This window comes from Ranitomeya variabilis, chromosome 3, assembly GCF_051348905.1.
Source record: "Ranitomeya variabilis isolate aRanVar5 chromosome 3, aRanVar5.hap1, whole genome shotgun sequence".
Taxonomy (NCBI): domain Eukaryota; kingdom Metazoa; phylum Chordata; class Amphibia; order Anura; family Dendrobatidae; genus Ranitomeya; species Ranitomeya variabilis.
The window spans coordinates 617,197,175-617,341,353 of record NC_135234.1 but is presented as its reverse complement, the minus strand read 5'-3'; the positions used below and the strand labels follow the sequence as shown (position 1 = coordinate 617,341,353).

Here is a 144,179-nt window from a genome sequence, read left to right as displayed (position 1 = left end):
TGAAATTCAAAAACTGAAAAGTGGGGCGTGCAATATTATTCGGCCCCTTTACTTTCAGTGCAGCAAACTCACTCCAGAAGTTCATTATGGATCTCTGAATGGTCCAATGTTGTCCTAAATGCCTAATGATGATAAATATAATCCACTTGTGTGTAATCAAGTCTCCGTATAAATGCACCTGCTCTGTGATAGTCTCAGGGTTCTCTTTGAAGCACAGAGAGCATCATGAAGACCAAGGAACACAACAGGCAGGTCCGTGATACTCTTGTGGAGAAGTTTAAAGCCGGATTTGGATACAAAATGATTTCCAAAACTTTAAGCTTCTCAAGGAGCACTGTGCAAGCGATCATATTGAAATGGAAGGAGTATCCTACCACTGCAAATCTACCAAGACCCGGCCCTCTAAACTTTCATCTAAAACAAGGAGAAGACTGATCAGAGATGCAGCCAAGAGGCCCATGATCACTCTGGATGAACTGCAGAGATCTACAGCTGAGGTGGAACAGTCTATCCATAGGACAACAATCAGTCGTACACTGCACAAATCTGGCCTTTATGGAAGAGTGGCATTTAAAGTTTGCAACAAGCCACCTGGGAGACACACCAAACATGTGGAAGAAGGTGCTCTGGTCAGATGAAACCAAAATCGAACTTTTTGGCAACAATGCCAAAAGATATGTTTGGCGTAAAGGCAAAACAGCTCATCACCCTGAACACACCATCCCCACTATCAAACATGGTGGTGGCAGCATCATGGTTTGCGCCTGCTTTTCTTCAGCAGGTACAGGGAAGATGGTTAAAATTGAAGGGAAGATGGATGGAGCCAAATACAGGACCATTCTTGAAGAAAACCTGTTGGAGTCTGCAAAAGACCTGAGACTGGGATGGAGATTTGTCTTCCAACAAGACAATGATCCCAAACATAAAGCAAAATCTACAATGGAATGGTTCACAAATAAACGTATCCAGGTGTTCGAATGGCCAAGTCAAAGTCCAGACCTCAATCCAATCAAGAATCTGTGGAAAGAGCTGAAAACTGCTGTTCATGAACGATCTCCATCAAACCTCACTGAGCTTGAGCTGTTTGCCAAGGAAGAATGGGCAAGAATTTTAGTCTCTCGATGTACATAACTAATAAAGACATACCCCAAGCGACTTGCAGCTGTAGTCACAGCAAAAGGTGACACAACAAAGTATTAAGTTAAAGGGGCCAAATAATATTGCACGCCCACTTTTCAGTTTTTGAATTTCCACAAAAATTTAAAATAACCAATAAATTTCATTCAACATCACAATTGTGTTCCACCTGTTGTTGATTCTTCAACAAAAAATTTACATTTGGCATCTTTATGTTTGAAGCACGATATGTGGGAAAAAGTTGAAAAGTTCCAGCGGGCCGAATACTTTCGCAAGACACTGTATAATTATTTCTTATTTTAATTCAATGTGATAGTATTCTGTTGCAACAACAAAAAAAACAGTTATATTAACTTTATGCACTTAAATGGAAGCTATAATCAGAAAATGAACTATTGCTTTAATCATTTTGTGTTACATGTATTTTTTTAATTTTCTAGTAATGCTATTTTTCTCTCCGTGGCATGATGTTTGATAAAAAAACAAATTGTAGTGATATATTGTAAGTTTCACACTGGCCACTAGGGCTAATTTGGACAGTTCCTGTCCTCTTAGGACTAGTGATAAGCGAGTATACTCTTTACTTGGGTTTCCCAGAGCACGCTTGGGTGGTCTCCGAGTATTTTGTAGTGCTCGGACATTTAGTTTTCCTCGCCTCAGCTGCATGATTTGTAGCTTCCAGACTGGCTGAATACATGAGGGGATTCCCTAACAAACAGGCATTTCTCACATGTATTCAGCCTGGCTAGCAGCCGTAAATCATGCAGCTGAGGCGAGGAAAACTAAATGTCCAAGCACTATAAAATACTCGGAGATCACCCGAGCATGCTCATCACTACTTAGGACCAGTTTATAGCAGTTTCGTTATCATCAGAGGCAGGATTGCAATGTCAGGTAACACCTCTATAGCTCATGTCACAGCTGACTCTGCTCCCCTACCTTCACATTGACTTTTTCACATGCTCATTAGATGCTTCAATATAAAAATATGAATATAGTAGAAAAATTCAGGCACTAGAGTGTGATGTCCTCCAAATTTAAAATAAATGATTCCTCAGAGGTCATATAATAAAAATTGTATTCATAAGCAACGATAGGAATTATAATAAAAGCAAACAGATTTTTTTTCTGGCCCAGAGCTTGTGTCAGACAGTGACACCTGCTTGCTTTGATGGGTTTCCTGACTTTCTATCAATGTGATACGTTATGAAAAGAATCCATTTGCGTATCCATACACCTTAAATCGGTGTGGGATTTAGCATATTTGTGTTCCAGAGCCCTCTTAGAAAATTGGAAATCCTAAGGGGGCACACTTGCTTGTATAGGTTCAGTTTTCTTCTCTGCACAGTTGCAGCCTAATTTCTCATAGCATAGAGGATGGCAAATAACATATATACAGTGTGCAATGTTTACTTCAATGACTGCCCTGAAATAAACTAATTTAAATTCTGGTATATACTTGAGAATAGTGCAATTTCAGTTTCTGTATCTTGCCTTCTGTTTTTCATTATTTATTGCATTTAATATCCTGTAATAACTGATGTACATATTAAGAAACATTTAGAAATGTAATATAGTTAAATGTATATTGGAATTGTGATTTCTATACCAAATAAATGATGGGGTCTTGCATGACTTGGCAAATGCTTCCTTTGTAGTCACCAAATACAAAAGTGTAAATCAAATTGTATCTCCTTCAAACTGGTACAACCTGCATATAAACATAAATGTTACTCTAAAGGCCTGATTTCCGGAAACAGCTGACCCTTTAACACCTACAGTAGATAGGGTAATAGTAGATTTCTAACAGGTCCTATGTAGAACACAATGCCTTAATGGGGTAATGTCATGTTATTAGATTGTTTTAGTTAGCTACCCAGCATGAAAATGAGCAAGTTTTCAATTGACTTGTTTTTGTATCTCCGGTCATTCTTCTACTGTGAGAGCTTTTATATTACAGAGTATTAACTTGTTTCCGAGGACACTGCCGGAGAATACGCATTAGCTACACTCCAGGCTGAGGAGTTAACACATCAGATCCGGGTCACAACCAGCCCATTGATCTCTGTACAGCAGTTAGCTGCTCACTTCCCTCTCAGCTCTTGAGCTGCTGTTATCAGTTCTGCAAATTCACAAGCCCCCAGCATTATCCAAAGCAGTTCTCCTCATCACTGCTCCTGCATTCAAAGGCACTGCTATCATTATACTGTATATAAATACAGTGATAGCAGAGAAGACTCCAGAACAAGTGCTCACAAACTTAATGTGTAACATAAGCACAGAAGAAGAATACTGACCAGAACTGTTACTCAAGGAGGAGTGCAAAACCCCCAGGAGCCAGGAAGTAAGGGGATTGCAGAGCTGTGTGCAGACTATTGTGCTGCTCAAGACACAACCTGAGACTAACCCTTTAAATTGGACATTCATTAGAGATTTCAGTTGGTTTTCTGAACTTGTTTTTCATGATTGTTTTGTTGGTTACCATTTTGGATGAAGCTAAAATATCAAATTTTCATTCTGCATTTCTAACTTGGTCCGTGACCTGAAGTACAATGATAAGGTACATATCTGTTCCATATCATTTTCCTGATCGGTCTTGTGGCTCAGTGTCTAGTAGACTTTTTGTGCTACTTAAAACGTGTCTTGCAGTAAAAAGTGGGCAAAATCCATTATAATGGATTATAAAAATTGCCACAATGTGCTTATGACCTTCCCTGACATATCGGAATGGGACGGAATGGATCAGTCAGTTCAAAGTAAAACAGCCAATCATTTTGTTCTTGTGGGAAACAAGTTGCCATCAGATATGTGAGGATTTCACCTCTCTCCCATTAATCCTTTCATAACATCTGCTGCACGGCGCTGTCGGAGGTGCGTTCTGAAGGCATGATGATCATGTGGGCTCACTCCAAGCGCCGGCACAATCAAATCCGGGTGTCAACGCTATATGACAGCTAACACCCTGCAGCAACACCCACCGTTGGTGCTAGCACCAGTTGCGGCCCTTTAACCCCTTTGATGCCACTGTCAATAGTGATAGAGACATCTAAAAGCATCGCAGAGTGAGGCAGCTCCCTCTCTTCTCCGATCAGCACAATGTGATATAATCACGTTGTACCAATGGCCTCCATGGTAATCCCCCCAGGCCGAAAGATGGCAGTCGGCAGACCCAGCTACAGTGGCCTGTAAGCTTCTGCTCAGAGCAGGAGTTGACAAGACTCCTCCCTGTATGCGAAACGCTGATCTAATGCCCTGCAATGCAAAATCATTGCAGAGTATTAGCTCAGTGATCAGGACAGGGAATGTTGATGCCTAGGGACGAGTGGACCCGTAGATGTTCGGGTTCATTGGGTTCGGCTGAACTGTAGTCCAAAGTTCAGTTTGGGCATCAGAACTTGACCTGATCTTGACCCCGAACCAATAGAAGTTAATGGGGATTTGAACTTTGGTGCTGTAAAATAGCTGTAAAATGAACATAGTAAGGGCTAGGGGGATGTAAAAGGAAGCAAAATGGGGATAAGAGCAGGACAATTGCCCTTCAAACAAATGTGGTTAGAAAATGACTTAAAATAACATAGAATAAAAAAATAATGATCTTGAACCAGGAGGCAGAGGTCAAAGTGGAGGAGGAGGTGGGGGTGGATGTGGCAGCATAGGTGGAAAAGGTAGCCAACATTGTTTTTTTTAAGGGGAATTACTTGAAAGAACATAGAATAATAAAAATAACAACATAGAATCAGGATGTAGAGGTTCAAGTGGAGGTGGATGTGGCAGTGTAGGTGGAAGAGGTGGAGGGTGAGGTAGCCAACACTGCTTTTGTGTTGTTTTGTTTTTATTTGTTTTCTAGAGAAATGACTTAAAAGAATGTAGAATTAAAAAAAAAAAAAAATAACATCTTACAACCAGGAAGTGGAGGTCCAAGTGGAGGTGGACCTGTTGGAGGATAGGCAGCACTGTTCTTTTTTTTTTTTTTTAAAGAGAGAACTGACTTTAAAAAATAAATAAATTAATAAAAATGAATAATAATAAAAAAACAATCTAGAACCAGGGGGCGGAGGTCCAAGTGGAGGTGGACAAGGCCGTGTGGATGGAAGCGGCGAAGGAGGAAGTAGCCAATAATGTTTATGTGTTTTTTGTTTTTAATAGAACAAACAAACAAGCTGAGACAGAGTATAACAATGGCTGGTTGCAGCTCGTCTGCTTCTCTAGTTAGCCAAAAGTATAGACAAGTCCTGTGGGATCCATGGCTGGCTCATTTTTATGAATGTGAGCTTGCTCACGTTGGCTGTGGATATGCGGATCCGCCTGTCTGTGATCACTCCCCCTTTCGCGCTAAACACATGCTCTGACAGTACACTTGCCACATGGCAGGTCAGCACCTCCAAGGCATAAATCTCAGGCCATGTGTCCAATTTGAAGACCCAGAAGTTAAATAGGGGCAGAACCATCACTCATAAGATGGTGGTGCTGGAGGTTGTGGCTTGCTGAGGAAACTTATACATTTCGGCCATGATAACCCTCTCTTCCAAGGTGGTGCTGGTGCCCCACCGGCATTGATGACTTCCTCCTCCACCTTTGCCTTGTGCTTTCACTGAGCACCCGCAGTCAGGTGGGAACGCCGTCAGTAGTGCGTCTACCAGCGTGTGATTGTATTCACATATTTTCAGATCCAACTCCAGTGACAGAAGTAAGGATGGTACATTATCCTTGCAGCGGGGATCAGTAGGGTGGCCACCCAGTAATCAGCAGTGGTAACAATCTGGGCAACTCGACGGTCTTTGCAAAGGCACAGCAGCATGTAATGGCTGTGTGACAGGCTGCCCAGAGGCAATGACAAGCTGTCCTCTGTGGAAAGTGTATTGTCTGGGTCCTCGGTATTCCCCAGCCATGCACTAATGATTCCTGTGAGCTACTTCAAGTGCTACCCTGATGTGAACATGGATCTTCCTCTTACTCATCCTTCAAAACTGTCCCTTGGCTGGACAGTTGTGTACCTAGCCGCTGTTGGTACAGGAACCCACCCTCCGAAACATGTTTGGATGACAGTCTGATAACTGCATGAACGGTCCCTGTTCTTCTTCCTCTTGTGCCACCACCTCATCTATCATTGCCTGCAGCACTTTTTCAAGGAGGCAGAGAAGGGGAATTGTAACCACTCTGTTGACTGGTGTTCCGAGACCAGAGTCCATGTCCCTAACTCTAAGGGCACCCTAACTTGCCCTGTCTCCCAGATTACTTCTGATGGTGAAGACATCGGGGTTATGAACCTAGCTCCTGAATCCGCCCTCTGTCTGTTCCCTTCCCCCACACAGGGAAGAGGGAAGTAGTAGTATACCATAATACACCAACCAGACTAACAAGGTAATACAAACAAGGATAAAGGAAAATACCAATCATACAAATATACTCACACTATCAACAGCGGTATACACCGGGGAGTGGAGGAAGGGGTAAAACCAAAGTAGGAGAAGAAGAGGAATTTGCACACACCAAAACCTAGCAGCAGTCACAGATAAATCCACCAAATGCCTTCTCAAATAACAAAAAACAACCTCCAGCCATGCAAAAAATAGCCTGCTCTGACAATGAGTGCTTGCTAGAGTCCAGTTTATATAGGTGATGGGAGTGGCTAACAGTGAACAGCTGAGCCTTAATGCAAGAAAGTTTCCAGGAGCTCTCAAGTGAGCAGATTAACCACTGCACTGCTAAAAGAAACCTGCACCATGAAGGTGAAGTGCTTCTAACCAGTGCAGGAGTAAGAAAAATCAGATGCAACAGTCTTCTGACTCCTCTCTATCGCGGTAAACCCATGACAGGAATAGTAATGCTGATGATGGTGTCATCAACGCTAGCCATGTTGGTGGAGTACTCAAAGAGCGCAACACAGAACACATGTCCAATACGGAGGCCCACTCGATGGTCGTGAAGTGGTGCTATTCCGCAGAGTAAATCACTCGTGCGTGCTGTAGCTGAAACTTCACTATTGCCTGCTGCTTGCATAGTCTTAACAGTATACAGTATACAAGATGGAGTTCCACTTGTTGATACGTTGCATATGAGGCGGTGAGTGAGAAAGGCAGAAGTGACACTGCAGCAGAGACATGCGAGCAGCATCAGGGTAAAAACACTGAAAGAGCGCACAGACAGCCCCCACTTTCTGCAGCAACTCTGACAGATCGGGGTAATTTTTAAGGAAACTATGCTCCACCAAATTCAACACATGCATCAGGCAAGGGATGTGCACCCAATAGGTTTGGCCTAGAGATGCTACGAGATTTTACCCGTTATTCAACAACAGGCTGAGCTTGAGGTTTAGCGGCACCACAGCTCCTGCGCCGTGTGGGATCTTTCCCCCAAGCAGATGATTTTCAGAACAGCCTGTTGTCGTTTCACCCTGGCTGTTCTGAGATTGGTGGTGCAGGTGTTATGCTCACCAGTTGAGGACGTGGTGGAGGGAGCGGAGTAGGAGGAGGAGGCAACATAGACAGAGAGACGTCCAGCCATCCTCGGTGGTGGCAGGACATGTGCCAGAATGCCTTCTGCCACTACATTTACCCAGTGGGAAATTAGGGAAATATAACATCCCTAGCCATGCTTAGTAGTACACGTATCGTAGGTTACATAAACTTTGCCACTGATGGCTTGCCCAGTGCATGCCTGATTTTGTCAGCAACATTTTTGTGCAGGGCAGGGATGGCTCTCCTGGAAAAGTAGTGGCGGCTGAGAAGCATGTACTGTGGGACAGCCACCACCATCAGTTTGTTAAAATTGTCTGTCTCCACCAGCTGAAAAAGCAGCATTTGAAATGCCAGGAATTTTGAAATGCTGTCATTCAGGATCATGACTTGTGCATGGGTTGGGGTTTACTTTCTCTTTCTCTCCAGTGTTTGGTGGATGGACAGCTGAATGCTTTCTTGGGACGGTGTGGTGATGTTCGGTGACACTGCTGGTGGTGCTGTCACATCCTCTCTTTGTGGTGAGCCAGGTGGCCCTGTTGATAGGGGAGCAGGAAGAAGAGGCCGAGACTGCAGCAAAAGAGGAAGCAAGAGGAGCCTCAGATCTTTTCTGTTTTTTCAGGTGTGTACTCCACTGTAGGTCGTGCTTTGAATTCAGATGCCTAATCATGCAGGTGGTGCTCAGGTTCAAAACACTTATGCCTTGCTTCAGGCTCTAACTGCACACCATGCAAACCACCAGACTCTTGTAATCAGCACATTCCCTGAAAAAATGTGGTGCCAGGTAGCTCCTTAAAGCTGCAAAACGAGTCCGGTTGCAGAAGGAGGACTTCAGTCTGGAGGAGATTTACACCAATAAGAAGTACCACATGCCCACAGAGGAGAGAAAATTTGTGTGCTCATATCAACAGTGTGCTCATCTTGATGGTGGGAAGATGACATACCAGCTAGGAGCCAGCCGCTGTGCTTTTGCACCCTGCACCCTATTTTGCTGTTAAGCTGGGGCAGCCTGACCACCTCCTCCTCCTCCAAACTGCACACATCACTCGGATGATCTTCACTTCATGTGGGGTCGAGGACCTCAATATCCCCTACATCTTTCACCCAGTGCTCAATCTTGATCTCTTTTCCTGTCTGCACACTGCAGAAAGATGCAGTAGTTGGCACTTGTCTTTCACCATCATCATCAGAGATGGGTGGTGGTGGTCCGCTGACCGTGTGTACTAACCATCCCACATACTCATCCTCCAACCGAACAAGTGGTTGGGCATCAGTGCACTCAATCTATTTCACTTACGGGGCAGGACCAGGTGGATTGGCCATGGAACCCCAGCGGACTCAGCAAGAAGCAAAAATGAATGCTGCATGTCTTGGGGCTCAGACCGCTTGGGTGATCTGCAAAGGGGTAAAGTGGAAGCCATATGCCGATGGTCCCCAGGTACCAACTCTGCACTTTCAGCAGGGGATTGGGTGGATGATAATATAAAGAAACTGGAGGCACTCTCAGCCATCCAATCTAAAACTGTCTTAACATGTTCTGGCCTCATCATTCTTGTAGCAGTACTCAGCCCTCCAAAATGATGTGGACTATCTTGTCACCTGCATGCTCCAAAGGCACATGTTTCATAGGATTTTTGTTAGTTTCCATCCTAACCATGTCAAATGCGGTATCCCCACAGGTCAATTTTTGCGTGTACGAAGAAATTGCAGCAAGACAGTGGACTTTAAACTACAGGCTAAGGACCTCACGAATCATTTCAAACAGCGTGGGTATCCCAAGAAAGTTATCTTGCAAGCCTTCAGCAGAGCACAACAAAGTAAACGTTCAAACCTTCTTCAGAGACAAACATGTGAGTCCACCAGACCTTTAAGTATAGTCACCACTTTCAATAATCAGTGGCAAGATGTCCGAAAGATCCTGGACAAAAATTGGGGAATTCTTTTGAGCGAACCCAGGTTGACCCCACACATTTCGAATGTACCATCTTTTCAGCAAGGCAGGCCAGGAACCTTAAAGATGTATTATGCAGTAGTCACTACACTCGTCCGTCTACTCGTTTGGGTGGTGGATTCAGGATCTATGGCACCTACCTTTGCGGTGGGTGCAATATTTGTCAATACACTGTGGCTCACGATGGTTATTCCATCTCTGCCCCCCCTTTCCAAATTTCCCCAAAAAAATCCTACTTTAATTGTAGGTCGGGGAATTTAGTGTATGCCCTCATTTGCAGTTGCCCCAAAATATATGTTGGTCAGACAACACAAGAACTGCGTAGGAGACTACAGAAGCATCTGTCTAATATTTCCGCGGCCAGGAGTGATAAAGAAAAAGGCAAACCTGTGAGCTCAGTAGCAACACAATTTTTTCACTATCACAAGGGCCGGCCACTGGGCCTAAAGGTCATGGGGTTGGAGGAAATTCAGGTTAATGTTAGAGGAGGTGATATTTCCAACAAATTACTCACATTCAAATCCAAATGGATACACAACCTGAATAGTCTGGCACCCTATGTCCTTTATGAAGAACTTCTATTTATCAGGTTTTACAAAAGGATATAGTTATGGCAGCAGAATCTTCGCCCTGTTTGATTTCGGTTTATAGTGTTTGCTCCCTGGTTCCTTTTTATGAATGCTCTCTACTCTGTGTTCATAGGTGTAGACGGCCCTTCAGATGGTGCTTTATATTTGGATAACTGGGTTGAGATTGGTGATCAATCAACCATACTTGGAATATGAGTTCATCGGGTTCCTGTACATGAGACGCTTGCTGGACATGTTTGGGATGGTTGTGGATGGTAATCAATGGACACAAAGAAAACATGGAATCATCTTATTGAGAGATCACCACTCATGGAAAGATATATCATTCTGGACTGAAGAATTGCAATATAGACCTGGAATAATGGACTTGGGAGTGATATATGCAGCAGCTGTAATTTGATAATTGGAAGTTTAGTGGTCCAGACATTTCAGCTGAGGCCTTCATATATATCAGCAGTCAAGGTGTGGTTGGACCAGCATCCACACTTGTTGGTGTTGGTGTGGGTTGTTTACATTATTTTAAATCAATCATATTATTGTGAAATAAATTCTGTCTTTTTGCATGATCATTTATGTAAATCTAAATATTATTTATTTATCGATAAGCACACCGACATGTATTATCAATTTCTCAGTTCCTTTGCTTGTGTCCAAATTGAGAGGTTGTACGTTTTATGCAACTCTAGGGATGATTGCCCCAATTCTGTGATTCCATCTACTTGGGCTATAGTGGGCTGCTCTGTTTCACAAGGTAGTCCCCTATGCAAAATAATCTGCATCCTTGCTCTTTGGTTAAATACATATCTTCATCATGACTGTCTAGATTATAACACTTCTAAGACAGCAGATTAACTGGGTTCTATCTGCTAGTGACTAGGGTTGACCGAAACGGATCAGACAAATTCAAAAATCACCGACTTTCGGCAAAGTCGGGTTTCATGAAACCCGACCTGATCCTAGTGTGGGATTGGCCATGAGGTTGGCGATCTTTGAGCCAAAGTCGCGTTTCATATGACGCGTTCAGCGCCATTTTTCAGCCAATGAAGGAGGACGCAGAGTGTGGGCAGCGTGATGACATAGGTCTCGGTCCCCACCATCTTAGAGAAGGGCATGACAGAGATTGGCTTGCTTTCTGCGGCGTCACAGGGGGTATAAAGGGGCGTGCATCTTACTTCTGCCGATCTTAGCATAGGGAGAGGTTGCTGCAGCTTCATCAGAAGAAGGGATATAGTTAGGGAGGGAAGATTAACCCCCAAACCGCTTGTGCTGTAGCGATTTCCACTGTCCAACACCACCTTTTTGTTGCAGGGACAGTGGAGGCTATATTTTTGTGCATCAGCTCTGTAGCTTATTAGGCTGCCTTATAAGGCTCCCTGATAGCTGCATTGCTGTTTGCACGCTGCTGTGCAAACCAACTGCTTTTTTAAAAGCAAAAATCCTGTTGCTCCTTTCTGCACAGTTATCTTGTTTATTTGTACACATTTTTGTGTGCAGCAGTCCTTTGTATTGCTGGCATACTTGTCCTGAGATCATTGTAGGGAGATTGAAATTGTACTACAGTCCTTGTATTTTTTCATATATCTTCCAGCCACTTTCTGCCACTTACATTGTGATGTGTTATACACTGGGCCTGAGTTTTGGTGCAGTCTCCCCCCCAAAAAAGGGAGATTTAAATTCTCAACAAGTTTATATACACCTTCTACCTTGTTTTACAGTACCATATAACGGTTGTTATTTTGGTTAGATTTTCCCAAAAATGAGGAAGTCTGGTGGAAGAGGCCGTGGGCGGTCGTTGCCAGCTGGTACTGATGGTGGTGGTGGTGGTGGAGTATCTGGTGGTAGTGGGAAAAGCAAAATAGCACCTAAGGCTGGAGGTGTTGAGCCAGCGTCATCATCTGGCTACACAAGGCCTCGAAGGCTCCCTTATCTTGGAGTAGGAAAAGTTTTGACTTTCCTTGCTGACTCAGCCTCTAGCTCTTTCGCCTCCTCTTCAGAAAGTTCAAAATATAAAAGCAGCGAGTCGTCAGTGGATGGTCCCGGTCAGGAACAAGACGTTTCCTTGCGTCCTTCACCGAAACCAAAAGTAAAGGATGCGTCAGGCAAGACTTCAGGTTACTCCATGGAGCTCGTTACACATACCGTGCCTGGGTTAGAAAAGGAAATTGTTAACTGCCCATTACAAGATGAATCGGACATGGAGAGTACTGATGCACAGCCACAGCTAGATTATTATGCTGTTCCATTGACTCAGATCACTACATTGCCCTCGCAGTATACTGAGCCAGAATCTGACCCTGATGAGACTATGGTGCCCCGTCCCGAACGCTATAGCACCTTACACGGTGACACAGAGGAAGGTGCACATGACATTGAAGAGGAGATGATAGATGACCCAGTTGTTGACCCAGATTGGCAGCCAATGGGGGAAGAGGGTGCTGCTGCCAGGAGCTCAGAAGTGGAGGAGGATGATCCACAGCAGCCATCTACATTGCAACAGCTGTCATCTGGCAGGCCCGTATCAGGCCAAAAACGTGTGTCAAAAACAAAAACAGTTTTAGGACAGCGTGGCCATCTGGTGAAAGTAGCACAGTGTGCAATGCCTGAAAAGGTATTCGATAGTAGGAAGAGTGCAGTGTGGCAATTTTTTAAACAAGATCCAAATGATCAGTCAAAAGTTATCTGTAAGAAATGCTCAAAGACTTTTAGCAGAGGGAAGAATCTTAAAAATTGAAATACAACGTGCATGCGTAGACATTTAACCAGCATGCACTTGCAAGCCTGGACTAACTACCAAACGTCACGCACCGTTGGTGCACCTGCTCAGAATGAAGGTAGTCAGCAACACTACATTGCTTCCCTCACTGTAAGCCCACTGGTTAGGACACCACCAGCAGCAAATGTGGAGGTATCATCACAAGGCCAAAGCTGTCAGGGAATCACAAGTTTATTGGTAGGAAACACTGTATGTAGGCCAACATCAAGAATACCATCACCAACCCTCTCTCAATCCGCCAAGTCCACCACCACCACCACCACTAGTTCCACCATATGCAGCTCTCTGTTATGGTTCTCAATGGCAAGAGAACATAGCCCAGCAAACATAAGTACTAGCTCTTGGAAGGATGGAAACTAAACTGACCATGAACTAAACCTGCCGCACAACTAACAGTAGCCGGGTAGCGTTGCCTACGTTTTTTATCCCTAGACGCCCAGCGCCGGCCGGAGGACTAACTAATCCTGGCAGAGGAAAATATAGTCCTGGCTCACCTCTAGAGAAATTTCCCCGATAGGCAGACAGAGGCCCCCACATATATTGGCGGTGATTTTAGATGAAATGACAAACGTAGTATGAAAATAGGTTTAGCAAAATTGAGGTCCGCTTACTAGATAGCAGGAAGACAGAAAGGGCACTTTCATGGTCAGCTGAAAACCCTATCAAAATACCATCCTGAAATTACTTTAAGACTCTAGTATTAACTCATAACATCAGAGTGGCAATTTCAGATCACAAGAGCTTTCCAGACACAGAAACGAAACTACAGCTGTGAACTGGAACAAAATGCAAAAACAAACGAGGACTAAAGTCCAACTTAGCTGGGAGTTGTCTAGCAGCAGGAACATGCACAGAAAGGCTTCTGATTACAATGTTGACCGGCATGGAAGTGACAGAGGAGCAAGGTTAAATAGCGACTCCCACATCCTGATGGAAACAGGTGAACAGAGGGGATGATGCACACCAGTTCAATTCCACCAGTGGCCACCGGGGGAGCCCAAAATCCAATTTCACAACAGTACCCCCCCCTCAAGGAGGGGGCACCGAACCCTCACCAGAACCACCAGGGCGATCAGGATGAGCCCTATGAAAGGCACGGACCAGATCGGAGGCATGAACATCAGAGGCAGTCACCCAAGAATTATCCTCCTGACCGTATCCCTTCCACTTGACCAGATACTGGAGTTTCCGTCTGGAAACACGGGAGTCCAAGATTTTTTCCACAACGTACTCCAACTCGCCCTCAACCAACACCGGAGCAGGAGGCTCAACGGAAGGCACAACCGGTACCTCATACCTGCGCAACAATGACCGATGAAAAACATTATGAATAGAAAAAGATGCAGGGAGGTCCAAACGGAAGGACACAGGGTTAAGAATCTCCAATATCTTGTACGGGCCGATGAACCGAGGCTTAAACTTAGGAGAAGAAACCCTCATAGGGACAAAACGAGAAGACAACCACACCAAGTCCCCAACACAAAGCCGAGGACCAACCCGACGCCGGCGGTTGGCAAAAAGCTGAGTCTTCTCCTGGGACAACTTCAAATTGTCCACTACCTGCCCCCAAATCTGATGCAACCTCTCCACCACAGCATCCACTCCAGGACAATCCGAAGATTCCACCTGACCAGAAGAAAATCGAGGATGAAACCCCGAATTACAGAAAAAAGGAGACACCAAGGTGGCAGAGCTGGCCCGATTATTGAGGGCAAACTCCGCTAAAGGCAAAAAAGCAACCCAATCATCCTGATCTGCAGACACAAAACACCTCAAATATGTCTCCAAGGTCTGATTCGTCCGCTCGGTCTGGCCATTAGTCTGAGGATGGAAAGCAGACGAGAAAGACAAATCTATGCCCATCCTAGCACAGAATGCTCGCCAAAATCTAGACACGAATTGGGTTCCTCTGTCAGAAACGATATTCTCCGGAATACCATGCAAACGGACCACATTTTGAAAAAACAGAGGAACCAACTCGGAAGAAGAAGGCAACTTAGGCAGGGGAACCAAATGGACCATCTTAGAGAAACGGTCACACACCACCCAGATGACAGACATCTTCTGAGAAACAGGAAGATCCGAAATAAAATCCATAGAGATGTGCGTCCAGGGCCTCTTCGGAATAGGCAAGGGCAACAACAATCCACTAGCCCGAGAACAACAAGGCTTGGCCCGAGCACAAACGTCACAAGACTGCACAAAGCCTCGCACATCTCGAGACAGGGAAGGCCACCAGAAGGACCTTGCCACCAAATCCCTGGTACCAAAGATTCCAGGATGACCTGTCAACGCAGAAGAATGAACCTCAGAAATGACTTTACTGGTCCAATCATCAGGAACAAACAGTCTACCAGGTGGGCAACGATCAGGTCTATCCGCCTGAAACTCCTGCAAGGCCCGCCGCAGGTCTGGAGAAACGGCAGACAATATCACTCCATCCTTAAGGATACCTGTAGGTTCAGAGTTACCAGGGGAGTCAGGCTCAAAACTCCTAGAAAGGGCATCCGCCTTAACATTCTTAGAACCCGGCAGGTAGGACACCACAAAATTAAACCGAGAGAAAAACAACGACCAGCGCGCCTGTCTAGGATTCAGGCGTCTGGCGGACTCAAGATAAATTAGATTTTTGTGGTCAGTCAATACCACCACCTGATGTCTAGCCCCCTCAAGCCAATGACGCCACTCCTCAAAAGCCCACTTCATGGCCAAAAGCTCCCGATTCCCAACATCATAATTCCGCTCGGCGGGCGAAAATTTACGCGAGAAAAAGGCACAAGGTCTCATCACGGAACAATCGGAACTTCTCTGCGACAAAACTGCCCCAGCTCCGATTTCAGAAGCGTCGACCTCAACCTGAAAAGGAAGAGCAACATCAGGCTGACGCAACACAGGGGCGGAAGAAAAGCGGCGCTTAAGCTCCCGAAAGGCCTCCACAGCAGCAGGGGACCAATCAGCAACATCAGCACCCTTCTTAGTCAAATCAGTCAATGGTTTAACAACATCAGAAAAACCAGCAATAAATCGACGATAAAAGTTAGCAAAGCCCAAAAATTTCTGAAGACTCTTAAGAGAAGAGGGTTGCGTCCAATCACAAATAGCCTGAACCTTGACAGGATCCATCTCGATGGAAGAGGGGGAAAAAATATATCCCAAAAAGGAAATCTTTTGTACCCCAAAAACGCATTTAGAACCCTTCACACACAAGGAATTAGACCGCAAAACCTGAAAAACCCTCCTGACCTGCTGGACATGAGAGTCCCAGTCATCCGAAAAAAATCAAAATATCATCCAGATACACAATCATAAATTTATCCAAATAATCACGGAAAATGTCATGCATAAAGGACTGAAAGACTGAAGGGGCATTTGAAAGACCAAAAGGCATCACCAAATACTCAAAGTGGCCCTCGGGCGTATTAAATGCGGTCTTCCACTCATCCCCCTGCTTAATTCGCACCAAATTATACGCCCCACGGAGATCTATCTTAGAGAACCACTTGGCCCCCTTTATGCGAGCAAACAAATCAGTCAGCAGTGGCAACGGATATTGATATTTAACCGTGATTTTATTCAAAAGCCGATAATCAATACACGGTCTTAAAGAGCCATCTTTCTTAGCCACAAAGAAAAAACCGGCTCCTAAGGGAGATGACGAAGGACGAATATGTCCCTTTTCCAAGGACTCCTTTATATATTCTCGCATAGCAGCATGTTCAGGCACAGACAGATTAAATAAACGACCCTTAGGGTATTTACTACCCGGAATCAAATCTATGGCACAATCGCACTCCCGGTGCGGAGGTAATGAACCAAGCTTAGGTTCTTCAAAAACGTCACGATATTCAGTCAAGAATTCAGGAATCTCAGAGGGAATAGATGATGAAATGGAAACCACAGGTACGTCCCCATGCGTCCCCTTACATCCCCAGCTTAACACAGACATAGCTTTCCAGTCAAGGACTGGGTTATGAGATTGCAGCCATGGCAATCCAAGCACCAACACATCATGTAGGTTATACAGCACAAGAAAGCGAATAATCTCCTGATGATCCGGATTAATCCGCATAGTTACTTGTGTCCAGTATTGTGGTTTATTACTAGCCAATGGGGTGGAGTCAATCCCCTTCAGGGGTATAGGAGTTTCAAGAGGCTCCAAATCATACCCACAGCGTTTGGCAAAGGACCAATCCATAAGACTCAAAGCGGCGCCAGAGTCGACATAGGCATCCGCGGTAATAGATGATAAACAACAAATCAGGGTCACAGATAGAATAAACTTAGACTGTAAAGTGCCAATTGAAACAGACTTATCAAGCTTCTTAGTACGCTTAGAGCATGCTGATATAACATGAGTTGAATCACCGCAATAGAAGCACAACCCATTTTTTCGTCTTAAATTCTGCCGTTCACTTCTGGACAGAATTCTATCACATTGCATATTCTCTGGCGTCTTCTCAGTAGACACTGCCAAATGGTGCACAGGTTTGCGCTCCCGCAGACGCCTATCGATCTGGATAGCCATTGTCATGGACTCCTTCAGACCCGCAGGCACAGGGAACCCCACCATAACATCCTTAATGGCATCAGAGAGACCCTCTCTGAAATTCGCCGCCAGGGCGCACTCATTCCACTGAGTAAGCACAGCCCATTTACGGAATTTCTGGCAGTATATTTCAGCTTCGTCTTGCCCCTGAGATAGGGACATCAAGGCCTTTTCCGCCTGAAGCTCTAACTGAGGTTCCTCATAAAGCAACCCCAAGGCCAGAAAAAACGCATCCACATTGAGCAACGCAGGATCCCCTGGAGCCAATGCAAAAGCCCAATCCTGAGGGTCGCCCCGGAGCAAGGAAATCACAATCCTGACCTGCTGAGCAGGATCTCCAGCAGAGCGAGATTTCAGGGACAAAAACAACTTGCAATTATTTTTGAAATTTTGAAAGCAAGATCTATTCCCCGAGAAAAATTCAGGCAAAGGAATTCTAGGTTCAGATATAGGAACATGAACAACAAAATCTTGTAAATTTTGAACTTTCGTGGTGAGATTATTCAAACCTGCAGCTAAACTCTGAATATCCATTTTAAACAGGTGAACACAGAGCCATTCCAGGATTAGAAGGAGAGAGAGAGAGAGAAAGGCTGCAATATAGGCAGACTTGCAAGAGATTCAATTACAAGCACACTCAGAACTGAAGGGAAGGGAAAAAAAAAAAAAAATCTTCAGCAGACTTCTCTTTTCTCTCCTTTCTCTGTCAATTAATTTAACCCTTTTTGGCCGGTCAAACTGTTATGGTTCTCAATGGCAAGAGAACATAGCCCAGCAAACATAAGTACTAGCTCTTGGAAGGATGGAAACTAAACTGACCATGAACTAAACCTGCCGCACAACTAACAGTAGCCGGGTAGCGTTGCCTACGTTTTTTATCCCTAGACGCCCAGCGCCGGCCGGAGGACTAACTAATCCTGGCAGAGGAAAATATAGTCCTGGCTCACCTCTAGAGAAATTTCCCCGATAGGCAGACAGAGGCCCCCACATATATTGGCGGTGATTTTAGATGAAATGACAAACGTAGTATGAAAATAGGTTTAGCAAAATTGAGGTCCGCTTACTAGATAGCAGGAAGACAGAAAGGGCACTTTCATGGTCAGCTGAAAACCCTATCAAAATACCATCCTGAAATTACTTTAAGACTCTAGTATTAACTCATAACATCAGAGTGGCAATTTCAGATCACAAGAGCTTTCCAGACACAGAAACGAAACTACAGCTGTGAACTGGAACAAAATGCAAAAACAAACGAGGACTAAAGTCCAACTTAGCTGGGAGTTGTCTAGCAGCAGTAACATGCACAGAAAGGCTTCTGATTACAATGTTGACCGGCATGGAAGTGACAGAGGAGCAAGGTTAAATAGCGACTCCCACATCCTGATGGAAACAGGTGAACAGAGGGGATGATGCACACCAGTTCAATTCCACCAGTGGCCACCGGGGGAGCCCAAAATCCAATTTCACAACAGCTCTCCAGTCCAGCTCACCCTACAAGAGACTCTCGTTAGGAAAAGAAAGTACTCATCCTCTCATCCGCTTACACAGGGTTTGAACGCCCACATTGCTATACTAATCTCGTTAGAGATGATGCCCTACCGGTTGGTTGAAAGCGAAGCTTTCAAAGACCTGATGGCCTACGCAGTACCACGCTATGACCTACCCAGTCGGCACTTCTTTGTGAGAAAAGCCATCCCAGCCTCCACCAGCATGTCAAAGACCGCATTGTCCATGCACTGAGGAAATCAGTCAGTGGAAAGGTGCACCTCACAACAGATGCATGGACCAGTAGGCATGGCCAGGGACGTTACGTGTCCATCACAGCGCACTGGGTTAATGTGGTGGATGCAGGGTCCACTGGGGACAGCCATAGTGGGACAGTTCTGCCTAGTCCACGGTCTAGGAAACAGTTGGCTGTAGGTGTTCGCCACCCCTCCTCCTCCTCCTCCTTCAGAAGCAAAAGCTCGTCCACAGAGCGCAGTCGCACGACCACTCCATCCGCAGCTGCCAGTGTTGCACACGAGGTGTCACATTATCGAACAGCTAGTGGTAAGCGTCAGCAGGCTGTGTTACAAATGAAGTGTTTGGGTGACAACAGACACATCGCGGAAGTACTGGCCGAGTACTTGCAGCAACAAACTCAGTCATGGCTGGGCAGTGTACATCTTGAGGCAGGCAAGGAAGTCAGTGATAATGTAAGGAATTTTATGGCTGCCATAGCCCTTTCAGAACTGAAACACATACCTTGCCTGGCTCACACCTTGAACCTGGTGGTGCAGTGCTTCCTGAAAAATTATCCGGGGTTACCAGCCCTGCTCCTGAAGGTGCGAAGACTTTGCTCGCACATCCGCCAGTCGCCCGTACACTCCAGCCGTATGCTGAACCATCAGCGATCGCGGAATCTTCCACAGCACCGCCTAATAATTGACGTTGCAACAAGGTGGAACTCCACACTGCACATGCTTCAGAGACTGTGCGAACAGAGGCGTGCTGTAATTTATTTGTGGGAGGATACACATACACGGGCAGGCACTTGGATGGCAGAAATGGAGTTGTCTGGTGTGCAGTGGTCGAAGCTACAAGACCTCTGTCAAGTCCTTCAGTGTTTTGAGGAATGCACACGGCTGGTAAGTGCAGACGACGCCATCATAAGCATGAGCATCCCACTAATGCGTCTGCTGATGCAAAGTTTGATGCACATTAAGGAGCAGGCTGTTATGGACCTGGTGGTTAGGAGCACCCGGAATGACCTGATGAGTAAACTCAAAATCGGAACTAGCTCTGAGGAAGTGGGAACTCTGCTGACCGCAAACCCTACTCCTATCACACACACTAGAAATAGCCGTGGAGCGTACCTAACTCTCCCTAGACGCCTCTTCACAGCCTAAGAGCTAACTACACCTAAAGATAGAAATAGAAGCCTTTCCTTGCCTCAGAGAAATTCCCCAAAGGTAAAGGCAGACCCCCACATATATTGACTGTGAGTTAAGAGGAAAGTCACAAACACAGGAATGAAACAGGTTTTAGCAAAGGAGGCCAGATTTCACTAAATAGTCAGAGGATAGAAAAGGGAACTATGCGGTCAGCACAAAGACTACAAAAAACCACGCAGAGTAAGCAAAAGACTCCCCACACCGACTCACGGTGTGGAGGTGCCACTCTGCACCCCCAGAGCTTCCAGCTAGCAAGGGAATATCATGATAGCAAGCTGGACTAGAAATTAGCAGTACTAAGAAATATATTCAGGAAGCAGTAACAACAAATGAACTAGCAAAGACTTAGCTTCTGCTGGAGTAGACAGGTCCTCAGAGAAGTCCAAGAGAGATCTGGACCAATACTGAAACATTGATAGCTGGCATGAAGTAACGATCTGAGTGGAGTTAAATAGGGAAGTCAGCATAGCAATAAACGAGAGTAGCTGATAAAGCCAACCTCAGTGACCAGCAGTTCTGCTCGAAGCCACCAGAGGGAGTCCAAGAGCAGAACCAACCAAAGTACCATTCATGACCACAGGAGGGAGTCCGAGAACGGAATTCACAACAGTCCCCTCCCCTTGAGGAGGGGTCACCGAACCCTCACCAGGGCCCCCAGGCCGATCAGGACGAGCTAAATGAAAGGCACGAACCAAATCGGCAGCATGGACATCGGAGGCAACAACCCAGGAATTATCCTCCTGACTATAGCCCTTCCACTTAACCAAGTACTGAAGCTTCCGTCTCGAAATACGAGAATCCAAAATTTTTTCCACCACATACTCCAACTCCCCCTCAACCAACACCGGAGCAGGAGGATCAACGGAGGGAACCATAGGCGCCACGTACCTCCGCAACAACGACCTATGGAACACATTATGGATGGCAAAAGAAGCTGGAAGGACCAAACGAAATGACACAGGGTTGAGAATTTCAGAAATCTTATAAGGACCAATGAAACGAGGCTTAAACTTAGGAGAAGAAACCTTCATAGGAACATAACGAGAAGACAACCAAACCAAATCCCCAACACGAAGTCGGGGACCAACACAACGACGGCGGTTAGCGAAACGTTGAGCCTTCTCCTGGAACAATGTCAGATTGTCCACTACGTGAGTCCAAATTTGCTGCAACCTGTCCACCACAGAATCCACACCAGGACAGTCAGAAGGCTCAACCTGCCCCGAAGAAAAACGAGGATGAAAACCAGAATTGCAAAAAAAAGGCGAAACCAAAGTAGCCGAACTAGCCCGATTATTAAGGGCGAACTCAGCCAATGGCAAGAAGGTCACCCAATCATCCTGATCAGCAGAAACAAAGCATCTCAGATAGGTTTCCAAAGTCTGGTTGGTTCGTTCGGTTTGGCCATTTGTTTGAGGATGGAAAGCCGAAGAAAAAGACAAATCAATGCCCATCTTAGCACAAAAGGACCGCCAAAACCTAGAGACAAACTGGGAATCTCTGTCCGACACAATGTTCTCCGGAATGCCATGCAAACGAACCACATGTTGAAAAAATAATGGCACCAAATCAGAGGAGGAAGGTAATTTACGCAAGGGTACCAAATGGACCATCTTAGAAAAGCGATCACAAACCACCCAGATGACAGACATCCTTTGAGAGACAGGAAGATCTGAAATAAAATCCATGGAGACATGCGTCCAAGGCCTTTTCGGGACTGGCAAGGGCAAAAGCAACCCACTGGCACGAGAACAGCAGGGCTTAGCCCGAGCACAAGTCCCACAGGACTGCACAAAAGAACGCACATCCCGTGACAAGGAAGGCCACCAAAAGGACCTAGCCACCAAATCTCTGATACCAAAAATCCCAGGATGACCAGCCAGCACCGAGCAATGAACCTCAGAAATAACTCTGCTAGTCCATCTATCAGGGACAAACAATTTCTCCGCTGGACAACGGTCAGGTCTATCAGCCTGAAACTCCTGCAGCACCCGCCGCAAATCAGGGGAGATGGCAGACAGAATTACCCCCTCTTTGAGAATACCAGCCGGCTCAGGGACTCCCGGAGGATCAGGCACAAAACTCCTAGAAAGGGCATCCGCCTTCACATTCTTAGAACCTGGAAGGTATGAGACCACAAAATCGAAACGGGAGAAAAACAGCGACCATCGAGCCTGTCTAGGATTCAACCGCTTGGCAGACTCGAGATAAGTCAGATTTTTGTGATCCGTCAAGACCACCACGCGGTGCTTGGCTCCCTCAAGCCAATGTCGCCACTCCTCGAATGCCCACTTCATAGCTAGCAGCTCCCGATTGCCCACATCGTAATTACACTCAGCAGGCGAAAACTTTCTAGAAAAGAAGGCACATGGCTTCATCACAGAGCCATCAGAACTTCTTTGAGACAAAACAGCCCCTGCTCCAATCTCAGAAGCATCAACCTCGACCTGAAAAGGGAGCGAAACATCTAGCTGACGCAACACAGGGGCCGAAGAAAAATGACGTTTCAGCTCCTGAAAAGCCTCAACGGCCGCAGAGGACCAATTCACCACATCAGCACCTTTCTTTGTCAAATCAGTCAAAGGTTTAACCACACTAGAAAAATTAGCGATGAAGCGACGGTAAAAATTAGCAAAGCCCAGGAATTTCTGGAGGCTCTTCACAGATGTAGGTTGAGTCCAATCATAAATGGCCTGAACTTTAACAGGATCCATCTCGATAGTAGAAGGGGAAAAAATGAAGCCCAAAAAGGAAACCTTCTGAACACCGAAGAGACATTTAAACCCCTTCACAAACAAGGAATTAGCACGAAGGACCTGGAATACCATTCTGACCTGTTTCACATGAGACTCCCAATCATCCGAAAAGACCAAAATATCATCCAAATATACAATCATGAATCTCTCCAGATACTTTCGGAAGATATCATGCATAAAGGACTGAAACACAGATGGAGCATTTGAAAGCCCGAATGGCATTACCAGGTACTCAAAATGGCCCTCGGGCATATTAAATGCTGTTTTCCATTCATCGCCCTGTTTAATATGCACAAGGTTATACGCCCCTCGAAGATCTATCTTGGTGAACCAACTAGCCCCCTTAATCCGAGCAAACAAATCAGACAGCAGAGGCAAAGGGTACTGAAATTTGACCGTGATTTTATTGAGAAGGCGGTAATCTATACAGGGTCTCAGAGAACCATCCTTCTTGGCCACAAAAAAGAACCCTGCTCCCAACGGTGATGAAGACGGGCGAATATGCCCTTTCTCCAAGGACTCCTTTATATAACTCCGCATAGCGGCCTGCTCTGGCACAGATAAATTAAAAAGTCGGCCCTTAGGAAACTTACTAACAGGAATCAAATTAATAGCACAATCACAATGCCTATGAGAGGGTAGGACACTGGATTTGGGCTCATCAAATACATCCTGGTAATCCGACAGAAACTCAGGGACTTCAGAAGGAGTAGAAGCAGAAATTGACATCAACGGAACATCGCCATGTACCCCTTGACAACCTCAACTAGACACAGACATCGATTTCCAATCCAATACTGGATTATGAACCTGTAGCCATGGCAAACCCAACACGACCACATCATGCAAATTATGCAACACCAAAAAGCGAATATATTCCTGATGTGCAGGAGCCATGCACATGGTCAACTGAGTCCAGTACTGAGGTTTATTCTTGGCCAACGGCATGGCATCAATTCCCCTTAATGCAATAGGATACTGCAAAGGCTCCAAGAAAAAACCACAGCGCCTGGCAAACTCCAAGTCCATCAAATTCAGGGCAGCGCCTGAATCCACAAATGCCATAACCGAGTAGGATGACAAAGAGCAAATCAGAGTAACAGACAAAAGAAATTTAGGCTGTACAGTACCAATGGTGACTGACCTAGCGAACCGCTTGGTGCGCTTAGAACAATCAGAGATAGCATGAGTGGGGTCACCACAGTAAAAACACAGCCTATTCTGACGTCTGTGTTCTTGCCGTTCAGTTCTAGTCAAAGTTCTATCACATTGCATAAGCTCAGGCCTCTGCTCAGAGGATACCGCCAAATGGTGCACAATTTTGCGCTCGCGCAAACGCCGATCAATTTGGATGGCCAAGGACATTGATTCATTCAGACCAGCAGGCGTGGGGAATCCCACCATAACATCCTTAAGGGCTTCAGAAAGACCCTTTCTAAAAATTGCTGCCAGGGCACACTCATTCCATTTAGTAAGCACAGACCATTTTCTAAACTTCTGACAATATATCTCCGCTTCATCCTGACCCTGACACAAAGCTAGCAAGATTTTCTCTGCCTGATCCACGGAATTCGGTTCGTCATAAAGCAATCCAAGCGCCAGAAAAAACGCATCTACATTAAGCAATGCAGGATCTCCTGGCGCAAGGGAGAATGCCCAGTCTTGAGGGTCGCCACGCAGCAAAGAAATAATAATTTTTACTTGCTGAATGGGGTCACCAGAGGAGCGGGGTTTCAAAGCAAGAAACAGTTTACAATTTTTTTTGAAATTCTGAAACTTAGATCTATCCCCAGAAAACAAATCAGGAATTGGAATTCTAGGCTCTAACATCGGATTCTGAACTACATAATCTTGAATGCTTTGTACCCTTGCAGTGAGATGATCCACACAAGAGGACAGACCTTGAATATCCATATCTACACCTGAGTCCTGAACCAGCCAGAGGTTAAGGGGAAAAGAGAGACAAAACACACTGCAAAGAAAAAAAAATGGGTTCAGAAATTCTCTTATCCCTCTTTTGAGATGCATTAACACTTTATGGCCAGCTGTACTGTTATGGACCTGGTGGTTAGGAGCACCCGGAATGAGCTGATGAGTAAACTCAAAATCGGAACTAGCTCTGAGGAAGTGGAAACTCTGCTGACCGCAAACCCTACTCCTATCACACACTAGAAATAGCCGTGGAGCGTACTTAACTCTCCCTAGACGCCTCTTCACAGCCTAAGAGCTAACTACACCTAAAGATAGAAATAGAAGCCTTTCCTTGCCTCAGAGAAATTCCCCAAAGGTAAAGGCAGACCCCCACATATATTGACTGTGAGTTAAGAGGAAAGTCACAAACACAGGAATGAAACAGGTTTTAGCAAAGGAGGCCAGATTTCTCTAAATAGTCAGAGGATAGAAAAGGGAACTATGCTGTCAGCACAAAGACTACAAAAAACCACGCAGAGTAAGCAAAAGACTCCCCACACCGACTCACGGTGTGGAGGTGCCACTCTGCACCCCCAGAGCTTCCAGCTAGCAAGGGAATATCATGATAGCAAGCTGGACTAGAAATTAGCAGTACTAAGAAATATATTCAGGAAGCAGTAACAACAAATGAACTAGCAAAGACTTAGCTTCTGCTGGAGTAGACAGGTCCTCAGAGAAGTCCAAGAGAGATCTGAACCAATACTGAAACATTGACAGCTGGCATGAAGTAACGATCTGAGTGGAGTTAAATAGGGAAGTCAGCATAGCAATAAACGAGAGCAGCTGATAAAGCCAACCTCAGTGACCAGCAGTTCCACTCGAAGCCACCAGAGGGAGTCCAAGAGCAGAACCAACCAAAGTACCATTCATGACCACAGGAGGGAGTCCGAGAACGGAATTCACAACAGCAGGCGTCTGCAGCCGAGGAGGAGGGAAGCCTTGATGACAGTCAGCCATTGTCTGCTCAGGGAACTCTCCTGGACGAGGTGGTGGACGAAGAGGAGGAGGAGGATAATGGGGATGAATATTTATGGAAGGATGCTTCTCAGGGGGCAATAGAAACTGGTGTCGTTGCAAGGTCAGGTACAGGGTTTTTGTGGGACACAAGTGATGTTGATTTGAAAGAAAGTGCTCCTCAACCCAGCACAAGCAGTGAATTGACACCTGGAACATTGGCCCACATGGCTGAGTATGCCTTGCGTATCCTAAAAAGGGACCCCCCCATTATCAAAATGAAGACTGATGACGATTACTGGTTGGCCTGCCTCCTGGATCCACGATATAAAGGAAAATTACAAAATATCATGCCACATGAGAACCTTGAGCAAATATTGGCTACCAAACAAGCAACTCTTGTAGACTGTTTGGTTCAGGCATTCCCAGCACACAGCGGCGGTGATGGTTCTCACACGAGCCGTAGGGGGCAACATCGCAGAGGTGTTAGAGGTGCACAAATCCAAAGTGGTGTTGGACAGAGGGGTTTTATGACCAGGTTGTGGAGTGATTTCGCAATGACCGCTGACACGACAGGTACTGCTGCATCAATTCAAAGTGACAGGAGACAGCATTTTTCCAGTACGGTTACGAACTACTTTTTCTCCCTCATCGATGTTCTCCCTCACAGGTCATTCCCCTTTGATTACTGGGCATCTAAAATAGACACCTGGCCTGAATTGGCAGAGTATGCATTACAGGAGCTCGCTTGCCCTGCTGCTAGTGTGCTATCCGAAAGAGTCTTCAGTGCTGCTGGTTCAATACTGACCAAAAAAAGGACAGGTCTGGCTACCCGAAATGTCGATGATCTAACCTTCATTAAAATGAACCAATCATGGATTTCAAATTATTTGGCCCCACCTTCCCCTGCTGACACGTAGCTTGCCTGAAAAATGTCTTTCTTTTGGCCTCCTCTTACTGACTGCTTCAATTCCTCCATTTGCATCTGCTGAATGTCCACCATAGGCCATTTTTATACCTCCTTAACTGGGCTGACTACCCCCACAGGGCCGTGGTCACCACCTGGCGCAAGCACCCGTGCGAGTGCCGTTTGCCTGGACAGGTGGGTGTGCCCACTCTTGGGCGACGGCACTTGCACAGGGTCCCTCATAGTACAATGAAGTGTCTCTGATGGTGGTGGTGCACAACCAACGTCAGACACACCGTCGTAATATGAGGGGCCCTGTGCCAGTACCGCCGCCCATGAGAGAGTGTTCCCCCCCAGCTCGAACAGTGCTCTACCACTTGCAATACTTACCTCTCCCTGCTCCACCACTGTGTAGTCTGTGCTGTTAAATCCTTCAATGGCACTGCCAATACAAATTTGTTGGAATGATAGATGATAGTTAAAATATACAGGGGAACTGGCCTCCATTTAGACCAGTTAATACTTTGCGCCTACTACCATTGTCTGCTACTCAGCAGAGGAGCCCACCCCTGTACCTAGCTATGCCACCTGTTTATTTATGAACAATTTTTTGGCAGACATTTAGCATACTTAATTATTTGGGCCTACTAACTGTGTCTGCCGCTCCTTACAATTGTCCTCCGCTGAACAAAGCAATGCCGCCAGTTTAGTCCTGTTACCAATTTTGAACTGCATTTAGCCTACTTAATTAGTTGGGCCTACTAACTGTGTCTGCCGCTCATTACAGTTGTCCTCCACTGAACAAAGCCATGCCGCCTGTTTAGTCCTGTTACCAATTTTGATCTGCATTTAGCCTACTTAATTATTTGGGCCTGCAAACTGTGTCTGCCCCTCATTACAGTTGTCCTCCACTGAACAAAGCAATGCCGCCAGTTTAGTCCTGTTACCAATTTTTAACTGCATTTAGCCCACTTTATTATTTGGGCCTACTAACTGTGTCTGCCACTCCTTACAGTTGTCCTCCGCTGAACAAAGCAATGCTGCCTGTTTAGTCCTGTTACCAATTTTGAACTGCATTTAGCCTACTTTATTATTTGGGCCTACATCTGTGTTTCCTCCTCCTCCTGCCCATTGCCCAGCCACTGCTAGATGAGTCTGCTGGTACATTGACCCAGACCACTACATTCCCCTTGCACTCTACACAGCAAGAATCTGACCCTGCTGAAAGTCAGGTTCCCCTTCTTGCATACTATACCACCTTACACGGGGACAAAGAGGAAGGTGCAGATGAAAGTGCAGGTTCCTTCATCAGGTGGGGGGGCATACTCGTTGGCGACGTCACTGGCACAGGGCCCCTCATAGTACGCAAAAGTGTCTCTGCCGGTGGGAGGCGCCACCCGCCATCAAACACACCGCCGTACTATGAGGGGCCCTGTGCCAGTGCCAATGCCAACGAGTGGGCCCCCCTGCTTGCTCAGGATCACAGCACTTGCAAAGTTGAAATACTTACCTCTCCCTGCTCCACCGCCGTGACGTATTCCGCATTTCCTGGGCCCATGAAAATCATAAGCCAGCCCTACCCCCCCACAACTTTAGACAAATGACCCCCAGTTTTCAATGCCTAACTATTATTATAAAGTAAATTAAGATTGACAAGCTTCAGTAATAAGAATTCATGTTTTTGGCATTAAAATGGGCACTGTAGGTGTTTTCCTGTCCTCTACTCACTGCCGACTTTGATTCCCCATTGATTTGCATTGGGTTTCGTGTTTCAGTCGGCCCCCGACTTTACGCAATAATCAGCCGATTTCACCCGACCCGACTTTTGACAAAGTCGGGTTTCGCGAAACCCGACTCGATCCGACAAAAGTAAAAGTCACTCAACTCTACTAGTGACCATGGTCCCTGTCTAGTATAGAAGTTAAATGAGGTTCCCCTTTTGTGAGAGTACTTTGTGTACAAGTACAGGAATACTATTTAAAGCATTGATTCGTTCTGTCCCTCATCATGTGACGCTTTTAGTCATAAAAAATTCTCCATACGCGTGTGCTGCGGCATGCTTACATTGTTTGTGCTTGGGTTACCAAGACAACATACAGTATGCTATTTCCTGGCGTCTTTCCTGGCTCCACCATCGGGAGTTCCGGTCCCTTAGGGTATGTGTCCATGTTCAGGAAACGCTGTGTGTTTGACGCTGCACAGAGCCGCAGCGTCAAACACGCAGCGTCCAGATGTTACAGCATAGTGGAGGGGATTTTTTCAAATCCCATCTCCACTATGCGTGGTAACACGCACCCGGCGGCCATGCGATTCCGGACATGCTGCGTGTCTTTTAAGATCGCAGCATGTCCGTGTACCTTGCGGCGACACTGCGCCGCCGCAAGGTATATCACAGGGCCCTATGTGTGGGGTGCGATGATGCCGGATGTGTGCAATGAACACATCCGGCATCATTGCGTCACAGAAGGGGGCGGGGCTTTGGGCGGAGCGGGTTTGCCGCTCCGTCCAAACCGCCGGCCATCCTGAAAGTGGACACATACCCTTAGACCCAGCGGTAATGAATATATCTTGATGAACAAGGTATTTATAGGTCATACTCCAGTTTTGCTTTATGGCCCCTGAGGAAGCCAGTTTACTGGCGACACGCGTCAGGCAGGTTCTGTGTCCGCCCATCCCTCTGTGACCTTTTTTTCCCAGCTTCATCCTGATACCTGATACGCATCCACGGTGATTTAACTGTACACGGTAGGCACATCCGGGGGCGTAGGCAGCAACAGTGCACTCATGGTGATTTTGTCCACATCATTTGCATTTCTGTGATCATTTATTTGATCGTGTTTATCTAGAGCTACCGGTCCATTATATGTGCATATCTTGTGCAAATGCACCTTTATTTAGGTGCTTGATCTAGACATCTTTTGCCTTACTTACTACAATTGATGCATGGTTGATAAATATGTGGCTGCTCATGAGCTAAAAAACAGTTTTCCAATTAAGCAACTATTTATTTTGTACAGTATAGTTTAAACAGTGGATTGCAACATGATATGGTGTATTGAGACTTTTTGTATATATGCACTTTATTTGTGTGATGGGACGGTTGTAGCCTTATTACAGTCTTGTTTTTTATGTGAGCCCTTTTGGCTTTTTAATGTTTTTACAATTGGAGTATTTCTTGTATGGCAATAAAGGTACACGTTATTCCCCAACTATATCTGTAACAGCATCAGTTTTGCAAAATCAACCTCCTCAAACAACCACACGCCAGACCACAGTGCCTACAGGACAAATGCCCACACAGTCCTCCAGCCTCGAACGTGTAAGCGCAGAAAATACCACGGATTAATCTTTCTCCAGTCATGGTGACTTTGTGGATTTATGAATAACCTAACTAAGTAGGTTGCCTTCATTATGATGTTAAAAAATTTGGTTTATTTTTGCTAAACCCTCGGATGAATACATGTGTTGCAAGAAAAATAAAATGCATTGGTAAAGTGTTAATATGTCTTGTTTATTTGTCAAAGTCTATGTAATTTTTACAATAATTAATTGATATGACCGAAAGAAAAAAAAAAGCAATATACCATACCTGTCCACCGTTATGTCCCACAAAGTCATCCATATCTGGGCGATTCACAATTTACAACCAGGATGGTGGTAAGATTAATCCGTCATGGATTAAAAATAATGGAAAGGAGGAGATGCTGGTGGTGCACGCAGCTTCATTGACTAGAAGTGAGGTCACTGAAGCTGCACCCCCTCACAGCCTCAACTGAGTTGAACTATTGACCGTGGCCAAATGGCAGTGAAATTGTACACTTCAAGTTCACTATGTCTGAACAACATGATCGCAAGGTGACACACTCTCCTTCCAGAACACAGTCAATGAGTGAGGGTCTTAGGTATTCGGTGTTAGTCTACAATTATCAGATCAAATACACACTTTAATACATGGCATATTTATCACACCCACATTAAACACATTATAATGAGGTCTTAGTTATTTGTTATGGATAGCAATGAGGCTTTGAGACGGCCATGTATCAGTTACCCACATCAAATGTAAGCTTGCAACCTATGTCAAGGGTCCTCATTACCTTGCGAGTCCTAACCATTTTGTTAGAAAAGGGAACAAAAAATGGTATAAAAAATGCACTTTTGGACAGAATACATATTTAAGTGTAACATTAGTTGGGCTCCTCCATTTGCCATGGCACACTACTCTCTGGTGTTAAAAAAAATTCAGCAAAAATATTCCAGACTATAAGGGCAGAGTGATTATTACCGTAGTCCTATTTTAGCAATGGCTAGGTCACTTCAATGATGCATAAATAACATATTCTGATATGGCAGGTACCATAAAAGAAAGGAAGTGAAAGGTGCAATTTAAGAATAAATATTTATTTGTAAATAATTAAAATGAATATGTTCATACATAAATCAAGGGGGGGGGGGAACCCACACATACAAGGGGAGAATGCCCAGCATTAGTCTATAATTGTAAATAATCAAGAGTAATCAGATTTCAGTATAGTTAGTCATAACAATTAAAATAATAAATAGACTGCACAGTGACAGTGTATTTAACCAGCAAAGACAGGTAGTTGACACACAAATCCTGGGTTTTTATGTTCCCTAAAGGAGAAGGCAGAATGAAGTGTACCCAGCAATGCAAACCTTTTGCTAAATTATACTGAGCGGTGCTACACGCACTAAACAACAACAAGCTATATGTCACCTTAATAGCAGAAAGGGAGACAGAAGGACATGGTATGAGGCAATTACCTGTTATAAGGCTGTTAATGTCACAGATCTGTGCGCTGTGTGAAGAGTGCTGGTGCTACTCCCCTACGCCCGACGAGCGCCATCCCCTTGTTTTATGTATGTTTTGTAAGACTCATCCAAAAATGTTTATGAAACACTTTGTGGCTGAGGTAGAGTAGGTTGCGAGTCAATAATCTGGCTCAGATATGATTGCGAACTACTATAGGTATCACCTCTTGGCATACGCTTGTGCAGACCAAATTGGCTCGCCACAGGTGTCTGGTGCCTTGATGGCAGATTGTAGGGCTGTGGCATAGCAAAATGAGCACCACTACTATCACCCACAGACATGCTTGAGGACATTGTTTCAGAATTTTGGCTGTAGGTGGTGCTTGAATCAGACATTTGCCCATATTGCTGACTACTGGCACGGGCATGAGGCACTGAGGCTGGATCAGACATTTGCACATAATCATGGGTGTAGCAACGGGCAGGAGGAAACCAAACAGGAGCAAACATTTGTGGATAAGGATGTCTGGAGGCAGGAGATGGGTGGACGAGGGCGCAGGCATTTGCTGTGATTGTTGTGTTTCTGCCCCAGGGTTGGCCCCTGAAGATAGTGTACCTATATTTTGTGTATGTGTTATGTTGGTAGCAGATGGCATCTGTATTTGATGCTGTGCAGCTCGCCATTGTTCAATGGGTCCTAGCACCGGGTTTGGGTTCTGCTCTCCTTGGCGTGCAGCAATGAGGATCAAGATTGCAGCCCGTACCCGTTTCTGACGTTCATCAGGAACTTTGCCTCGGCCTCGTGACAAAACCGATCTACAGAATTTTCAGGTGTCATGGAATTTAGTATGGATAAAACTCGAGCATCAATGAGCTCGGGCAGCATACGTGGCTGTTCATGTTGCCTGGTTCACTTATCTCGGAGAGAGTGTGTAAAAGATACTGAGGTAGATTGGATGTTGATGCTGCCTGTAGTGCTGGGGCTATTTGTGATGTTGTTGGGATTGTTCTTTGGGTACTTCCAGGACCAGCATCAGTGGAGGTTTCAGCAGCATCAGACACCTGTTCATCAGTGTGCTGGAGTCAGGTCTGCTGGGACTTCGGTCTCCAATGGCGAGGTATATGACACTGATCTTGCTGTTGTTGGCGATTCATCAGAGTCTTCAAGGTTGTTATCAGTCCTAGGATAAAACAACATTAACAATGTCACAATGTTAAAGTAATCCAAAATAACATTAAAAAACCTAGTTTTTGATAACAAATGAAGTTATGTCTCGAACATGTTGCTTTTTGGTAATTGAACATATAAACATGAGTATTATTTAAAACACAAATGTACTTATGAAAGATAACTCTTGATCACAGATTTACATGAATGTTTCGAAATGTTTAATATTAGGAAATATGTTAAAATGCAGTGTAGTTTAATATGTTTGTAAAATCATACACAGTGACACTTACGGATTTAGCTCCAGGATTGGGCGAAGAAAGGCTAAGTTTCTGTAGAACACATATTGACGCTTTTTTGAAGCACCTGACGTGGAGTGGATTAAATTCCCGCCTAAACTGGTCCCTCGCTGAGCGCCATCGCCGTTTAACCAAATCAACTGTTGGGAAAGTTTAAAAACAACAAGTCACATTCCCGCAAATAATAAAATATTCATTAAACAACAATACAATGTATTCAGCTATGTTGGATTTAAAAAGTAGTATGATTTTGATCATCATGCCTGGTCCCTAAGAAGTGTGTGACCATTTAGCGCCATGGTGTAATTTAAAAAAATAATGATTGTCCACCATGAGCACTGTTCTAAACTGTTTGAACAAACATAGCCTGAAGGACTTTGGCTGGGTATAACAACACAAACATTACCACAATTACCAATGAGCATTAGCCATATGTAAGGGCTTGCCTTGTGTGAATAATTTTGTATGATGGCATGAATGAAGCCTAAACATTGGATTTAACTCAGTCACATACAAACTGTGGTGTGGCCAGCAAGACATGTTAAAAGCAAACACTCCAAGGGGCTACTATGTTTGAATTTTTGTGCATGTTGGATTAAGAATAGCAGGCAGCACATGATGATCTTTACATGTTTAAAATTGTAATCTTTATTCTTTGTTTGGAACAATGTCTGAGAGACTTTAAGTGCAAACCTTTTTGCATATATTACACCAGTCAATTAACACATATAAAAAAACTATGTAGTTAAGCATATGAGCAACTAATGTTAGACATCTGTAGAGATATGCTTGGATACAGGTCACAGTGTAAAATATGATCTAACACATTTTGGTACGCCAGAGAAGTGTGGTAAAAAAATGCAATCTGTGCACATGCCAGACAAGTAGGCCTTGAATTACCTAGGTATTAATTTGTGTGCCAAAAAACAAAATAAATTATAGTTCTTTTTCATAAATAAAGATTCACACCATAACTAAAATGCTGCCACAGACACACACTGCATTTTTGTGCCATTTCTAACAAGCATGGTTCATGAGTAATTATGATATTAAACACAGGGAACATACTGTAAACTACTAAGAATATTGTAAAGTGTATATGATAAGGTCCTTATAAATACAAAGCTTAATAACACATAAGCCTAATGTTTAGGATGGTAAGACATGTACCATAACATATATAAAGCACAATGTGAAGTAGTTTAATATGTTTATATTAATTCCATGTTAAATTAAACAAGGAATATCTATGGGGTAACTTGCCAAACTTGGCCTGCTTTGCTGAATATGTAGACGAACCAGGTCTGGGGTAGAGCTGCTCAGCTACAGCAAACCAACCACGTTCAATCGCCAGCCTGTCATGGTATCCTTCAGATCGTGTGCTCCAAAGTTCAGGATGTTGCTCCACCAAACTTATTAGCCGCTCTGTGTCCACACGGGGGGCCATAATATTATCCAAAGTCACCAGAGATGCCAGCAATCTGATAACATGCCAACTTCACCTCAGAGCCTTAAATGCTGTCTAGATGCAGCGCCCCAGAGTCCTGGTCGTTGCAGTACTGTGGCTCCGCCACTAAGGGGAGCTATGGTACGTCTGATGGCACTGAAGGAGTTCATCTGATCAGGTATCACAGACACCAATACATTTCACAGCCGGGCCACCAGGGGGAGCTAAGGGTTCTATTCACTAGGCCACTCCCCACCATAGTGGGTAAACTGGGGGTCAGGCAGGAAGTTAGTCAGAAGCTGACTGGGTTGGAGCCAGGCAACATCCTGTGGCAGAGGGTGTTGCAGGAGAAGATTCGGTAGGGTCTCTGTCAGGGGTGGGATCCTGACAGAGGCTTGGCAACTTGAGCGAACGTAACGGGACCGTGCCTGCTCAGTATAGCGGCGGTACCCAAGAAGGGACTGGAAGCGAGATAGATTGTGCTGAGTGAGAAACGAGATCAAAGCAACAAGGAGAATACCAGTAGGGGTCATGCTGTAAGACCAAGGCAACATCCTACTGAGGCGCACAACCGGCGGCCGGAACGCCGAGGGAGTATTACAATATTCAGCTTCAAGCAATACTCTGAACCAACGGCAGGACAGTCAGTCTAAGGCGGGCTGTCTCACTTAAATCACCTATGCAGTCTTGGGGGGCAACTTGTGGAGAGGGGCGACTCTAGGGTCCCGGAAGATCTCCGAGCCTACCCGTCATACGGGTGCCGTTCCAACCGTAACATCAGGGAGGGACGGAGGATTAGCAGAACATCATCTAATCGAGTTGTGAGGGAACTTAAGAAACGGACACAACAGTTGTGGGGACTTTCCGTAAGCACAGCAGGGAAGGACCGCAACACATAGCGCTAGAAGGAAGGCACCGATTTCCACCTGTTAAGAGAGCTCTGGAGGTGCCATTGGACCGGCCGGACTTGCGCAGCCTGGTTGTCCGGATTCTGGACTGAGGACCCAGAGATCTTCAGTAAAGAGGTAAAGAGACTGCAACCTGGTGTCCTCGTTATTTACTGCACCGCACCACCACAGCCTCACCATCATTCATATCTATCACTGTACGCCCCTCAGCAGGGTCATGGACCGGGCCTAGCCACCGTGACAACCCCAGAGCAGAGACTCAGAGGCCCGGTACCGGGTACCCCTCGGCCCTGCGGCAGTGGGGGCGCTACATAGACTTATGGCAAACTTTGGTCCAAGTAATGTCTAGACACCTGTCTGGTATTGATACAATTGCTTAGACCGTTAACCCTATACATTTAAAAATGCACACAGATAGCACACGGATGTGATCCGTGTGCGGTACGTGTTTACAGGCACCCATTGACTTTAATGGGTCCGTGTGATCCGTGCGCTAACACAAACACTGACATGTCTCTGTGTTTTGCACACGGACACACGGTCTGTGAAAACACGCTGACATCTGCAGAGACACATTGATTTAAATGTGTCTACATGTGTCAGTGTCGCCGGTACGTGAGGAAACTGTCACCACACGTACCGGAGCCACTGACGTGTGAAAATGGCCTTATGTATCTTCACTATATGACCTCTGGCTTTTTTGTGTGTATAATGCTGTGTTCACACATAGGGTAAATACTGTGTCTTTTGCTTTCTTCAGGTGTCCGCACCCAACTCAGCAATAACAATCTTCTCTCATTGTTGCATTTTTGTTGCATCTTTATTAGTGATGAGCGAGTATACTCGTTATTCGAGATTTCTCGAGCATGCTCGGGTGTCCTTAGTTTTCATTGCCGCAGCTGAATGATTTACATCTGTTAGCCAGTATAAGTACATGTGGGGATTCCCTAGCCACCAGGCAACCCCCACATGTACTTATGATGGCTAACAGATGTAAATCATTCAGCTGTGGCAAGAAAAACTAAATCTCCGAGCACTAAAAAATACTCGGAGGACACCCGAGTGTGCTCGAGAAATCTCGAGTAATGAGTATATGTCACTAATCTTTATGCCTTTTTTCCCCTCCCTTGATGCATTTTTGTTGCAGATGTGAAGACTCGTTTTTAATGCATTTTATTATACTACAGAAAAGCTTTGATTCTACACTTTAAAATATAACTGCAATTTTTTATTTGCATTTATTTTATTTTTTAGGCTTCACATAAAGAAAAAAAAGCACCAAAACCGCACAGTTCAGCATCTTTACAAGAAGAGTAGACGCAGTTTTCATGAAATCACATCCACTTTACTTTGAAAGTTAAAGACAGTAAAATTTCTGTGCAAAAAAGTAGCAGAAAATGGATGTGATTTCATGAGGTCTGTGCCCTCGGTGCATCTAAAGATTGTGGTTTGGGTGGTTTTTTTTTTCCTCTACAGGCTTCTAGGTGGAGCCTGGAAAAAAAAGGCAAGGAAAAAAAAATGCATTTTCATTTTTAAGCTTTTCTGTAGTATAAAATCTGTACAAAAAATGCATCAAATATGGGGGAAAACGCATAAAGAAAAGTGGCAAACATGCAATATTCAGGGAAGATTGCTATTGCGTCATGTAGTGCGGACACTTGCAGAAAAATAGTCTGATAAAATGCAGCGTTTATGCTACGTCTGAACACAGCCTAAGCGTTACATTTTTATTATATTTTTTTATGAGTTTAATAGAGAAAAAATGTAAATCGCGACTTTTTTTGTGCCATTTACCGATCCCCTTCAATAATCTGATCGCTGGGTTGTGGGGGTCGTTACAATTACAGGGACACTAACTGTGTCCAAGTTATTTGTTGATTTGTGATGTTTATTATTATTATTTTAAAAAAAGCTACAGTAAAAATGATATTATTTGTTACTAGTTTTTAGTAATTTTATTGGGAGAAAATAATATTTCTTTTATTCTCACTCTAGAATATGGGGACATAGAAATATGCTGTTATTTACAATCTATGTGTATGTACGAATATAATCTGCCTGTGGGGGTCACTGCCTGCATTACAGGTCAAGTAAGCAAAATTCTCCCAAACTTGTCAGTAGAGCCCAAGGCTCATTGCTTTAGCTCTAGTCTTCAATAATACAGGTAGAAGGTTAAAGTCCGGTTGAGACTCCCCCCAAAAAATGCGATGCACCTGTTCATCAAACATCTTTTCTGCCTCCACTTTCCCTTCAATCATGGAGTCACTTTTTTAATATGTCAATAATAGGACTTGGTTTTAACTGGAGCTGGAAACTACCGTTGTTTCATAGCCTAAAGTTCCTCTAGCTCGTGGCACGGGGTAGGTGCCCATTGTTTCTGGCAATAACTTGACAGCATTATTATGTGGAGACATCATCACAATTCATTTTTAGAAATTATACCAAACACACTACACCACACACACAAACACATTAATTTTCCATTATTGACCAAAGACCACTGTAAATAAAGGCCCCGTCACACATAGCGATTTACCAACGATCACGACCAGCGATACGACCTGGCCGTGATCGTTGGTAAGTCGTTGTGTGGTCGCTGGGGAGCTGTCACACAGACCGCTCTCTCCAGTGACCAACGATCAGGGGAACGACTTCGGCATCGTTGAAACTGTCTTCAACGATGCCGAAGTCCCCCTGCAGCACTCGGGTAACCAAGGTAAACATCGGGTTACTAAGCGCAGGGCCGCGCTTAGTAACCCGATGTTTACCCTGGTTACCAGCGTAAATGTAAAAAAAACCAAACACTACATACTCACCATCTGATGTCCGTCAGGTCCCTTGCCGTCTGCTTCCTGCTCTGAGTGCAGCCGTACAGTGAGAGCAGAGCGCAGCGGTGACGTCACTGCTGTGCTCTGCTCTCACTGTACGGCCGGATCTCAGTCAGAGCAGGAAGCAGACGCCAAGGGACCTGACGGACATCAGATGGTGAGTATGTACTGTTTGTTTTTTTTTACATTTACGCTGGTAACCAGGGTAAACATCGGGTTACTAAGCACGGCCCTGCGCTTAGTAACCCGATGTTTACCCTGGTTACCAGTGAAGACATCGCTGGATCGGTGTCACACACACCGATTCAGCGATGTCAGAGGGACCTCAACGACCAGAAAACGGCCCAGGCCATTCCGACACGACCAGCGATCTCGCAGCAGGGGCCTGATCGCTGGTACGTGTCACACATAGCGAGATCGCTACTGAAGTCGCTGTTGCATCACAAAACTTGTGACTCAGCAGCGATCTCGCTAGCGATCTCGCTATGTGTGACGGGGCCTTAAGAGTGATGTAAAAGACTATGTTACGTTTACCCAAGAAGGAAATTAAACTGTGCTCCATCCTCACTACTCATATTAGAAGAGAAACCTGGTTAGAAATGGACTTATATTGACTTAGCATTACTGCTTTGTCATTTATTTATTCAAAGTAGGAAATTATATTGTAAAATGTAATCATTTTCCTATATTTGTTCATTACTCTGTAACCTAAATAGTGTAATGTATAAGATTGGGTTTCCTGTAAGTGCATGAACTCCATCTACTGGAAATCAATGCTAGTTATTTTATAGTATTTCATGACATATAGCCTGTTGGTGAACAATTTAAAATCTAGATGATTCACGTGTTTTATTCCTGTAAGCAAGCATATGGCCGTTTGTCCCAATGATATGTACATTTGTTTATTTTAAGGAGAATTCCCAACTCAGCCTTTCATGACTGAAATGGGAAGATCTGTGTCCATGTGGCAATGGGCATGGTTGAGCTACTTTGTTTTTGTTATTCCCATAGAAATGAATGGGAGTTAGACCCCTTTCACACATCAGGTTTTTGCCATCATTCTAAATCCAGCATCATGCCGGAGCAACGGATCTGGCATAAATTGTGGAAAACTGATGCGAAGGATCCAGCTTTTCGCCAGAACCATCTAACGGATCTGGCTAACAACCGGATCCATCCCATCCGTTTCATCCGTTTTTTTATCTGTTTTACAACAGATCTGGTCTTTAAAAACGGCCATGGGAGGCTCCCAAACGTGATTGGGTACTGAAAACCTATATATACAGTATTCCTACAGCCCATCTTTGGCAGGTTGTAGAGGAGCAAGTTGCGAAGATGGAAGGCGTGATGGCAAACATTCTGAAGATATCTGTGGATTTCACTTTTGAGGCAAATCGTTTGAAAGCGATTATTCTGGAGAAGAAGCGAGAGAGACAGCAGTGCATCATGCATCTGTGGCAAAGGCGTTTTTGGATTCACCCAATAACAGCACAGAGAATGACGCGTGGGGTTTTTTCTACTTAATACATGGGGTTACGAGGAAATCCTGAGAAGTTTTTCAGATATGTGCGGATGAAAGCGGAGAACTTTGACTTGTTGGTGGAGCGGATTGGACACTCATCGCAAGAAGTGATACATATTGCCACTTCTCAGTTTCACCGGCGGAGCGTCTGATGGTGACTCTTAGGTAAGCCATTTTTATTGTATCTCCTACTGGTAAAGCACACTTATAACTGTAATATTGTTGCTGGTAGTTTTTAATATTTATTTTTATTGTATCTCCTACTGTTAAAGCAGACTTATAACTGTACTGTTATTGCTGGTATTTTGCAACTGGAGAATCCCTTTCGTCACTCTATTTCCAGTCCAGACTTGGGATTTCCACAATATCCAGAATAGTGAAGCACACCTGCCATGCATTGTGGGACTCTTCACATGGCGAGTTTATACCACATCCCGCAACGGAGAGTTGGCTGGAGATTCCAACAAATTTGTCAGTTTCCCAATTGCTTAAGTGCAGTGGATGGGAAACATATCCGAGTTGTGAAACCTGCTGCATATGGAGCGGAATTTTTTAACTACAAAAAATATTTCTCCATTGTGCTCATGGCCATCGCCGACGCTGAATACAAATTTATAGCGGTCGATATTGGGGCCTATGGCTGCTCCAATAATTCCCAAGTATTTAACCTCTTTCTGACCTCGGACGGGATAGTACGTCCGAGGTCAGATCCCCTGCTTTGATGTGGGCTCCGCGGTGAGCCCGCATCAAAGCCGGGACATGTCAGCTGTTTTCAACAGCTGACATGTGTCCGCAATAGCAGCGGGTGAAATCGCGATTCACCCGCAGCTATTAACTAGTTAAATGCCGCTGTCAAACGCTGACAGCGGCATTTAACCGGCGCTTCTGGCTGGGCGGCCGGAAATGAGCACATCGCCGACCTCCGTCACATGATCGGGGGTCAGCGATGCTTCTGCATTGTAACCATAGAGGTCCTTGAGACCTCTATGGTTACTGATGCCAGCCTGCTGTGAGCGCCACCCTGTGGTCGGCGCTCATAGCACACCTGCATTTCTGCTGCATAGCAGTGATCTGATAATCGCCGCTATGTAGCAGAGCCGATCGCGTTGTGCCACCTTCTAGCCTCCTATGGAGGCTATTGAAGCATGGCAAAAATAAAAAAAAAAGTGAAAAAAATGTGAAAAAAATAAAAAAAAATATAAAAGTTTAAATCACACCCCTTTCGCCCCATTCAAAATAAATCAATAAAAAAAATCAAACCTACACATATTTGGTATCGCCGCGTTCAGAATCGCCCGATCTATCAATAAAAAAAGGATTAACCTGATCGCTAAACGGCGTAGCGAGAAAAAAATTCAAAACGCCAGAATTACGTTTTTCTGGTTGCTGCGACATTGTATTAAAATGCAATAATGGGCGATCAAAAGAACATATCTGCACCAAAATGCTATCATTAAAAACGTCAGCTCAGCATGCAAAAATAAGCCCTCACCCGACCCCAGATCATGAAAAATGGAGACGCTACGGGTAGCGGAAAATTCCCCATTTTTTTTTTTCAGCATAGTTTGGAATTTTTTTTTACCACTTAGATAAAAGAGAACCTAGCCATGTTTGGTGTCTATGAACTCGTACGTACTGATCTGTAGAATCATAATGGCAGGTCAGTTTTAGCATTTAGTGAACCTAGTAAAAAAGCCAATCAAAAAACAAGTGTGGGATTGCACTTTTTTTGCAATTTCACTGCACTTGGAATTTTTTTCCCGTTTTCTAGTACATGACATGCTAAAACCAATGATGTCGTTCAAAAGTACTACTTGTTTCGCAAAAAATAAGCCCTCAGATGGCTATATTGATGGAAAAAATAAAAAAGTTATGGCTCTGGGAAGAAGGGGAGCAAAAAACAAACACGGAAAAATGGAAAATCCAAAGGGCATGAAGGGGTTAAAGTACCGTATTTTCCGGCGTATAAGACGACTTTTTAACCCCCGAAAATCTTCTTAAAAGTCGGGGGTCGTCTTATACGCCGGGAATCGTCGTGTACGCCGGTGTATATGGTGGGTGGGGAGGGGGAGTGATCCTGATGCCGAGGGGGCGTCTCACAGGAAAGTGAGTAATCCCCATTACCTTATCCTAGCGGTGCAGCGTGGGGGTGTCAGTGCTGGGAGCGGCGGCGGCTGCTGTGTTCTGGTGCGGCGGCTCCTCTTCTGTGTGGGGCCTCTGTGCTGTGAGGTGGCGGCGGCAGCGGCGTATCTTTATCCAGTTGGGGCTCCTCCGGCATCTCCTTAGCCCTGGAGGCCCCGCCGCAACTCCATCGGTGCAATGTGGTGGCCTCCGGGAAAATGGCCGCTGCTCAGATTCAGATCTCGTGTCCCGAGATTTCGGGACGAGATCTGAATCTGAGCAGCGGCCATTTTCCCGGAGGCCACCGCATCGCACCTATTGAGCTGCCTCCGGGAAAATGGCCGCTGCATTGCACCGATGGAGTTGCGGCGGGGCCTCCAGGGCTAAGGAGATGCCGGAGGAGCCCCAACTGGATAAAGATATGCCGCCGCCACCGCCACCGCACAGCAGAGGAGCCGCCGCACCAGAGCACAGCAGCCGCCGCACCAGAGCACAGCAGCCGCCGCCGCCACTCCCAGCACTGAGACCCCCACGCTGCACCGCTACGATAAGGTAATGGGGGATACTCACTTTCCTGTGAGACGCCCCCTCGGCATCAGGATCACTCCCCCCCCCCCAAAAGGCACATATTCACCGGCCCTATAAGACGACATAGGGTGTATAAGAAGACCCCCGACTTTTAAGAAGATTTTATATTTTAACTGGTAAAGTTGGGGGGTCGTCTTATACGCCCAGTCGTCTTATACGCCGGAAAATACGGTATTTGCAATGGGGCATCATCTCTATGGAAACACATTTCAATTTCAACCACCAAGACCATTGCCTGAAACCTTGGGGCCACCAATGCATTTTGTTTGTGTTGGAGATGAAGCCTTCCAACTCTCGGAACACCTGCTTAAGCCTTACTCAAGTAGTGGATTGACGCCAACTAAAAGAATTTTTAATTACCGACCAACACGACCACGCAGAATGGTGGAGTGTGCTTTTCGGATTCTAACAGCAAAATGGCGAGTTCTGTTAACCGCTATCAACCTGAAGACTGACACTGTTGACGAGGTGGTTAAAGCTTGCGTGGTCCTGCACAATTTTGTTATATGCAAGGAACAGATTTCCATTGATGACAACTTAGAAGAAACCACCTTGCCTGATTATCACGACATTACTTATAGAAGTTCTGTGTCAGTTTCCAGAATGAGGGACAAATATGCTGAATACTTCATTTCACCTCAAGGAAGAGTAGACTGGCAGGATGAGAGAGTGTGAAAATTATGTCTTGGACCATATTACCCAAAGTCTTGAACCTTTTTTTAACCAAAGTATTGTACCTTGTTGGGATTTACCCAAAGTTTTTTTTACATGTTTTACCCAATATATTGTACCTGTTTGGTTATATTGTACCTGGTTGGGATTTACCCAAAGTTTTTTATATGTTTTACCCAATGTATTGTACCTGTTTGGTTGTATTGTACCTTTTTTACCCAAAGTATTATACCTGGTTGGGTTTTACCCAACGTATTGTACCTCGTTGGGTTTTACCCAAAGTATTGTACTTTGTTTTACCTAAAGTATTTAACCTTATAATTTAATAAATGAAAGACAAAAATTTTTAAACCAATAAATCTGTTTTATTTGCAAATTATTTACAAAAGTTTTATAAATTTAAAAAGGTTAATAATAATAGTGAGGGTCTGTCAGACTGGGACACTTCGACAGTGGGAGTGTGGAGAGAGGATTGTGGTGGTTGGTGATGGATCAGGAGGAAAAACAGAAGGTGAAGGGGTGGAGAAAGAAATAGAACTTGTGGACATAAAAGAGGGAGTAGTGTTGGGATTTTGGAAGATTTGAGGGGTGGAGTGGAGGGATTGGGAGACAGAAGAGGTGGTGGGTGGAGAAGAGGGTTGTGTTGTGGGCATAATGGGTGTGGAAGGAGACTGGTGGTAGTGGGCAGGGAGTAGAGGTTGGGCAGGGAGTGGAGGTGCAGGTGATGTGGTTGGGAACTGGTACGGGGAAGAGTGCTGGTACGGGGCAGAGTGCTGGTACAGGCAGAATGATGGTATTGTGTAGGAGGGGGAGGAGGGACAGTGGCTGGAAGGGGGAAGGTGGTGGAGGAAACTACCGGGGTGGGTGGAGGGGCTTGAGAGGTAACATGCACTAGGGGAAACTGGCAGGCTTGCATTACATGCATCTGTCATGGTCAGGAGATAGCTTGTCAAGTACTGCCTGGACAAAGGAGTGGTTTGGCGATTTACTTGCATGTGAATGCATCCTATCCAGATGTGTGTGCAACTCAAAAATACTGTTGTTGAGCAAATTAAATCCTGCAGTCATTTGCTCAGATAACAGTTTCAGACAGTTCTGGAAGGCTGCATTCAGATGCAAGAACTCGGGTGCATAGCTCTTTTCGTGACCCCTCTGGCGCTGCCGCCCAGAACCCACAGGTGTTCTAGAGGTGGCAGCATCAGAGTGGTGAGGTAAAGGAAAAGCTATATCCTCACCAGCAGCTTCATGTAACGCAGTCGGCCACGATGCTCCAGCGCTGGTGGATGGGATCGAGGGATCAGATGTGAGGGAAGGCTGGGAAGGTGCAGAGGGGTTGGGTCTGTCGAAGTGTCCCGCAGTGGCAGTCTCCTGAGGGATCGCTCCAGAAGGGTTCAAGTCTGCAGGCTCTCGAGTGCTGCAGACGGTGCTGTGGAGCAAAGAAAAAAAATGTAATTAATATATTGATATTGCTTGGCCCTGGCTGAAACCCCCCAAAAAGTGTTAGACATGTAAACATTTTTTATTAAATGGGGTGGGTAATATTTACCTTCTGCTTACCATCATCGACCGGAGGAACGACAGGGCTCTAGCATATTTATATTTGCTCCTGCGTCCTCCCGATCCACTTGGGGCCTGCATCTTTTTGTTGAATTCCTTCTTGAAGCGATCCCTGACTGACCACCACCGCTTGACAACTCTTTCGCCTGTAAAGTGAAAGCACAAATTGGTTAGTATACAACACATTACATCCAGCAACATAACTGAACTGTGAATACTTACTTGCTTGATTCTGGGCCCGGACATCGAGGTCCTCCCAGTTGTCCAGAAGTCGTTGGCATATTTGCTCCCAGAGCCGACGGGTAACACCAAGATCTGCATGGCAGCGGTCCCCCATGTTCCACAGCGCCTCCCGCTCTCGGATTAGACCGATGAAGAGGTTGATATCTAGTCCGGCCTCCACACCGTCCGAGTCCGGAGCACGCTGTGAAGCCTGTTAAAAAAGACAAAAACAAAGACAGACTCAAAACAACATAAAGTGGAAATAAAAAAAAAGGTACTTACTCGATGGCGACCGCCCTGATGCTCACACCGAGGACCCTGGGAGGAGCTTTGAGGACCTCTAGATTGAGCCAGAATCAGAAGACTAAAATAAAAAAAAAATTACACCGTGTTCCAAATTATTATGCAAATTGGATTTAAGTGTCATAAAGATTTAATTGTTTTGTTTTTCAAATAAACTCATGGATGGTATTGTGTCTCAGAGCCCAATGGATCACTGATATCAATCTTAAACACATGTGATTAAGAATTAGTTTTCCAGGTGACTCTAATTAACGGAAAACTACCTAAAAATGATGTTCCACATTATTAAGCAGGCCACAGTTTTCAAGTACCATGGGAAAGAAAAAGGATCTCTCTGCTGCCGAAAAGCATCATATTGTGCAATGCCTTGGTCAAGGGATGAAAACAATAGATATTTCCTGAAAACTTAAGCGTGATCATCGTACTGTTAAGAGATTTGTGGCTGAATCTGAGCACAGACGTATTCGTGCTGATAAAGGCATAATGAGGAAGGTTTCTGCCAGGCAAGTTCATTGGATTAAGAGAGCAGCTGTTAAAAAGCCATTACAAACCAGCAAACAGATATTTGAAGCTGCTGGTGCCTCTGGAGTCCCTCGAACTTCAAGGTGTAGGATCCTTCAAAGGCTTGCTGTGGTGCATAAACCTACTATTCGGCTACCGCTAAACAGTTTTCACAAGCAGACACGGTTGTAGTGGGCCCAGACATACATGAAGACTAATTTTCAAACGGTCTTGTTTACTGATGAGTGTCGAGCAACCCTGGGTGGTCCAGATGGATGGAGTAGTGGATGGTTGGTGGATGGCCACCATGTCCCAACAAGGCTGCGACGTCAGAAAGGAGGTGGAGGAGTCATGTTTTGGGCTGGAATCATGGGGAAACAGCTGGTAGGGCCCTTTAAGGTCCCTGAAGGTGTGAAAATGACCTCTGCAAAGTATATAGAGTTTCTGACTGACAACTTTCTTCCATGGTATAAAAAGCAGAAAAGTGCCTTCAAGAGCAAAATCATCTTCATGCATGACAATGCACCATCTCATGCTGCAAAGAATACCTCTGAGTCATTGGCTGCTATGGGCATAAAAGGAGATAAACTCATGGTGTGGCCACCATCTTCCCCTGACCTCAACCCTATAGAGAACCTTTGGAGTATTATCAAGCAAAAGATCTATGAGGGTGGGAGGCAGTTCACATCAAAACAGCAGCTCTGGGAGGCTATTCTGACTTCATGCAAAGAAATACAAGCAGAAACTCTCCAAAAACTCACAAGTTCGATGGGTACAAGAATTGTGAGAGTGATATCAAAGAATGGGTCCTATGTTAACATGTAAGAGGGTGATCATAATCTCTAAGGGCAGGGGCACAGGATCGTTTATATCGGATGAGTACTACAAGCATCCATGGTTAGGATAGCACTTGTACCCATGTTATGCCTTACACACCAACTTATTCACTACTCCAGGCCATGCTGTGAGTTCTTTCTTCTGCCGGTTCCATGCTGTGTGCCTCATGTGTTCTGCCTGCTCTGTGCACGTTTCCTGGCTGTGTGCATAGGGGGGGCGGCGCTGGCAATTCCTGATTCTTATTGAGACTGTGTGCACCTTCCTAAGGAGTCCCCTGCCAATTGCCAAGAGGCTTCAGGTACCTAAGGCATCCCCACCCATTGGAGGATGCCTGAGCAACTTTCTCCCTCAGTTAGTGTCTTGCTACTGAGCTGCCAGGTCCTGTCCTGTCTCTGCCATTCTGGGGACTGCATACCCAGGCCTAAATCCTTGTCCTGTTCTTGTTCCCGTGTCCGTCCCTGTCTGTACTCTGGTCTATATCTGTTCCTGTTGTTTCCCTGTCTGTTTGCCTTTCCCACTCAACTGTGAGTACCCTTGTGGCTCGGGGCCTCCCTGCTCTTCTCGCTGCAACCTTACGGCACTGCTCTGCTTGCTGCAACCTTGCGGGCCAGCTCTACTCGGTGCAACCTGTGGCTCTGCGTCTCTCTGCTCTGCTCGCCGCAAACTTGCAGCTCTGCTCTCTTCTGCTGTGCACCTTGCAGCTCTGATCTGCTCACTGCAACCTGTGGCTCTGCACCTTTCTGCTCTTGGCTTTGCCCCCAGCAGTTCTGATCTTGGCTCTGCCTCCAGTGGTTCTGCTCTTGGCTCCGCCTCCAGCAGTTCTGCTCTTGGCTCCGCCTCCAGCGGTTCGGCTCTTGGCTCCACCTCTTTCAGCTCTGCCCATAGCTCTGTCTCCTGCGGTTCTGCTCTTAGCTTTGCCTCCTGCGGTTCTGCTCTTAGCTCCGCCTCCTGCAGTTCTGCTCTTTGCACCGCCTCCTACATTTCTGCTCTTAGTTCCACCTCTTGTGTTTCTGCTTTGCATCCACTCCTTGAGGTCCTGCTCTACTTCAGTTCTGCAATCTGGGGGTCAGGTCCCTACCTGTTCCCATATATTCTCCTGTCTGAACAGGTCCCTACCTGTTACCATATACCTGCCTGTATTCCGTTCCCTACCTAGTCAGTACCTGTCCTGCCAGAGTACCAGCCATGTCTGCCTGTCCTGCCAGAGTGCCAGCCGTGCCCGCCTGCCAGTGTCTCAGCCGTGCCCACCTGCCAGTGTCTCAGCCATGCCCACCTGCTAGTGTCTCAGCTGTGCCCGCCTGCCTATGTCTCAGCCGTGCCCACCTGCCTGTGTCTCAGCCGTGCCCGCCAGCCTGTGTCTCAGCCGTGCCAGCCTGCCTGTGTCTCAGCTGTGCCTGCCCACCATTCAAGCCCGATGTCTGCTCCAGTCCTACCGTTCCGTACCCCGGTGGGATCAGCAGCCAAAGCCAGACACCACCCTGGAGTGGTACCTGGCAGCTACCTGCCACACAAGCCTGACCTCACCATCAAAGGCTCCAGTGAACACCAAGGTAGCTGTTTAGTCACACCCCTTCCAGGGTAGTCTGGTTTGTGGCACAGTGGGGCCACAACCCCCACTCTCACGCCAACCAGTCAGGGTGCGAGCGTTACACATATTCATGTTGATTTTTTTGGAATTCGCTTAAGCCGGTGAATTAGAACAGTTTCAATTTCAATTTACGTAAATCACCCAAAAATGTTCACTACCATTTTACATAGCAGAAGATTGTGTGAGCCAGAGAAGGCTCACTGGTCCTTGGGTGGCAGGCCAATGAGCTTCCTCATAGTGCTATGCCATCACACAGTATATCACAGCTAATCAGGAGGGATTATCACACAAAAGCAGAAACAGGAAAAGTGGTAGCCAATTTGTGGTGAATCTGAATAGTGAAAGAACATCACATCTAACAGCTTAGCCATTGAGAAAGTGAGAGAAAGCCATAAAACACTGAATAAACTATACAGATAGTGTGTGACAGCACAGCAATGAATAACGATTACCATCCATTTCCTAACAGCCATTTAAATTGAGGTCACTAAGGCTGCGTTTATGGTAAAGATTTATGAAAGCGGTCCTGGGAGACCTTAGACTGTTATACACATCTTTTATTAGCAAAATACTTGCAAAAATCAAATCATTTTGAAAAATTCAGTGAAGCTGTAGGATTAAAATTTAAAGGGAATATGTCACCTACTTTTTCATATATAAGCTGTGGCCACCGCCATTAGGGGCTTATCTACAGAATTCTGTAATGCTGATATAACCTGAAAGATAAGAAAAGCAAGTTAGATTATACTCACCCAGGGGTGGTCCGGTGCTGTCCGGTCTGAAGGGCGTCGCGGTCCTGGTCCGGTGCCTCCCATCTTTATACAATGACGTCCTCTTCCTTGCTTCCTGTTGCGGCTCCTGCACAGGCATACTTTATCTGCCCTGTTGAGGGCAGAGCAAATTACTGCAGTGCGCAAGCATCGGGAAAGGTCCGAGAAGCCCCATGCCTGTGCACTGCAGTAGTTTGTGCTGCCCTCAACAGGGCAGATAAAGTATGCCTGCACAGGAGCCGCGACAGAAGCAAGGAAGAGGACATCATCGCATGAAGATGGGAGGCGCTGGACCTGGACCTGATGCCCATCGGACCGGACCGCATTGGACCGCCCCCCCAGGTGAGTATAATCTAACTTGTTTTTCTTATCTTTCAGGTTATATCAGGGTCTTCTCTACAGCATTACAGAATTCTGTAGATAGGCCCTAGATAAACCCCTGTAGATAAGCCACAGCTTATATATGAAAAAGTAAGTGACATATTGCTTTTAAATTTCAATTCTACAGCTTCACTGAATTTTTCAAAATTATTTGATGTTTGCAAGTCTTTTGCTAATAAAAGATGTGTATAACAGTCTAAGGCTAGGTTCACATTGCGTTAGTGGTTGATCGCTAACGGACAGCGTTGCACGGCGAAAATGTCGCAATTAACGCCGTGCAACGGGTCCATTGGCGCACCCATTGACAGCAATGTAAATTTCGCCTGTAGCGCATCGCTAGCGCGTGCCTTTTTCGGCTCGCACTAGCGATGTGCCGTTCTTTTGTAGCGCGCCTCGGATGCTGCTTGCAGCATCCGCGGCGCGCCCGAGGTCCGTTCCCCGCTCTCGCAGATCGGGGATCTGCGAGAGCGGGGACGTTAGCGCGACCCCTAAATGCGGCCCCTACAAAAACATTGCGTTAGAGCAATCCGCTAGCGCTAGCGCTAAACGGATTGCCCTAACGCAATGTGATCCTAGCCTGAGGTCTTCCAGGACCCCTTTCATATATCTTTACCACAAACGCAGCCTTAGAATGCTGTAGATAAGCCCCTGATGGCGGTGGCTAAAGCTTATATATGAAAAAGTAGGTGACAGAATCCCTTTAAAAAGATTCATTAATCTCTACTGCTTACTATAAAAACAAAGCAATAGTTTTCTTTATGTCGAAATAGACCCACATAGCAATTTAAAAGTTTAAGAGTGCAAAGATCAGTTTTTTGGCAAACATTTGTTTAAGGTGACCTTTCTAAGTGCTACCCTGCCAAAAACTATGATTCAATCTGACTCAGACATGAAAACATGAAATAATTTTAATTTAGTCTTTATCATGTCACAAGGACAACAAATTTATTGGAAATTCTTTTGGTTTCAACATTGCATCACAATGTGCCACAGCTGTAACGTTGACATACGACTTATGAACATGGGTATCATGTGTGTATATAGGGGAATTCTCCATTCAGTTTATGCCACAAACCAGGTGCTTAAAACGCACACATTTTTGCTGAACAAGTAAATTAGATTTTTGACAAATTTAGCACAAGATTTCTGTGGTTTGCTTTTTCTAGTCCCTTTTTTTAAAAGGACAGCAAAAGGAATTGCTCTAGTGTTAACATACATCATGCGCCGTTATGATAATTTGTCTCAAAATAAATTGTAAGAAAGGGAAGAGAAATGGAAAAAAGAATGACATCAAATTGTCCCCTTAAATTAAGTTTACTAAGTTAGACTTAGTTAGACAAAGTTGGTCTTAGGCCATGTGCACACGTTCAGTATTTTTTCATTATTTTACCAAAATATGTAATGTATTTTAAAAAAACAGGAGTGGAACAGTCAGAGGAAAAGTATAATAGAAACACATCACCACTTCTGTATTTATCACCCACTCCTGGTTTTGGCTTACAGATAGTGAGGTAAAAAAACTCACCAAATACTCAATGTGTGCACATGGCATTAAAATACATCAAATTTATCAAAGTAGATTCCTATGCTGAAAAAAATGAAAGAGGCAAAATGCTTTATCGGTGGCATCTTTCTAAAACACAAACTCCTCTTTCATGTCCCAAAATTAATATGGTCATCTTCCAGTGGTGTGTAATGAAACAAACCACTTAGGGGACGTTCCAACGATCGCTAAAGTAGCAGCATTTTGGATGCAGCGTATTTTAACTGCCTCCAAAACGATGTGTTCTAATCACGCAGGCAAATCTGCATGTATTCACTGAACCATGTGGATTTACCACATCCAATACAATGGCTTCTGTTGTGGAGACTAGAGTCTTCACAAGAGAAATTGACATGCTGTGGACCTGAAAGACACGCAGCATGTCAGTTTCCGTGGGTGATCTGCGGGTGCACATACAGCATTTCTAGAAATCCCATCCACTATGCTGTATCTTCTGGCCACTACGGTTTTGACGCTGCATAAATAAGCAGCGTCAAACCCGCAGCAACTCCTGATCGTGGGCACATACCTTTAAAGTTCTTTTCACCACTCTATGCAGGATGCTTCTGTCACTGGAACGGTAACTATAAAGGTACTTTGTACCAGTATAAATGGAAAGCAGAGGTCGGGAAAAATCTCAAAATACCATGTTACCATGTTTCTCCTTCTATGGTCAACTAAAATTACATATTGAACAGCATATCAATCCATGGCTATTTATCCAATCAGTTATGCACATTATGGGTTACAGTAATGAGATGCAAAAAGACTGCTGTCCAACCTATCTTTCTGAAGATACCTGAGTGCTGCTGAGGTAAGAAGAGCGTGCTCAGTGTCAGCAGACTCTTCTAATACTGGAGATATCAGGGATGCTGAGGTAAGATCACAAAGGCATGGTGGACATCAGTGTTAGCAGCCTCTTCTTACCTCAGCATCCCTAATATCTCCAGTATTAGATCACAAAGGCAGGTTGGAGAGCAGTGTGAGCGACTTCTTACCTCAGCATCCCAGATATCTCCAGTATTAGATCACAAAGGCATGGTGGACATCAGTTTTAGAAGCCTCTTCTTTCCTCAGCACCACAGATATATCCAGTATTAGATCACAAAGGCAGGTTGGACAGCAGTGTCAGCAGACTCTTCTAATACTGGCGACATCAGGGATGCTGAGGTAAGATCACAAAGGCATGGTGGACATCAGTGTTAGCAGCCTCTTTTCACCTCAGCACCCCTGATATCTTCAGTATTAGATCACAAAGGCAGGTTGGACAGCAGTGTGAGCGACTTCTTACCTCAGTACCTCAGGTATGCCTAGTATTAGATAAAAAAACATGGTACACAGCAGTGTGAGCAGCCTTTTCTTACCTCAGTAACCCTGATATCTCCAGAATTAGATCACAAAGACAGGGTAGACAGCAGTGTGAGTGGTTTCTTCTTACTTTATCACCTCAGGTATCTCTAATATTAGATCATAAAAACAAGGTACACAGCAGTGTGAACAACTTCTTCTTACCTCAGCACCCCTGTTATCTCCAGTATTAAAATTATTTAAAATATGTGTTTCATGCTGAGAAAAAATATATAAAAACACCAGATTTACAATTTTTTAGTGAACACAATTCCCCCCATAAAAACAATAAAGAGTGATCAATATGTCATATGTATCCTAAAATTGTATCAATAATAATGTCAGCATGGCACTAAAAAATACACACAGCTTCATTGATTGATAAATAAATAGCTACATGTTTCTGATAAATTTACACATTTCAGAATTTTCTTTTACCACTGAAATATAGCAAAATATACGAGTTGGTTAACACTGTAATTATACTGAACCGTTGGATCATGCTGCGAGGCAGTAACGTGGTTACTGGGAGGATCAAAGGGTGCAGTCACTCCAAGTTCCTCACTCAGGGGGTCCCACCCAGAGCTATCGCCACGCTTAACTTTATCAGTTTGTGCAGCACTCTGATATAGTTAGGGTCTATGGTAAAGCAGGGAGACATGATGTGTGTGCTGTTATCATAGCGTTGGTCCGCCCGCGCTTTACTAGTGGACTTGTCAAGAGGTCCTACTGTGGGGGCAATCGTATAGTGTGGGGACTATTGTTGGGGCCATTATACACTGTGCAAGCTAATTTGGGGGCCATTATACAGTGTGTGGCCTACCATGGGGGTCATCATGCTGTATGAGGACTTCAGTGAGGGACCCTCATACAGTGAGGGGCCCTCATAAAGTGTGCGGACCACTGTGAGGGTCTTAATGACTATGGTGGATATCGCTATACTGTGTTTTAGGGGACCAGTGGGGTATCATACTGTGTATAGGGGAGCCGTGGGCACATCTTACTGTGCATAAAGGAACTGAGGGCCTACTATACTGTGTATAGGTGAGCTGTGGGCATATCATACTGTGTATTGGGGACTGTGAGGATATCATACTGTATACTGTATATAGGGGAGCTGTGGGTCCACCATATTGTGTCAAGGGGAGCTGTGACCTTATAATACTGTGTATAAGAGAGCTGTGGGCCCACTATACTTTGTATTGAAGCTGTTGCATCATTGTACTGTGAATAGGGGAGTTGTGGGCTCAACAAACTGTGTATAGGGGAGCTGTTGACCCACCATATTCTGTATAGGGGAGCTGTAGACTCACCATACTGTGTATAGGGGAGCTGTGGGCCCAATATATTGTGCTCTCAGGCCATTATACTGTGATATAGGGGAACTAAGGGCCTATTAAACTGTGCATAGGGAAGCTGTTGAGATATCATACTGTATATAGGGGAGCTGTGGGCCGATCATACTGTGTATAGGGGAGCTGTGAGCCCATTATACTGTGTATAGGGAAGCTGTAGGGACATCATATTGTATATAGGGGAGCTGTGGAGACTATCATACTATGTATAGAGAAGCTGTACATGGGGAACACAGGGGACATTACTAAATTTTAAGTGGGCACCTAAGAAGCATTATTATTATAGAGGCACTCTGAGTTTTGTGACCGTCAAAGGGCATTATTACTTTCTAGGGGCAAAATGTGGACACACTTGCACTTGCACAGGGCATTAATATTTTCTAACGAACAATTTTACCATCTGGAGGACACAAAGGAGGCATTTTACATTGTAAGGGGCACAGTGGTAGGCATTATTATGTGGGCATTCAGATGAGCCCTGTTATTGTGCCAAACAGCAGGTGCAGAAATAGGACACAAAGGGCAGCAGAGGCTGAGCATTGGGATTTTTTTTTAGTAACTACGTGGTCATCTACTGAGGTTCCCCTATACCCACAATTAGGGTGAGACACCACAGTTGTAATCAGTGTTGCCTGGCTAGGGGCTTACTCAGCTGTTTCGTCCCCCCTGAGCTGATCCCCTTAGCTACGCCTCTGCTGCTGTGTTATTTTTACTGCAGAATGAACGCTGTAAAGAGAAAACACGAAAAAGAATGACATGATTACAATTTTTTCACTATTTCACTCCTCTTAGAATTGTTTCCCCTTTTTTTAGTGCATGATACATTAAAATCAATGGTGTCAATCTAAACTGCAACCCGCACTACAAAAATAAAAAAAGTTATGGCTCTTGGAAGAAGGTGAGTAAAAAACTGAAACCACAAAAAGTAGAAAATTGGCCCTAGGGGTAAAGAGTCGTTAATTCTGAAAATCAGTGGTGGTCTCTACTGAGGAGATTCACCAGTTTTGATATGCTGAAGCAATAATCTGAAAAGGCAGGTTTTCTAAAAGAAACGACAAGTGTAGCAATGTGGACACTGAGCTTTAAAGTTTAACTGAAGTGTAAACAGCCAACAGTCCTGAACTGGAGGGTGATTGAGATCTTCCAGCAATAGGGTTTCCGACCATAAACGTATTCACATCTTGCTGGAAATGAAGACCTATTTATTATTATTTCTGTTGGGCTTTTTCCTTGAGAAGATCCATGTGGCCACTTCCAGGTAATATATAATACAATTATTATCACATACACTGTGCCAAACTATATAGTATAATGGAAGTCACTGTTGAGGGAATCTAAATATATAAATATATATTTAAGTTCACATTGTCTACATTTTGACCCCCAAGGTTAAAGAAACAAAATTAGAATCTGTCAGGTAGCAACCACCACACAAGTAAAAATACTTATCTGACGTAGCGTATTGGTATGAATAATATTTCAGAATGAATAATATTGCAGAATATGGTGCCTGGTGTGAATACAACAATTTTCAGCATACAAAGTACAAGAACAATCTCTATCCAGCTAATGTGCCAGGGTGGCATTTTTTGAGACTTCAAGTGTAAAGCAAGCTAATTGACTTAAAGGGGCTGCCCATTTTAAAATGTTATTGACTTATAAAGGTTATTGACCTATAAATAACAATCACAACTGCTGCCCACCTTCCCTAAGTCCAGCACTGCCTCTCTGTTGCTGCTATGGTCTTTGTTGACAGGCTGCAGTGGTGACATCATGCGGAGAGTGCACATCATTGCTGAAATAGATGGTACAAACAGCTGAGACTAGTAATTGACTGCATTGCCCACTGGGCTGTAGTTGTGACATCACTGCTGCAGACTGTCAAAAAAGATCAGCCCAGCAACGGAGAGACAGAGCTGGATCTGGGGAGAGTCAATAACAGCTCTATTTTCTACCTTATAGGTCTGTAACTCTATGGAAAAATTCGGTTTTAAAATTGTCAATGCCTTCAATGCTGGTCTGGATTACCAACCGTGCAATAACCATAAATAATTCAGAAGCAGTACAATATATGGGACAGTTGTTTCTAATAAAACATTACATATGTATTTGCGAAGTTGTTAATTTTTTTATAGATTAAGGCCCAGATTCATCAAAGTGATTGCCCTACAATTCTTTTGAAAATTGATTTGAAAAGTTCCAAAATGTTGAAAGTTTTGGCATATTTATGGAAATTTTGCGCAAATCCACCAAAATGGGGCAGGGCATGATGCCACGGCTCATCTAACTCATGGTGACCTGTGGTGTACATAACGCTAGAAGTCTTACGCCAGTCTGTGACTGGAGTGAGATTTTGGGCGAGGCACATAGAAGTGCATGCCACTTGCAAAACACTAATGAGTCATTCAGTGGTGTGCGCCTCGTAATGAATCAGAAATAGTGATGAGCGAGTATACTCGTTGCTCGGGTTTTCCCGAACACGCTCGGGTGGCCTCCGAGTATTTGTTAGTGCTCGGAGATTTAGCTTTCGTTGACACAGCTTCATGATTTACAGCTGCTAGCCAGCCTGAGTACATGTGGGGGTTGCCTGGTTGCTAGGGAATTCCCACATGTAATCAAGCTGTCTAGTAGCCGCAAATCATGCAGCTGCGGCAAGGAAAACTAAATCTCCGAGTGGTCACAAATACTCACCCGAGCGTGCTCGGGAAAACCCGAGCAACGAGTATACTCGCTCATCACTAATCAGAAGCATTTAACTCTGGCATGCCCCTGTGATGTTCATGCCGATCTTGATGAATCTGGGCATAAATTTTTATGTACAGAAAAAAATTAAATGGTTGCCTAGCCATTATAGCTCATGAGCTAATTTAAAAATTCTCCACTTACACTAGTTTTCATGTCACAAATGTCCTTGGCATATAAATACATTTAGTGATAGAGATTCTCAAATATAGTATATATGTAACACATTGTGTGTGTGAAATGGGCCACAATGAAAAAAGGCATTGCTTGTCATACAACAGACTAAGATGCCAATAACCATCCAAACCTATATAGAAAAGAAATACCAAATGTACTAATCAATATGAAAACTGGATACTAAATAAATCCCAGAAGAAAGTATCCAACATAACAAATATCACATATATAAATTTTTATTAAGTAACAATTAAAAACATGATTGTACAACACAATAAAAAAATCATGCGTAGCATAATTAGAACAAGAATAATAAAAACATGATGGTAATAAAGTAAGGGGGCAAAGTACGCCGCCCAGCCAGCACGAGTTTTTAATTATAAAAAGTCATCCACATTGATAACCAAGGTAGCAATGGTAATGCTGCCCACAATAATCATTCAATATACAAGTATATATATATATATATATTTGTTTATACAAAATATCAAAAGTGAGAACTAGAAGTAAAAGTGCATAGTGCATAGTATATAGTATGATGATGATTGAATGTGGGCAACAACGACCAAAAGAAAATGGGATGAGGCAAATCAATACATAATGAAATACTGACAGCACACACCGCCCCCTCACTGCACTCCAACACGCGTTTCGCTACCGCTTCGTCAGGGGCGCCGCTTGAAAGATCTTCGTGCCATTTCCGCGCAGCTACGCCCACGAAGGGTGCAGGCACAGCAGTGACCTCCCATTTTAGTGCCATTCTCTGCCACTTCAGCTGCCATTTTAGTAATATCAGTCCTCTGTAAATTTGTAGTGACATCCAGGTTTCTGGTCACCTCCAGGGCATCAGTTCCTCCTGAAGTCTCGGCTTTAATCACATTCACTATGGTTACAGTCTTTTCCCTCTTTTCCTCTGATTTGGCTTCACCGCCATATGGGGCAGCGAGATCCTGCCGATAACGCCAAGTGTAGGAAACCGGGGCCAGGGCTGCTGTCATGGCCGACAGTAACCCCTGTATCATCCCCTGGCACCTCCCAGCACAAGATCATGTTTTCTTCTCTGAGTACCTCAGTGCTGCTTCTCTGTGTCATCTGGGATCTCCCGGCATGACAGTGTATTCTCTACAGTCGACACCGCAAATAAAGAGTCACAGTGAGGCTTCACTTTAACTTCAACTTCTTTACTAAATACAACATTATCCAGGACACAGTCAATCATAACAATTGGCAACGCTTTCCCTTGCTTCTTCTCTCTGCCGCGAAGACTGTCCCCAGGACGGTTCGTTTCCTCCATTCCCTCAGTGTCCTCAATGCCCAGAATTTCCACTTCTCATGGGGGTATTCTCTGCCGTTTTGCCCCGGTCCTTAGAATAGCAGCCCAGGCAAAAATCTGTCACATCTTGGATACCTTGCTCCCGTTCTACTTAGTCTTCTTCCGTAGCACTGCAGTTCCACTTATACTGCACCTCTATCTCTGGTGTCACTGTGCTTCATTCTGTACTCTGGCCCCCTGGATAGTGACTGCTGGGCCCACTCTTCTGACAAACCTTGCGGGGCACGGTGTGCCTTGGGCTAGCCAGCCCTATGTTCCACATGGGCACCCAGGCCCCAACAGCCTAAACCTGGGAAAACCTCACTACTTATCCCACTGTGTCCCTCCTACAATTAACTATTACTATCCCACTAATAATGAATGCCCCCATCTAGTTGCCAACTTAGGGTACTACTCCCCCTAGCACTATATGTAATGAACGGCCCGGGGTACTCTCCCTATCATCAATAACGGTGCAAAACATGTAGCCAATAATATAATACAGTTCAGGTGTAGCAATACTCTTATGCATGGCTGGTAATACACTTGTACGTGTAGCAGTACCAGAAAATACGGTGTGATAATACATCAGATCGTGTAGCAGTATCACATTAAGTAAAACATCTTGAAAAATCAATATCACACCCCCTACATATGACAGATTTGTTGACCAGTGGGCTGGAGTATAATATGCTAAATTCATAATGAGGTGTGTGGCTCTTAATGAATTTGGTGCATTTTTTCAGCTGATGGGCACCAGCGCAAGAGATGAACGCTGTGTGCCATCAATGCTAAAGTCACAGCTGTGGTAGTTAGGCTTGGCTGGATTGTCACATGAATGATGTATATGCAGCACCCCAGGTGACCGGTTGCTGCAGTGATGTTGCTTTTCCTTCGGGGAAGGTGATGTCATGCTCAGAGGCAATGGACTTCTCTCACCAGGTATGGCGCGCACATGCAACACATTCTGAATCCAGGCCAGGAGGGGGAGCTAAAGACCCAGATTCAGGGAAGCTTCCCTAGGCTTTATGTGTCCTGACCTGGAGGAGGAGCTAGTTAGTTGTTCAGAGACACTGAAGGAGAAGGAAGTCTGGAACTGAGTGCAGACAGAGAGGCCTGGCAGCCATGAGGGAGCTGAGGCCTCTGGAAGGACAGATAACCTGGAAGGGTTGGATGTGGAGTAGCCAGAAGGGAAGGAGCACAGAAGAGGAACAGAGCTCAGAGGGGAACTGTGACAGTGCACCCTCAGAGCTGAAGCGCAGTAGCCGGTAACCGGGAGCCTGAGGCTTTTGTGGGACTCTAGGACACAGAGCAGAACCGGAGGGCACAACACTACACGTTAACTGCCCGCACCACACCTGAGACGCAGCAGCACCTGAGGAGCCCGGGGCATGATAGAGTCCCTGTAAAAAGGCTCAAGCTGCCTGTCATGCAGGTACTTGTCTCAGGACAGGGGGAAAACTGGAGGACTCTGTAGGAAGCTTCAGGCAGCAGGGACCTCACCTTTAACAGCGCTAGTTGGAAAGGCTCACGGACCTATACTGGAGAAGGGAACCCTCTATTGCCTCTGAGCCGGCCAGACCACCATCAGTCGTGCCTGGTACCCTGGACTGTGGCCAGCAACCTACAGTAAACCAGGTAAAGACTTACAACGTGCCTCATCTATTTATTCGTCGGCTCATAATATCTTTGCCACACACCGTAGGACCCCTGGGGACGCCGCTTCAATTGAGGGAAGTGTAACATCTGTGCTGCCGCAACATCCCCCAGGGGACCCCTTTAATGCAGCGTCGGTCCAACTACTGACTGAACTCCACAGGTGGCGTCACGACAAACTTTGAACATTTTCCCCTTTAACGTTGAGGCCCAGGGCCACGGACCGGGTTGCAGCCACCATGACATCCCCCTTGCGACCGGACCCGGTACCGAGTACCCCACTGCCCTGTGGGCGACTCATATACCTGGTGATATGATATGTATGAGAATGCCACAGCTTATTCCCTACAAAGCATTTTACTATGATGGCAACTTGGCATTGCTGCTTAACCCCTTTACCCCCAAAGGTGGTTTGCATGTTAATGACCAGGTCAATTTTTTACAGTGACCACTGTACTTTTATGAGATAATAACTCTGGAATGCTTGCATGCATGCCAGTGATTCTGACAATGTTTTCTCGTGACATATTGTACTTCATGATAGTGGTAAAATTTCTTTGATATTACTTGGGTGAAAAAAATGGAAATTTGGTGAACAGTTTGAAAATTTCGCAATTTTCCAACTTTGAATTTTCATGCCCTTAAATCAAGGAGATATGTCACACAAAATACTTAATAAGTAACATTTCCCACATGTCTACTTTACATCAGCACAATTTTGGAACCAACATTTTTTTTGTTAGGGAGTTATAAGGGTTAAAAGTTGACCAGCAATTTCTCATTTTTACAACACCATTTGTTTTTAGGGACCACATCTCGTTTTAAGTCATTTTGAGGGGTCTCTATGATAGAAAATACCTAAAAGTGACACCATTCTAAAAACTGCACCCTTCAAGGTGCTCATAACCACATTCAAGAAGTTTATTAACACTTCGGGTGCTTCACACAAATTTTTGGAATGTTTAAAAAAAATGAACATTTAACTTTTTTCACAAAAAATTTAATTCAGATCCAATTTGTTTTATTTTACCAAGTGTAACAGGAGAAATTGGACCACAAAAGTTGTTGTACAATTTGTCCTGAGTATGCTGATACCCCATATGTGGGGGTAAACCACTGTTTGGGCGCATGGCAGAGCTCGGAAGGGAAGGAGCACCGTTTGACTATTTCAATGCAGAATTGGCTGGAATTCAGATCAGACGGCATGTCGCGTTTGGAGAGCCCCTGATGTGCCTAAACAGTGGAAACCCCCCACAAGTGACACCATTTTGGAAAGTAGACCCCCTAAGGAACTTATCTAGATGTGTGGTGAGCACTTTGAACCCTCAAGTGCTTCACAGTTTATAATGTAGAGCCGTAAAAATAAAAAATCATATTTTTTTACAAAAATTTTCTTTTCGCTCCCAATAATTTATTTTCCCAAGGGTAACAGGAGAAATTGGATGCCAAAAGTTGCTGTGCAATTTGTCCTGAGTATGCTGATACCCCATATGTTTGGGTGCATGGCAGAGCTCAAAAGGGAAGGAGCACTGTTTGACTTTTTCAACACAGAATTGGCTGGAATTGAGATTAGATGCCATTTCATGTTTGGAGAGTCCCTGATGTGCCTAAACAGTGGAAACCCCCCAATTATAACTCCAACCCTAACCCTAACACCCCTAACCATAATGCCAACCTTAACCCTAATCCCAACCGCAACCATAATCCTAACGTTAGCTCCAACCCTAACCCTAGCTTTAGCCCCAACCATAATCCTAACTTTAGCCCCAACCCTAACCTTAACTTTAGCCCCAACCCTAACCCTAACTTTGGCCCCAACCCTAACACTAACTTTAGCCCCAACCCTAACCCTAAGTTTAGCCCCAACCCTAACTTTAGCCCCAACCCTAACCCTAACTTTAGCCCTAACCCTAACCCTAATGGGAAAATGAAAATAAATACTTTTTTTATTTTATTATTTTTCCCTAACTAAGGGGGTGATAAAGGGGGTTTGATTTACTATTTATAGCAGGTTTTTATCACGGGTTTTTATGTTTGGCAGCTGTCACACACTAAAAGACACTTTTTGTTGCAAAAAAATTGCTTTTGCATCACCACATTTTGAGAGCTATAATTTTTCCATATTTTGGCCCACAGAGTCATGTGAGGTCTTGTTTTTTGCGGGACGAGTTGATGTTTTTATTGGTATAGTTTTCGGGCACATGACATTTTTTGATTGCTTTCTATTCCAATTTTTGTGAGGAAGATTTAACAAAAACCAGCAATTCATGAATTTCTTTTTTTTGGAGGGGGGGGGGGCGCTTATACCGTTCCGCGTGTGGTAGAATTGATAAAGCAGTTTTATTTGACAGCGATACCTCATTTATATTTTTTGATGTTTTGGCACTTTTATGCAATAAAAACTATTTTATATAAAAAATAATTATTTTTGCATCGCTTTATTTTGAGAGCTATAGCTTTTTTATTTTTCTGGTGATGGAGCTATATGGCACCTTTTTTTTTTGCGGGAGAAGATGACGTTTTCAGTGGTGCCACGTTTATTTATATCCATCTTTTTGATCGTGTGTTATTACACTTTTGTTTAGCAGTATGATGATAAAGCATTTTTTTTGCCTTGTTTTTTATTTTTTTTAATGGTGTCCACTAAAGGGGTTAACTCGTGGGACAGTTTTATAGGTTGGGTCACTACGGACGCGGTGATACTAAATATGTGTACTTTTATTGTTTAGATTTTTTTTATTCAAATATTTATTTTTTGATGGAATAAATATTGATTTGTTTTATTTTTTATTATTTTTTTTACAATTATTATAATTTTTTTTTTATTCATTCCTACTTTTACACTTTGTCCCACTATGGGACACTCATTTTGTGCAGGCTGATCGCTTCTATAGCATGCAGATCTGCATGCTATAAAAGCTGTCAGCGCTGCAGTTTCTATTACACTGACCTGAGAGACTTCCTGGTCATCACTACGCATGACAGGAAGTCTCTCAGGTCTGGAGACCTGGATGTCATCATGACATCTCCATGGCAGCGATCGGGACCCCGCTTCGGCTCCGGAACGCTGCGATCATGTTTGATTGCAGTGTTACGGGGGTTAAAGTGCCGGGTGTCAGCTGTGAGAATCATCTGACACCCAGCCGCGATCAGCCGCGCTCCCCCCATGAGCACGGCTGATCGCCTATGACGTACTATTCCGTCCATGGATGAACCATATACAAAAAAGGAGTTCAGGTCCAAATTAGTATGTAAAAATATCAATTTTATTAATCTTAAATACTAATAACAATCATTATAAAATACCATATACTTAACATTACATGCTCAGCAAGGGAAAGCACCAAGCCCCCTGACGAAGCCAACGCGAAACGCGCATTGGGGCTGTGCTGTGTGACCATCCGCTGCCTGCTATATGGGTAAGGAAACGTGCCAGGTGTACTATATCATGCTGATGTTAGATAAATAATGATACTTGATCCTGGGTCTCTTTTCCTTGTCCCATCAAATATGATAATAGCACTAAGCACTTTATTTATGTTATGGCAGTGAGCAGTAGGTCATACAGGTCTGGCACTGTTGGTGCTTTCCCTTGCTGAGCATGTAATGTTAAGTATATGGCATTTTATAATGATTGTTATTAGTATTTAAGATTAATAAAATTGATATTTTTACATACTAATTTGGACCTGAACTCCTTTTTTGTATATGGTTCATGCTTTGAGTATGGAGTGTCCTATTATGACTTGGTGGCCTAGTGTTCATTATTCATCTATGATATGATGAACGAACATAGGAGCTGGATTGTATCCATTATGGGATTTAGTTATATTCCGTCCATGGGAATTAAGTCCCAGGTCACATGGATGGAATACTACGTACAATGCCAGAAAGGGGTTAAAAAAAGACATATACATGTGGAATAAACCAAAAGAAGCCAAACGAGCTATCACAGTAGCATGAGAATAGAAACTAAACTTATCTAAACATTAGATGAAGATTATGTAACTTCAGGAGCTAATTTTAGTCTGGGGGGGGGGGGGTTGCAAATTGACTCACTCTGCTTCTCTCAGGACCAGACCGTGCAGCTGAATGTATTTCTATGTCCCGAGTGTTGGCGGCAGTGCCAGGTATTCATGTGCGAGTTTCTCACATTGAACTCGCATGTGTGACCCCCGGCCTTAAAGAGGTAGTCACAGGAATATTTTCCATTTACGTTTTCAACTGGTTTATTAAAAAGTACTCCATAAATCAGTGCAAGGTTAGGTAAAAGAAAAAAAAGGCCATTCTGGCATAATGGGAAAAACAAAATAGTGTACAGTCCAGTCTGTGTGGCTGCGGGGATCTGCCCGCTCAGGGAAAAAAAACACATAGTTAAGTTCTCTTTAACAGGTGCACAGCCCTGGAGATTTCCTTTCCAGACACACTGAACACTGAATGAGTCCTAAGGCTCCACATTTACCTTCTGGACCGCACCCTGGGGGTTGAGCTATACTGAACAGCCTCCCACCCACTCTTCAGCTGTTCACAAAAACCCAGCCCTTAATATGGCCGGTGAAACCCTCTCAGCGCATAGTGTGTTGGAGCATTTTTACACTTTCATATCACTAAGGCTAACATCCTTAGTTACACATATCTCCCCTCCAGTATATTACCAGGGACCTTTCCACAGGGGCAATCACAAAGTACTGGCCCACAAGTTGGTGTGCCCCATATTTAAAAACATCTCAGAAAAAAAGACACAGTCCTACCAACACCGGGTCAGATTACCAATGCACTAGCATTGAACTACCAAATTCAATACCAAAAGCACCAAATTCAGTCTCTACATAGAAACAGGATGCAGCAGCAGACCCCATTATAAAGGTGGGGCAGCACAGGTGCAAAACACTGATGCAGACATTCCATTTCATGGAGGGGGTGTCTGTGTAGTATTAAACATGCCCCCAGAGGGAGCTTTCATAGGACCCCAGTCACACAGATACGTGGGATGAACAGTGTCTGGCTTACAGGATATTGATGACCCCAATACTATTAGATCAGGTGGGCTGTCCAGCATTATATAAGTGCACCCCAAAAGAACAGACAACCCAGTACACCCAACCAACACTAAAGGGCCTGACTGCTTCTTGCATAAAAATTGAAAAATATTTAAGATGAATACATTGCATGGGGTATTGGTCACCTTAGCCCCACTATACATCAGTAGATATAAATAATAAATCAGTAGATGACCTTGTGACCGTTCACAGCAGCTAGATTGGCCCGTGGAAGGAGCTTATGCCAGCCTCAGTCCACCCCTGCACATGATGGTATATGGACTGCACTTCAGGTTTGCAATACAGTGTCAATGTATGAACTAAAAAAAACGCACAGGATTCTAGTTTCAAATCTGCCATAAACGTCACATTTATGGGGTAGAAAATGGTGCATATGTGTGCATCACATTTTAATTGTGTTGTGCAATGCAGTGCTTGCGTTTATCTCATGGCGAATGCTTTTTATTTTGCTCTAAAATGTGTCTTGTGCAAATGTGCTTTTTTATGTGTTTTGTTTGATCCAAAAAGTGTATGCAACACTGACTATTCCAAAATAGAGTTGACAATAGGTTGACAGGTCAGATCTGGCATACACTGTGGAAGGAGTTTGCAACAATGTGAAATGTTGTACAATGACAAAGATCTTTAGAAATATCCTGGTTTAGGGAAAGAGGGAAAAAAAGAGACAAGTGCGGCGCTTCCTCTGAGCGTAATACATTTTTACCAACAGTAAAAAAAATTATTTTAGTTGTGGTTATGCTCACCTTCTATCGGTAAGAAATGCACGTTGAGGTTCTCAAGGAATCAATTCTTTAAGCAACTCTTCTCCATATGTTGTATAATCCAATAACGTGTGCAGCTCACTTTGGAGAACTATGTGTTGATCCTGCTTCGGATCCACATTTGCTTGGAGTTTATTTTCTTTTTGAACAATGACAAAGGTGCATCATGTGAAGTATAGTGCAACATTTCCATTATTAGGGATATATGGAGCATGAAGCTGCACATACAATGAACACAGGCTTCACACCTTTGTTGGAATATTTATTTACAAGCTTTGTTGCATAAAAAGTAGATGTCTGTAACTACTACTTTGAAAAGAAAAAAAAGTGAACTGCACCAGAATGGTCTTATTCACACTTTGCATTTAATGCCGGATCCTTTAAGGAAACTGAATGTATACACAGCATATACAACTGGTGTTCACTGTTCAGTGCTCAGCAAAGAAAAAACATTACTATAGTCAACAGAACCCATTGAAACAATTTACGCAAAAGGCCATCGTCCACCCTTGCACTCCCCGCATGCCTCCTAAGCCTGCATGTCCTCATCATTTTTGTCGCACAGATGAACCCCTTAGTGACAGAGCCAAATTTTTTAAATCTGACCATTGTCACTTTTTGTGGTAATAACTCATGAAATCTTCAACTTATCCCAGTAATTTTGATACTGTTTTTTCGTGACACATTATACTTTATGATAATGGTAAATTTAGATCGATATGTTTTGTGTTTATTTATAAAAAAATCAGAAATTTGACAAAATTGCAAAAATATAGCAATTTTCAATCTTTGAATGATTATCCCTTTAATCCAGATGGTCATACCATACCAAACCATTAATAAATAACATTTCCCTAATGCCTTCTTTACATCAGCACCATTTGTAAAATGTTATTTTATTGTGTTAGCATTTCAGAAGGTTTAAAAATGTAGCAGCAATTTTTCTTTTTCCAAGGAAATTTACAAAATAATTTTTTAGGGACCTATCCAGGTTTGAAGTGACTTTGGGGGTCCTATATATTGAACCCCCCCAAAAGTGATACCATTCTAAAAACAGCACCCCTTGACATATTGAAAACTGCTGTCAGGTAGTTTTTTAACCGTTCAGGTGATTTTCAGGAATTAATGTAAAGTGACACAACAGGAATGAAAAAGTGCATTTTTGCCATCTAAATGTTGCTAACGTCTGAACATGTTACTATAGCCGGCAGATTCTAAGGCCGCTATTTACTCATGAAGTGCCATGGCAGCCATCAGGACCACACAAACATGATCTCTGGGTACAGATGAGGTTAAATAAGAAGCCCCCACACTCTGTTAACCATTTATATGATATAGTCACTATTGACAGCAGCATTTAAAGGGTTAAACAGAGATGGACGGTGCCAACACTGACTGTAGCTAATGCTGCAAGTTGTCAGCTATAGTGTACAGCCAACAGCTGCTGGATTGTCACCTGTATGGGGATGCTATTCTCTTATATCTCAGGTCAGTAAAAAGACGCATTGGTGGTCATTAAGGGGTTTTAAATAAAACAACTTTGATATCCTTCTCAACATGGTGAGTGCAGCAAGCCTTTCTTTTTTTGTATTGACTATTACTACTACTGTTTTTAATCATTATTAATAAAATATTATTTTTTATCATCTATTTACTTGTTAAATTTTGGTGACTCACACCTCTCTTTCTATATGATTTTCATTCATGAGGTGTAGAACCATTTCTTTAGTCCTTCATTTCGTGTTTTATTGTTGCATTTCACATGTGATGCTACATTTTGCTATAAGATTTGTTACATGTAGGCTGTACAAAGCCAGCCTTCATGTTGCTTGTGCTTCTGTGAGTAGCCTACGTGGCGTAAACGTGCTTGCTACCATGGGTTCCAGCATCTCTGAGCTTGTCTCCTACTGCGCACATCTGGGACATCATCATTAAACAATTGCAAAAGAGAGCTGCCAACAGTGGCTCTTGATGATTTCCTTGCCCAAGTGCATTCAGCGTGGCAGAACATTCCGCAGAAAACTATTACTAACCTAATTGATGGTAGCCAAAGCATGGAAGTGCATGGATTTCTGTACATGGTGCTTATACTCCATGCTGAATAAATCAAGATGTTTTAAAAAATTTGTTTCCATTTCTTTAGCATTTGCACATCATTAACATGTCTACCAAGCTTGTGATTTCCATAATTCCATGACTCCAACTTCTTGGTGCTGCAATTTCAATGTTGAGGAGCGTATATGTAAACATTTTGGGCCCCATACATACTGCATCTGTGCCTTTTTTCCATTTGTGCGTTATTCTTCCTTTAATTTGTGCCTTTTTTTATGTGTTCAGTAGGGATGAGTGAGCACTAAAATGCTCAGATGCTCGTTACTAGTGTTGAGCGATACCGTCCGATACTTGAAAGTATCGGTATCGGAAAGTATCGGCCGATACCGGCAAAGTATCGGATCTAATCCGATACCGATACCCGATACCAATACAAGTCAATGGGACTCAAGTATCGGACGGTATCCCTGATGGTTCCCAGGGTCTGAAGGAGAGGAAACTCTCCTTCAGGCCCTGGGATCCATATTAATGTGTAAAAGAAAGAATTAAAATAAAAAATATTGCTATACTCACCTCTCCGACGCAGCCTGGACCTTACCGAGGGAACCGGCAGCGTTCTTTGCTTAAAATGCGTGCGTTTACTGCCTTCCGTGACGTCACGGCTTGTGATTGGTCGCGTGCCGCCCATGTGGCCGCGACGCGACCAATCACAGCAAGCCGTGACGTAATTTTCAGGTGATGAATGCCTAATTCTAGGCATTCAGGATTTGAAAATTACGTTACGGCTTGTGATTGGTCGCGTCGCGGTCACATGGGCGACGCGACCAATCACAAGCCATGACGTCACGGGAGGCAGGAAACGCACGCATTTTAAAATTACGTCACGGCTTGTGATTGGTTGCGTGCCGCCCATGTGACCGCGACGCGACCAATCACAGCAAGCCGTGACGTAATTTCAGGTCCTGAATGCCTAATTCTGAAAATAGTGACCTGGATGGAAAAATTGGAAGGAGAACAGCATGGGAAGACCCCTGGAAGCACTTCTGACTCTAAGATTGCTGCTGAGAACAATGGTGTCACACTTTTACTCCACTTTAAGGACTGACAATTAAACATTCAAAATTGAAAACAAATTGGTGTTTACAGGAAAAAAATGTTAAGAAACATTCTTTCCTGAATAATGACTTGTACATAAGGCAGAATTTAAAAAGGATTTTTAAAAAAATAAAAACTTAAGTAAACCAAAGTTATTTTTTTAAAAAAATGGAAATTTCAGTGTAATTTATGAAGGAAGCAAAAATCTGATGGAAGAATGGAAGAGGAACTCAGATACACCCTGTATTAGACATAAAAGAGGGCTTCATACACATTCTGTTCAAACTGTCATGTATTGGTGCTCTTAGACTCATAAAGGATATGCTGTCCAAAACCTGACAAAAATTCCAAGCAGGGTCATCCATACACTCTTCAAGTTACCAGCTATAGTGCCTCATTCAAATATTGTGAATAAAGTATAGCTGTTGTACTCTTACACTCATAAATGCTCTGCACACAGTGCAAAGCCTGCCAAAAATTACAAGCAGGGTCATCTGTACCTCCTTGAAGGCATCAACTAATATTGAGAACAAAGTCTAGTTGTGGTACTCCTATGCTCATAAAAGCTCTGCATACTATGTAAAGCCTGCCAAAAATTAAAATCCGGGTCATCCATACACTATTGAAGGCACCAACTGGAGTGCCTCATTCAAATATTGTGAACAAAGTGTAGTTGTGGTTGTTGTGAATTTGGATTCTGGGCTCCCCCGGTGGCTACTGGTGGAATTGAACTGGTGTTGTCATCTTCTCTGTTCACCTGTTCCCATCAAGATGTGGGAGTCGCTATATAACCTTGCTGCTCTGTTAGTTGCTTGCCGGTCAACAATGTTATCAGAAGCCTCTCTGTGCTTGTTCCTGCTCCTAGACAACTACTAGATAAGTTGGACTCTTGTCCATGTTTGTTTTTGCATTTTTGTTCCAGTTCACAGCTGAAGTTTCGTTACTGTGTCTGGAAAGCTCTTGTGAACAGGAATTGCCACTCTGGTGTTATGAGTTAATGCCAGAGTTTTAAAGTAATTTCTGGATGGTGTTTTGATAGGGTTTTCAGCTGACCATGAAAGTGTCCTTTCTGTCTTCTGCTATGTAGTAAGTGGACCTCAAATTTGCTAAACCTATTTTCATACTACGTTTGTTATTTCATCTTTATTCACCGCCAATACATGTGGGGGGCCTCTGTCTCCTTTCGGGGTATTTCTCTAGAGGTGAGCTAGGACTAATATTTTCCTCTGCTAGCATTATTTAGTCCTCCGGCTGGTGCTGGGCATCTAGAATCAACGTAGGCATGCTACCCGGCCACTGCTAGTTGGGCGTTAGGTTTAGTTCATGGTCAGCTCAGTTCCCATCTTCCAAGAGCTAGTTCCTATATATGCTGATGCTATGTTCTCTTGCCATTGAGAACATGACAGTTTGACCGGCCAGCTAAAGGGTTAAAATCCTTGGCTGAGAAAGGAGAGAAATAAGAAGTCTGCTGAGAATTTTTATTTTTTTTTTTCCTTCTAATCTTTGAATGGCTCTGTGTCCACCTGTTTGTAATGGATCTTCAGAGTGTAACTGCAGGTTTGAATAATCTCGCCACGAAGGTACAAAATTTGCAAGACTTTGTTTGTCATGCACCTGTATCTGAGCCGAGAATTCCTTTGCCGGAATTTTTCTCGGGGAATAGATCTGGGTTTCAGAATTTTCGAAATAATTGCAAATTATTTTTGTCCCTGAAATTTCGCTCTGCCAGAGACCCTGCACAGCAGGTCAGGATTGTGATTTCCTTGCTCCGGGGCGACCCTCAAGACTGGGCTTTTTCATTGACACCAGGGGATCCTGCGTTGCTCAATGTGGATGCGTTTTTTCTGGCCTTGGGGTTGCTTTATGACGAACCTCATTTGGAGCTTCAGGCAGAAAAAACTTTGATGTCCCTATCTCAGGGGCAAGATGAAGCGGAAATTTACTGTCAAAGATTCCGTAAATGGTCTGTGCTTACTCAGTGGAATGAGTGCGCCCTGGCGGCGACTTTCAGAGAGGGTCTCTCTGATGCCATTAAGGATGTCATGGTGGGGTTCCCTGTGCCTGCGGGTCTGAATGAGTCCATGACAATGGCTATTCAGATCGATAGGCGTTTGCGGGAGCGCAAACCAGTGCACCATCTGGCGGTGTCCACTGAGAAGTCGCCAGAGAGTATGCAGTGTGATAGAATTCTGTCCCGAAGCGAGCGGCAGAATTTTAGACGGAAAAATGGGTTGTGTTTCTATTGTGGTGATTCTACTCATGTTATATCAGCATGCTCTAAGCGCACTAAAAAGCTTGATAAATCTGTTTCCATTTGCACCTTACCGTCTAAGTTTATTCTATCTGTGACCCTGATTTGCTCCTTGTCATCTATTACCACGGACGCCTATGTCGACTCTGGCGCCGCTTTGAGTCTTATGGATTGGTCCTTTGCCAAACGCTGTGGGTATGATTTAGAGCCTTTGGAGACTCTTATTCCTCTGAAGGGGATTGACTCCACCCCATTGGCTAATAATAAACCACAATACTGGACACAAGTAACTATGCGTATTAATCCGGATCACCAGGAGATTATTCGCTTTCTGGTGCTGCATAATCTACATGATGATTTGGTGCTAGGATTGCCTTGGCTGCAATCTCACAACCCAGTCCTCGACTGGAAAGCTATGTCTGTGTTGAGCTGGGGATGTAAGGGGGCTCATGGGGATGTACCTGTGGTTTCCATTTCATCATCTATTCCCTCTGAAATTCCTGAGTTCCTGTCCGACTATCGTGACGTCTTTGAAGAATCCAAGCTTGGTTCATTACCTCCGCACCGAGAGTGCGATTGTGCCATAGATTTAATCCCGGGTAGTAAATACCCAAAGGGTCGTTTATTTAATCTGTCTGTGCCTGAACATGCTGCTATGCGAGAATATATAAAGGAGTCCTTGGAAAAGGGACATATTCGTCCATCGTCATCTCCCTTAGGAGCCGGTTTTTTCTTTGTGTCAAAAAAAGACGGCTCTTTGAGACCATGTATCGATTATCGGCTTTTGAATAAAATCACTGTAAGATATCAATACCCATTGCCGTTGCTGACTGATTTGTTTGCTCGCATAAAGGGGGCCAAGTGGTTCTCTAAGATTGACCTTCGTGGGGCGTATAATTTGGTGCGAATCAGGCAGGGGGATGAGTGGAAAACCGCATTTAATACGCCCGAGGGCCACTTTGAGTATTTAGTGATGCCTTTTGGTCTTTCAAATGCTCCGTCAGTTTTCCAGTCCTTTATGCATGATATTTTTCGCGATTATTTGGATAAATTTATGATTGTGTATCTGGATGATATTCTGATTTTTTCGGATGACTGGGACTCTCATGTCCAGCAAGTCAGGAGGGTTTTCCAGGTTTTGCGTTCTAATTCTTTGTGTGTGAAGGGTTCTAAGTGTGTTTTTGGGGTACAGAGGATTTCCTTTTTGGGATATATTTTTTCTCCCTCTTCCATTGAAATGGATCCTGTCAAGGTTCAAGCTATTTGTGATTGGACGCAGCCCTCTTCTCTTAAGAGTCTTCAGAAATTTTTGGGCTTTGCTAACTTTTATCGTCGATTTATTGCTGGTTTTTCGGATATTGCTAAGCCATTGACCGATTTGACTAAGAAGGGTGCTGATGTTGCTGATTGGTCCCCTGACGCTGTGGAGGCCTTTCGGGAGCTTAAGCGCCGTTTTTCCTCTGCCCCTGTGTTGCGTCAGCCTGATGTTGCTCTACCTTTTCAGGTTGAGGTCGACGCTTCTGAGATCGGAGCTGGGGCAGTGTTGTCGCAGAAAAGTTCTGACTGCTCCGTGATGAGGCCTTGTGCCTTCTTTTCCCGTAAATTTTCGCCCGCTGAGCGGAATTATGATGTTGGGAATCGGGAGCTTTTGGCCATGAAGTGGGCTTTTGAGGAGTGGCGCCATTGGCTTGAGGGGGCCAGACATCAGGTGGTGGTATTGACTGACCACAAAAACTTGATTTATCTTGAGACCGCCAGGCGCCTGAATCCTAGACAGGCGCGCTGGTCATTATTTTTCTCTCGGTTTAATTTTGTGGTGTCATACCTACCGGGTTCTAAGAATGTTAAGGCGGATGCCCTTTCTAGGAGTTTTGAGCCTGACTCGCCTGGTAACTCTGAGCCCACAGGTATCCTTAAGGATGGAGTGGTATTGTCAGCCGTTTCTCCAGACCTGCGGCGGGCCTTGCAGGAGTTTCAGGCGGATAGACCGGATCGTTGCCCACCTGATAAACTGTTTGTTCCTGATGATTGGACCAGTAGAGTCATCTCTGAGGTTCATTCTTCTGCGTTGGCAGGTCATCCTGGCATTTTTGGTACCAGGGATTTGGTGGCAAGGTCCTTCTGGTGGCCTTCCCTGTCACGAGATGTGCGAGGCTTTGTGCAGTCTTGTGACGTTTGTGCTCGGGCCAAGCCTTGTTGCTCTCGGGCTAGTGGATTATTGTTGCCCTTGCCTATTCCTAAGAGGCCTTGGACGCACATCTCGATGGATTTTATTTCAGATCTGCCTGTTTCTCAGAAGATGTCTGTCATCTGGGTGGTGTGTGACCGTTTCTCTAAGATGGTCCATTTGGTTCCTCTGCCCAAGTTGCCTTCTTCTTCCGAGTTGGTTCCTCTGTTTTTTCAAAATGTTGTTCGTTTGCATGGTATTCCTGAGAATATCATTTCTGACAGAGGGACCCAATTCGTGTCTAGATTTTGGCGGGCATTCTGTGCTAGGATGGGCATAGATTTATCTTTTTCGTCCGCTTTCCATCCTCAGACGAATGGCCAGACCGAGCGGACTAATCAGACCCTGGAGACATATCTGAGGTGTTTTGTGTCTGCTGACCAGGATGATTGGGTTGCTTTTTTGCCATTGGCGGAGTTCGCTCTCAATAATCGGGCCAGCTCTGCCACTTTGGTGTCCCCGTTTTTCTGTAATTCGGGGTTTCATCCTCGATTTTCCTCTGGTCAGATGGAAACTTCGGATTGTCCTGGAGTGGATGCTGTGGTGGAGAGATTGCATCAGATCTGGGGGCAGGTGGTGGACAATTTGAAGTTGTCCCAGGAGAAGACTCAGCTTTTTGCCAACCGCCACCGTCGTGTTGGTCCTCGGCTTTGTGTTGGGGATTTGGTGTGGTTGTCTTCTCGTTTTGTCCCTATGAGGGTCTCTTCTCCTAAGTTTAAGCCTCGGTTCATCGGCCCGTATAAGATATTGGAGATTCTTAACCCTGTTTCCTTCCGTTTGGACCTCCCTGCATCCTTTTCTATTCATAACGTTTTTCATCGGTCATTATTGCGCAGGTATGAGGTACCGGTTGTGCCTTCCGTTGAGCCTCCTGCTCCGGTGTTGGTTGAGGGTGAGTTGGAGTACGTTGTGGAGAAAATCTTGGACTCTCGTGTTTCCAGACGGAGACTCCAGTATCTGGTCAAGTGGAAGGGATACGGCCAGGAGGATAATTCTTGGGTGAATGCATCTGATGTTCATGCCTCTGATCTGGTTCGTGCCTTTCATAGGGCCCATCCTGATCGCCCTGGTGGTTCTGGTGAGGGTTCGGTGCCCCCTCCTTAAGGGGGGGGTACTGTTGTGAATTTGGATTCTGGGCTCCCCCGGTGGCTACTGGTGGAATTGAACTGGTGTTGTCATCTTCTCTGTTCACCTGTTCCCATCAAGATGTGGGAGTCGCTATATAACCTTGCTGCTCTGTTAGTTGCTTGCCGGTCAACAATGTTATCAGAAGCCTCTCTGTGCTTGTTCCTGCTCCTAGACAACTACTAGATAAGTTGGACTCTTGTCCATGTTTGTTTTTGCATTTTTGTTCCAGTTCACAGCTGAAGTTTCGTTACTGTGTCTGGAAAGCTCTTGTGAACAGGAATTGCCACTCTGGTGTTGTGAGTTAATGCCAGAGTTTTAAAGTAATTTCTGGATGGTGTTTTGATAGGGTTTTCAGCTGACCATGAAAGTGTCCTTTCTGTCTTCTGCTATGTAGTAAGTGGACCTCAAATTTGCTAAACCTATTTTCATACTACGTTTGTTATTTCATCTTTATTCACCGCCAATACATGTGGGGGGCCTCTGTCTCCTTTCGGGGTATTTCTCTAGAGGTGAGCTAGGACTAATATTTTCCTCTGCTAGCATTATTTAGTCCTCCGGCTGGTGCTGGGCATCTAGAATCAACGTAGGCATGCTACCCGGCCACTGCTAGTTGGGCGTTAGGTTTAGTTCATGGTCAGCTCAGTTCCCATCTTCCAAGAGCTAGTTCCTATATATGCTGATGCTATGTTCTCTTGCCATTGAGAACATGACATGTGGTACTCTTACACTTATAAAGGCTCTGCATACAGTGCAAAGCCTGCAAAAAATTACAAACAGGGCCATCCAAACAAACTTGGCACCAACTAGATTGCCTCATTCAAATATTAAGAAATTATAGTTGTGGTACTTCTACACTCATAAAAGCTCTGCACACAGTGCAAAGCCAGAAAAAAATTCTAAGGAGGATCATCCATACACCCTTGAAGGCACCAACTGGAGTGTCTCATTAAAAAAATATGAAAGTGTAGTTGTGGTACTTCTACACTCATAAAGGCTCTGCACACATTACAAAGCCAGAAAAAAAATCCAAGAAGGGTCATCTATACACTCTTGAAGGCAACAACTGGAAAGCCTCATTCAAATGTTGAAGATTAAAAACACTTTATGTGCTGCTGTCATTTGGTGGTGTGGAAAAGTTGGGGCTAATCCAGGCTTTGTTGATTTTAATCAGAGAGAGCCTGTCAGCATTTTCTGTTGTCAGGCAAAAGCTTCTGTCTGTTATGACTCCCCTGGTGGCACTAAAAGCCCACTCCGACAAAACGATAGTGGAAGGGCAGCACATTAACTCCAAGACATAGGACAGTTCATGCCAGGTGCCCAGCTTTGAGACCCAATAGCCGAAGGTCACAGAGGAATTAGGGAGTGTGATTTTTTTTGGCTAGATATTGCCTCTGCTGAACCTTGTGTGTGTCTCCCTCACCTCTCCTCCTTGATTAGGCAAGGAAGCTTGCCCCCTGCCACTAGCGTTGTCTGATGGGAATTTTTTCAACATATTTTCCACAATGGCTTTCTTTTATAGCATCATTTTAGTAGACCTCTCCACCTCAGGAAGGAGAGATGCAAGGTTCTCCTTCTAGCCTGGGTCTAGCAGGGTGACCAACCAGTACTCTTATTTGCCCAAGATGAATATAACGTGAGGGTCATGGGAAAGGCAGCGGTATTGGCCATATGTGAAAGCCAACAATGACAACTCTCTGCTCCGCTCTCTTCCTCCTCATTCCCCTCCTCAGCCCATAGGAGACGGGACCAAGCTTGTGTGGGTACTAGCCTCTGTTGGGCTAGCAACCAACTCCTGTTCCTCCTCCTCAGCCTCCATCTCCTCATTGTTACCCAGTCTCCTGTCTTCCTCCATCTGCAACTGGTCAGCTTGCAAAACGTCTGTGTTTAATTGTCAGCAGCGACTGTTTAAGTAAGTACAATTGTTGTGCTGATTATGGCGTCATTGCCGCTCACGATCTTTGTGGAGTCCTCAAAATCTTGGAGAACCAAACAAATGTCACATATCCATGCCCACTCTTCAGTTGTTATGTGCAGAGTTAGACAAGAATACAGACAGTGTGTTGGAGCTGGCATTCCACAACTGGCCCCTGCTGCTCACAAAGCCTTGCCAGCGTGTACAGTGTGGAGTTCCAGTGCATGGTGATGTTGCACACCAGTCGCTGAGCTGGCATTTGCATGTGCTGCTGTAGCACTGTCAGAGAGATTGCTGCTGTAGCTGACTTATGGAAATGGGCGCTGACCCTGTGTACTTTGACAAGAAGCTCTGCCAAATCTGGGTAGGTTTTCAGAAACCGCTTAACTACTAAGTTGAGCACATGGACCAAGCATGGAACGTTTGTGCACTTGCCAAGTTTAACAGCCGCTACCAGGTTACGGCCATTATCACACACAACCATGCCTGGTTGTAGGTTAAGCGGCGAGAGCCCGATATCTATCTGGTCTGTTATTCCTTTCAGTAACTCTGCCGTGGTGTGCAGTTTGTCTCCTAGAAAATTAGCTTCAGAATCTGTTGCTGCCTTGTTGAGGCAGTGCTGCAGAGCTTCCAGCTTCCGTGTGATGTGGATGACATGCTCTGAGATAACACATCAGAGATGGAGGATGAGGAGGAGGAGAAGGAGGGGGTGCAGGAATTGGTATAGGAGGTTGATGAAACCCTGATAGAAGTATGACCAGCAATCCTTGACCTTGGTAGCCCATGTGCCATGCCATGGTGGGACTCAGCCCCAGCCTCCACAATGTTCATCTAGTGTGTTGACAAGGAAATGTAGCTTCCCTGGCCACAAGTGCTTGTCACTGTGTTAGTTGTTAAGTGTACAATCCCAGTAACTGCGTTGGTAATGACACAGGTGGTGTTCCTGGACACATGTTGATACAGGCGGGGACCGAGTACCGAGGGATGGCTGCCGCCATGAGTTGGCAGAAATCCTCCATGTCTACAAGCCTAAATGGCGACATTTCCAAGGCAAGCTGCCTGTAAATTTGCTCGTTTAGAGTTTGGGTCTGTGGATGCATGGCTGGCAACTTTGTTTTTCAGTCCATGGCCTGGGGTAGGGACAGCTGAATGCTTCGCTGGGACTTGGAAATGCTTGATCATGGTGCCCCAGAACGTGAAAGGACAGATGCAGGGGGAGGTATTTGCGCCAGTGTCATGGACAGGGGATTGGCAAACACCTAGCACAGAGGAAGAGGCAGTGGTGTAACCAACTGGCACCAATTGTTGACCCAGGCTTTCAGCCAACTTAGTAGGGTGCTGAGATGACATGTGCCATTTCATGCTGGTGGTGGTTAGGCTCTTAGTGTTCAGGCCTCTGCAGATCTTGGCATGGCACAGGTTGCAAATGACCTTTTTTTGTCTCAGAACACTCTTTAAAAAACTCCCAGACTGGTGAACACCTAACTTTTTGATGGAGAAATTCACATGTGTCTGTCAATGCTCTGCAGATCAGTTGCCTGCTTTCTCCCACTGGTCACCACACTGCCTCTTCCTGCCTGTTTCGGTGCTGCCTATCCATCCCCCTCAGTGCTGATGGCCTCGCTCTACAAGACAGCTTCCCAGGTTGGGTTAGTGACTTTGTCATCCATCACCTTGTCTTCCACTCCCCGGTCCTTCTGACTTAGTGACTTAAGAACAACCTGCCATATTGGTAACTTTGTCTCATCATCATCTACCTCTTTAGACAAAATTTGCCATTCGCCATGGTCATCTTCTTGTGACTGTGGCTGCCCTAAGTTTTGTGCATCACTAAAAAGCATGTCCTTCTGTCCCTCTTATATATAGTGTATCAGGAGAAATTGCAAAAAATATTTTGGGGTCCATTTTCTACTTTTATCCTTGTGAAAGTACAAAATTTTGTGGTAAAAAAAACATTTTAGTGGGAAAAATGTGATTTTTTTTTTTATTATTCAACATTATACATTTCTGTGAAGCACCTAGGGGTTCAAGGTGCTCACCACACATATACGGTAGATAAGTTCCCTGAGGGGTGAAATTTCCAAAATGGTGTCACTTGTCGGGGTTTCCACTGTTTAGGTACATCGGGGGTTCTCCAAACGCAACATGATATCCGCTAATTATTAAAGCAAATTTTGCATTCAAAAAGTCAAATGGCGCTTCTTCCCTTCCTAGCCCTGCTATGCATCCAAACAGTGGTTTTCCACCACATATGGTGTATCTGCATGCTCAGGAGAAATTGATCAACAAATTGTATGGTCGATTATCTCCTGTTACCCTTGTAAAAGTTAAAAAAAAAAGAGTCTAAATGAACATTTTTGTGAAAAAAAAGGTTAAATGTTCATTTTTTCTTCCACATTCCATTAATTCCTGTGAAGCACCTGAAAAGTTAATAATTTTCTTGAATGTGGTTTTGAGCACCTTGAGGAGTGCAGTTTTTAGAGTGGTTTCACTTTTGGGTATTTTCTGTCATATAGGCCCCTCAAAGTCACTTCAAATGTGATGTGGTCCCTAAGAAATGGTTTTGTAAATTTTGTTGTAAAAAATAGAAATCTTTAGTCAACTTTTAACCCTTATAACTTCGTAACAAAAAAATGTTTTAAAAATTGTTCTGATGTAAAGTAGACATGTGGGAACTGTTATTTACTAACTAGCTTGTGTGGCTTGACTCTCTGATTAAGGGCATAAAAATAAAAAAATTTGACAATTGCAAAATTTTCCATATTTTCTCCAAATTACTGATCTTTTACACAAATAAACATAATTAACGTCAAAGACATTTTACCATCATTAAGTACAATATGTCACAAAAACATTCTAAGAATCAGTGGGATCCATTGAGGCTTTCCAGAGTAATGATCTCATAAAGTGACAGTGGTCAAAATTGGCCTGATCAGGAAGGTGAAAATAGACTTCAAGGTGAAGGGGTAAACAAAGCTAAATAGAATTAAAGAAAATTGGTGAAGAAGTGGGGTTTGACTTTTTTGCTTTATGTTATTTAGCCAGAAGGTGGCAGTATTTATCAAGAAGTACAAAAAATTGAAGTATGCCGTACTTTACGTAAAGAAAATGTTCTCTGCTGATATAGTGCCTTGAAGAAGTATTCATATCCTGTGAACTTTTACACCGTTTTTCATGCTATGCTCAAAACCTTAAATTTATAAAAGCTAGAAACACTTCAGGATACTAGACACAAACATAATCTATTATGGAAGGTGCCATAACGATAAGAAGTGGGGAAAACCTGAAGTAATAAAGTTAAAAATATATCTTTATATGCTGGGATCTCTGATCACACACCTATTCTTTTGCTTCTTCGTTGTGGTCGGAGCGTACATCAGCCAGGAATGTGGAGATTCCCAGCCTATTTGGCTAAGAGTAGAGAGTTTGAGACGTTCCTCAAACAGGAATGGGGTAATTTTGTTGATGACAATATTCAGCATTGGGATGATCCTGTACTCATGTGGGAGACGAGTAAGGCAGTTATGAGAGGAAGAATTATAGCATATGTGGCAGGGAAAAGGAGAAAGGCTAGACAGGAGACGAGTGACCTCCAGACTATGGCTATACTAGCCTATAGACGGTACTTGGGATCTACTGCTCCTGAGGATTGGACACAATGGCAGGATGCTTTATCACTACTAAATGCACACCTGACTAAGATAGCCCAACAGAAAGTGGACTTTGATAAACAACATTTTTTCCGATGGGGCAATAAAATGGGAACCTTACTGGCTAGACTGGCAAATCCAAGAGGTCCCAGACGGAAAATCCCACTCCTAGTGGATCCCATTTCAGGGACTCATTTGACTGACAGTAAAGACATACTACAGGCTGTTCATGCTCACTACACGGCTCTTTATTCCACACGGGGAGGAGACATATCTTCTATTAAAGATTCTTTAAGTTCTCTACAGTTACCCATACTGACAGACTCTCAGCGCACTACCCTTGAGATGCCCATTACATTAATAGAGATACGCTCAGTTATTAAAACAATGGCAAATTTTAAATCACCAGGGCCGGATGGTTTACCTGTCGAGTATTATAAATTGCTCTCTCCTGATATAGATCCCCTCCTCAAAGATTTACTCAACCATTATTTAGAAGGGGGCGCGTCCCTAACCTCTTTTAACTCTGCGTTAACTTCTTTAATCTTAAAACCGGGTAGAAGCCCAACTCAGATAACATCATATAGACCCATATCCTTGTTGAATCTAGATTATAAGTTGTTAGCAAAAATTGTAGCCAATAGAATACAAATGTTTCTCCCCGAGATTCTCTCGCCGAACCAGTATGGTTTCACTCGAGGTAGGCATTCGACCATTGCCATCCGCACGGCGATTGCGGCTACCATAGTGTCAGCTAGAAACAAAAACTCTCCTAATATTTTACTCAGTCTGGATGCGGAGGCCGCGTTTGATAGTGTAGAGTGGCATTGGATATACGCGGTGCTTGAGAATCAGGGATTTGGTGAGAAATTCGCGACATTGATTAGACTTTTATATAATTCACCTAAGTCTAACATTATAGTTAATCAACAACTTACGGAGGGGGTGGAGTTGACCAGAGGTACTCGTCAGGGCTGCCCACTTTCCCCCATCCTATTCAATCTCGCCCTTGATCCTCTTATACGAGCGTTAGAGTCCTTGTCTTTGTTTAAAGGGATACGGGTTGGAAGACTTAGTTTAAAGCTTACGGCTTTTGCAGATGATATTCTGCTTTATATTGCTAACCCAGAAGAGGCCCTACCTGGAATTTTAGCCCTTATGGAAAGACTGGGAGCTATGTCTGGTTATTCAATTAACCCAACTAAATCTAAGGCACTTAATTTACGCGCGTCGCGCAAACCGCCATGGGCAGGATTGTATGCTTTTGAATGGTGCAAAAAGGCGTTGCCCTACTTGGGTGTGCTTATAACTAAAAACCCTCATGATCTTCAGAGAAGTAATTTTTTTCCCCTCGTACAAAAAATTAAAAAAGAACTGGAAGGATGGCAACATTTAACCTTTTCATATTTGGGTCGGGCATATCTGTTAAAAATGATTGTTATTCCACAGATACTTTATTTTATTCAATCCCTCCCAATATTGCTTTCTCCTTGCGATCTGCGGGTAATAAATGGTATGTTTCGTACTTTTATTTGGGCAAAGAAGCACCATGCTATTAGTATGGATATATTGGAACAACATCCATCGAATGGGGGTATTAATTTTCCAAACTTAGAAAATTACAACCTGGCGGCTTTGCTTCGTTATCTTAAAGATTGGATTCATGATACTTCCATATTTACTAACACTCAAGTGGATCAAAATCTGATACCTCATACCAATTTATTATATCTACTACATACACATAAGGAACTGTTACCCTCGTCGGTGCTAGATAATCCTTTGCTAATGGTGATGTGGAAGATATGGCATAAGATACGACATAGTCTTTCTCTTAATGCACATTCCTCACTTTTCTTACCAATATTTGGGAATCGAGATGTTAGATTGAGCATGGGGAAAGAGGACTTAGTTGCCAGATATCGGAATGTGACAGTGGGTTCTATATTAGACTCTGAGACGCGCAGACCACACTCCTGGTCAATTATTAGGAGATACCTTCCCTTGACAATGGGGTGTCTCACGAATTGTGCGACCCTGGAAGTTTATGCCACAAAGGTGGGAGAGAGGTTATCAGATACAGATTGGGACAACCCATTTGATACCATGCTACGAAATAGGGCTTCACAGTTTCATTCTACTTCCAGATTCTATCTCTTTTTGAAAAAGGAGTTGGATTACACTAAACGAAAAACAGGCCTTCCAAGATGGTGCACTCGTTTCCCAGTCTTAACCCCAGAATATATCCTCAAGGCAATGTTTTATGCTTGGAAGGCTTTACCGGCTTCTTCCTATAGGGAAATGTTGCTTAGAGTGTATCATGGCACATATATATCACCGCATCGTTCGTTTCTCATGGGCTTATCCCAAACAGATAATTGTTTAAAGTGTGCGGCTCCTGGGGCAGATCTTTTTCATCAATTTTGGGATTGCCCGGCTATTGCAAGGTTTTGGGAGGAGGTAAGGAACTTTTGTCTAGATCATCTTTTGAACTATTTGCCTTCCACGGCAGAGTGGGCGATTCTGGGAATATGGCCTGGGGAAGCTTTAAGAATTACAAGAGGGGCTAAACATCTCATGGTTATTGATTGTATTCCCATATATTTCAATTATTTGATGCCCATGAGTTGTTGAAATGTATATTAATGTTTGAAGCACTGTATTGCATAATTTTGTGCACATGATTATCTTATCCTTCAATAAAAAACTTTGAAAGAAAAAAATATATCTTTATTATTTACAAAAAATTAAAAGAACATATTAAAAATGCAGGGCAAGGGAATGGCCTCCAAACAGAGGGGTGGAAAGCAGCAATAAATGGTACAAACAAATGCACTGTGAGCCAGTAAGGTCTGAAAATTATAATAAAAAAGGCAAATCCCTAAAAGAACACCACATGCACGACTATTTCCCATAGAGATTGAGAAAATAACACAAAGCCCAGGAGTTACCTAAAGGACCTGCCAGTGCAGAGTTAGCCAGATCTCAAGGGAGAAAATTGAGCCCAGTAAGTGGGATACACTATAGGGAAATGCATCCATGTGTCATAGGTAATATAAGTTTAATCCATACCTGGCAAGGCAAACAGACAACAAAACACCCATGTATCGGTATTGTACAAGGTTATTTTACTTGTTAGGTGTACAGTACAGTATTGCTGTGGAACAGTGCTACTAGAAAAAAACAGCTTTCTATCCCTGCGCCTGAAGAGCGCTGTTTCGCAGTAATGTATTTTATTGTGACATTCCAACACAAAGCAGCAAGTATATGTGTTGTGAAAAAAAATGGATCTGAAAACTGTGACGTGCATTTGTATTCAGATGCTTGTATTCTGATACCCCAACATAAAATCCTAAGTGATCAATTGCCTCCAGAAGTCGCATAATTAGTAAATTGAGTCCACCTGTGTGTAATATATTCTCAGTATAACTAAAGTTGCTCTGTGAAGACCTCAGAGGTTTGATTGAAAACATTAAGGATCAAAAAGAATCATGAAAACCAAGAAACACACCGGACAGGTCAGGGATAAAGTTGTGTGAAAGAATAAAGCAGGGTTACATTATAATACAAAAATCCAAGTTCTGAACATCTCACGGAGCACTGTTTAATCCATCATCCAAAAATGGAAGGAGTATGGCACAACAGCAAACCTACCAAGGCATGGCCGTCCACCTAAACCAACATCATAAGTAAGGAGAGCACTAATTAGAGAATCCACCAAGAGGCCAATGGCTAATCTAGAGGAGCTGCAGAGATCAACAGCTAAGGAAGGAAAATTTGACCAAAGGATACCTGTTAGTCTTTTTCTCCTAAATCTGTTTTTTATGGATGAGTGACAAATTGAAAGCCAGTCATAAGAAGTCCTGTTTCAGTTTGCAAATAGCCATGTAGTAGAGACAGCTAGCATATGGAAGAAGGTGCTCTAGTCAGATGAGACCAAGGTAGAACTGTTTAGACAAAATGCTATATGTGGCAGAAAACAAACACTGCATATCACTCTGAAAACACCATCCCCACCGTCATACATGGTGGCAGATTCTTCCTGTGGGGATGCTTTTCTTCAACAGGGACAGGGAAGCTGGTCAGAGTTGATGCGAATATGGATGGTGATAAATACATGGCAATCATGGAGAAAAAACTTTTTAGAGGCTGCAAAAGACTTGAGGCTGGAGCATAGGGTCACCTTCCAGAAGGACAACTACCTTAATCACACTGCAAGAGCTACAATGGAATGGTTTATGAAAAATGTTCAACATAGAGATCAAGCCACTAGTTTAGTAATGGAGAGGTGTCAATATGACACCTCCATTATTAACCCCATAGCCACATTGCAAGAAAACACAGACACACAGAATAAAGTCCTTTAATTGAAACAATGACACAGACTCCTTTAATAATCTCAATTAAACCATACTTACGACCACGCCTAATTGCACCTAAGCCCTCATTCTCCTTTAATAAACAAAAAATAAAAAAACAACAATATCCTTCACCTCTCCGTCGTTCCATCCCACGCCATAATGCATGTCTGGAAGATAATTAGTTTTCAATCTGGACGGTGCCAAGATGTGATTGTCCAGACTGAGAACCACTGGTGAATGAGCTGCTGCGAGCGCAGCCTCAGTGACTGGTGGTGACATCAACCCCCTCAACTATCACCCTACTTGCCACTGCAACAGGGCAAGTGAGGCTAAGTGCCCGAATTGGTGCATCTTAGAGATGCACCTTTTCTGGGGTGGCTAAGAGCTGATGATTTTAGCCTGGGGGACAGTATCCATGGCCCCTTCCTAGGCTATTAGTTTCAGACCAAAGCTGTCTGCATAGCCTTGTGTCAGGACTCTGAACATTTTTATTACCTTTTGTGCATTACTGCCCTTTTCCAAGATGGCGTCTTTGGTCTCATGTGCACTGTTTCTTCCTGCTATAAAACTCCACCCCAGCCTTCAGTCTGTGCTAGAGTATTCTGCCTTGCATCCAGCTCCTGTCCCTGATGACTCCCTGGCTATATACTTGCTCCTGTGAACCTGTGTGGAGATCCTGCTACTCTGCTCTGAGTTCCTGCTGCAAACACCAGTTTCCAGTAATCCTCCTTCATCTGCTGCTTGTGTTTTCTCCATCTGCATTTGCTGGACATGTAAGCTGTTGCTGCTCTGCAAAAACCTGAGACTGTTACCCAGGCCTTCCTGGTTGTGCTAAGATATTATTTGAACTGCCTTATAAGCATAGCTATCTGTGTTTGGACTAAAACAAGGACTTATTTGTGTCAAGTATCTTCAAGAATAATTGTGCTTCATAGACTTTCTGCATGATTGCATTTTCCTATGAAGTTCCCTATAGACTGTTAAGCTGCGTTTAATATTTACACCAAGTGTTGTGGACTTGAGTTTCTGTCTGCACCTGTTTGAATCACCGTGTGATAATATAGACTTTACCACTTATAAAACTGTGTCCTGTAGTTGTCTTGTTCCATGCAAAGAGTCTCCTGAGTTATCCCCTATAATTATTACACCTTGGCTTGATATTAATTATAGGGGGATCTAACATCATTTTTTTTAGGGTCCCCCATTTTAATAGCCAGTAAAGGCTAATTATACAACTATGAGCTGATATTAATAGCCTGGGAAGCTCCATGGGTATTACTCCCTTCCCAGCCATCTGCTTTCCCTCTGCTTGTTACGAAAATTGAGAGGGAGCACAACCCATTTTGTTCCAAAAAAATAATCTTTTACTAATTAAATACATGAACAGTAAGCTGCACACGCACTGTACTAATTGTATTTGTCACTGACATCTATATATCTAGCTATTATATATGTATTTACTCCTATGTAATCCATCTCTTCTATCCTGTTGGCTCCTGCTATGATTTTACATTATGCGGCTCCTGAATTGCTGGCTTTTCTTCTATTTATCTATATAATATGTATATATATATGTGTGTGTGTCACTGACATCTATATACAGTGGGTACTGAAAGTATTCATACCCCTTTAAATTTTTCACTCTTTGTTTCATTGCAGCCATTTGGTAAATTCAAAAAAGTTCATTTTTTTCTCATTAATGTACACTCTGCACCCCATCTTGAATGAAAAAAACCCCAGAAATGTAGTAATGTTTGCAAATTTATTAACTGTAGCCCTTACTGTACATGTATTTAAAAAAGAAAAACTGAAATATCACATGGTCATAAGTATTCAAACCCTTTGCTCAGTATTGGCTAGGCCAGTCAAGAATGGTCACAAAGTTGTTCTGAAGCCACACCTTTGTTATTTCAGCTGTGTGCTTAGGGTCATTGTCTTGTTGGAAGGTGAACCTTTGGCCAAGTATTAGGTCCAGAGCACTCTGGAAGAGGTTTTCATCTAGGATATCTCTATACTTGGCTGCATTCATGTTTCCTTCAATGGCAACTAGTCATCCTCTCCCTGCAGCTGAAAAACACCCCCATAGCATGATGCTGCCACCACCATGTTTCACTGTTGGGATTGTATTGGGCAGGTGATGAGCAGTGCCTATCTATCTTCATCTCATCAGACCAGAGAATCTTATTTCTCATAGTCTGGGAGTCCTTCATGTGTTTTTTTTAGCAAATTCTACGCAGGCTTTCATATGTCTTGCATTGAGAAGAGGCTTCCGTTGGGTCACTCTGCCATAAAGGCCTTACTGGTGGAGAGCTTCAGTGATAGTTGACTTTGTGGAACTTTATCCCATCTCCCTACTGCATCTCTGGAGCTCAGACACATTGATCTTGGGGTTCTTCTTTACCTCTCTCATCAAGGCTCTTCTCCCATGATTTTTCAGTTTGGCTGGACCGGCAGGTCTAGGAGGACTTCTGGAGGTCCCAAACTTCTTCCATTTAAGGATTATGGAGGCCACTGTGCGCTTAGGAACCTTCACTACTGCAGAAATTCTGTTGTAACCTTGGCCAGATCAGTGCCTTGCTACAATTCTGTCTCTGAGCTCCTTGGCCAGTTCCTTTGACCTCATGATTCTCATTTGGTGTGACATGCACTGTGAGCTGTGAGGTCTTATATAGACAGGTGTGTGCCTTTCCAAATCAAGTTTTATCAGTTTAAACACAGCTGGACTCCAATAAAGGTGTAGAACCATCTCAAGGAGGATCACAAGGAAATGGACAGCATGCAGGGTCGTATTGGCCCACCGGAGTACCGGAGGATTCTCCTGTGGACCCAGGCACTGACACCTGCTGGCATACTGGCCAGCAGCTGCTAAAGGCCCTCACTGCTCTAGGGGCCCCTAGCCAGTGGCTATGGGGCCCCTGAGTCAAGGGGTCTGCCCTGTGCCAGTGGAGCAGCAGCGGGTGACAGGAAGCCACTCCTGTCCCCGCTGCTAGAGATATGAATATTCACGCTTCTCCACGCCCCCATGGGCGTGGAGAGGAGTGAATACCATTTCACTTTAATAGCGGGCAGCATTAGCCGCAGGCTGCAGCTAACACTGCCCACATGTAAAGCCCCATCACCAGTGCACCACTCTCTCACACTCACATACAAAGCACCGCACCACGTACACGCACGCACGCACGTAGACAGACACACAGAATCACTCACCTCTCGCAGCACATCCCGGAGTCCTGCTTCCTGCCCAACGCTTCCTGTCTGAAACAGTGCAGCTGGATGACGTTATTATTCAGCGCACGGCTGTTTCAGACAGAAAGCTGCCGGCGAGGAAGAGGTTGCCGAGATGTGCTGCGAGAGGTGAGTGGTGCTGTGTGTCTGTCTGCATGCATGTGTGTATGTGGTGCCGTGCTTTGTGTATGAGTGTGAGAGAGTGGTACGGTGGTGTGTGTGTACGTCGTGCAGTGCTTTGTGTGTGTGTGTGTGTGAGAGAGAGTGGTGCGGTGCTGTGTGTGTGTATTGTTGATGTGTGTAATGGAGATTGGCAATGATGGGGTGGTGGGGAAGGACGATGCTGTGGTGGGGAAGGAGTCAATGATGGAGGTTGTGAAATTGGCAATGATGGGATGGTGGGGAAGAATGATGGGGGTGGTGGGGAAGGAGGCAATGGTGCAGGTGGTGAAATGGCAATGATGGGGAGGTGAGGAAGAAGGCAATGATGGATGGGATGGAAAGGACAATGATGGTGGTGGAGGGAGGCAATGATGGAGGTGTTGAAATGGGCAATGATGGGGATGTTGAAATGGGTAATGATGGGGGTTATGGGGGATAAAGCAATGATGGTTGTGGTGTAAAGGACAATGATAGTAGTGGTAGAAAAGACAATGGTGGTGGAATGGGAAATGATGGGGGTTGTGGGGGAGACAGCAAAGATGGAGGTGGTGGAAAGGGCAATGATAGGGCTGGTGGGGGAGAAGGCAATGATGGGCGTGGAGGGGGGAACAATGATGGAGGTGAAGAGGCTGCATTGTATCCTATGAGGGGGGTTGCATTATACTTTATGAGGGGGCAACATTATATTCTGTGGGGGACTGCTTTATTCTCTCAGGGGACTACATTTTATTCTGGGGGCTACATCATACTATATGAGGGGGCTACAGTATACTCTATGGGGGGCTGCATTATACAATATGAGGGGGGCTGCATTATACTCTATGAGGGTGCTACATTATATTCTATGGTGGGGACTGCATTATACCTTATGAGGGGGTTGCATTATATATTGTGGGGTGCTGCATTATATTCTATGAGGTGGGCTGCTGCATTATATTCTATGAGGTGGGCTGCATTATATTCTATGAGAGGGGGCTGCATTATATTCTATGAGAGGGGGCTGCATTATATTCTTTGAGGTGGGCTACATTATTTTATAGGGGGGCTGCATTATATTCTATGAGGTGGGCTGCATTATATTCTATGAGAGGGGGCTGCATTATATTCTATGAGAGGGGGCTGCATTATATTCTTTGAGGTGGGCTACATTATTTTATAGGGGGGCTGCATTATATTCTATGAGGGAGGTTACATTATATTCTATGAGGGAGGCTACATTATATTCTATGAGGGGGGGCTACATTATATTCTATGAGGGGGCTACTTTATATTCTATGAGGGGGGCTAACCCAACCACTGCTACATAATTAAGACGTGTACTACCTTATATTATACCCTGATATTAGCGTGTTTTACCACAGAATTGGTGGTCTTGTATTTATTTCTATAGTGGGCCCCAAAAATGATTTTTTTTCTGGTGGGCCCAAGGTGCTCAAGTCCGACGTTGACAGCATGTGACTTCAATATGAGTCTCTGAGCAAAGGGTCTGAATACTTGAGACCATGTGATATTTCATGTTTTCTTTTTTATTAACCCCTTAATCCCATATGACGTACTATCCCGTCAAGGTGACCTGGGACTTAATTCCCAGTGACGGGATAGTACGTCATATGCTATCGGCCGCGCTCACGGGGGGAGCGCGGCCGATCGCGGCCGGGTGTCAGCTGACTATCGCAGCTGACATCCGGCACTATGTGCCAGGAGCGGTCACGGACCGCCCCTGGCACATTAACCCCTGGCACATTGCGATCAAACATGATCGCAGTGTTCCGGCGGTATAGGGAAGCATCGCGCAGGGAGGGGGCTCCCTGCGGGCTTCCCTGAGACCCTCGGAGCAACGCGATGTGATCACGTTGCTCCAAGCGTCTCTTACCTCCTCTCCCTGCAGGCCCAGGGTCCAAAATGGCCGCGGGGCTGCATCCGGGTCCTGCAGGGAGGTGGCTTACCAAGCGCCTGCTCAGTGCAGGCGCTGGTAAGACTGCAGCACTGTAAGTCAGATCGCTGATCTGACAGAGTGCTGTGCAAACTGTCAGATCAGCGATCTGTGATGTCCCCCCCGGGACAAAGTAAAAAAAGTAAAAAAAAAAATGTCCACATGTGTAAAAAAGAATAAAAAAAATTCCTAAATAAAGAAGAAAAAAAAAATTATTCCCATAAATACATTTCTTTATCTAAAGAAAAACAAAACAAAACAATAAAAGTACACATATTTAGTATCACCACGTCCGTAATGACTGGACCTATAAAACTGTCCCACTACTTAACCCTTTCAGTGGACACCGTAAAAAAAAAAACGAGGCAAAAAACAACGCTTTATTATCATGCCGCCGAACAAAAAGTGGAATAGCACGCGATCAAAAAAACAGATTTAAATAAACATGGTACCACTGAATACGTCATTTTATCCCGCAAAAAACGAGCTGCCATACAGCATCATCAGCAAAAAAATTAAAAAGTTATAGTCCTCAGAATAAAGCGATGCCAAAATAATTATTTTTTCTATAAAATAGTTTTTATCGTATAAAAGCGCCAAAACATAAAAAAATGATATAAATGAGGTATCGCTGTAATTGTACTGATCCGAAGAATAAAACTGCTTTATCCATTTTACCAAACGTGGAACGGTATAAACGCCCCCCCCAAATGAAATTCATGAATAGCTGGTTTTTGGTCATTCTGCCTCACAAAAATCAGAATAAAAAGCGATCAAAAAATGTCACGTGCCCGAAAATGGTACCAATAAAAACAACAACTCGTCCCGCAAAAAAAAAGACCTCACATGACTCTGTGGACCAAAATATGGAAAATTTATAGGTCTCAAAATGTGGAGACGCAAAAACTTTTTTGCTATAAAAAGCGTCTTTTAGTGTGTGACAGCTGCCAATCATAAAAATCCGCTATAAAAAATACTATAAAAGTAAATCAACCCCCCCTTCATCACCCCCTTAGTTAGGGAAAAATAATAAAATTAAAAAAATGTATTCATTTCCATTTTCCCGTTAGGGCTAGGATTAGGGCTAGGGTTAGGGCTAGGGTTAAGGTTAGGGCTAGGGTTAGGGCTATGGTTAGGGCTAGGGTTAGGGCTAGGGTTAGGACTAGGGTTGGGGCTAGGGTTGGGGCTAAAGTTAGGGTTAGGGTTGGGGCTAAAGTTAGGGTTGGGGCTAAAGTTAGGGTTAGGGTTGGGGCTAAAAATAGGGTTAGGGTTTGGATTACATTTACGGTTGGGATTAGGGTTGGGATTAGAGTTAGGGGTGTGTCAGGGTTAGGGGTGTGGTTAGGGTTACCGTTGGGATTAGGGTTAGGGGCGTGTTAGGATTAGGGTTTCAGTTAGAATTGGGGAGTTTCCACTGTTTAGTCACATCAGGGGCTCTCCAAACGCGACATGGCGTCCGATCTCAATTCCAGCCAATTCTGCGTTGAAAAAGTAAAACAGTGCTCCTTCCTTCCAAGCTCTCCCATGCGCCCAAACAGGGGTTTACCCCAACATATGGGGTATCAGCGTACTCAGGACAAATTGGACAACAACCTTTGGGGTCCAAGTTCTCTTGTTACCCTTGGAAAATAAAACTTTGGGGGGCTAAAAATCATTTTTGTGGGAAAAAAAGGATTTTTTATTGTCACGGCTCTGCGTTGTAAACTGTAGTGAAACACTTGGGGGTTCAAAGTTCTCACAACACATCTAGATAAGTTCCTTGGGAGGTCTAGTTTCCAATATGGGATCACTTATGGGGGTTTCTACTGTTTGGGTACATCAGGGGCTCTGCAAATGCAACGTGACGCCTGCAGACCAATCCATCTATGTCTGCATTCCAAATGGCGCTCCTTCTCTTCCGTGCTCTCCCATGCACCCAAACAGTGGTTCCCCCCCCATATGGGGTATCAGCGTACTCAGGACAAATTGGACAACAACTTTTGGCATCCAATTTCTCCTGTTACCCTTGGGAAAATACAAAACTGGGGGCTAAAATATAATTTTTGTGGAAAAAAAATTATTTTTTATTTTCACGGCTCTGCGTTGTAAACTGTAGTGAAACACTTGGAGGTTCAAAGTTCTCACAACACATCTAGATAAGTTCCTTGGGAGGTCTAGTTTCCAAAATAGTGTCACTTGTGGGGGGTTTCTACTGTTTGGGTACATCAGGGGCTCTGCAAATGCAACGTGCCACCTGCAGACTAATCCATCTAAGTCTGCATTCCAAATGGCACTCCTTCCCTTCCGAGCTCTGCCATGCGTCCAAACGGTGGTTCCCCCCACATATGGGGTATCAGCGTACTCAGGACAAATTGGACAACAAATTTTGGGGTCCACTTTATCCTGTTACCCTTGTGAAAATACAAAACTGGGGGCTAAATTTTTGTGAAAAAAAAAGAATTTTTATTTTCATGGCTCTGCGTTATAAATTGTAGTGAAACACTTGGGGTTCAAAGCTCTCAAAACACATCTAGATAAGTTCCTTAGGGGGTCTACTTTCCAAAATTGTGTCACTTGTGGGGGGTTTTAATGTTTAGGCACATCAGGGCCTCTCCAAACGCGACATGGTGTCCCATCTCAATTCCAGTCAATTTTGCATTGAAAAGTCAAATGGTGCTCCTTCCCTTCCGAGCTCTGCCATGTGCCCAAACAGTCATTTACCCCCACATATCGGGTATCAGCGTACTCAAGACAAATTGCACATCAAATTTTGGGGTCCAATTTCTTCTCTTACCCTTGGGAAAAAAAAATTGGGGGCGAAAAGATCATTTTTGTGAAAAAATATGATTTTTTATTTTTACGGCTCTGCATTATAAACTTCTGTGAAACACTTGGTGGGTCAAAGTGCTCCCCACACATCTAGATAAGTTCCTTAGGGGGTCTACTTTCCAAAACGGTGTCACTTGTGGGGGGTTTCAATTTTTAGGCACATCAGGGGCTCTCCAAACGCAACATGGCGTCCCATCTCAATTCCAGTCAATTGCGTTCTTTTGATCACCCGTTATTGCATGCAATGTCGCGGCGACCAAAAAAACGTAATTCTGGCATTTCAAATTTTTTTCTCGCTACGCCGTTTAGCGATCAGGTTAATTTTTTTTTTTATTGATAGATCGGACGATTCTGAACGCGGCGATACCAAATATGTGTAGGTTTGATTTTTTTTTAATTGATTTTTTTGGAATGGGGTGAAAGGGGGGGTGATTTAAACGTTTATATTTTTTTATTTTTTTCACATTTTTTTTTACCTTTTTTTTTTACTTTTGCCATGCCTAAATAGCCTCCATAGGAGGCTAGAAGCTGGCACAACGCGATCGGCTCTGCTACATAGCAGCGATCATCAGATCGCTGCTGTGCAGCAGAAATGCAGGTGTGCTATGAGCGCCGACCACAGGGTGGCGCTCACAGCTACTGGGCATCAGTAACCATAGAGGTCTCAAGGACCTCTATGGTTACACTGCAGAAGCATCGCTGACCCCCGATCATGTGACAGGGGTCAGCAATGCGCTCATTTCTGGCCGCCCGGCCGGAAGCGCCGGTCAAATGCCGCTGTCAGCGTTTGACAGCGGCATTTAACTAGTTAAATGCGGGCACATGTCAGCTGTTCAAAACAGCTGACATGTCCCGGCTTTGAAGCGGGCTCACCGCCGGAGCCCTGCATTAAAGCGCGGTATCTGACCTCGGACGTACTATCCCGTCCGAGGTCAGAAAGAGGTTAATGTGAAAAAAAAATGAACTTTTTTGAATTTACCAAATGGGTGCAATGAAACAAAGAGTGAAATATTTAAAGGGGTCTGAATACTTTCCGTACCCACTATATATATGCACTCGTATACTCGTTACTCGGGTACATACAGTATACTCGTTGCTCGGGTTTTCCAGAGCACGCTTGGGTGGTCTCTGAGTATTTATTAGTGCTCGGAGATTTAGTTTTTGTTGATGCAGTGGCATGATATTATGGCTGCTGGACAGGCTGAATACATGTGAGGAATGCCTGTTTGTTAGGGAATTCCCACATGTATTCAGCCTGTCCAGCAGCCATAAATCATGCAGCTGCATCAACAAAAACTAAATCTCCGAGCACTAACAAATACTTGGAGATCACCCAAGCATGCTCAGGGAGACCCGAGCAACAATGCTATTTGCTCATCACTAATTCTAACCTGTCTGTGTGATTTTACTGTAGCGGCACATGAATTGCCAGCTTTTCAAAGGATCTAGAGGTATGGTCCTACAGGAAGTAGTTTTTTCTCCTCTGGGGGCACTCAACTTTATTAGCACACACAAAGACACACAAGTTAGCCCCAAAATGCATGAAAAAGTAACACCAAAACTGCAACAAAAATGCAAACAAAAACACACCAAAAAACGCACCAAAACATGCGTTTTATGCCGCAGCTTCTTTCCTTCCAGGAAATCAGATTTTGCTGCAGAAAAAAATACAGCAAAAACACCCAGTGTGAACTTACCCTTACAAAGGAATAAAAAGCTCTGAGTGATTTTACCTTCTCTTACATGTTAAAAATAAGGAACATAATGGATCAATTTTTGACAATAATTCCATTTGTCTGTTCTTAAAAAAGGAACAAATGGAATGTTAACTGTTCTATCATTTTCTTTAATTAAAAAGTTATGATTTTGCTTCCATGTGCAAGGAATAACTGTAACATAAATTTATAATTTCAGATTTCCAGAAAGTCCAACAACACCATCACCCATGAAATCGTAAATATTGCTTTATTACTGTTTAATGGGGATTAAATAAATTATTAAATAGTGTTTGTTAGCCTAGGGCTACTGGATGCCTCAGAGCCACATGAATCACATTCAAAATGCAACTCAGATGAGTTCCTATGAGAAAATAACTGTTTTGACTACCACAAAAGTGATTTTATGCTTGCAGCGTTTTCTCGATAGGGTACATGGATTTCGGTTACCAGACCTAGCCTGAACTAAAGTTTAAGGCTATGGACATCTTTGAAATGGAAAGCAATGATTTTTACTCATGTTAGTGGTTTTCTTTAGTTATTAAAATTGCACTATGATTTGGCCTGCAATATTCATTATCCATTAATTTTCAGACCCACAGACATGCAGTTTTCAAACTAATCCAAGTTTCAGATTTTTCTCATGGGAGTCTCTGTAATACATGCTGGATGTGAGCTCTGATTGTATCTGGCTGCCTCTGTCTTCATTTGCTTTCATTTATCCGCAAAGCTTTAATACGTTACGTATTCCCTCTCTCTGTGCTTTCCTCTTTGTCTATTGCCTCTTTCCTCTGCTTTCCATAAATAGTTAGATTTTCCCCCTCATGCACAGCAGATCTGTGCACAATATTTTAGTGCAGTATAGTATATCTAATCTTTTTGTTCTTGATTCTGACAGCTCTATCCGCTCTACCCATCCCTTCTCTCAGTGTTAGAGATAGCAGGAGGGGGAAAGCAGACGGAGCTCAGAACTACAAGGAGCTCAGAACTACAAGGAGCTCTGACACAAAAAAAATGTTTGGACAATCACTCACGAACATAGAGTACTTACATACATTCGGCAGCAGCAAAATGGTGGACAATTTTTTATGAAGACTATTTAGAAAGTTTCATAACATTGCAATTGAAAAATAAACAATACTTCTGTGCAAAGGTGTACATAGTTTTTAAAGATGTTGACTAGCTTATAATCCATAGCTATAAATATGGTGTTTCTATCATTTCTGCACTTTTGGAATTAAATTATACATCATCTCATGAAATCTTACAGTCAAGAGGTCAAGTTTGCCATATGCCATAAATGTCTTAGATGATATTAACTCTTAAGGCCACGTTCCCACGTTCAGTATTTGGTCAGTATTTTACCTCCATATTTGTAAGCCAAAATCAGGAGTGAAACAATCAGAGGAAAAGTATAACAGAAACACGTCACCACTTCTGCATTTATCACCCACTCCTGGTTTTGGCTTACAAATACTGCTGTAAAATACTGACCAAATACTGAACGTGTGAACATGATCTTAAGATGAGAATTATGGTGCTTAAAGAAGCGACACACAAAAGGGCCGATTCATCAGCTTTTGACATAAATATAGCATAAAACTGTTCAAAATGTTGCAACATTTTTGTGCAACTACATGTTTTTCGCAAAATTTCAAGTAAAGATTAAGCATTGTTTTAGCACAAGTAGAATAAGCAATTGCTAAGCTACATACTTATTAAAATTGTTTCTCTTGCTACAGTACCTAGTGCATTTATGTATATATATATATATATATATATATATATATATATATATATATATATATATATATATATATATATATATATATATATAATAATAATCTTTGTGTATATTTTTTTTTCAGCCAGGACCAGGTGATATATGTTCTACCACGTAGTGACCGCCAGGCTTTGGTTCTTCAAAATATCACTTCCACATTCGATGAGATGGTAATAAGATATTTTTCTTGCCCAAAATAAATAATAATATATCAATAGCCATCATCCTTGGGAACTTACAAGATATCTGAATCTAAGCATCAGATTGGCATAAGCTATTTATGAAAAGCCCTTTTGTGCCCATAGGCCCCATTTATGCTCCTCACTCGATGCCATTGGTTGTCAGTTTTCTTCCTATGCAGACTCAGGGCTAATTCTCACATCTGATTTTCATATAAATGTTCCGAGCATTATTTTATGGAAGAGAAGTAGACACATTACATCATAAAGCTGTAAATTGTGGGTGACGGGCTGCGTATCATAAATACATTAGACTCCCGTATGGCTGCACTCTGCAAAGATTAAGGTGCCAGGATGCATTTACATTGTGTGGGCACAGCGTTAAACGACTGACGACAGGTAACATATTTGCTGATCAGCAGTCAACTAATACCCTATTTATTTCCACAGGCAGACAGTGCTTCAAATGTGCTCTGAATGAGCTGTAAAGGTACCTTCACACATAACGATTTCGTTAACGATACCGTTGCAACGTCACGCTTTTGGTGACGTAGCAACGATCCCGCTTAACAATCTCGTTATGTGTGACAGCGACCAACGATCAGGCCCCTGCTGGGAGATCGTTGGTCGTAGGGAATGATCAGGACCTTTTTTTGGTCGCTGATCACCTGCTGTCATCGCTGGATCGGCGTGTGTGACGCCGATCCAGCGATGTGTTCACTTGTAACCAGGGTAAATATCGGGTTACTAAGCACAGGGCCGCGCTTAGTAACCCGATATTTACCCTGGTTACCATTGTAAAAGTTAAAAAAAAAAAACAGTACATACTCACATTCCGATGTCTGTCACGTCCCCCGCCGTCAGCTTCCCTGCACTGACTGTCAGCGCCGGCCGTAAAGCAGAGCACAGCGGTGACGTCACTGCTGTGCTCTGCTTTACGGCTGGCGCTGACACAGTCAGTGCGGGAAGCTGACGGCGGGGGACGTGACAGACATCGGAATGTGAGTATGTAGTGTTTTTTTTTTTTTACTTTTACAATGGTAACCAGGGTAAATATTGGGTTAATAAGCGCAGCCCTGCACTTAGTAACCCGATGTTTACCCTGGTTACCCGGGGACTTCGGCATCGTTGGTCGCTGGAGAGAGCTGTCTGTGTGACAGCTCCCCAGCGACCACACAACGACTTACCAACGATCACGGCCAGGTCGTATCGCTGGTAGTGATCGTTGGTAAGTCGTTTAGTGTAACAGTACCTTAAGACTACATCATTCAGTGTACATAAGCTGCCATTGTTCTTGGTGGTGCAATTCTTGTTTACATAGGACTACCGATAGCAATCATCCTTTGGGCAAACTTATAGACCATTTCACCGAACAAACGAAAGCCAAACACAAACGTAGATACAACATAGTTGAAAAGTTTCAGTCTCTTCTTTTTTTTTATCCATTTCTAGCTTTGGCTAAAAAAACTGTATTAAAAAGTTTGTTTACTTTTTAATACAATAGGATAGGGCATCAGTGTCTGATCGGTGGGGGAGCGACAGCAGGCACCCCCGCTGATCAGCGGTTTTCGGTGCTGACTCTATTCTATGAGCACAAAACACATCCCAGTCCATTGATGAAGCTGGAATAAACAGTGAAACATGTTGGGGGCATCATATTGAAATGAGTTTTAATGAAGGTTTAGCTTTTTAGAGCTGTTTTCTGGCCAACTATGTGAAAGGAATTTAAAAGGAAAAAATAAAATATATATAATAGAAATTACATGCGTTAAATATACACTGCTCCAAAAAATAAAGGGAACACTAAAATCCCACATCCTAGATATCACTGAATGAAATATTCCAGTTGTAAATCTTTATTCATTACATAATGGAATGTGTTGAGAACAATTAAATCTAAAAATGATCAACGTAAATCACAACTAATATTCCATGGAGGTCTGGAGTTGGAATGATGTTCAAAATCAAAGTGGAAAGTAAAGTTACAGGCTTATCCAACTTCAGTAGAACTGCCTCAAGACAAGGAAATGATGCTCAGTAGTGTGTGTGGCCTCCACGTGTCTGTATGACCTCCCTACAATGCCTGGGCATGCTCCTGATGAGGCGGACCTGGACTAAAGCATCCGCCAACAGTTTGTGGAGCAACGTGACATTGGTGGATGGTGCGAGACATGATATCCCAGATGTGTTCAATCAGATTCAGGTCTGGGGAATGGGCGGGCCAGTCCATAGCTTCAATGCCTTCATCTTGCAGGAACAGCTGACACACTCCAGCCACATGAGGTCTGGAATTGTCATTCCTTAGGAAGAACCCAGGGCCAACCGCACAGCACATGGTCTCACAAGGGGTCAGAGGATCTCATCTTGGTACCTAATGGCAGTCACGCTACCTCTGGCGAGCACATGGAGTGCTGTATGGCCCTCCAAAGAAATGCCACCCCATTACTGACCCACTGCCAAACCGGTCATGCTGAAGGATGTTGCAGGCAGCAGATCGCTCTCCACAGCGTCTCCAGACTCTGTCACGTCTGTCACATGTGCTCAGTGTGAACGTGCTATCATCTGTGATGAGCACAGGGCGCCAGTGGCAAATTTGCCAATCCTGGTGTTCTGTGGCAAATGTCAAGTGTCCTGCACGGTGTTGGGCTGTGAGCACAACCCCCATCTGTGGATGTCGGGCATTCAGACCATCCTCATGGAGTCGGTTTCTAACCGTTTGTGCCGACACATGCACATTTGTGGCCTGCTGGAGGTCATTTTGTAGGGCTCTGGAAGTGCTCCTCCTGTTTTTCCTTGCACAAAGGCTGAGGTAGTGGTCCTGGAAGCCCAGGTTGCTTTGATAGAAGCCTTTAGCTCATCTGCATTGTTGGATCTAGTGCCTCTCATCTTCCTCTTGACAATACCCAGTAGAGTCTCAGATTCTCTATGGGGTTAAGGTCAGACAAGTTTGCTTGCCAATCAAGCATAGTGAAACTGTTGTTTTTAAACCATGAATTGGTACTTTTGGCAGCGTGGACAGGTGTCAAGACGTATTTATTACTATAATCATAAAGCACCAATAATTCCAATGATGGTGAGCAGGTAGTCCTAACTCTCCCAAGGCACCCTACGGATGCCCTCTTTGGACTACTCCAAAATACAATTACCACTAAAAAACGGAGCAAGAACGTCCACTTCAACATATTTATATAAAAATATTCAAATAAGTTTATTATAATCACCTTAATAATCAATATACAGATCACAAAGACACAAAGTACAAAATGTGCATGCTGTCAGCACAGACATAAAGCAGGAGGCATTACAAGGAGAACATGACAGTAGCCAAGTTTAGAGGGGGAGTACAAAAATGTACCCTTCTGGTTGCAGCATTAGTCCCTATACGATGTATGGCCATGTATATACATATCACTAGGTCCAATAGTTCCCATACCACGGCCACCACATGGATGAAATCACACAGTTAAATACAATAGCTGCTTACCCATGCGCCGGAATTACCGGCGTTCACTTCCGGTTTTTAGTATATTTAAAGCACAATGAGACGCGTTACATGTATACCCTGTTGAAAAAGCCACGCAAAACGCGCGTCCGGGGTGCCAAGTGAGGTGGGGGTACGAACCCTGACTACCAATGGGTAAGCAGCTATTGTATTTAACTGTGTGATTTCATCCATGTGGTGGCCGTGGTATGGGTACTATTGGACCTAGTGATATGTATATACATGGCCATACATCGTATAGGGACTAATGCTGCAACCAGAAGGGTACATTTTTGTACTCCCCCACTAAACTTGGCTACTGTCATGTTCTCCTTGTAATGCCTCCTGCTTTATGTCTGTGCTGACAGCATGCACATTTTGTACTTTGTGTCTTTGTGATCTGTATATTGATTATTAAGGTGATTATAATAAACTTATTTGAATATTTTTATATAAATATGTTGAAGTGGACGTTCTTGCTCCGTTTTTTAGTGGTAGGTGTCAAGACGTGCTGGAGATTGAAAATTCCATCTCCAAACAGCTTGTTGGCAGAGCGAAGCATGAAGTTCTCTAAAATTTCGTGGTAGATGGCTGCGCTCATTTTGGTCTTGATAAAACATAGTGGACCTACACCAGCAGATGACATGGCTCCCGAAACCATCATTGATTGTGGATACTTCACACTAAACCTAGGACATCAAGGTCCCAGAGTCTGGATTAAGAATGGAGAGACAGACAATCCAAGCTGCTTGAGGTCTAGTGTGAAGTTTCCACAATCAGTGATGGTTTGAGGAGCCATGTCATCTGCTGGTGTAGGTCCACTGTGTTTTATGATGGCCAAAGTCAGCACAGCCGTCTACCAGGAAATTTTAGAGCACATCATGCTTCCCTCTGCAGACAGGCTAAAAATCAACTTTTTCATTCCTATCATGCCAATTTGTATTAATTCTTGAAAATCACCAGAAAGGTTAATGAATTACCTGACAGTAGCTTTCAGTATGTTGGGTGGTGCTGTTTTTAAAATGGTATCACTTTTGGGGGTTTTCCAATATATAGGCCCCCAAAAGCCACTTCAAACCTGGATAAGTCCCTATAAAAAATTATTTTGCAAATTTTAATGAAAAATGAAAAATTACTGCTACATTTTTAAATCTCCTAAAATGCTAACAAAATAAAATAACATTTTACAAATGGTGCTGATGTAAAGCAGACATGACGGAAATGATATTTATTAATGTTTTCCTATGGTATGACTATCTGAATTAAAGGGATAATCAAAGTTTGAAAATTGCAAATTTTTTTAAATTTTTGTCAAATTTCTGATAATTTTAATAAATAAACACAACACATATCAACCTAAATTTACCATTATCATAAAGTATAATAATGAAAAAAACAATCTCAAAATCACTGGAATTTGTCGAAGCGTTCCAGAGTTATTACCACATAAAGTGACAATGGTCAGATTTTTTAAATTTGGCTCTGTCACTAAAGGGTTAACATTCTGACCAGACTGTATGATGCCCACTGCCATGTCAAGGCGAACCTCTCTATGGGTCCTAACTTTTATTACCTTAAAGGAACGGTGTTGAGCACAATTTTTTTTTTACACACACTACTCATATATAGTGTTGAGCATTCCGATACCGCAAGTATCGGGTATCGGCCGATATTTGCGGTATCGGAATTCCGATACCGAGTTCCGATATTTTTGCGATATCGGGAATCGGGATCGGAATGCATATTCACATGTAAAATAAAGAATAAAAATAAAAAATAGGGATATACTCACCCTCTGATGCGCCCTGGTTGTAACCGCTGCAACCGGCAGCCTCCGTTCCTAAGAATGAGCGAGTGAAGGACCTGCGATGATGTCGCGGTCTTGTGATTGGTCGCGTAACCGCTCACGTGACCGCTCACGCGACCAATCACAAGCCGCGACGTCATCGAAGGTCCTTCACTCACTCATTCTTAGGAACGGAGGCTGCCGGTTGCAGCGGTTACAACCAGGGCCCGTCAGAGGGTGAGTATATCCCTATTTTTTATTTGTATTCTTTATTTTACACATGAATATGGATCCCAGGGCCTGAAGGAGAGTTTCCTCTCCTTCAGACCCTGGGAACCATCCAGGATCACTTCCGATATTTGTGTCCCATTGACTTGTATTGGTATCGGGTATCGGTATCGGCGATATCCGATATTTTTCGGATATCGGCCGATACAATCCGATACCGATACTTTCAAATATCGGAAGGTATCGCTCAACACTAGTCATATGCACACAGTAAAATAATGTATTTGGTTTATAAATGGCAAGGAACCAGTTGATGTCTATTTCACAAACTACTAAAACACACAGCAGTCCCCAAAATTATTTCTTTGGCCTATAAATGGCAACGCGACGGCAGATACCAGTAATTTATTTGCAACTCTACTTGACAACACACACTATTTCAGAAAACTACTAAAATAAACACAAAGTAGTCCCAAAGAATATTTCTTTGGCCTTTAAATGGTAACAAGATGTCTGATGATAATTTTTTCCCAGACTACTACAAAACACACACTGGTCATGAAAACTTTTTTCTTTGGCCTATAAATGGCTACGAGATAGTTGAGAGAAGTTATTTATTTGCAATACTGCTAGGAAACACACACCAATCCTGAAAAATGATTTCTTAGGCCTATAAATGGCAACAAAATGGCTGATGACAATTGTTTTTTCCCAGACTACTAGAAAACCCACACTGGTCCTAAAAAATTATTTATTTGGTCTACTAATGACATTGAGACATCTAATGACAAATATTTATTGTTCAGACTACTTGAAAACAAACAGCGGGTTAAAGGAACAGTACTCCCACAAGCTCCAGAAGTGCCCACAGTCTAAAAGCATGTTCATTGGCTACACTGCAGCCTTTCAATAAGCTTTACTAGACTGGAGAACCCGAACAAGAAAATGGACTTACAGTAAAAACTCTGTGTTTGAGGTTCGATAACAGACACTATGTGCCTGGTACCTACCCCGTATTTTCCAGTTTGGGTTCGCTCATCCCTACACATGATGTTAAAGCACAAACTTTAACATGTGTATATCAAAAACTAAATAAAGCACCAAAGTAAAACAAAGAGGCATAGTTATCAAAACTGTCTAATGGTTAGGCAGTGTATACGTAAGCTGGACATTCTTAAAATTCGCCAAATTTATTATGTCGTTTCATGCTTTTTGATAACTATGTCTAATTTTAAGAATGTCTAGACTAAGTTTATGCCACCTATTACTTTCCGTTCCCTTACCTTGGGCCAGAAAGTTGTGCCACAAGTTTGGTAACTGGTGATACATTGTAGACAATACCCCTTTTAAGACACTCCACACCATTTTCTTTGAAACCTCGCCCATTTTTAGACAAGTCGTAAAAATTGTTTAAAACATATAATATAATGAAAGTCATGAAAGAAAATATTTTGGGAACAATTTACACCTGAATTCTGGAACATTTATCTTGATTAATATGCCCCAGTGGATTAAAGGGGACCTGTCACCAGAAAAACAATATCAGTCTGCAGATATGGGCATCATTTTCTGGTTAATAATGTTACTAACCTACCGAGTCCCTGCACGTAGCCAAGGTCTGCAGGGAGAAAATTAACTTTAGTCTTTATTCTGCCGGGAGGCAGGTTAATATTGTTTTTGCTGGTGACGGGTTCTCTTTAACACGTTTTTAATTAATTATTTTGTCCGATTTTCATCTGTTTTATGGATCAGACACTTTTAGTCTATGTTAAACACGGATGAAAAACATGAGACATCCTAGTTACTTTCGTGTTCCATCCAGGTTTCATCCATTTTCATTGCTAATAGTGAATGGATTAAAAAATGTTCTGACAATTTATCTCCTTTAGTTTTTCAAATCGGACAAAAAAAACAAAACCGTAGCAACGTGGATACAAAACACGAGAGAAAAAAATGGTCCATTTTACAAAGATATAAAAATGTGAATGTAGCCTTAGGCCACCATTGTGAGGCCTGTTTTGTGTCTGCCTTCCCCCATATTTAATGAGCAGAGGATGAACAGTATGTTTGTGCTGGAGATTAATGTGTAGTTCTCAATTTAATGAGTTAAGGTCCGTATCTACGTATCTAAAACCCTTAATGTTGTGGGTTGAAAACCATTTTATTATGAACTATTTTCTGCCTAATAGACAGAATTTTAACACTAGAAACAAAAGTAGTCATCATATGTTTAATATTGAAGGCATATGATTAACATTTATAATTGTTACACATTTTAGATTGTCCTCTGGAAGCCAGACTCACCTGAGCATATACAGAAGAATAAGGAAGTTCACTTCTATGTAAATGCTTCTTTAGTAAATGAGGTTAAGGATACGCTGAAGGAATCTTCCATCACATATACGTGAGTAAAGCATGACTTTTAAGGTTCACATTTTTTCTGCTATCCCAACGAACTAATCCTTCTCTTTTACTTAGAGTTTTGGTAGAGAATACCCAGAACCTAATTGATCAGCAAACATACAATGACAGTACTGGCCTACGAAGCTCGGCTTCTTACTATGAACAGTATCATTCCCTAGAAGACGTAAGTCTTAATTTTATTTGTAGTATTATTTAATACAAATATTCTAAATAATACAAATATTGAATTTTATTAGAGATGAGCAAAAAGATTTGCACTTAGCACCAAATTTGGCCAGATCATGCATTCCCAGCAGTCAACGTCAAAGCACTCTCCTGCTGCTGGGGACCTATCCTAATGTGAATCCTCTCCTAGGCTGAAGCCTGTATGTGTAGGTAGGACTCTGCTGCAATTAGAACTGTCATGGGCTGATGGGTAGAGTAATCCGCCAAAAAGCCCATATATAAATAACAAAAGACTAAGAGTAGCCATCTCTATGCATAACTAACAAATAAAGTGGCACTCATGTAAATGTGAAATATGGGAAATATGAATTGCATTACTGCTCTAGATAATAGGAAAAAATGGAGAAACTTAGCACATAATTTCGCCAATTCATGCATGCCCAGCAGCCAAGGACAAGGCGTTCTCCTGTTGCTGGGGACCTATCCTAATGTGAATCCTGTCCTAGGCTGGAGCCTGTATTTATGTAGGTAGAAAGGACCTTGCTGCAATTAGGATAGTCCAAATATTTTTGCTTACATATAATTTTTATAGTCTTCCTCTAGTATTACCCTCTACACTATTTGAACAAATGTACACTTACACAAGCTTTTATGGCATCGTATTTTTAATCCATATTCATTAATATAGAGTTTTTCCCCCCTCCCCTTTGGAGCTAAAATAGCTCACACGTCTCTGTAAAGTCTTTTTAAAAGATTTTGGACTGTGTCTGTGTGAATTTTTGACCATTAATCTAGAAGTGAGGTCATATACAGTACTGATATTGGATGAGATAAATACTACTAATAATAATGAGATAGCTTGGATTGCAGTCTCCCCTCTCATTAATCCAAATCATTTTCAATGGGGTTTAGTTCAGGGTTCTGTACGGCAGTCAAATTCTTCCACACCAAACTCACCCAACCATACCTTTTATAGACCTTGATTTGTTCGCTGTGGCACTGTCATGGTGAGTGTTTTTTCTCTAGTTTTTTTTTCTTCAGAAATGGCTTTCCGTAAACTGTTCTCACTAAATTGGAGACATACCACAGTCCAAATTGCTTTCATTTGCTGAAGATTTATCTTCACTGGAATCAAGGGGCTTCAACTAACCTATGAATACACCCTCATAGCATTATCCCTCCTCTACCAAACATAATAGTAGGCACAGTGCAGTCAGATAGGTAATGTTCACTGTGCATTCATCAAACCTAGTGAATGCCGAGTAAGAGGGACCCTGTAATAATAATCTTTATTTTTATATAGCGCTAACATATTCCGCAGTGCTTTACAGTTTGTACACATTATCATCGCTGTCCCCAATGGGGCTCACAATCTAAATTCCCTATCAGTATGTCTTTGGGAATGTGGGAGGAAACCGGAGTACCCGGAGGAAACCCACGCAAACACGGGGAGAACATACAAACTCCTTGCAGATGTTGTCCAAGGTGGGATTAGAACCCAGGACTCCAGCACTGCAAGGCTGCAGTGCTAACCACTGCGCCACCGTGCTGCCCTGCACTGTACTGTCCCTAATGTATCCCTATCCCCAGGGTTACTCCTGAAGCTGAAATGAAATCAGCTGACATGTGCTGGAAAAGTTCCGGGCTCATCGCCAGAACCCACAGCTAACAGGGGGAAGCGACCTTAGACATACCTATACGTCTAAAGTTGGAAAGGGGTTAGGTGTGTCCTAATACTTTTGCCCATATAGTGCATGTCAATAAAGATCTGCTTCTACCATATTTTAACACTACATTTTCTGAATGTATTTATATTTATACACATTGACATTTACCAAATGTATTCATAGCACCACATTGACTAATCGTATGCCAAAAAGGGTTGATATTCCATTTTAATAAATGTAATTATTGAAATACACATAGTTGACTATAGTGGTTACAGGGGTTGTCCGGTGATTTAAATTATTTAAAAACACTCAAAGTGGTGTAATATAATAAATGTAGTTATATAAAAGTAATATTAATTGTACAAATTCCATGATATTCCTATTCTGACCTTGTGTCCCTCAACTGTCTCTATACATCTGGTTCCATGTGCATGGAGATGTGTTGACCATTACTGTGGACAATGATTGGTCACAAGTTCGTACAGGCAGAGCATGAACATGTGGGTTCCAAGTAGCAGTGGGACAAGAGTGGTATGGAGATTGGTAACTATTTTTACATAATTTAAAATCCATTCTAAATCACTGGACAACTCTGTGATTACAGATGCATCCTGTAAATAAAAATGTACCCAAACCCACATACCACGAAGATTGAAACATCAGTTTTCCAGATAACGGTTGTTAAGTATACTTATTGTGTATATTTATTTATTCAGGACTTCTTACCAGATGTGATACTCGAAAGAAAATGTCACGATAATTCTTATAAAAAAATGTAGTGGATTATTGGATAATCCACCAAAAATAATCACTACAGCAAAACATAAAATAGGTGAAGTAGTTACAAAGAAATTATTTGTCCATAATTGGTTCATTAGATTAGTTGCTAATCCATAAGTGCCCATCTGGGTTACAATAGGCTGTAGTAGCACGTCTCAGCTGCTTATCCAGGATCGAGCACATGTTAGACTCTGTGTTTGTAAGCCCAAGCATGCAATATGCACAGGAACATGTGTTCATCTTCTGGATGTAGCCCCTCCGAACGATATCAGTGTCAAGTGAAAAGTGTCCAGCCCTCTGTGTGTCATGTGGTTTATATATGTCTCATATAGCACCTGCTTCTGTATATGATGCTACTATCTACCATGGGCTAAGTGTACAAAAATAACACATGTAATGTCAGCTAAACCTTTCATGAGGGTGAAGCAATGTACCAGTACAGGACTGAAATTAGAAATTAATATTTGATTATTTAACAATGGTCGACAACTTTTATAGTTGTGAAGAAAATCTATAAACATGGTAAGTATATCACCTATGCACAGAAGAGAACACAAATATACTAATGTTTAAACACGAATAAACCAAAAATAGTAATACTGCGATAACAATAGAGATACAGCCCTGTTCAGAAAAATAGGCCCAATAGTAAATGCAAAGGAGGCCAGATTAAAGCTGTGTGGTAGTCAAGGAACACCCTTTTTATACAGTATGTATAGTTTTTTTTTTACTTTGTCTGATATTTGTTAAATAAAGAAAACACCTTTAATTATTCTTGGCTTGTGCTTTATTGGTTTTCTTGATTCATGGGAGAGCCCTGTATTTTTGTCTAATAGCTATTTACTATAGTTGTGAAGGTTTTGACTATGAAGTTGAGAGAATGATTAATATACTAGAAATATGGCTTAATCACAGTTATATTTGTCCAACAAGATAATTTTATATCTGTATTTCTACTAGATATACCACTGGATGGAACAAATGGTTGGGTCACATCCTGATATGCTGGAAAAAATTAACATAGGAAAGTCTTTTGAAAATCGTTCACTTTACGTTCTGAAGGTATAGTTATAATACCTTAGAAACACTACAGTTTGGCTTTATAAAACTAGTTTGTGGTTCTGGCAGTTTGGGAAACTGTACGTACTGTAATTTGGCACCTACTGGAGACAGATGAGGAACCTTCTTTGTCAAGTCTTGGCTCACCTAGTAACTTAATGTGCAGTTTCTCATAGTTGAGGGTATAACCACTTCATCGAGACACAATAGGTTAGTAAATAATAACTGTAAATTATTATTTGGCTACATGCAAGAATATCCATGTATACCCAGGTAACATGGTAGGCAAGCTCCCAGTTACGGCTCAAGTAGTGTCCCATTAGTGATCTACAGTAACTGATCATCAACTGGGTAGTGTCATGAACCAATCTTCATATACATTTGACATGAGAGGTAATTTTATATCAGATGCCTTACTGAAAGCCCAGCTAAAAGGAGAAGAGGAATATTATCCCTCATGGGAACCTTTGTCTTTCAGTTATAGAGGCATGCACAGAACCGCTACAGTCATTGTTTTAATCATAGAGGCGTACCTGGAGAAGCTACAGTCAAACTGCAAAGAGCAAGCTGTCAATCAAAGTATCGGGGTGCGCTTACAGCTGCCGCTCATAATACAGTGAGCGATGATTGTAGCGGCTCTGTGCATGCCTTCATGACTGAATGACAGTAGCATCCAAGAGGAATAAAGTTCATTTTCTCCCTGCAGCCTCCCTTTTATTAAGGCAGCCAGACAGCATTGTAAAGATATTATCCTGCAGACTGGCCCTATATCTGTAGTTTAATAGTATCTGAGGACATGACAAGTTCCCTTTAAAAAATAAGAGCCATGTATTCACTAGATAGATAGATAGATAGATAGACAGACAGATCATCTTTTCACCACTGTTTTTTTTCTTAGATGACTGGGAAAGAGAAAACAGCAACAAATGCAATATGGATTGACTGCGGTATACACGCCAGGGAGTGGATTTCTCCAGCCTTCTGCTTGTGGTTTGTTGGGCATGTGAGTATCAGTTACAATACTCTAAAATGTTTTATAATATGTTCAGAAGCAACTTATTGCTAAAAGTCAACTTTTCATGACAATTCTTTCTGTGAAATTGCAATGTGGATTTCACCCACTTCAATGTAAATCTGCAGCAAAATGCTTATTAAAATGTGGATTTTACTGCTGATTTGCATTGCAATTCACTGTGAAAAAAAGTGTTGGCAATGTTGCTGTGTGCATATATGGAGCGCCCCCAGATGCAGGGCCGCGGGGCACTCGGTACCGGGCCTCTCAGTCTCGGTCTTGGGGTTGTCACGGTGGCCTGACCCGGTCCGTGACCCTGCTAAGGGCCCTCCAATAAAAGGTGTGATGGTGGTGCGTGGTGCGATGAAATAACGAAGACACAGGGTTGCAGTCTCTTTACCTCTTTACTGAAGGCTTCAGGATCCGCAATCCAGAGCACTGTTAACAGGGCTGGCTGAGACCGGCCGGTCCAAAGGCACATCCAGAGTTCCCTTTGCAGGTGGAAATCAGTGTCTACCTTCTAGCGCCTGTGTGTTGTAGTACTTCCCTGCTGAGCACCACGGGATAGTCCTCACAACTGTCGAGTCTATTTCTGTTCTTTCTCTCTCTCTCCGTCCCCCAGATGATATGGCTAGGACGCACCCATATGACGGGGTAGGCTTGGAGCTATTTTATAGGGACCTTAGGGACGCCCCTCTCCCACAGTTTGCCTCCGTTGTCTTCGTTAGGTGTAATGGTGAGACAGCCAACCTATGGTTAACTGCCCGGCCGTAGTCTAAAGTAATGCGTGGAGTCTCTTACTTTCTCGGCGTTCCGGCCACCGGCTACGCGCCTCAGAAGGATGTTGCTGATCTTGAGGCACGACTCCTTCTGGTATTATCTCCTTTTTGCTGTATTTCCGTTCCTCACTTCTCCACAATAAACCTCGCTTCTTGTCCTTTCTTAGGAGTCTGCCGCTGTAAGGCACAGGCACAACTCCGTGACGATCTGTCCCTTTCTAGGACTCTGCCAGGATCCCACCCCTGACAGGTCCTCTCTCTAGCTCTTCCAAGCTACTTTCTCCCTAACTTCCTGTCCAACCCCCAGTTTTACCAGAGCGTGAGGAGTGGCCTACTAGATAGAACCACTCCCCCTGGTGGCCGGAGTGTGAAGTGTAGTGTGTGTGTGTGATACCTGGTCAGGTGAACTCCTTTAGTGCAATCAGATGTAACATCACTCCCCTTAGCGGCAGAGCGACATTACTGCAACGACCAGGACTCTGGGGCGCTGCATATGCATGTATAGACATTAAAGAGAACATGACAGGACACCCATGCAGCCTGAAACACAAGCATCTTGACCAAAACACTGGGTGCGTTACTACAGTCGTGTAAGCTTAAGGCCACATTCAGACGTCAGTGATTTTTCTGATGTAAAAAAAATATGTCTGCAGTGTTCTTGATCTGATTTTGATCAGAATTTGGTCAGTGTGTCAGCTTATACCATCAGGGTTTGGTCAATTTTTCTCATGTAAAAAAGTAAAAAAATATGGCTGTTGCTTAAGCTTCCGTCAAGCAACTTGTGAAAACCAGACAGCACACAAATGACATCCTAGGGCTGTCCGTTTTTTTTTCACTGACTCATATGCTTGCATTGCCAAGTTAAGTGCATGACTTGTGTAGATAGCACAAGATTTAAAACTAGAACTATCGTTACTGATTACGTGCACCTTACTAGCTAGAGCTAGAACCAGGCCCTCTGTTCACTAGTGAGTCAGCTGGGGAAGCTGAGCAGAGTGGATTGGGTTGTGTTTGGAGCTGTGAGAGAGAAACCAGAGTCTCTCTGGAAATAGTCTGCACAGTCCGTGTGCCGCAAAATTCAAGTATCACTGGTTGCGATGGACCATAACTGTTTTGCTAGACCGAACTGTGACTAGCTCAGCTGTGTATAAGTAGCCAGGGTCTAGGATTTTGTGTTAATGGAATGTGGCCGGGAGTATGCATATCGCATACTTGCGGTCACTTGACAGCCCGGTGTCAGCGCCACCACTGGAGAATCCTGAGTGCATGCACAGTGAGGATTCACAAGTCTGCATTCATATTGAGTGACTGAAGACTTTTATGCCATATCTGGACAACTTCTTTCAAAGGTGGACATTCCATTTAAAAGGAATGCATCAGCAGAAAGTACATCAGGCTTTTATTATTGACATAGTTTTCATTCTATTAATTATATGCTGTACGTTTTTTTCTGTGGAAGCATCAATTCCATTCATCAATTTGTTGATTGTCTTCACCTTTATTCTACAGCTTTCCCAAATGTATTATTCTATCTTTTTGTACAAATTTTCTGAATTTGCCTACTTGATAAATATATAACATTGCACTATGTTACTTACTGTCCAGGCTGTGGGATTCTATGATAAAGACGAGTACATGACAAATCTTTTGAAACACATTAACTTCTATATTTTACCAGTGATGAATGTGGATGGTTATCACTTTACATGGAACACAGTAAGTATCCTTCTGTAGAGCAATTATTATGGCTAGTGATATTAGAAAATTTACCCAGCATTACCTATCCCCCTGATCTTCAGATCACAGACTAATCATACGTGTACATTCTTCAGCGTTTTGATGTAAAAATAATTCAGTCATTTTGAATTCAGTCAATTATGGCATGTTATCTGTGTCAGAAAGTTGTGTACTGTGTCCAGATCAGATAATCACATTACCCCTACCACGCTTGACTTTTTATATGATGATTGTATTGGGGAATGTTTCATGCAAGATATTCAGTGATGGGGCTGACTAAAGCCGCCAAAATTTTTGATGGTGCAAAGTAGACAGTTAACATATGTGGCTATTACTGTTTACAAGCATCTTCTATCGAGTCAAAGTTTACACTATCTAATACAGTAGTAGGCGTAATTGGTCAACTAAGTTATTCCAAATTGTGCCACAAATTCTGGGACATGGAACTATAATTTAGACTAGATCCTTTCTCTGCCAGTACTCAATAGGACGTACCACTCATTTAGAAGCATGTAAATAAATGTGTTTAAAACACAAAATAAAGAGATTATTATTATTATTATTATTATTATTATTATTAATGTGGAGCAAGCCATTAAATGGAATCTGCCAGCAGGATTTTACACCCCAAACTAGTTTCATGCACATGTCATAACTCGGTTGTCGGATAACCTGGGGCCAGGGGCTCCTTCCCTGTCCCTAGTGCTAGGGGCATCCTAGCTATCCCTGTTTCCTGGATTACTTCTAATTGTGAAGATGCCGGGGCCATGTACCTTGCTGAGCTCCTGAATTCGCCCTCAGTCTGTACCCATCCCCCACCCAGGGAAGTGGGGAGTAAAAATGTATGTAGATACACAAACCAGATTAACAAGGGAATACGTGCAGGGATAAAGGAAAATACCAGTCACACAAATATGCACTCACAAATAACAGAGTGGAACACCGGAGAGTGAAGGAAGAAAAAAAATAAGATAGGATGATAAATTTCACACAACCGAATAACCAAGCAACAGTCTTTAGATAAACACTCCAAACGCCTCCTCAAACAATCAACTCTTTCAGCTCCAGAGCCAGGCAGTAAGAAACTAACACTGGCATCCCTGATAGCCAGAGAAGAGTATATACACGAGAGGGGAGTGGCCAACACTGAAGAGCTGAGACCATTAAGGCAGGAAAGCACTAGAAACTCTCCACTGAACAGTTTAACCCCTGCACTGATATCAGAAACCTGCACAATTTAATATGATGGTGAGGTGCTTCTAATAATTGCAGGAGTGTGGGAAATCAGATGCTGCGGTCTTCTGGCACCTTCCTGTTGTTGTAAACCCAAAACACATGCAGCTTTTAAAGACAGTTCCAGCAATATATTTACATAGCCAGTCTGTTCCTCCAGTACTGAGAAATCAGTGTTTGAAATGATATGTAAATATGGTAGATCTGAACCCTCTGTCTGTCACTCCAGCTCTATTCTCCACCCTGTAACGCATCTTCCTGCTTGACTGATGGCTCCTTTGACTGAAGTCAACATAGAAGCCGTCAGTCAAGTAGGAGGAGGTGGCGCTTGGTGGGGAATAGAGCTGGAGTGACAGAGGCGTCAGATATACAATAGCTCTTCAGCCTCATTTGCATATCTGAATCAATAAATCCAAGTTCTGCTTTTGACTAATTATTCCACAACAACGCTTGGGAGATCATCAGGGTGTTCTTTCGTTAACAATGGTTTTTGCTCTATAACTGTACCATACTTATCAACAATCTTGGAATGACTGGAGATTATTATACTTGTCTAGGTTGCTTTCTACCCTCTTTCAGAAAATCATAAAGGGGAATGTCAGAAGTGCAATTAAGATATTTAGAATGATAATAAGAAGGACAACAGTAACTACACCTCTGAATGACTCTAAAGAAACACATTGAAAGAGAACCTGTCATCACGATTTTATAATGTAATGTAAGGACATGGCTGTAATGGCTCTTTATAACACAGATTAAATTGATACCTTTGGTGAAAAAATGCACTTTATTATTCTTCTGCAATCAGTATTTGACATCTTATGCTAATCAGATTTTGGTGCACAGGGGCTGGACTGTGCACTGGGTCTTCTCTCTGTCTGTGATTGCCTGCCACCCCACCCCACCACCTGCCTCTGGTCTGTGACTGACAGGTCACTGCTGAAATTTCAAACAGAGAAGGCCAGTCATTCACAGACCAGAGGTAGGCGGTAGGGTCGGGGAATGACAGACAGTGAGGAGAAGACCCAGTGCACAGTCCAATCCCTGTGCACCAAAATCTAAATAGCAGAAAACTTGATATGGTGATTAATGAAGAACAACAAAGCAGATTTCTTCAGCAAAGCTATCAATGTAATCAGTATTTCAGTATCATTACAGCCATGTCTTTACATTACAAAATCATGCTGACAGGTTCTCTTTAAAGCAGAGGTCTCAAACTGCATTCCTCAAGGGCTGCAAACAGGTCACGTTTTCAGAATTTCCTTGTACTGCACAGGTGATAATTTAATCACCTACACACATAATGATTATAGCACCTTGTGCAACACGTATGGTTTGCAGACCTCAAGGAATGTAGTTTGAGACCCCTGCTTTAAAGGAAACCTGTCATCAATTTTGTCTAATATAAGTTATGGCCATCATCTTTCAGGGCTGATATACAGAATTCTATAATGCTGAATTTCTGCCGTCAACCTGACCTGGAAGAGAAGAAAAATGACTTTTATTATACTCATCTGCAGAGCGGTCCGGTCCGAGGGGTGTTTTTGGTCCTGGTATGGCGCCTACAATCTTCTTGCAATGCCGCCCTCCTTCATGCTTCGTGTGGATGTTGCATCCCTGCGTCAGCCAGACAGTCTCCTTGGCATCGCATTCCTGCACAGGCATACTTCTCTGCCTTGTTGAGGGCAGAGCAAAGTACTACACTGCGCAGGCGCTGGGCCTCTCTGACCTTTCCCGGCACCTGCGCACTGCAGTACTTTGCTAAGCCCTCCTTAGCACAGAGAAGTATGCCTGTGCAGGAGTGCAACACGAAGCAAGCAGGAGGATGGCATTGCAAGATGGGAGGCGTCGGACCAAGAAGAGCGACGCCCCCGGACCGGACCGCCCCACAGGTGAGTATAATAAAAGTTATTTTTCTACTCTTACAGGTCGGGTTGGGGGCCGGTATACAACATTATAGAATTCTGTATATAAGCACTGACAGGTGATGGCCGTAACTTATACCGACCAAAACTGATGACAGGTCCCTTTAAGGTTTTGAAATAGACATTTTTAATTTGAATCTCTAAGGCCCCTTTCACACATCAGTTTTTCGCCATCAGTCACAATCCGTTGGCTCGACGGATGGACGGATCCGTTGCAGCTTGTGAAAAACTGATGCGACAGATTTGCTTTTTCGATGGATCCGACTAGCGGATCTGGCTAATTGGATCCTAAATAAATCGGAGCATGCTCAGTTATAAAAAAGGAATCCATCGCCAGATTCCATCATTTGAAGGATCCGGCGCCCATAGGCTTCCATTTGCGTAAACGACGGATCAGTCGCTGTCCGATTTTTCGATGTACACAAAAAACATTACTTTGTCCGTCATCTCCGGCCGCCGGACAAACAATTTTCGACGGATCCGGAGAACGACGGATGAAACGTGAGGCCATCCATCGCAATCCGTCGCTAATACAAGTCTATGAGAAAAAAACGGATCTGGCGGCATCAATCGCTGGATCCGTTTTTTTCAAAATTCGCCAGATTGTGACTGATGGCAAAATACTGATGTGTGAAATCAACCTAAGAAATGCAATATTGCTTAAACAAATTTTTTTAAGTTCTAAGAAATCCCAGAAGAGATATCATCATCTTGTATATGTGTATATGTAGCAACATTATTACCAATGTAACTGAAACAAATAGGATTATACAAGAAGAGTAAGAGCATAACACATTTCCTAATATGTGATTAGAATCGAATGTGGAGGAAGAATCGATCTATGCATCCAAATAACAAATGCTATGGGACCGACCTTAACCGCAACTTTGATGCTGGGTGGTGCGGTATGTTTCCCCCTTCATGCAGTTATTTTTGTTGTTTTTAGTTCTAACATGCTGTTGTAATTAATCTATTTTAGGTCTAACATAAACTTTTTATGTCTAATATATTGTGATAATTAATTCCTATTTCTAATCCATCCCCTGCATATCCTTAGTGTTCAAATCTAACTTCAGGCGACTCTTCAGATAAGCTGTCATGTATACACAAGAAGTAGCCATTCTATGACAAATGGTATTTTCATCACTTTCTCCCCTATGCAGGCTCTAGCTCTAATTTTAGTTGTCTCTGAGCTAGTGAGTGGCGATTAGCTCCTGTGAAGTCTCCTATAAGCAGACACATGATTGTTTACTGCTCACTTGTATCTATGTAGCTCACAGACAGGAGTAGCGGCATGGAGCATTGTAGACATCTACAGGTTCTGGAATTTCAACCATTTGGTTCTCACCCATATGATGGTAGACATCATCAGATAAATGTTCTTGTATTATCTTCTAATAACAATTGTGCACCAATATTATCACATTATGTTCCAGGGGTGGGTGCCTCCAAAAATCCTTGCCATGACACATACTGTGGGCCGTTCCCAGAATCTGAGCCTGAAGTGGCTGCAGTGGCCAACTTTATCAGACAGCACAAAGACACAATAAAAGGCTACATAACAATGCATTCGTACTCCCAGATGGTGCTGTTTCCTTATTCATATACCACAGAGAAATCGAAAGATCACGATGAACTGGTAAGAATTAATGCCCGTTTCGTATGTTCATAAAGATAATGTAAGACACAAGCCACTTGAAGTAGTAGTAATGGTCCTAGTTTTCTTGGTCTGCGCCCTAGATTCTGAACCATCATATATCAGGTTTACGATACAAGCCTAGTATGATATGTATACAGTATAAAGAAAATAAAACACTAATCTACAGTACACTACAAGCAGATTTCAAAGATATAATTTTAAAGGAATAAACAGCATTATAAACCTTTTACACGTATTTTAGGACCTTCTTCACACGCTGCGTTCTGCCATTTTTTTTCTGCAGAAAAAAAACTTGTTTTACGGCACCAGCAAAGTGAATGATATTTCGGAAACTTCATGCACATTTTTTCCTTGCAGTATTTTTGCATTGTTTTTTATCCATTCAAAGGAATGTGGGGAAAAATGCAAGTAAACAAGCATAAAAAAATGTGCAAAAACATTTGTATTTTACCCAGCATGTTTCCTGACAATACTCTGGGTTTTTCAGCAGAAAATTTCACTACAAATATTAAACATGTATATTCTTATTCGTTTTGCTTCTGGTTAGTTTTGCCAGTAAAAAGAGGTAACTACATGTGTTTCCATTAAGTTTGGTTAAAATGCTTATTTTTCATTTGTAGTTGCGGGTCGCAAATAGAGTTGCAGATGCAATAAAGTCAAAAAGTAGAAGCAAATATTCATCGGGTCCAGGAGCAGACACTATTTGTAAGTGATTCAATTTCCATGTAAACAGTTTGTCAGCGCATTGCTTATTACTTTTTGTGACCATGATGATGTGACAGAGGTGAGAAGGCACTATTCATCCATATTCCTAAGGCCAAGTTCACACTTTCAGTATTTGGTGAGTTTTTTACCTCAGTATTTGTAAGCCAAAGCCAGTAATAGGTGAAATAATGCAGAAGAGGTGGCGTGTTTCTATTGTACTTTTCCTCTGACTGTCCCACTAAGGGATGGGTTAAGAGTAGCCAGTTTAGAAGGTGTGCGCCCCCCAAGGTACCCTATGTATTACGTGACATGTCACATGATCCTTCCTGAAAGATCAGGTGATAGGTCATGTGAGTAACGCACAGGTGCTCTGGGGCACATCAGTACACCGAAAACGACAGACAGCGGCGCGCATAACCTTTTTTTCCCCTTGTATACGGCATTATAAATAACATAGCGCTATACAAAATAGAGCAGGGGCTATGAGATAAATTTTCCGCATGACAGACCGTGACTATTGTGGAGGCCAAACCAATATGCTGAAATTAATTCTGCTCAATATTAATATAGAAACATAATTATATGACTTAATATTGAGCAGAATTAACTCCTTAACGACCGCCAATATGCCTTTTAACAGTGGTAGTTAAGGGGCCTTATTCCTCAGTTCCGCTGTTTAATGGCAGTGAGAAATAAGGATATAGTGCCCCCCGAATTGGAAAATCTATGGGGTCTTGGGTACCGATCATAGCTGAGACCCTAGAGAACAGAATCAGGGATGTTTTTTACAGTCCCCTTTCACGTGATCACCGTTATTCACCTAATAATGGCGATCACAAAAAAAGTCTATTTACAATTAATTTCTCTCTCCTCTGATATGATCTAGCATACCAGAGGAGAGAGAAATGGGGTCCCCTGAGCACCCCCCAGTACCTCCACCATCCCCGGGCCCTTCTGCTCCGTCCCCTGGCCCTCCCCGTCATCTTCCTGGAAGAAAATAGTGGTTGCATGTGCGCTCTGCTGGCCGGAACTTGGCAACAATAGGAAATTTTCCTTATTTGATCACTTTGATAGTTAGTTATATCCAATTTATAAAATAAAAAAAATATTTGTAGTTAGGGTTGGGGTTAGGGCTGTGATTAGGGTTAGGGTTGTGTTAGGGTTATGTTAGGGTTGGGGTTGTGTTAGGGTCAGAGTTGGGGCTAAGAGTGTGTTTAGGGTTAGGGTTGTGTTAGGGTTGGACTTACAATTGTTTTTTTTCAAAAATAAAAAAAAAGTGATGACAATATGATGGCTAGTATTGAGCACAAGTGCTTGCTACTCGAGTTTGCATCGGGTGCTCAGGTAACCACCGAGTATTGCAGATCCCTGCATGTTTTTTTGGGGTGTCTAACAGCCACGAAATATGTGGAGTAGGGACTCGAACATGTTACTTGAGCACCTACGATATTAAGTGCATACCAGAGTGCCCGATGCAAACTGGAGTAGCGAGCAATTGCGCTCAACATTTAGGGTACGTGCACACGCTGCGGATTTTGGTGCGGATCCGCAGCGGATTTGACGCTGCGGATCCGCAGCAGATTTCCCTAAGTTTACAGTACCATGTAAACCTATGGGGAAAAAAAACGCTGTGCACATGCTGCTGAAAAATCCACGCGGAAACGCAGTGGATTATTTTCCGCAGCATGTCAATTCTTTGTGCGGATTCTGCAGCGGTTTTCAACCTGCACCAATAGGAAAGTGCAGTTGAAAAACCGCAGAGGAATCCGCAGAAGAAACCGCGTGAAAATCCGCAGTGAAAACCGCAGTGGTTTTGCACTGTGGATTTTCCAAATCCGCTGCGGAAAAATCCGCAGCAAAATCCGCAACGTGTGCACATACCCTAATGGTGACATATTCAACATGACGACCTAATGTTAACAAATTTTGTGTTGTACCTGTGGGTTCAAAATGCTCACAATACCCCTGGATAAAATACTTGAAGGGTGTGGTTTCCAAAATGGGGTCACTTGTGAGCAGTTGCCACTGTTTAGGCACACCAGGCCCTCTCCAAAGGCAACATAGTGTCCGCCATCGATTCCAGACAATTTTGCATCCAAAAAGTCAAACGGTGCTCCTTCCCTTCCGAGCCCTGCCATGCATCCAAAAAGTTTAATGTTAATTTTTTCCTTCTACATTGCTTCAGTTCTCATGAAGCACCTGAAGGATTAATAAACTTCATGAATGTGGTTTTGAGCACCTTGAGGGGTGCAGTTTTTAGAATGGTGTCACTTTGGGTACTCTGTCATATAGATCCCTCAGAGTCACTTCAAATGTGATGTGGTCAATAAAAAAATGGTTTTGTAAATTTTATTGGAAAAATGACAAATTGCTGGTCTAATTTTAACCCTTATAACTTTCTAACAAAAAGTTTCCAAAATTGTGTTAATGCAAAGTTGACATGTGGGAAATGTTATTTATGAACTATTTAGTTTGACACCACTGACTGATTTAAGGGCACAAAAATTAAAAGTTTCAAATTGAAAAATTTCCATTTTTCCATTTCCATTTTTTTCCATAAATAAATGCTAGTCATATCGAATAAATTTTACCACTATCATGAAGTACAATATGTCACGAAAAAACTATCAGAATCAGTGGGATCCGTTGAAGCGTTCCAGAGTTATTAACACATAAAGTGCCAGTGGTCAGAATTGTAAAAATTGGCTTGGGTCCCCCAGAGCCCAGATTGCCCTCATTATAATCCACCTATGCTCCCACTCCTAGTTTTGGCTTACAAATACTGAGGCAAAAAACTCACAAAAAACTGAACGTGTGAACATGGCCTAAGGCCGGGTTCACATTAGCATATCTGTGCGCAGCGTATGATCCGCATAGATCCGCATGCGTCATGTGTACAAATCTTTAACATGGTGTACGCAGGGACATCTGTTTGCATGCGGATGCGTAAGCATGTGTCATTTCGCGGTGTGCGGCTAACACAACATGTTGCATTTTTTGAGGTGTCAAATATTGCGCAATCATGCGCATGCGGATGATTGCGGATGAGTGCATAAAAAAACGCATTACTGTCTATGGGAATGCATTGGTATGCAAGGACATGTGTACGCATGAGTTCGATACGCATGCATACTTTAGACTGCGCATGTCCAGGAAATGATGTCACCACCTCTGCAAACGCATGCCAAAACGCATTTAAATGCATGCACACGCAGTGGTTTTTTTCAGCGCCATGCGTTTTGGCATGCAGATGATACGCTGCGCAAACGCTAATGTGAACCTAGCCTTAGTCAGAGAATATGAGGCCCTGTTGGCACCACATTAAGTAGCACATAAGTATCTACTGCACGCAGCCCATGATTGTTTAGTTCATCCTTCATGTATTCACACCTCTGAATGAAGTGAAATGACCACTGTATCCACTGTTACATTTTTGCAGATCTGGCCCCAGGAGGATCTGATGACTGGGCGTATGATCTAGGGATCAAGTATTCTTTTACCATTGAACTGCGTGATAAAGGCACCTATGGATTTTTACTACCTCCAAGCTATATAAAACCAACATGCAGTGAAGCTCTGACTGGAATTAAAATCATATCTGCACATATCGTGAAAAATATTTAGTTCAATTATAGAGAAAATTCATGAGCAAATTCTGGAGACTCTGGATATAGCAGTATATACATGAAGCATAAACCAGTGTATTACCTGTCTGTACTGATTGCCATCTGCCCTGTGTAACTGCAATAAAAGAATTTACAACATCAAGCAAGAGAGGGAGAAAATTCATGGAACGCTGCAGGTGATGTGAGAGCACATCGAAAAGAGGATGAGAAATAGGCATCATAAACTCTTCAACAATATGAGATTAGATTTACACAGATTTTATGATGTATCTTAATTTCTTTACCCCTTTGCCATTTTCCGTTTTTGCTTTTTCCTCCTCTTCTTTCAAGAGCCATAACTTTTCTTTTTCCTGTCAATACAGCCATATGAGGGCTTTTTTTGTGGGCCAAGTTTTACTTTTGAATGACACCATTAATTTTACCATATAGTGTACTAGAAAACCAGAAAAAAATTCAGAGTGCGGTGAAATTGAAAAAAAACAGCATCATTCCACAATTGATCTTTTTGGGTTATTAATTTACTATGTTAACTATACGGTAAACCTGACCTGGCAATATAATTCTCCAGGTCAGTACGAATACGCAGATACCAAACATGTATAGTATTTTTGTAGTTTAAGTAGCGAAAAAAAAAATTCTGAAATTTGTATTACCGTAATTTTTTTTCTGCTTTTGTCGCCAATTTCCCAAGACTTGTAACGTTTTCATTTTTTGGGATATGAGGTTGGTTGAGAGCTCATTTTTTGAGTCTTGAGCTGACGTTTTTATTGATACCACAGTGCAGACACGATGTTTTGATCACGTTATTGCATTTCGTTGCAATGTTGTGGCGGACAAAAAAGTAATTCTGTAGATACAATTTTATTTCGTGTTACACTGTGTACTAAAATGGAATTCATTTATTTTATATTTTGATAGATCGAACATTTCTTAAACCAGTGAAACACACACATATGTGTTTAATTGGTTCATTTTCAGTGGGGCAAAATGGGGGTTGATTTGAACTTTTGTGTTTTTTAATTTTTTTCATAGTTTTAACCCCTTCACGACAAGAGGTATTTCCGTTTTCTGCTCCTCTTCTTCCCAGAGCCAAGACTATTTTATTTATTAGTCAATATGGTCATGTGAGGGCTTGTTTTTTGCAGGACAAGTGCGGTTAAAATTCAAAAAAACTGCAATTCCACAGTTGTTGTTGCTGTGTTTTTTTTTACCATGTTCACGAAATGCTAAAACTGACCTGCCATTATGATTCTCCAGGTCATTAAAAGTTCATTGACACCATATATGTCTAAGTTCTTTTTTTATTTAAGTGGTGAAAAAAAAATTCCAAGATTTGGTAAAAATAAAAAATGGTGCCATTTTCCGAGACCAGTAGCGTCTTTTTCGTGATCTGGGGCTGGGTGAGAGCTTATTTTTTGCCTGCCAAGCTGACGTTTTTATTGATACCATTTTGGTGTGGATACGATCTTTTGATGGCCCGTTATTGCTTTTTATTGCAATGTAGCGGCGACAAAAAAATGTACGGTAATTCTGACGTTATTAATTTTTTTTCTCGTTACACTGTTTAGCAATCTGATTAATTATTTTTTTTATATTGATAGCCTGATTCTGAACATAACAATACCAAATATGTGTATATTTGATTCTTTTATGGTTTTATTTTGAAGGGGGAAAGGGGGGTGATTTGAACTTTTATATTTTTAATTTTTTTTATATTTTTAAAAACTTTTTTTTTTACTTTTTGCATGTTTCAATAGTCTCCATGGGAGACTAGAAGCTGCGGTACTTCGATCACCTGTGTGTAGAAGAAATTCTCACTTGCTATGAGCGCCGACCACGGTGTGGCGCTCACAGCAGTTTGCCAATGACAACCTCTATGGTTGTCTGGTTCAGACCTCTGGTTGTCATGCTGACCCATTGGTGACCAGCGATCATGTGACAGGGTCACCAATGGGCGGGATTAGCAACGTGCTTCCGGCAAGCGCGAGTTAAATGCCACTGTCAGAAATTGACAGCGGCATTTAACTAGTTAACAGCCACGGGTGGATCTACCCGCGGCTGTTGCGGGCACATGTCAACTGTATAGATCTGCTGTCATGTGCCCCGAAAGGTGCGGACTCAGTGCTGGAGCCAGCACCAAATAGGGGAAGTCCAACATTGACGTACTATTACAATCACAATGTTGGAAAGGGGTTAAAAACTGTTTAAAATTGTATTTATTATTCCCCTTGAGACTTGAAGCTTGTACAATCGCCAGTGATATACAAAGCAGAGTTTCAGAACTGCTATGTATAGCAGAAATCATAATCTCCTATCAGTGATTTAGAACGGGAATTAACTGTCTAACAGCCACAGGCTAAGCACTGTAAAAGGCACATGATGCCAAGCGTCAGCCCCCACAGAGAATGGAGTGCCCGTCTGTCCTCATATGCAGTCCAGCTGACTGCGCCTGTGCGGCCGCCCTGCCTGTGAATCCCAGCCCCACAGTGTCTTATTTATTCATACTGGGATTCACACGCAGGGCGTCCAAACAGGCGCAGTCAGCTGGACTGCATATGAGGACAGATGGGCAGCGCTCACTGCGCCTGCCCAAGGCAGGAGAAAAGAGCGCAGGCGCCGGATCATTTCAAAACAGCGGTGAGGAGGCGGAGCCCGGCGCCAAGAAGATTTGAGTGACGGCTGTGTGGCGTCTGCTGCAGGGGGGAAAGGCCGGCCTCCTTGACTGAAGACAAGGTATTTTGGACAAATTATAAAACTGATTATTTCGGCAGTTACAGCACCCAGAACTAAAAGAGCCACCTTGTCAGAATGCAGCATTACTGCTGCACAAGGTGGCTCTTTTAGTTAAAAACGCTTGGGGGTGGGTGACAGGTTCCCTTTAATCTTTATTTGCCGTCCGATCCGATAGATGCTATTGCGCAGTCGCTGCCATCTTGGTGGGAATTTTTTTTTTTTCTAGCAAGATGGCTCCGGCGGTGCAGTAGAATCTATTGGATCATCGATAGATGCTACTGAGCAGGTGCGGCCGGTGCCATTTTGAGAATTTTTTTTTTCTGATTAAATCTACAGTGGGTACAGAAAGTATTCAGACCCCTTTCAATTTTTCACTCTTTGTTTCATTGCAGCCATTTGATAAATTCAAAAAAGTTAATTTTTTCCTCATTAACGTACACTCTGCACCCCATCTTGACTCAAAAAAACAGAAATGTTGACATTTTTGCTAATTTATTAGAAAAGAAAAACTGAAGGGATCCAAGATGGCCGCCGATGCAGCAGGACGCACATCACTGAGCTCCTGCTTCGTCTGAAGCAACTGGCCCCGGATACAAGCCAAAAAGTTACTGGAGTCTTTCAAGACCATCAAGCCTTAGTAGAGGCTCTTTAGAACTTCTTCCTAAAGCAAGGATCCACCACCTTGAGGAAGCTTCACACTTCCGCGGCTCACTGAACGGCGGGATCAGGAGAGACACATGAGGTCCGGCAAGACTAATCCCCCCCTTAACAAAGGAGCACCGACGGTAAAGAAACTGCAGGGAAAACCGTCCCTCCGACCAGGAAGGCTTCCCCGCAAAGGAGGAGGTCCTGGCCTGGAGCCCGCACGGCATCAGGTGAGCAGTTACTCACCGCTCCTCTTCCCCTGGAAGACGTGCGTGTTGCTGGCGGGTGGCGGGAGCCCCGGAGCCCTCCGACATCAAAGGAGAACCGCAGGTTGAGCGGGAGCTGGAATGGAACAGTTAAAACGCCGTGCACCGAAGGCCCTGTCAAAGGAAGCGGACCTACCCTGAGGCATCTGCAGCCAGACTCCAAGGCTGCAAGGTAAGACGTCCAAGCGCCATTTCAAGTTCTCCAGCCACAGAACACCATAGCTAACATGGAAGGGGGCTGCTCCTAGTAAGCAGAGGGTAAGTGGATTAATCCACATCAATATCTAAAGGCCTCCTATATAGACACTTAAACCATAAAGAGATCCCCCAGTGAGGCTGCATAATAACAGCCCGCCTTATATTTTATCTACTTGCAAAGGTGAAACCCTGCATTCTTTGACAGAGATAATGTTCTGAAAGGAACACACCTGTACCCAACAGGAGCACTATAACATTGGCTTCTCTGTCATGGAACATCCTGGAGTCTTCCAGGCATATCCGCTTCGAGTAATCTAGCGTCCTATACCATGCATATCACCCATTAAATACTGAACAAGGACTATAATAAGCACGAGTCTTTACTCATCACTGAAAACTGTTATTCTCTGAATTCATTACAGCTGAAAGGAAAGCAGAATAAGTGCTCCACCTAGCGGTGAACGAGTTTCACATAAAGAAAAACTGGTTATGACTGGGTAAATTCTGCTTCTTTGTCCTGGCCTACTCCTCCTAGCCTGGAGATCTCACAAGTAGGACTATGGTCAAAATTGGTTGCTCTACTGATACGCCCAATCGCAGCGGACATCCACCAAACAAAAATATGGAAAAATGTATTACAAAACCAGGTGGCTCAAAACAAAACCACCATGTAGCAGAGACATTTCCGATGATGCAGAGTCCAGAGACTGGGAAGGGGATTCATCTGCCCTTGAGGACTCTGATAAACCCATCTCTAGAGGTTTTATTAAAAACATCTTATCTTCTGCTTTGGCACCCCTGGCAAAGGATCTTTCAGAGATTAAGAAAGATATCCAACATATAGGCAACAGAGTGGAGGAGTTTGAGGGGACTCAATCTAGACTGACAGTGTATGCTAGCACTCTTTCAACTGGTCTACAGTAGCATGAAGACTATCTCAACACCATGTATACTACCTTGGAGGACATGAAAAATAAGAACAGGAGAAATAACTTGAGAGTTCGTGGCATTCCTGAAGCTCCTGACCAAGAAGACGTAACAGCTATTCTAAAGGACCTTTTCCTTCCATTGCTGGATCAAAGCGAAGATAAAGTTTTAATATTAGAAAGAGCGCACAGAGCACTGAAACCCAAATCTAAACCAACTGAGCGCCAAAGAGACATTATTTGTAAAATATGAAGGGAACAATCATAAAGAAAGCAAGATCATTGGAGTCCCTGAAGTACAAAAGCTCAACAATCCAGATTTTCCAAGATCTAGCACCTTCAACTCTGGTCAAAAGGTATCTACTGAAACCTCTCACAGATGTCCTCAAGGAAAGGTGCTTCCTTTTTCGATGGCTATTTCCATTTGGCCTCCTTATCACCGCTAATGGCAGAAGATTCACAATTAAGACGTCCTCGGACATTGGAAAAGTGTGTGAGGATCTAAACATCCAGCTAGACCAACTTCCAGACCTGAGATGAGTCCACACTAATCTCCAACTCCCTTATCTTCCGGAACAAGAGCCTTGGAAAATTGCAGAAGACCCCAGGGAACAAAGAACCAAGAGACGTCAAACAAAAGTCCAATGGTGAACTTTCACAATTGGTGGATAACCCTCAACTCCCCTACCCCTGGGAATGAGAACCTCGTGGGATGACAGGTTAACCCAGAAACCTGAGACTTAAGCAGAGTTATAAGTTCTTACTGATAATTATAAAAAAAATTAAAAAAAATTGGGGGGGAAACCACATTGTTCTTATTCTGTTTTGTTTCTAGCTAGCTTTATTATAACAGTTTTTGACCACACTCTACATAGAATATCTCGTGCATAGACGGACTGTCAAGATGATGCATTAATTCTTTTTTTTAACTTCACTCCTAGTTTGGTATAGCTCTGAAAACCAATTGGTTATACTATTTGAGTCTGGGCGGCATGCCCTTGTTATTGTTATATTATTAATGTCTTTTTTTCTTATTTCCCCCTTTTCTTACCTCCCCCCTTCACCTGACCCATCCCCTCCCGCGGACACTCTCACATTGTCAATGGAGACCTAATCCTTTCCAGCACAGAAATGGCTAACCACATTCAGGAGATGACCATCGCGTCGTATAACGTAAGAGGTCTAAACGCGCCGATCAAGAGAACCCAGGTACTGGCACACATTAAGAAACTCAGAGTAGACATTATATTATTGCAAGAGACACACTTTATTCAAGAAAAATCCCCAATTTTGAAAAACATTACTTTAACACCTGGTTTCACTCCTTTTCATCATCTAGAAAATCGAGAGGAGTGGCAATAGCAATTTCCAAACGTACCCCATTTCAACTCTTAGATACACTTAGTGACAGGGAGGGCAGGTACATCTTTGTAAAGGGTAAAATTGCACATCAACTTGTAACAATAGGCAACATCTATGCTCCCACTACAAAACAGGACACTTGGGTATCCAAAACAATGAGAGATATAGAGAGATTTGTGGAAGGCACGCTAATCATAGGAGGTGACCTGAATATTCCCCTAGAACCTGCACTAGATTTGTCTCTCCGGAAGGTCCAATATCCCCAAAAAAGCAATTAAGCGCATTCGCTCAATTCTACATCTAAATCAACTAATTGACTCGTGGAGGTATTTCCAAACCACTACTAAATACTTTACACGTTTCTCCCAAGCACAACTGTCATATAGTCGAATTGACTACCTCTTTATTTCATTTAAAATGATCCCACATCGGAAAGACATACAAATAATCCCTAATGTTCACTCAGATCACTCAATATTGCTTAGTAAATTGTTAATTAGTCACAGACCGAAAAATAATGTATGGAGATTAAATGAAACCCTTTTGTCAGATAACTCCTTCAAAGACAAGATTAAAGAGAAACTAAAAGAAAACTTTGAGATCAATGCACAAGAAAATATACCTCTAGCAACTGTATGGGAAGCCCATAAGGCAGTCATAAGGGGAGAAATGATTTCCTTGGCCTCATACAAAAATAAAAAGAGACGAACAGAATTGCACTCTATGAGGAGATCCGAGCCCTGGAACTTGACTAGAAATTAACGTTAAGCCCTCAAGTGTTAATTTTATTATCACAAAAGAGACAGGCTCTGAGAGACCTTTTAAATCTAAACTCATGGTTAAAAAACGGAAAGCGAAATCACTCATATACTCATTAGAAAACCCGAACGGTTCTACAACTAAAGACCCGGAAGAGATAGCTTCTGCTTTTAGAAACTATTTTGCCTCCCTCTAAAACTTCCGCCCCGACGAAAACGAAGAACAATTATCACAAAGAAAAGCTGATATTAAACCATTTCTAAATTCTTTAAAATTACCAACCCTCAATAAGGACCAACAGAACGAATTAGTTGCACCCTTCACATTGGGCGAACTCCAGTCCACCCTGTCAAAACAGCCCAATGGGTAAAAGCCCAGGATCGGACGGCCTCCCAACCTCTTATTACAAAACCCTCCAGGAAACTCTATGTCCCCAGCTTCTAAAACTGTTTAACGAAACGTTAATGGGAGCACCTATCTCGACGCAAACGCTAGAAGCACATATTTCCTTAATCCACAAAGAAGGTAAAGACCCTGAGATATGTAGCAATTAAAACCTACAAGAGAAAAGAGTAAGCAAAAACCCTGATGTAACTAAGTAAAAAAGCGAAAGTGCATTTAAATAACAGAGTTTTTAGTAATACTGTTTTTTGATCAAAAAATAGCAAAAAAGCCATCCCACCTAGTCAACGTAACTCTGATAGGGACAGTCCTACACTGTCTAATATTAAAACCCTACCATGTGTCAATGTTGAGCTCAGTGTCAGTGTGAATAAGGGCAGACAAAAGGACTGGGCCCAACCAGTGAAACACCAGACTGGGGAAGCCTTATATATAGACTATATATAAGGCTTCCCCTGTCTGGTGTTTCACTGGTTGGCATTCGATAGGGTAGACTGGACTTTCATGCAAGAGACTCTTGACAGATTCGGATTCCCACTGAGATTAGCAAAAGCTATTTTTCAAATATATAGGTCTCCTTCTGCAAAAGTGAGAGTTAATGGAGACCTCTCTCTTTGAAATTAAAAACGGAAAGCGGCAAGGTTGTCCCCTCTCACGAGCTTTATTTATTTTATCTATCGAAACTCTGATCCAGGGTATTAGGCAGCACCCAGAAATTAAGGGAGTTCAAATTAAGGGGACTTCGCATACAGTAGCAGCTTTCGCTGATGACTTACTATTGACACTAACTAATCCTAAAAAAGAAATCCCCGCAGTACTAGAGATGTTTTTGAGATTTGGAGAGCTCTCAAACTTTAAAATCAATCTAGAGAAGTCTGAGGCGATGTATATAAATGTAGAACACACGATCATTCGGGACATCAAAGCTAATTTTCCCATAAAGTGGAACTCGAAATTCATTAAATTTCTGGGGATTAAATTAAGACCACATTGGCACCTTTTATTTTCACTTAATTATATACCTCTACTTAACGCCACCTTAGATCTTATTAAAACATGGAGGGCCCCTTTTATCTCTTGGATAGGTAGGAAAAACCTTTTAAAAGGTTTTATACTCCCTAAGTTTAGCTACATTTCAAGAATGCTTCCAATAACCGTTCCCAACACATTTTTCCTAAAGGTCCGCTCTATATTTGGGAAATACATTTGGAGAGATTCCAAGCCCAGACTTAGCTATTCCACTCTCTCACTTCCTAAATCTAAAGTGGGCATGGGAGCTCCAGACCCTCAGAAGTATCATACTGCGGCAACGTTATCTCTAATAGTTGACTGGTGGAGAGGATTGTTGTGAATTCTGTTGTGGGTTCTGCTCTTGGGCTCCCTCCGGTGGTTATAAGTGGTAGTGCTGCTGTTTGTCCTTCACAGCAGTCATCAGGTGCGTCCACTTCGGACGGGGCTATTTAGTCTGGCCTCACCCTTTGGTGAGTGCCAGTTGTTCATTGTTTCTGGAGGATTCACATTCCTTCCTGGTTGCCCCTGCTTGCAGTTCATTTCTTCAAGATAAGTTCTGCTTGTTTTTCTGCCCAAATGTTGTGGGCCTCATTGTTCAGTGCATTGCATGTTTTTTCTTGTCCAGCTTTATCTGTGTAAGGATTTATGCAGCCGAGCTGGAATCTCTGGAGAGGCAGATTTACCCTCCAAGTCTTTAGTTAGATTTGGAGTTTTTTTTGTATTATCTGTGGTGGACATTTCTTAGTATTTTTAATACTGACCGCATAGTTCTCTGTCCTATCTTTTCTATCTAGCTAGATTGGCCTCCTTTGCTAAATTCTGTTTTCAGCCTGTGTATGTTCCCTCCTCTCCTCTCACAGTCAATATTTGTGGGGGGCTGCCTATCCTTTGGGAATTTTCTCTGAGGCAAGATAGTTTTCCCTTTTCTATCTATAGGGTTAATTAGTCCTCCGGCTGTGACGAGGTGTCTAGGATTGGTAGGTACATCCCACGTCTACTTCTAGTTGCGGTGTTAAGTCCAGGGTCTGCGGTCAGTACAGTTACCACATTCTCCAGAGTACGTCTCATGCCGCTCTTAGGCCACCAGATCATAACAGAGGATATCCACATAAGCTTTGGACGCAGATTGCAGATACTTCAGTCCCAGTCCCTATTTCCACAATACTTCATGCTTCTAAAGAATTCATTAACAATCTAAAACTCTCAAATGCAATTTCCAAAAACATAATATGGACATGATCAAAACACTCCCATTTATTAATGCCACTACCGTCCCCTCTGGCTAGGGTGATGGACCTCCCAGGACTTTACCTGGATAGCTCTTTGACCATAAACTCTGACTCTCTAGGATTAAAGATGACTTAGAGTGTTTCATGGCAGATGGCGCTCTATTCTCGTTGATGGATTTGCAATTAAAGTTCCCCCACTATCACTTCAATTTTCTTCATTATAATAGGCTTAAGAATTCAATAAAATCCTACCTTACTCAGGGTATCCCTCACAGAGAGATTAAGACTTTTGAAAAACTTTTGGCTCAGCATAACCCACCTAGAGGAGTCCTAAACTCTACTGAGAGATTCTAACTAACACAATTCCCATTAAGCGAGCCTTTATCTCTAATTGGGAAAAAGATTTAGACATTAAATTACAGGACTGGGAGGTAGATCAAATATACAAAAACTCGCATGGCCCATCAGGATGTGTTAGAATTCAGGAAAACTCATATAAAATCATCACCAGATGGTACACCACCCCAGTCTTATCACACCTCTGGTACCCTAACTCTACCTCAGCCTGCTGGAGATGCTCCAGGGAAACAGGGACATTCTTGCACATGTGGTGGTCATGCGACAAAATCCAATTCTTCTGGAAAGAGGTGTTGAAATACATAATGAAAATCTGTAAACTATCACAACCTCCGACTCCGACGTTTATTTTTCTAAACTGGGGAGGAGATAATACGAAATACAAAAATACATCTCTACTACTGTTCTTGATAGCGGCAGCTAAATCACTTATTCCCTCACACAGGCTCGGGCAACTTTGGGCAAGCCAATCAGATTGGTTACATAAAGTTGACCAACTATACTACATAGAAGAAATTATAGCATATTCCCATTTCTCGCAAGATAAATTTCGGGCCACCTGGGCTCCTTGGAAATCATTTAGAGATAGTGACGAATGCATTAATCTCATAAAAAAATAAAGTACCTCTCAGATATCTGTAGATATAACAAATTTCCAATTTAAACATTTTGACAGGTCTTCTAAACTCAATTATTGGAAACACAATATGCCGAAAGTGACTCTCCACAAACGAGGAGAGATTCCCTTACCCCTCCATCCCTCCCCCCTCCTTCCCTTTTGTCTTTCACCCTTGTCTATTCATGTCATATCTGGTGGAACAGGATTGAGTTTGACTTTTCTTCTCTTAGCCATAGATCTTCATACCTACTAGATGGCTAAGAATTAGTGTTGAGCATTCCGATACCGCAAGTATCGGGTATCGGCCGATACTTGCGGTATCGGAATTCCGATACCGGTATTCCGATACTTGCCGCGCATCGGATACCGGAATCGGAAGTTCCCAGATTCAAAATGCACAAATTCATCCAATGAGAATGATTCCAAGTGTGGGCACATCCTGTTCAGCATGGAGGGCATGAAACTACTGGCAAGGCTGTGATTGGCTGCTGAAATGATGTCATGATGCAGTTTAAAAGTCGCTGGCGCCATTTTGCGATCACTCTGCTGTGAATTCAGTTAGTGACAGGACGCTGTTTGCTGACTGAGGGCCAGTTTAGAGATAGCGATTTGCTTCTTTGTGCTTTCCAAAGGCTAATTTAGCAACCGCTGTGTTCACCTACTATTCACCTTGCTTTTGCCTTGTAGCGCTGTTTTCACAGCGATCTGCAAGGTCTGTGTGTGTGTGTGTGTGAGTGCAGCCCACTCTCTAGTCTGAGTGCAGCCACATAGGCCATCCATAGCTGGTTGTATTCAGTTCAGGGAGGCTGGTTCATTGCCTCATACTGTTCTTTTTTTTTTTTTTTTTCCAAGTAGTGTAGTCTGCTGCTAATTTTTAACAAAAAATCCTATTAGTGTCTTTCCACCCGTCTCCAGCTAATTTGTGGAAAAACACTACATAGGATAACGTAGAGGAGGGTTTTTGGGCCTTGCAGCGCCGTTTACGGCTGTCTGCACGGTCTCCGTGTGACTGCAGCTCGCCCTGTAGTCTGTGAGCAGCCATAGCCTGGTTGTCTCCAGCTAAGGGTTGTTCACTGTGTCATACCGCAAAATCAATTTTCATTTTGTTTTAAGTAGTGCAGGCTGCTGCACATTTTTTCAAAAAATTCCTATTAGTGTCTTTCCACCCGTCTCCAGCTAATTTGTGGAAAAACACTACATAGGATAACGTAGAGGAGGGTTTTTGGGCCTTGCAGCGCCGTTTACGGCTGTCTGCACGGTCTCCGTGTGACTGCAGCTCGCCCTGTAGTCTGTGAGCAGCCATAGCCTGGTTGTCTCCAGCTCAGGGTTCTTCACTGCGTCATACCGCAAAATCAATTTTCATTTTGTTTTAAGTAGTGCAGGCTGCTGCACATTTTTTCAAAAAATTCCTATTAGTGTCTTTCCACCCGTCTCCAGCTAACTTGTGGAAAAACACTACATAGGATAACGTAGAGGAGGGTTTTTGGGCCTTGCAGCGCCGTTTACGTCTGTCTGCACGGTCTCCGTGTGACTGCAGCTCTATCTGTTGTCAGTTCAGCCCCCAATAAATAAATAAATAATAAAGTTCACCAAACACACCAGTGACACCACTTTACATTTGTGTAGGCCACATTAGCTCATATTAAAGTCTAGTCCATACTTTAGAAAATTAGTGTTTCTTATACCTGTTAGGAGGAGTTGTTCAGGAATAAGCACACAAATCCGTTAGTACTTTTCTGCTTATCTTTATCAGTCAACCAAGATGAAGAAGGCAGTGAGTAAGGCACGTGGGCGTGGGCGTGGGCGCGGAGCAGGGAGGGGACGTGGGGATTCTGTGCCTGCTGCGGGCACCGGTGACTCATCAGCACCCACTTTCACAAGGGAACAGTCATTCATGCGCAGCTTTGTCGCAGAGCGCCGTACACCGCTGCTGCGTGAAGAACAAATTGAAGCCGTTGTTGGATGGATGGCAGCTAATGCATCAACTTCAATTAGTGCCACATCCTCTCAGACACAGAGCACTGGAGAGCAGCCATCTGTCTCTTCACCACCTGCCAAATTGCCCAGGCAGACAGAGAGCCCAGGACAGGAGCCGTCTCTACTTCTGTTCTCTGAATCTCTTGGCTTGGAAACAGGGGGCCTGTTATGGTTTCCAATGGCAAGGAAACATCAGAAGCATAGAATAAACGGACAAGCTCTCGGGTGATGGAAACTAGAGCTGACCGCGATGCTAAACCTACACACCACACTAGAAGTAGCCAGGGGACATTCCTGCGTTGTCTCTAGATGCCGCGCGCCAGCCGGAGAACTAACTACCCCTGGTAGAAGAAAACACAGTCCTGGCTTGCCTCCAGAGAATGTCCCCACAGGAGATAGCAGCCCCCCCACATATAATAACGGTGAGAGCAGATGAAAAGACACACGTAGTATGAAAGCAGATTTAGCACAGAGAGGCCTGCTAACTAAATAGCAGAAAGATACAACAGAGGACTTCGCGGTCAGCTGCAAAACCCTTCAAAACACCATCCTGAAATTACCTTAACTCATGTGACAACGCATGCCACTGGAGTGGTAATTTCAGCCCAACAAGAGCTTCCAGCTGCAGAGATTCACATAAGTGCAAACTGGACAAAACATACAAAAATAGACTTAAGGACTAAAGTGTCCAACTTAGCTGAGCAGAAAACTGGGAGCAGGAACATGCAACAGAATCACTCTGGATACATTGATGGCCAGCATTAAAATGACTGAGGAGCAAGGTTAAATAGGATACTCCCACATCCTGATAGGAACAGGTGAACTGAGAAGGCAAAGCTTGCAGGACACCAGTACCACAAGAGACCACCGGGGGAGCCCACGAACCGAATCACAACAGTACCCCCCCTTAAGGAGGGGGCACCGAACCCTCACAAGAACCACCAGGGCGATCTGGATGAGCCCTATGAAAGGCACGGACCAAATCAGAAGCATGAACATCAGAAGCTGTAACCCAAGAATTATCCTCTTGACCGTAGCCCTTCCATTTCACCAAATATTGAAGTCTCCGTCTGGAAACACGGGAGTCCAAGATTTTCTCCTAACTTGTTGAACATGAGATTCCCAGTCATCCGAAAAAATCAAGATATCGTCCAAATACACAATCATAAATTTATCCAGATATTCACGGAAAATATTGTGCATAAAAGACTGAAAGACCGAAGGGGCATTTGACAGACCAAAAGGCATCACCAAATACTCAAAATGGCCCTCGGGCGTATTAAATGCGGTTTTCCACTCATCCCCCTGCTTAATTCGCACCAAATTATACGCACCGCGAAGATCAATCTTAGAGAACCACTTCGCCCCCTCAATGCGAGCAAATAAATCTGTCAGCAATGGCAAAGGATACTGATACTTGACTGTGATCTTATTCAAGAGTCTATAATCAATACAAGGTCTCAAAGAACCATCGCTTTTAGCTACGAAAAGAACCCCGCTCCAAGAGGAGACGAAGAAGGACGAATATGTCCCTTTTCCAAGGACTCCCTAATATACTCTCGCATGGCAGCATGTTCAGGTACAGACAGATTGAATAGACGACCCTTAGGAAATTTACTGCCAGGGATCAAATCTATGGCGCAATCGCAATCTCTGTGAGGAGGAAGAGAATTAAGAGTAGATTCCTCAAAAACCTCACGATAATCAGACAAAAACTCAGGAATTTCAGAGGGAATAGATGAAGCAATGGAGACCAAAGATGTGTCCCCATGATTTCCCTGACATCCCCAGCTTAGTACAGACATTGTTTTCCAGTCAAGGACTGGGTTATGAGTTTGCAACCATGGCAATCCCAAAGCCAGAAAAAACGCATCCACATTGAGCAACGCAGGATCCCCTGGTGCCAATGAAAATGCCCAATTTTGGGGGTCACCCCGCAGTAAAGAAATAACAATTTTTACTTGCTGGGCAGGATCTCCAGCAGAATGAGATCTCAGCGAAAGAAACTATTTACAATTGTATTTAAAATTTAGAAAACAAGATCGATCTCCAGAAAAAAACTCCGGTATAGGAATTTTAGGTTCAGACCGAGGAGCATGTAACAAAAAATCTTGTATATTCTGAACTTTAGAGGCAAGATTATTCAAATTGGTAGCCAGACTCTGGGGATCCATATTTCAACAGATAAAGTCTGAGCCATTCAGGGGTTAAGAGGAGAGGAAAACAGGAGACTGCAATTAGAGCTGGAGTGCAACTTCAGAGGAAGGAAAAAAAAAAAAAAGGTTTCACACAGTTCCTTTTCTCTCCTGCTTCAGCCTATAGATTAAACATTCGGGCTGGCCATACTGTTATGGTTTCCAATGGCAAGGAAACATCAGAAGCATAGAATAAACGGACAAGCTCTCGGGTGATGGAAACTAGAGCTGACCGCGATGCTAAACCTACACACCACACTAGAAGTAGCCAGGGGGCATTCCTGCGTTGTCTCTAGATGCCGCGCGCCAGCCGGAGAACTAACTACCCCTGGTAGAAGAAAACACAGTCCTGGCTTGCCTCCAGAGAATGTCCCCACAGGAGATAGCAGCCCCCCACATATAATAACGGTGAGAGCAGATGAAAAGACACACGTAGTATGAAAGCAGATTTAGCACAGAGAGGCCCGCTAACTAAATAGCAGAAAGATACAACAGAGGACTTCGCGGTCAGCTGCAAAACCCTTCAAAACACCATCCTGAAATTACCTTAACTCATGTGACAACTCATGCCACTGGAGTGGTAATTTCAGCCCAACAAGAGCTTCCAGCTGCAGAGATTCACATAAGTGCAAACTGGACAAAACATACAAAAATAGACTTAAGGACTAAAGTGTCCAACTTAGCTGAGCAGAAAACTGGGAGCAGGAACATGCAACAGAATCACTCTGGATACATTGATGGCCAGCATTAGAATGACTGAGGAGCAAGGATAAATAGGATACTCCCACATCCTGATAGGAACAGGTGAACTGAGAAGGCAAAGCTTGCAGGACACCAGTACCACAAGAGACCACCGGGGGAGCCCACGAACCGAATCACAACAGGGGCCAGCCAAGCAGCATTGGAGAAATGGAAGAAGAGGCAGGGTGCAGTGATGCCCAACAGCTTTTTCTCTCTTCCTCTGAAGAGGCGGGTGGGCCAGTGGCTCCGGTCACCACATCGCAGGCCGCATCAGCTGATGATGACACTCAGGTGCCACTTACTGGTGCGTGCTCTGCTGCTGAGACTACCCAGGAGGAGCAGTTGGGGGCAGAGGGTAGTGTAGATGATGAGGTCCTTGACCCATCTTGGCGTGAGGGACAGGAAGGTGGTGGGAGCAGCTCTGAGGAAGAGATTCCCTGTACGGCCCAAAGAGGGAGAGGGAGGGGGAAGACTGCGGATCCTGCAGCCTCCGCTTTGGCACCCGTTAGGAGCATGTCTCTTCCAAAAGCCAAAAAGGGCGCTCCCAAGACTTGCAGTGCCTGGTCCTTTTTTGACACAGTTGCAGATGACATTTGCTATGTCAAATGCAAGGTGTGTCATCACAAAGTAAAAAGAGGTCGAAATGTCAGCAACCTCAATACCTCCAACATGTGGAAACATGTGCGCAACAGGCACGTGGCGGAGTTACAAAAACACACTGAAGAGCTAGGCCAAACAACAGCGTCAGCTACCACCTCTTCAGCTCGTGTTGCCTCTTCCTCCAGCTCACACGCAGCTGGTTCGGCTTCCTCCCAGGATCGCCGTGGAAGAACCTCTTGCCCTGTTGTCCAGATACCCGCTGTAATTCCACCCGCAGCACCACTTTCCCAGTCATCCACACACTCCCAGCCCAGTCTACAGCCATCGGTAGTACAGGCATGGGAGAAAAGGCGGCCTTTCTCGTCAAACCACCCACGAGCACAGGCTCTGACTGCAGGCATTGCCAAACTTCTGTCACTGGAAATGCTGTCATTCAGGCTGGTGGAGACTGACAGCTTCCGTGACTTGATGTCATTGGCAGTCCCACAGTACAATGTGCCCAGCCGCTTTTACTTCAGCAGGCAAGCCGTCCCTGCCCTGCACAAGCATGTGGAGGGACACATAAAACACGCGCTACTGAACGCCGTCAGTAGCAAGGTCCACCTCACCACCGATGCGTGGACCAGTCAACATGGACAGGGACGATACCTTTCCCTCACTGCCCATTGGGTTAATGTCGTTGAGCCGGGTACAGACCATGCGAGTGGCGCAGGACGTGTCCTGCCCACTCCAAGGATTGCAGGAATCCATTATGTACGCATTGACTCCTCCTCCTACACCAGTTCCTCAGAATCATCGCTGCAGGAGCCGTCACAGTCCACCTCCACATGGACCCGTGATGAACGTGTACCTGTTACGACCGACATGAGCACAGCCGTGGCCAAACGTCAACAGGCCGTCTTGAAATTAATTTATTTGGGGAATCGAAGCCACACAGCGCAGGAGCTCTGGAATGCCATCAAGCAGGAGAGCGATGTGTGGTTTGTGCCAGCGAATCTCCAGCCAGGCATGGTAGTGTGTGATAATGGCCGAAATCTGGTGGCAGCTCTGGGCCTCGGCAACCTCACTCACATCCCATGTCTGGCACATGTGCTCAATTTGGTCATGCAGAGTTTTCTGAGGGACTATCCGGATCTTGATGCACTGCTGCACAAGGTCCGCCTAGAGTGTGCTCACTTGCGGCGTTCCAGCACGGCAAAAGCGCGCATTGCGGCTCTGCAGCGCCGACACCGCCTGCCGGAACATCGCATCATATGTGACCTACCTACCAGGTGGAATTCCACGTTACATATGTTGGAGCGGTTGTGTGAGCAGCAGCAAGCTGTAATGGAGTACCAGCTGCTTCAGGCGCAAAGAAGTCGCAGTCAGCGCCGTACAGACTTCACAACCACAGAGTGGGTCACTATGAATGACGTCTGCCAGGTTTTGCGTCCCTTTGATTATTCCACGCGGATGGCGAGTGCAGATGATGCACTAGTCAGCATGACTGTCCCCCTTATCTGCCTGCTTGAAAAATCACTGCAAGCGCTAAGGGATGATGTTGTGGAAGAGGTGGAGGATGACGATTCAGCATTTCCATCATCTTCTGGACAGTCAGCGCCACGTGGTTCCTCACAAACGCGTAGGCAGGGGACACTTTGTGAGGAGGATGAGGAGGAGTCAATGGAGGAGGAAGACATCCGTCCAGAGGAGGGAGTTACACAATTGTCCAGTACTCAGTGTGTACAGCGAGGGTGGGGTGATGACGAGTGGGCAGAGATCACGCCTCCAGCAGGGGACAGCGTTTCTTGGGCTGTTGGCAGTCTGCAGCACATGGTGGATTACATGCTGCAGTGCCTGAGAAACGACCGCCGCATCGCCCACATTCTCAACATGTCTGATTATTGGGTGTTCACCCTCCTCGATCCTCGCTACCGGGACAACGTAGAAAGCCTCATCACACCGTTGAACCGGGAGCGAAAAATGCGGGAGTACCAAGACACACTGGTCAATTCCATCATCTTCTCCATTCCAACTGAGAGAAGTGCTGCTAGTGCATTCCAAAGCAGCTCAGTGCGTCCAGGCAGTGGTGGAGGCTCTGCACAAAGAGGGAGCAGAAGCAGTGCCTCTGCCCAAGGCAAGACCAGTATGGCCCAACTGTGGCACAGTTTTCTGTGCCCGCCACAAAAGTCTACACCATCACAGACGGCTCCAGTCAGCAGGAGGCAACGGTTCCGTCAGATGGTGACAGACTACATGTCTTGCCATCTTGCTGTACTCAGTCTAGTGCCACCAATCAGTTCAAAAATGAAAAATAGCAAGGTAGGGCTGTAGTTACATAAATAATAAATAATAAAATATAACTTTTAATCTTATCTGTTTAAAATGAGCTGTAATATCTCATAAAATCCATATAATACACAACAAACAACATTTAAATACTCCTTAGTGCTTCAATCATGCACTATATTCTCCAGCACAATGCACTTTTTATCAATATATGGGATATTGCTTCCCCCAAAGAGAAAAAAATGCTTCTTAAAGTGGTCCAATCTATGTCTGAATATGCCACTTATATTAACCGTTGAAATACAGGAACAATCTCACCAAATAAAGTCCCTTGTTTCACGGTCTGAGTCAGGGTAGGTTGCGATGCTTCTATTCATGAGGGGGCTCTCCACTTGCCCTTTTCGAGACCTCATTACTCTAAGTCTCATCCAACTCTCCCGACGTCCTCCTTCATAACAGAATCTCCCGACGCGTTTCTTATTTCCCAGTCATCAGGGGAGAGGTCATTCAATATAGCGGCAAGTGTGCCATACACCATACAGGCATGCACACTTAGGACACTCCTAAGTGTGCATGCCTGTATGGTGTATGGCACACTTGCCGCTATATTGAATGACCTCTCCCCTGATGACTGGGAAATAAGAAACGCGTCGGGAGATTCTGTTATGAAGGAGGACGTCGGGAGAGTTGGATGAGACTTAGAGTAATGAGGTCTCGAAAAGGGCAAGTGGAGAGCCCCCTCATGAATAGAAGCATCGCAACCTACCCTGACTCAGACCGTGAAACAAGGGACTTTATTTGGTGAGATTGTTCCTGTATTTCAACGGTTAATATAAGTGGCATATTCAGACATAGATTGGACCACTTTAAGAAGCATTTTTTTCTCTTTGGGGGAAGCAATATCCCATATATTGATAAAAAGTGCATTGTGCTGGAGAATATAGTGCATGATTGAAGCACTAAGGAGTATTTAAATGTTGTTTGTTGTGTATTATATGGATTTTATGAGATATTACAGCTCATTTTAAACAGATAAGATTAAAAGTTATATTTTATTATTTATTATTTATGTAACTACAGCCCTACCTTGCTATTTTTCAATCTTGCTGTACTCCCAGACGGCTCTTCCCCTTTCAAGTTTTGGGTCTCAAAGCTGGATACATGGCCAGAGCTAAGCCAGTATGCATTGGAGGTGCTGTCTTGCCCTGCGGCCAGTGTATTATCGGAACGTGTCTTTAGTGCTGCAGGTGGTGTACTAACTGACCGTCGCATGCGACTATCCTCCGATAACGTTGACCGGCTTACTTTCCTGAAAATGAACAAGGCCTGGATCTCGCAGGAATTTGCCACTCCTCTTCCTGATTAAATAATTAGGTGACTGTCTACAGTATCCAGGTCTCCTGTTGTGTTCATCTTTCTACCACCTGAACTTAAATTCCTGGGCTCCAACACCGCCAGTTGAGGCTCAGAAGTGCCGTCTGCACAGTCAAAACATACGACCCAGTGTTATTGGGTTTCAGTAACGTCAGCTGATCCCCAGCTGTGTAGCCGGCAATGTGTCCTGCGACCGCCACGCTGACACAACAACTGAAATGTAAGGGAACCTGTCCCCCCCCCCCCAAGGCGTTTGTTACTGAAAGAGCCACCTTGTACAGCAGTAATGCTGCACAAGGAAAAGGTAGCTATTTTTGTTTAGCTCCTTGCACACGCAGAACTTAACACCGCGCTGGCCGAGAGCCTGCCTCGCAGTGTCTTCTGATTTAATCCCACTGGGGGCCTGAGATCCATGGACATGCGCAGTGCATATCGGAACCTCCACCTCTCACTCATCTCCCTACGGCTTCTTCAGACTGTGCGGTGTCAGCTGGTCCCTAATAGCATGCCACGGCCGTGACACCGCACAGTCTTAAGAAGCCGTAGGGAGGGGAGTGAGAGGCGAGGATATGCACTGCGCATGGCCACGGATCTCAGGCCCGCGGTGGGATTAAATCAGAAGACACTGTGAGGCGGGCTCTCGGCCAGCGCGGCCGCACAGGCGCAGCCAGCCTGACACCAAATGATGTCAGAAGATGGGCAGCGCTAAGTGTGCCTGGCCAAGGGATAACATAACAGCGCAGGCTCCGGGACGGAATCAAACAACGCTGAGGAGCCGGGGCACGGCGCCAAGGGGGTAGGAATGACGGCTGTGCTGCGTCATATTACGAAGGAAAGTCCCACCTCCGGGACGGTCACACGGTATCAGGGGACACATTTTATAAGTGTTTAGTTCTGTGTTTGCAAGGAGCATCATGAAAAGAGCCACCTTTTCCTTTTGCATCTTTTTTGCTGCACAAGCTGGCTCTTTCAGCTACAAACGCCTTGGGGGGGGGGTTAAAGGTTCCCTTTCGACTTTCTCCAATCAGGCTTCGGCCTACATTGTGTTCCTCTGCTTCTCCTCCTGTCCCTGGGCTCCAACACCGCTAGTTGTTGTCTGGTAGTGCTGTACGCACAGTCAACAGTCCCTCCTCTGTTATTGGGGTTCAGTAACGTCAGCTGTTTCCCTGCTGTGTGTGTGGCAATCCCTCCCATCTCCTCTACCTCCACCTCCCCCTCCTGTCCCTGGGCTCCAACCACCGCTAGTTGCCGTCCAGTAGTGCTGTACGCACAGTCAACAGTCCCTCCTCTGTTATTGGGGTTCAGTAACGTCAGCTGTTCCCCTGCTGTGTGTGTGGCAATCCCTCCTACCTCCTCCACCTCCTCCTCCTCCACCTGTCCCTGGGCTCCAACACCGCTAGTTGCCGTCCAGAAGTGCTGTACGCACAGTCAACAGTCCCTCCTCTGTTATTGGGGTTCAGTAACGTCAGCTGTTCCCCTGATGTGTGTGTGGCAATCCCTCCTACCTCCTCCTACCTCCACCTCCCCCTCCTGTCCCTGGGCTCCAACACCGCTAGTTGCCGTCCAGAAGTGCTGTACGCACAGTCAACAGTCCCTCCTCTGTTATTGGGGTTCAGTAACGCCAGCTGTTCCCCTGCTGTGTAGCCGGCATCGTGTCCTGCAAAAGCCACGCAGACACAAGAACTGAAATTGAAGGGAACCTGTCCCCCTTCCCCTGCAGAGCCCGGGCTCCAACACCGCCAGTTGGGGCCCGGTACTGCTAGCTGCACAGAGAAAAACACCAGCCAATGTGTCAGTGGGGTTCAGCACCGCCAGCTGTTCCCCTGCTGTGCAGCCGGCAACGTGTCCTGCAACAGCCACGCAGGCACAACAGACCCAAAGCTGCCGCCAGTGCAGGCTTCGGCCTACACTCTGCTCCATCTCCTCCTCCTGCTGACCCTGGGCTCTAACACCGCCAGTTGGGGCCCGGTACTGCTAGCTGCACAGAGAAAAACACCAGCCAATGTGTCAGTGGGGTTCAGCACCGCCAGCTGTTCCCCTGCTGTGTAGCCGGCATCGTGTCCTGCAAAAGCCACGCAGACACAAGAACTGAAATTGAAGGGAACCTGTCCCCCCTCCCCCAGGCGTTTGTACGTTTTCCAGCCACCTTGTACAGCGGTAATGCTGCATGTGTGCAAGGTGGCTCATAAACGTATTCTCCTCGCACATGTGGAACTGAAAACACGTCTGAAATGTGTCCTCTGTGTGACCATTTAACCATCCCGGTGGTGTGACTTTCCTTTGTAATGACACGCTGCAATCCCCTTGGTAGCACTGCCCGTCTTCTGGCATCATTGTTTGGCTGCCTGCACCTCTGCGGCCGCCCTGACCCACACAACGCCCCTCGGTGTCTTATTTCTTGGGACTGCGAGGGTGTGATTGATGGGCATGAGCAGTGCATCAGTTCGCCTGTCCCTCATCTCCTTCCGCCTTCTTCAGACTGTGCGGCTTCATGGCCGTGGCATGCGATAAGGGATCAGCTGACGCCGCACAGTCTGAAGCGGGTGTAAGGACCCGAGTGTGAGAGGCGAACATATGTGCTGCGCCAGGCCATGAATCCCAGACCCGCAGTGTTTTAACAATGTTAAGACACTGCGGGGCTGGGATTCATGGTCATCGCGAAACGCACCGGCCGACATTAAATGATGTCAGAAGATGGGCAGCGCTAACAGCGCTAGGCCAGGGGATAACACGACAGCGCAGACTCCTGTACAGCAAATAACAACGCTCAGGAGGCTGCACCCAGCACCAAGGTGGGATTCTTGACATCTGTGCTGCGTCTCATTACGAAGGGAACTCGCGCCTCCAACACAGTTTGACTGTATAAAGGGCTAAATGTTATACGTGTTTCATTCAGCGTGTGCAAGGAGAAAAATTAAAAGAGCAACCTTTGACTTGTGCAGCACTACTGCTGCATAAGCTGTGGCTCTTCTACCCCTGAGGGGGGGGTTAAAGGTTACCTTTGAAATTGGTTCAATTAGGCTTCGGCCTACACTCTGCTCCCCCTGCAGAGCCCGGGCTCCAACACCGCCAGTTGGGGCCCGGTACTGCTAGCTGCACAGAGAAAAACACCAGCCAATGTGTCAGTGGGGTTCAGCACCGCCAGCTGTTCCCCTGCTGTGCAGCCGGCAACGTGTCCTGCAACAGCCACGCAGGCACAACAGACCCAAAGCTGCCGCCAGTGCAGGCTTCGGCCTACACTCTGCTCCATCTCCTCCTCCTGCTGACCCTGGGCTCTAACACCGCCAGTTGGGGCCCGGTACTGCTAGCTGCACAGAGAAAAACACCAGCCAATGTGTCAGTGGGGTTCAGCACCGCCAGCTGTTCCCCTGCTGTGTAGCCGGCATCGTGTCCTGCAAAAGCCACACAGACACAAGAACTGAAATTGAAGGGAACCTGTCCCCCCTCCCCCAGGCGTTTGTACGTTTTCCAGCCACCTTGTACAGCGGTAATGCTGCATGTGTGCAAGGTGGCTCATAAACGTATTCTCCTCGCACATGTGGAACTGAAAACACGTCTGAAATGTGTCCTCTGTGTGACCATTTAACCATCCCGGTGGTGTGACTTTCCTTTGTAATGACACGCTGCAATCCCCTTGGTAGCACTGCCCGTCTTCTGGCATCATTGTTTGGCTGCCTGCACCTCTGCGGCCGCCCTGACCCACACAACGCCCCTCGGTGTCTTATTTCTTGGGACTGCGAGGGTGTGATTGATGGGCATGAGCAGTGCATCAGTTTGCCTGTCCCTCATCTCCTTCCGCCTTCTTCAGACTGTGCGGCTTCATGGCCGTGGCATGCGATAAGGGATCAGCTGACGCCGCACAGTCTGAAGCGGGTGTAAGGACCCGAGTGTGAGAGGCGAACATATGTGCTGCGCCAGGCCATGAATCCCAGACCCGCAGTGTTTTAACAATGTTAAGACACTGCGGGGCTGGGATTCATGGTCATCGCGAAACGCACCGGCCGACATTAAATGATGTCAGAAGATGGGCAGCGCTAACAGCGCTAGGCCAGGGGATAACACGACAGCGCAGACTCCTGTACAGCAAATAACAACGCTCAGGAGGCTGCACCCAGCACCAAGGTGGGATTCTTGACATCTGTGCTGCGTCTCATTACGAAGGGAACTCGCGCCTCCAACACAGTTTGACTGTATAAAGGGCTAAATGTTATACGTGTTTCATTCAGCGTGTGCAAGGAGAAAAATTAAAAGAGCAACCTTTGACTTGTGCAGCACTACTGCTGCATAAGCTGTGGCTCTTCTACCCCTGAGGGGGGGTTAAAGGTTACCTTTGAAATTGGTTCAATTAGGCTTCG

At 43.8% G+C, this 144,179-nt stretch overlaps 1 protein-coding gene across 1 annotated transcript; it reads left to right on the top strand.

Moving 5' to 3' along the window:
- Positions 1 to 54,798: 54,798 nt before the first annotated feature.
- On the top strand, positions 54,799 to 121,442 carry CPB2 (carboxypeptidase B2). Its single transcript, XM_077299735.1, has 12 exons — positions 54,799 to 54,961; positions 94,130 to 94,168; positions 95,799 to 95,883; positions 103,667 to 103,791; positions 103,866 to 103,974; positions 107,387 to 107,488; positions 108,384 to 108,488; positions 110,882 to 110,992; positions 114,986 to 115,076; positions 115,608 to 115,810; positions 116,452 to 116,536; positions 119,976 to 121,442. Exons 1-12 carry the CDS (start codon positions 54,894 to 54,896, stop codon positions 120,158 to 120,160), a joined length of 1,308 nt encoding a protein of 435 aa, XP_077155850.1. The 5' UTR covers positions 54,799 to 54,893; the 3' UTR covers positions 120,161 to 121,442.
- Positions 121,443 to 144,179: the final 22,737 nt, after the last annotated feature.

Excerpts from the sequence above, each read along its gene's own strand:
- CPB2 (XM_077299735.1), top strand. The coding sequence starts at position 54,894 with ATGAAGACCTATTTATTATTATTTCTGTTGGGCTTTTTCCTTGAGAAG. Across the intron at positions 54,962-94,129 it reads ATCCATGTGGCCACTTCCAG|ATTTCCAGAAAGTCCAACAA; the intron begins GTAATATATAAT and ends TTATAATTTCAG. Across the intron at positions 103,975-107,386 it reads AGTATCATTCCCTAGAAGAC|ATATACCACTGGATGGAACA; the intron begins GTAAGTCTTAAT and ends TATTTCTACTAG.